Genomic DNA, 144,179 nt, shown 5'->3' on the forward strand with positions numbered 1-144,179 from the left:
GACTCTAACAAAGAGTTAAAACATATAAATAAGTTAATAATAAATATTTTTATAAAAAATAAGCTACAAACTTACTTTGTCCCTACCGTTTTTGATTAATCGAGTCAAGTCTTGTTAAATAAAGGCCACGCGGAATAGGTCAATCATGATATAAATTATAAAGTACTTGCAACTTGCATATATATGCTAGTCTAATTCATCGTGCGTACATTCACACATGCATTATTATAATTTATAACGCGGCTTTGAGAGTCAAGTCTTCGTCAATAAATGATTTCACATCATTAATTTGGCCTTTTTAGTAGTGTTATTATATATATATATATATTTATATATATATATATATAAATAAAAGAGAGACTCAATTATTCTAAAAATAAATTTATTTAAATTTATTTAATTTAATAACTTATATTTTATGTTAAATTTTAACGATTTAATTATTAAATTAAAAGTTTTTAATATATAAATTAAGTTTATCAATTGTAAAAAATTTAATTTTTTTATTTTATTAATTCAAAATAAAAGATAATCATAAAAGTATTTTATAGGTTGATTTGAATTAATAAAAAATAAAATATTAAATAATTTTTAAAAATTTAAAAAATTTACATATTTAATTTATTTATAATTTTTTTAATTGAACGATTAAATTATTAAAATATAATGTACGATATGAATTATTAAGTAAAATAAATTTAAATATATTTATTCTCAAAATAATTAAATCTCCCTGTTTATATATATGTTTAGATAAAATTATAAGAAACACTTCTAAAAGCTTCTCTTTTAAAAATAAAAAATACTTTTTAATAAATAAATTCTAAAAAATATTTCTAAGTTTATATTAAAATACACTATATTTAAATTATGAGAAAGCTAACAAGTTAAAATTTTGATAGTACAATTAAATCCCAACTGCATAAGCTGTCATGTGGAAGACAAAAAAACCAAGTCCCCATCTACCCCGTCCAATGTCCATATCGTTAGGCATGTACAGTTGTTCGACCGAACAACAAGTATAAAAGCAAAATAGGCCACGTGGTCCCTAGCTAACTTTCACTATAATTCGTACGTATAAATTTTTTATAAACTTCAGTTTTAAATCTATAGTTAATCTATAGTTTTAATTATGATTATTTACTCATACTTCAAATTAGGCTCATTTGCATTTACAATCTCCTTATAATATTTAATAGTTAATTTTGGTCTCAATTCTAATATTTTAGTCTTCTAATTTTATAAAATTTATAATTTTAAATTAATCATTAAATATTAATTAAAATTTATAATATTAATTATGAACCAAAACTAATAGATGATATACAAATTAATATTTTATTAATAATATATAGTCAAATATTACTTTTATTTTTATTTTTTCTATTTTCTTATTTTCGTATCGTTTTTGTGAGATAATATTAGTATAATTTAATTAAAATATTATTAAATATTAATTATCAAGTTATCTATTAGATATAATGACACTAAATATTTTCTTTAACCTGTAGAACAATAATATCATGTACAATTTTTCTAAGAACCGAAAGTCGAACTTGGTTATTTCTCATCTTGAATTAGGGGTCCAAATGTTGTAATATTATTGGCCATCAAAGCATAAAGCATGCATTTGCTTCCAACTCATGGATGGTTTCACCCTTTGATTGAAAGTAAGCAAGTTACAGCCCTCACCACCCTCAAGAAGCAACTCATAGTATAAAGCAACTATTAGGGTTTGAAAATCATACTCTACATGATATAAAGGAAAAGGTGGAGGAAAGTTGGCATGACAATAAGCTACTGACAAAGCTTCTATTGAAGTTGTTTGTTCACCTTCATCATCGCCACCATTGGAAGCGTTTGCATCAGTGACACTTCAAAGGGTAGCATAGCTGAACTTCTTTCTCAACTTATTAGTCAAGCAAACAGAATCGATTCCATCTCCTGTCACCACCACTTGATCTCTGCTTTCACCTCCTAATGACACCGAATGCACACCTGTGTTGTATGCAAATATATGTGTTTAATTACAACCACTAATTTAGACTTGAAGTTAATATCTGAAGTGAAGTTACTAATTAATAATAAACGGAAACGTGACATGCACCTTGAACGATTGCAGCAAATTTTCAGTGCCTTGCTTCTGCATTTATCACTCTGCATGTGCACCTGGATTACTATTTTCTGTGGAACCAAGGAAGAATTTTATTATTTATGGAACCAAATTGTATATAGTCTATGTAATGCAATTAATGATCAATACAAGTGAGCTCACCTTCATGTTTGATAATTTAAAACAGAATATAGAGCTAATTAGTTAGCTAGTGATACGTTTGCCTTCTGGGATGTTTTTGGTTTTTCGGGGTAGAGTGCGATTCACTATTCAGAGACCGTATATATATATCTGCGTAGTTTATATATATGATTTACAATTGGCTAATAGTATAAAAATTTGTTTTAAAAATAAATTTTTATCAGTCTTTTTTTTTTTTTTTTCTGTATTATTTTTGTTGACCCAGAGCAAACAGGTTACGCATGCCATGGAAAGTAGTTGATTAATTTCTATGATTTCAGTCTGAAATCATTATTCATTTTAAACTTGTGATGGGAGATTAGGTGACGTTTAACGTTAAAATATTGTGTTTGGTTGGAAATTGAATGAAGTATATAGAGGCTAAGGAAAGCGAATGATTGGAAATTGTAGATAGGAAAACCGAAAAGCGTGGACTCACTTTGAAAGACTTGGTCTCCTGTTTATTTTAAATTCGATCGAATTGATTCTTTCAGACTATATTAGACATGTGTTATTTTATTTTTTTTAGGGGAAGGAAGGAAAACAAATTCCTAGTAGTTAAATGGAGTGTTCTTATTATAATTATAACCTATTAAGGTTAGGAGACAATTATATTTGTTTGTTAAGCTATTAAGGTTAGGTTTGTTTCCCCTACAGTTTTCTTAAGGAATGGTAGTTAAAGTGCACTTTTGGTTCTCTATATATAATATTAAATATGTAATTTTAGTTTTTTTATCTTATAAAATTTATAATTTTTGTCCTGTGTGTACATTTATTAATCGTTAAAATTATAATATTTATCATAATTTAATATTAGATAAATAACAAAATAATTAATTTTTAATAATATTTAGATTAAATTACATTTTTAGTTTTAATGATCATTTTTATTTCATTTTACAACCTTTATATTATAAAATTAAAAATTACAAGTGAAAATTAGTTTTAATATTAATTATGAAATACTAATTGCTATGTCATTTATTCAATTTTAAATCATAACTAACATCATCATTTTAACGATTAACATATTAATATTCATTAAGAGAATTAAATTTGTAAATCTTATAAAATTGAAAGATTAAAATTGTCATGATAAAAATAGAGAGACCAGGGATGGAACTAGAAAAAATTAACAATTATCATTGATAAAATGTTAGTTTAATAGAAAAAACACAAAGATTTAAATTAGTCCTTATAAAATGAGTGAATTTTGATTTGAGTCCTTTAAAATTTTTCTTTATTTTTTATCTTTCTAAAATTTGTAAACATTATTTTTGTTTCTTGTAAAATATTTTTGGTCCTTATGAAATGAGTAAATTTTGATTTTAATCCCTTTAAAATATTTTTCTTTTTCATTTTTATCACTTTAAAATCTAAAATAACCATTTTTGGTCCCTAACAATGATTTTTAAGACAAATAAATGACATTTATTTTAAGAACTTATAAAATAATTTTTAAGTATCAAACATTAACATAATACTATTAACAGTTATAACTAAAATATAAAATAGTCACCTAAACCCTAACAAATAAAAATTTTAGGAACCAAAATTACATATTTACAAAATTATAGAGTCCAAAAATAAATTTGAGACATTTATAATATGATAATAATATAATAAATTATAAATATATATTATATAACATTGCGGTATAAGCAAAACATTATAATATATATTATAAATGTTTATATAATAATATATTAAAAAGTATTGATTGTTTATTATTGAAAGTCCTCTCATAAGTCTATTATTGTCTATGGATGTACACAACCCTAAATATATATATGGTTTGTTGCTTACAGAAACTTTGAGTGGGAGAAATATTGAGGAGAGAGCGACCCGTACGTGATGACCGGGGAAAGACTTCATACATACTTTTTTTTTTTTTTTACAATATAATTATTGGGAGGAAACTTCACACTCAGAGACAAGAGCATAAACAAACTCCCTCTTAATTAAATTAAAAAATAATTTTCGCATGAAATCAAAAATCAAAGACCTCTCATTCAAAAGTATCTCATATTTTTACATTTTTCAAATATATTAACATTATTAAAAAGTAAGATTGAACCTGATTTAATTTTATTAAATTAATTTATATAATAAAATTATCTTTTATTCATATACTTTTTAATTATTTTATTTTTAATCAATATGAAACTTAAATTTTTCATCTTTATTTTTATCTCTTTGATTTTTTTTTTCAAGATATCCATGCTAAAATTAATTTTATTAGTCTATACATGTGTATAGTTGGCAATCGGCAATCGCGTGTCCACTGAGCTACGGGGCGGTAAGTAAAGGTGGCTGACTAAAAGTCGTCTTTTTTTTTTTTTTTTTAATAAAAAAATCATTAATGTATTCTCTTTCTTAAAACATATGTAAAAAAATCGTTACCATTTTTCTAATTATCAATATTTTTTTACTTAAATTATAAACTCAAGTTATAAATTCTCATTATAAAAGAATTATTATATACCGATACATATTTTATATGAATACAATATTTGTCACTAAAAAATATTTTTATTTACATTATAAATATAATATATGTTATCCTGCCTTGTGTATGCAGTTATGTTAAATTTTAGGGCCAGTTATCCCATCTTTTGAGGTGCCTCCAACATAACAAGGAGATTAGTCACTGCTATCGGCGATGGATACTCCAAGGGCGAACAAAAAAAAGAAGAAGATATAATATATGTTGACATATAATTAAAAAAATATAAGTATAAATTATAGTACTATATAATATATGTTGATAAATTTTATTTAAAATCAATACTAAAATTGTGTATAGATATATGTCAAATAGATTTAGATTTATATATATTGTAATACCTTATTTTTATTATTATTATTATTATTATTATTAAAAATGGCATTTTCGTGATTTTTATAAAGGTATAGGGGTATTATTGTAATTATTGATGGCATTTTCGCAATTTTCAAAAAGTTTGAAGGGTGTTTTGGTAACTTGGAACGGGCCGTTCCAAAAGCAAAACGGGCCGTTCCAAGCTTTAAATTTTAACTAAGAATCTTGAGTGAGAACGGGCTCAGAACGGCCGTTCCGACAAGGAGAACGGGCCGTTCTGATTGTGAAACGGGCCGTTCTAAAGGGAGAACAGGCCGTTTCAAAAGGAGTACGGGCCGTTCTGCTGGAATTGGGAACGGGCCGTTCCGGTTTTGGAACGGGCCGTTCCAGTTCAAAAATTTATGTAGATTTTTCGAGCCCAGAACGGGCGTTCCGATTTTTGGAACGGCCGTACCGGGTAGGTGAGCCAGAATTGCTATAAACAGGGGCTTGGGGAGTTATGAAAAATCATACCTTGGGAAGAGAAAATCCTTAGAGAAAGAGGGAGGAAAGGAAAGGAGGAGAAAGAGGAAGAGGAATCCGGTAGAGGTGGTTCTGTCAGAATAAAGAAAAGAGGAGAAAGAGGAGGAGGTTCTGCTCAAATTTCGGTTCCTATCTAAGGAAGAGAGAGGAGGAGGTTCTGCCCGAGTTTTGGTTCAGGATTATCCAAGTAAGGGAAGTTAGTTTTTGAAATTATTTGATGATTAATAATAAATGAATATTTTTGAACTGTGTCAAATTTTGTTGTTAAGTCGAGCTGAATTATATGTTGATTTTTAACAGTATTGTACTATAAAGATGTTGAACTGAGTTATGAGTAGTAAGTTGTGTTGAATACTACTTAGCTGTGTTGTATGCTGATTTGCTGTACTATATATTGCTGAACTGTATGTTGATTATACCCACTTGAGGTGGTGTTGTTGCTGCTGTTATTAGCCACTATTGTGGTGCTGTTGTTGCCGCTAAGTCGGTGTTGTTATTAGCCACTATTGTGGTGCTGTTGTTGCCGCTAAGTCGGTGTTGTTATTAGCCACTATTGTGGTGCTGTTGTTGCCGCTAAGTCGGTGTTGTTATTAGCCACTAGAGTGGTGCTGTTGTTGCCGCTAAGTCGGTGTTGTCATAACCACTAGAGTGGTGCTATTGCTGCTACTAAGCAGTGTTGATATAACCGCATTACGGTGCTGATGTTGTTGAGCAATATAAGCTGTGCAGATGTGTTGATAATTATAACGATGAATTTATTTACATTGCTAATCCTTTACTAGTATGTTTTGATTGATTTTAAAAGAATACTAGCTTACCCTTGCATGTTTTCCATGTGGTTGGAACTGCGATGATCATACTATGTATGGGAGCAGAGCAGGAATAGGTGGGCTTCTTGGGATGAGTCTCCGGCGGACTTTGGAGTTAATTTGCTTGTGTGGATATTTTGCTTGTAGCTACTTGGGATAGTAGCATTTGGTTGTAATTTTCCTTGGTACACTTTAACTCTAGTCAGACTGGAATCTTGTATATTTATATATTCTAGATCCTATATTTATATACTTGTTCTATCTGTCTGGTGTTTTAGTGTGCTATACAGTGTGTAGTGACCAGCCGGGTCGTTACACTTAATGGTATCAGAGCCTGGTTCGAGTCTAATGGACACTCTTTGGGGGTGGTTCCTTTAGGCTTTTGTTGTGCTAAACTCTGTGTTGTGTTGTCTTGTTGTGTTGTCTTGTTGTGTTAATTGTTGTGGTGATTTGTTGTGCTTGTGTGGCTTAGTTACTGTTTACTAAAGAAGTTGTTATCTTTGTAGAAGATGACTAGGACAAATGAGCAGATAGCCCGTGCCCTCGAGATGTTGGCCATGGCTATGCAACAACAAAATACCTATTTAGCTAGGATGGAGGTTGAGAGAGCTGCAGTTAGTGCAGCAAGACCTGCAGGGTCACAGGAGAGCCGGGATCTTGCTGAGTTCCGAAAGTGTAACCCTCCGCAGTTTACTGGAGATGGGGATTCAGAGGTAGCTGACCGCTGGATCCGTGAATTAGAGAAGATCTTTACCGTATTGGGATGTCCTCCAGAGAGGAGGTTAGCATATGCTGTGTACATGCTTGTGGGAGAAGCTGAGCATTGGTGGAGAGGCACCTATCAGATGCTTGTTGCTAGAGGAGTTACCGTTGACTGGGAGTGTTTCAGGACAGTGTTCATGGAGAAATACTTTCCTGACAGTGTAAGGCACGCCAAGGAGGTTGAATTTATGCGACTGCATCAGGGTGGGATGACAGTTTCTGAGTATGCGATAAAATTCGAGCACCTGGCCCGTTTTTATCCGCAGGTTATGCCTGAGGCTTGGAAATGCAGGAAATTTGCAGATGGATTGAGATATGAGCTGAAGAGGATGGTGGTGCCTATGGCCATCACGGAGTTCCCAGCCTTAGTGGAGAAGGCGAAGGTGGTTGAGCAGTTGGAAGGTGGCAACCGTACTGTAAGGACTATTGGAGGACCATATGGGTCCAAGAAGGGTGAGAGTCAGAGGAAACCATATGACAGGCCCCAACCACAGCGAGGGGGTTCTGTTTATAGCGAGGGGGTTCTGTTTATAGGCAATCTTTCAGTGCTGCTAGTGGAGATAGACAGAGTGGAGGTGCCACTCTGAGATGTTTCAGGTGTGCTGGGCCCCACTTTATCAGGGACTGTCCGCACACGGAGAACCGTTGCTTCAGATGTCATCAGATGGGCCACGAATCGGCAAATTGTCCTACGGGGGATAGACCAGAGAGGAGCACTCAGAGGAGTAATGTACAGAGGGCTGATACTCAGAGGAGTGGTGCACAGAGAGCTGATACACAGAGGGGTGACAGACCTACTACTGCTGGTAGGGTATTTACTTTGACGGGTGCTGAGGCTTCGACTTCTTCTGATCTTGTGAAGGGGAAGGGCAAGGCCGCTGGTAAGGATGTGATGATTCTATTTGACTCTGGTGCTACGCATTCATTTATATCATATGCATGTGCTGCTTTGTTGGGTGTGCCTGTGTGTGAGTTGGGGTTGAGACTACTTGTGTCGACGCCCGCTTCTACTTCTGTGATTGCTTCTGAATTGTGCGTGGGTTGTCCAATTGTGGTGTATGAGAAGAAGTACAAGGTGAACTTGATTTGTTTACCTTTGGTGGATATTGACATAATCTTAGGGATGGATTGGTTGTCTGCCAATCGCATCCTTATAGACTGTGCCAATAGGCGGTTAATCTTCCCTCAAGAGGAGGATGAGCTGTTGATCTCAGCTGTTCAAGCTGAGTCCTTGCTGAGGGATGGGGCAGAGTGCTGTCTTCTGCTTGCTACCACGAGTGTGGAGACCGAGAGGATCTTAGCTGGTATCGATGTGGTGAAGGAGTATACCGAGGTGTTCCCTGACGAGGTGCCTGGGTTGCCTCCTGTTAGGGAAATGGAGTTCAGCATTGACCTGGTTCCAAGTGCGGGACCAGTGTCAGTAGCTCCCTATAGGATGGCTCCTGCTGAGCTGGCTGAGCTGAAAGATCAGTTGGAGGACTTATTGGAAAAGCAGTTGGTGCGACCGAGTGTTTCGCCGTGGGGTGCTCCTGTGTTGTTGGTAAAGAAGAAGGATGGGGGTAGTCGACTGTGTGTTGATTACCGGCAGCTGAACAAATTGACCATTAAGAACAAATATCCACTTCCCCGGATAGATGACTTAATGGATCAATTGAGGGGCGCGACGGTGTTTTCTAAGATTGACTTGAGGTCAGGATATCACCAGATTAGGGTGAAGGAGGGTGACATACCGAAGACTGCTTTCAGGACTAGGTATGGTCACTATGAATATGTTGTGATGCCGTTCGGTGTGACCAACGCCCCCGCTGTGTTCATGGACTACATGAACAGGATCTTCCGGCCGTTCTTGGATAAATTCGTGGTAGTGTTTATTGATGATATCTTAGTTTATTCAAGGACCCCGGAGGAACATGGAGAGCACTTGAGGACAGTGTTGGAGATTTTGAAAACGAAGCAATTGTATGCTAAGCTTTCAAAATGTGAGTTCTGGTTGGATGAGGTGAAGTTCTTGGGCCACGTGATTTCAGCTAAGGGGATTGCTGTTGATCCGGCTAAGGTGGAGTCGGTATTGCAGTGGGAACGCCCGAGGACTGTCACGGATATACGGAGCTTTGTGGGCTTAGCGGGTTACTATCGGAGGTTCATTGAAGGATTCTCTAGGATAGTAGCGCCTCTGACCCAGTTGACGAGGAAGGAGCAGCCGTTTATTTGGACAGATGCCTGTGAACGGAGCTTTGAGGAGTTGAAGAGAAGGTTGACTACTTCTCCTGTGTTGGTGTTACCGAATTCTGGTGAGCCTTTTGATGTGTACTGTGATGCTTCTCATCAGGGTCTGGGGTGTGTGTTGATGCAAAACGGGAAAGTGGTGGCGTATGCTTCAAGGCAACTGAAAACTCATGAGAGGAACTATCCCACTCATGATCTGGAGTTAGCAGCTGTGGTGTTTGCCTTAAAGACTTGGAGGCATTACTTGTATGGAGCTCGATTCAGTGTCTTCAGTGATCACAAAAGTCTGAAGTATCTGTTTGATCAGAAGGAGCTGAACATGAGACAGAGGCGGTGGATGGAGTTTCTGAAGGATTTTGATTTTCAGTTGATGTATCATCCAGGCAAGGCCAATGTGGTGGCAGATGCGCTGAGTAGGAAATCCATCCACATGACAAGTATGATGATTAGAGAGCTGGAGTTGATTGAGAAGTTCAGAGATTTGAATCTCTGTGTGGAGTTAGCTCAGGATCACATTAGTTGTGGGGCAGTTACCATAACTAATGAGTTCTTGAGGCAAGTTGGACTTAAGCAGTTGCAAGACACCGAACTGGTGAAGCTTCTTGGGATGTTGGGTACCGATAAAACTGTAGGCTTTGAGCTGGGAGAGGATGAGATCTTAAGGTTCAGAGGCAGGATTTGCCTACCTCAGGATGCTGAGCTAAGGAGAGCTGTGCTAGAGGAAGGTCACAAGAGCAAACTTAGCATACATCCAGGTATGACTAAGATGTACCAAGACCTCAAGAAGACTTTCTGGTGGTCTGGTATGAAAGAGAGATAGCTGAGTATGTAGCGGCCTGTTTAACCTGTCAGAAGGCAAAGGTTGAACATCAAAAGCCTAGTGGGTTAATGCAACAGATTGAGATTCCCGAGTGGAAATGGGATAGCATTACTATGGATTTCATCGTGCGGTTGCCTAGGTCATCTAGAAATAATGATGCTATCTGGGTGATTGTTGATCGGTTGACCAAGTGTGCGCATTTCTTGCCTGTCAACATCAAGTGGTCCTTAGAGAAGCTGACGCAGTTGTATATAAGGGAGATAATTCGGTTGCACGGGGTGCCTTCCAGTATTATTTCCGACCGAGATCCGAGGTTCACTTCCAGATTCTGGCAGAGTCTACACCGAGCTTTAGGCACAAAGCTGAAGCTGAGTTCTGCTTATCATCCACAGACGGATGGTCAGTCAGAGAGGACAATCCAGTCCTTGGAGGATCTGCTGAGGGCTTGTATGTTAGATCACTTGGGTAGTTGGGAGGAAGTATTACCGCTTGTGGAGTTTACTTACAACAACAGTTTCCATGCTAGTATTGGGATGGCGCCGTTTGAAGCCTTATATGGCAGGAGATGTAGGACTCCTCTGTGCTGGTATCAGGATGGTGAGTCAGTGGTTGTGGGACCGGAGTTGATCCTACAGACTACTGAAAAGGTGAAGATGATTCAGGAGAAAATGAGGACTGCTCAGAGTAGGCAGAAATCATATGCTGACAAAAGGCGTAAGCCTTTAGAGTTTGCTGAGGGGGAACATGTGTTTCTGAAGGTGACTCCGACTTCTGGTGTGGGTAGAGCGCTGAAGACTCGGAAGTTAACACCAAGATTCGTGGGTCCCTATCAGATAATACAGCGTGTGGGTCCGGTTGCTTATCGGTTGGCTTTGCCACCGTCTCTTTCAAACCTACACGATGTATTTCATGTGTCCCAGCTGAGGAAGTATGTTCATGACCCGAGTCATGTGGTGGAGATGGATGAGGTGCAAGTGAAGGAGAATCTGACTTATGAAAAGAAACCGGTAGCTATAATTGATCATAAGTTGAAGGAGCTTCGTGGCAAGTCCATAAAATTGGTGAAAGTTCTTTGGGATGCGACTACGGGTGAGGCAACTTGGGAAGTAGAAAGTCAGTTCAGTGAACAGTACCCATATCTCTTCTAAGTAAGTGAATTTTCGAGGACGAAAATTTTTGTTGTTGGGGAGAATTGTAATACCTTATTTTTATTATTATTATTATTATTATTATTAAAAATGGCATTTTCGTGATTTTTATAAAGGTATAGGGGTATTATTGTAATTATTGATGGCATTTTCGCAATTTTCAAAAAGTTTGAAGGGTGTTTTGGTAACTTGGAACGGGCCGTTCCAAAAGCAAAACGGGCCGTTCCAAGCTTTAAATTTTAACTAAGAATCTTGAGTGAGAACGGGCTCAGAACGGCCGTTCCGACAAGGAGAACGGGCCGTTCTGATTGTGAAACGGGCCGTTCTAAAGGGAGAACAGGCCGTTTCAAAAGGAGTACGGGCCGTTCTGCTGGAATTGGGAACGGGCCGTTCCGGTTTTGGAACGGGCTGTTCCAGTTCAAAAATTTATGTAGATTTTTCGAGCCCAGAACGGGCGTTCCGATTTTTGGAACGGCCGTACCGGGTAGGTGAGCCAGAATTGCTATAAATAGGGGCTTGGGGAGTTATGAAAAATCATACCTTGGGAAGAGAAAATCCTTAGAGAAAGAGGGAGGAAAGGAAAGGAGGAGAAAGAGGAAGAGGAATCCGGTAGAGGTGGTTCTGTCAGAATAAAGAAAAGAGGAGAAAGAGGAGGAGGTTCTGCTCAAATTTCGGTTCCTATCTAAGGAAGAGAGAGGAGGAGGTTCTGCCCGAGTTTTGGTTCAGGATTATCCAAGTAAGGGAAGTTAGTTTTTGAAATTATTTGATGATTAATAATAAATGAATATTTTTGAACTGTGTCAAATTTTGTTGTTAAGTCGAGCTGAATTATATGTTGATTTTTAACAGTATTGTACTATAAAGATGTTGAACTGAGTTATGAGTAGTAAGTTGTGTTGAATACTACTTAGCTGTGTTGTATGCTGATTTGCTGTACTATATATTGCTGAACTGTATGTTGATTATACCCACTTGAGGTGGTGTTGTTGCTGCTGTTATTAGCCACTATTGTGGTGCTGTTGTTGCCGCTAAGTCGGTGTTGTTATTAGCCACTATTGTGGTGCTGTTGTTGCCGCTAAGTCGGTGTTGTTATTAGCCACTATTGTGGTGCTGTTGTTGCCGCTAAGTCGGTGTTGTTATTAGCCACTAGAGTGGTGCTGTTGTTGCCGCTAAGTCGGTGTTGTCATAACCACTAGAGTGGTGCTATTGCTGCTACTAAGCAGTGTTGATATAACCGCATTACGGTGCTGATGTTGTTGAGCAATATAAGCTGTGCAGATGTGTTGATAATTATAACGATGAATTTATTTACATTGCTAATCCTTTACTAGTATGTTTTGATTGATTTTAAAAGAATACTAGCTTACCCTTGCATGTTTTCCATGTGGTTGGAACTGCGATGATCATACTATGTATGGGAGCAGAGCAGGAATAGGTGGGCTTCTTGGGATGAGTCTCCGGCGGACTTTGGAGTTAATTTGCTTGTGTGGATATTTTGCTTGTAGCTACTTGGGATAGTAGCATTTGGTTGTAATTTTCCTTGGTACACTTTAACTCTAGTCAGACTGGAATCTTGTATATTTATATATTCTAGATCCTATATTTATATACTTGTTCTATCTGTCTGGTGTTTTAGTGTGCTATACAGTGTGTAGTGACCAGCCGGGTCGTTACATATATTATATCTATTGTAACATTTTTTTGTATATCACTATATATCACATTTTTTGTAGTAACTTATGCTTTTGATTTGATAATTATTTTTATTTTTCACTTGTTTCATGGGTCATTATTAGACAAGTGTAATTTTTTTTTGCAAAATTTTCTATAAAAAAATATTTGCAGATTTTTTTTTGCAAATTTTCTTGTAATCTTAATTTTACAATTTTTTTTACAAATTTATTTGTAAAAAATAATTTACAAAAATTTCTTACAAATATTTTTATGAAAAATAATTTATAAGAAATTTTTTGCAAATTTTGCTACAATTTTAATGATCATAAAAAAATTTTCCATGATAAAAATTTACAGAAAATGTTGTAAAAATTTATTTTGTTTCATGCAAATTTTCTTGTAAAAAATAAATTTACAAATAATGTTTAATAAATGGAAGAAAATTTTGCAAGCAACTTCTTTTCTGTGAGTTTTCCTGCCAATTTTATTCTTTAGGAAAAATAAAAAAATGTTTAAATTTATAAGTTTAATAATTAAAATACTTTTAATTAAAAATGTTAGTTTACTAAATTATTTATAAATATATCATTATAATTAATTTTAATTTTTATTTTAATTAAATTAAATATATAAAATTTTATAAATATGATAAATCAATGATAATGAGTTTTAATTTAATGATAATTTATAAAATTTTGAAATTAAAAGTATTTACTTAGTAAAATATTATTTTAATAAATAATTTATAAATATTTCATAAAAAATAATTTTAATTTAAAATATTAATAAATTAAATATTTATTTTAATTAAATATATAAATTTATGATGATGAGTTTTAATTCAATGATAGTTTTTAAAATAATATTATTTAATAAAAAATTAATTTTTTAGAATATTAAATATTTTAAGAGTTAAAATAATTTATCATAATATAATTTTGTAGTTCAATATAATGAATTAATTCTCTTTCTAAAGACATGATCTAATTAATATTTAAAGAAAATCTCAAGTTTCACATCAATTTAAAAATAAAACAATTAAAGAGTATATAAGTTGGGATAATACTCACTTTACAAGTTGATTTTATATGCTTCAGTATTACACTTATAATCTATAATCTAAGAGTGTAAAAGGTTATGCATTACATGTTCGAGGCGTGGAATCAAATTTCTTAATGTTTAGGATGAATTCATTGTGAGCATTTAAAAGTTGAAGAATTATTAATAGAATTTACACAAAAATTAACTCTGAATTTTAAATTTGCAATAAGATTTCTGCAATAATTTCTTTGATTTTTCGTTAGAAATTTTCTAGCAAGATTTCTTATGAAAAAATTTGTAGAAAATTTCGCAAGAAACTTTTGTTGCGATTTTTTTTTTTTGCAATTTTTTTTTTATAAATTTTAAAATTCACAAAAATATATTTTTCACAAAGATATTATTTAAAGAAAAAAATTTGCATGTAAAAAGAAAAATTTTAGTAGTGGGTATGAACATGTTTGATTGAAGTATGTTTTCTCTCCGCCCATAAAGTAGGTGTTAGTATAGATATGTTCTAAAAAAAAAAGTTTTACGGGCTGTTGTTGAGGAAATTGCTATGAAGTAGGAATGAAGAACACTGACGTGCATAGAGACAAACGAAGACTTGCTACAATTATCTTATCTTGAGGAATTTTCTATGATGGAAGATGACCGTATAGAATATTGACAAACGAAGACTCTGAATCAAACAAAATAAAATAATCAAAATAAAAACGAACACTTGTTTTTTTCCCCTTGATTTTGCCTGTGGTGGAATAAGATGCAAACAAGAGGTGTTCATCAACTTATCCAAATTCAATAAAAGTTGCTAATTGCTATAACCTAAACGGTCTAAACCACAAAAACTGTAAACTAAAAAGAAATTTTTCATTAGTTTCAACCAATTTTCGGTTCATATATACGTTCGTAAACGATCTAATTCAAACTAACTTCATATATACGAATTTGTAAAATTATTTTCAACTTACAATTCAAATTTATATTTTGAACTACGTTGTAAGTTATATATGCATGATGTCCGTATGTTATGTTTGATGGTGAATTAATTTCTGAATTTTATGATTCATTTTAACATTTGTAAGTTTTTGTTTGAAAAACTAAAATTAAAATAAATTCAAATATTCAAAATCCAACCAGCTTTTAAATAACTAACATAATTATTTTAATTATGTTATCGTTTTCTTATCAATCAAAATTATAATAACAACAACAAAATTTGAATATAAAATTTTGTATCTATTACTCCAATTTTTATTATTAAAAAAAACTATTAGATAGTTAATTTAAGACTACCAAATATCTATGATTTTAGTCAAAAGTTATATGATATGCATTTAAATTTTTTAATCTATAAAAAAGTTTTAATAATATTTAATTACATGTAAATTAATTAGGAACCATGTGGTACAAAACTATTAAATAATTTCTTCATTACTTACCTATTCAAGTAGTTTTCACTTTTCAAGCCTTAAACTAAGATTCAACCCTAAACCCCACCTTTAACTATGGAAAAAAAAATGTGAAGTTACACAAAAAAAAAAATCAAAATATTGTAAAACTTATTAGAAATGTCTATAAAACACTCAAATTATATTTGTGTTTTTTTTTTTTGAACAGTCAAGAAATATTGTATTAAAAGGTACAAAGGGTACCCAACCCATATACAACATATTGACTAAAGTTAACAAAAGAAACAGTTAGACATAATTTGCACATCTTAAAGCAAATTACTATCTAATCGAATTGTTATATTACAAAATATTTGAAGTATGAGAGTACCCCAATTGTGTTTATCCTCCAAACATTCAAGTCACACTTAGATTCATTTTCACTGGCTGACTATTTTGTTCTACACTTTGCATTAATTTTATATTTTCCATCCCTTACTTTTCCTCTACTGTATACTCTCCTTGTTTATAGTTGATCCTTCACCCCATTTAACAGACACAATGCTATATTTAAAGACCATTGTAAAAAATGTATTTAAAAGTCTTTTGTAGAGTGTGTAACCAAAAACCAAGAAGTTTGTAGAATATCCTTCATTATTACCTCTTCATCAAAGCTGCCACCTTTAAACACACATATATAGGTTTCTATGCCTCCAAATAGTCCACAAAGTTGCTGTCCAAATAGTTTGCCACATTTCTCCACCTATTGCTGATCCGATGCTGGCTGTAACGACCCGGCTGGTCACTACATACGGTATAGCACACTAAAACACCAGACAGATAGAACAAGTATATAAATATAGGATCTAGAATATATAAATATACAAGATTCCAGTCTGACTAGAGTTAAAGTGTACCAAGGAAAATTACAACCAAATGCTACTATCCCAAGTAGCTACAAGCAAAATATCCACATAAGAAATTAACTCCAAAGTCCGCCGAAGACTCATCCCAAGAAGCCCACCTATTCCTGCTCTGCTCCCATACATAGTATGATCATTGCAGTTTCAACCACATGGAAAACATGCAAGGGTAAGCTAGTATTCTTTAAAAATCAAAACATACTAGTAAAGGATTAGCAATGTAAATAAATTCATCGTTATAATTATCAACACATCTGCACAGCTTATATTGTTCAACAACATCAGCACCGTAACGCGGTTATAACAACACCGACTTAGCGGCAACAACAGCACCACTCTAGTGGCTATAACAACACCGACTTAGCGGCAACAACAGCACCACTCTAGTGGCTATAACAACACCGACTTAGCGGCAACAACAGCACCACTCTAGTGGCTATAACAACACCGACTTAGCGGCAACAACAGCACCACTCTGTGGCTATAACAACACCGACTTAGCGGCAACAACAGCACCACAATAGTGGCTAATAACAACACCGACTTAGCGGCAACAACAGCACCACAATAGTGGCTAATAACAACACCGACTTAGCGGCAACAACAGCACCACAATAGTGGCTAATAACAACACCGACTTAGCGGCAACAACAGCACCACAATAGTGGCTAATAACAACACCGACTTAGCGGCAACAACAGCAGCAACAACACCACCTCAAGTGGGTATAATCAGCATACAGCTCAGCATTATATAGTACAGCAAATCAGCATACAACACAGCTAAGTAGTATTCAACACAACTTACTACTCATAACTCAGTTCAACATCCTTATAGTACAATACTGTTAAAAATCAACATATAATTCAGCTCGACTCAACAACAAAATTTGACACAGTTCAAAAATATTCATTTATTATTAATCATCAAACAATTAATAATTTCAAAAACTAACTTCCCTTACTTGGATAATCCTGAACCAAAACTCGGGCAGAACCTCCTCCTCTTTCTCCTCTTTTCTTTATTCTGACAGAACCACCTCTACCGGATTCCTCTTCCTGTTGGGAAAAGAAGCCTTCAAACAGCGACAGCGGAAGCATACACAACAAGAATAGAGAAACAAAAACAAACTCATTTTATTTCTCTCCACTTACAATTTTTACAAGGACAAAATTGCAAACCCTCTCATCACAAGTTTTCTGGAAAAACTTGGAAACCTTCATACACAAGTTTTCTGGAAAAACTTGAAAACCCTCTCATGACACACAACTACCCAAGTCCCCAATACACCCATTGGAACCTATGTTGTTGTGGTGAGTAGACACTAACTATCACCTCTTATTTATAGTAGTAGTCTACCACTCCCTTCTTCAAACTTCATGATGTGGGACTTTGGAGGATACCCACACACTTTGGGCACAACATTCCTCCCTTCAAAACTACCCAATGTGGGACTTTGGAGGATACCCACACACTTTGGGCACAACATTCCTCCCTTCAAAACTACCCAATGTGGGACTTTGGAGGATACCCACACACTTTGGGCACAACATTCCTCCCTTCATCCAAAGTCTCACATTAACCCATCATCATTCACAAGTTTTCTGGCAAAGCTTGGAAACCCTCCTTCACAAGTTTTCCTGGCGAAACTTGAAAACCCTTTCCCACAAGTTTTCTGGCAAAACTTGGAAACCCATTCTCACAAGTTTTTCTGGCAAAACTTGGAAACCCTCTCTTCACAAGTTTTTCTGGCAAAACTTGAAAACCCTTCTTCACAAGTTTTTCTAGCGAAACTTGAAAACCCCTTCCCACAAGTTTTCTGGCAAAACTTGGAAACCCATCTCTTCACAAGTTTTATGGGTGAAACTTGAAAACCCCTTCCCACAAGTTTTCTGGCGAAACTTGGAAACCCATCTCTTCATATGACCTCCTCGGTACACTGCTCCACCATCGAGCCAGTCACCCGATCAAACCATCGGCTCTGATACCACTGTTGGGAAAAAGAAGCCTTCAAACAGCGACAGCGGAAGCATACACAACAAGAATAGAGAAACAAAAACAAACTCATTTTATTTCTCTCCACTTACAATTTTTACAAGGACAAAATTGCAAACCCTCTCATCACAAGTTTTCTGGAAAAACTTGGAAACCTTCATACACAAGTTTTCTGGAAAAACTTGAAAACCCTCTCATGACACACAACTACCCAAGTCCCCAATACACCCATTGGAACCTATGTTGTTGTGGTGAGTAGACACTAACTATCACCTCTTATTTATAGTAGTAGTCTACCACTCCCTTCTTCAATAATCTCTCTTATGAAGTGGTAACGAACATCAATATGCTTCGTCCTTGCATGGTAAGTTTGATTCTTTGCCAACATGATTGCACTTTGACTATCACAATGCACCTTCACATGCTTTTGTAGAATTCCTAATTCACCAAGCAACCCTTGAAGCCAAATTGCTTCCTTCACAGCCTCTGTCAAAGCCATATACTCTGCCTCTGTTGTAGACAAAGCTACAGTTGACTGTAAAGTAGACCTCCAACATACCGGTGCTTTTGCCAAAGTAAAAACATAGCCAGTAGTTGATCGACGATTATCCAGATCTCCAGCATAGTTGGAATCACAATATCCAACCACATTTTGACCATCTTGTTCCTGCTGAAATACCAAACCAACATCTACAGTGTTCAGAATGTACCGTAGAATCCATTTCACAGCTTGCCAATGCTCTTTTCCTGGATTATGCATGTACCTGCTCACAACCCCTACTGCATAAGAAATGTCAGGCCTTGTACACACCATAGCATACATTAAGCTTCCAACAGCGCTAGCATATGGAACTTTAGACATGTAGGCTTTCTCTGCTGCATCTCTTGGAGATAAATTTGCACTGAGTTTAAAATGAGAAGCAAGTGGTGTACTAACAGGTTTGGATTCATCAGATATGCCAAAACGTTTTAGTACCCTTTTCAAATACTCTTTCTGAGTTAAACAAAGTCTTCCCAATTTTCTGTCTCTACTTATCTCCATGCCAAGAATCTTCTTTGCTTCACCAAGATCCTTCATTTCAAATTCACCATTTAATTGAGTTTTTAACTTCTCAATTTCCTCTTTGTTCTTGGAAGCAATCAACATATCATCAACATAAAGAAGAAGATATATAAAAGATCCATCATGCAGCTTGCGCAAATACACACAGTGATCGTACTTGCTCCTTGTGTACTTTTGCCTCAACATAAACTTGTCAAATCGTTTGTACCATTGTCTTGGTGATTGCTTCAATCCGTACAACGATTTTTCAAGTTTACAAAACACATTTTCTTTTCCAGCAACCTTGAACCCTTCAGGCTGAGTCATATAGATTTCCTCCTCCAAGTCTCCATGTAAAAATGCCGTCTTTACATCCATTTGAACCAGTTCCATATCCAATTGTGCCACCAAAGCCAACAGAACACGGATGGAAGAGTGTTTTACAACTGGAGAAAACACCTCATTGTAGTCAATTCCTTCCTTCTGAGCATAACCTTTGGCTACTAACCTTGCTTTGTAGCGCACTTCTGACTTGTCAGGAAATCCATCTTTCTTTGCATATACCCATTTGCACCCAATTGCTTTCTTTCCCTTTGGAAGATTTGCTAACTTCCAAGTCTGGTTCCTTCTAAGGGACTCCATTTCTTCGGACATGGCACTTCTCCACTTATCTTCTTCTGAACCTTTGACTGCTTCAATATAAGTGGTAGGAATATCATCACTTGCAACTGGAGATGCATAGGACACCATATCAACATAACGAGCAGGCATTATGGTTGTCCTCTTTGGCTTTCTTAATGCAATTGATTCAAGTTGCTGTGGAGGTTCTTGGATATGAACATCTTCTTCATCTGACTCCTCATCTACCATAGGAGTTTTTTCTTCATCATTTGCTGGAAAAACAATCTTCCTTTCAAACTCCACCTGTTTTGGAGTACCATTCTTCTTTTGTTCTGTTGTCACCTTTCCCAACATGGTAGATTCATCAAAGGTGAGAATGGGTTTCCAAGTTTTTCCAGAAAACTTGTGGGAAAGGGTTTTCAAGTTTCGCCAGGAAAACTTGTGAAGGAGGGTTTCCAAGCTTTGCCAGAAAACTTGTGAATGATGATGGGTTAATGTGAGACTTTGGATGAAGGGAGGAATGTTGTGCCCAAAGTGTGTGGGTATCCTCCAAAGTCCCACATTGGGTAGTTTTGAAGGGAGGAATGTTGTGCCCAAAGTGTGTGGGTATCCTCCAAAGTCCCACATTGGGTAGTTTTGAAGGGAGGAATGTTGTGCCCAAAGTGTGTGGGTATCCTCCAAAGTCCCACATCATGAAGTTTGAAGAAGGGAGTGGTAGACTACTACTATAAATAAGAGGTGATAGTTAGTGTCTACTCACCACAACAACATAGGTTCCAATGGGTGTATTGGGGACTTGGGTAGTTGTGTGTCATGAGAGGGTTTTCAAGTTTTTCCAGAAAACTTGTGTATGAAGGTTTCCAAGTTTTTCCAGAAAACTTGTGATGAGAGGGTTTGCAATTCGAGACATGTGGTCCTTGGTCTGAGGGGAGGTTTGTTGGGATTCATCCCAAGTCCCACATCGGTAAAATGAAGGAACATTGGCTAGTTTATAAGTGTCCACCATTCCACATAGTATGAGGCCTTTTGGGAAGGAGCCCAAAAACAAAACCGTGCGGGCTTGGGCCCAAAGCGGACAATATCATACTATGGTGGAGGAACGGGTGGACTAGCGGGCCCTACAAGTGGTATCAGAGCCTGGTTCGTCTGGGTTTGATGCGGGAAGACCCTCAGTGTTGTGCCTCGTGATGGAGATTCGAACTTGGTGCCTTGTGTCGAAAGTCTTCCTGATATTGTGGTGTTCAGGCGGCGTGTCCCGTAGAGTTAACGGCGGTACAAGATGGTGACGGATTATCGCTTGAGGGGAGGAGATCACGAGACATGTGGTCCTTGGTCTGAGGGGAGGTTTGTTGGGATTCATCCCAAGTCCCACATCGGTAAAATGAAGGAACATTGGCTAGTTTATAAGTGTCCACCATTCCACATAGTATGAGGCCTTTTGGGAAGGAGCCCAAAAACAAAACCGTGCGGGCTTGGGCCCAAAGCGGACAATATCATACTATGGTGGAGGAACGGGTGGACTAGCGGGCCCTACACTTCCTCTTTCTCCTCCTTTCCTTTCCTCCCTCTTTCTCTAAGGATTTTCTCTTCCCAAGGTATGATTTTTCATAACTCTCCAAGCCCCTATTTATAGCAATTCTGGCTCACCTACCCGGTACGGCCGTTCCAAAAATCGGAACGCCCGTTCTGGGCTCGAAAAATCTACGCAAATTTTTGAACTGGAACGGCCCGTTCCAAAACCGGAACGGCCCGTTCCCAATTCCAGCAGAACGGCCCGTACTCCTTTTGAAACGGCCTGTTCTCCCTTTAGAACGGCCCGTTTCACAATCAGAACGGCCCGTTCTCCTTGTCGGAACGGCCGTTCTGAGCCCGTTCTCACTCAAGATTTTTAGTTAAATTTTAAAGCTTGGAACGGCCCGTTTTGCTTTTGGAACGGCCCGTTCCAAGTTACCAAAACACCCTTCAAACTTTTAAAAATTGCGAAAATGCCATTTTTAATAATAATAATAATAATAATAATAAAAAATAAGGTATTACACTGGCTGGTATACAATTGAAATGATTCATTGGTAGTTGCAATAATCCCGTAGGACTACTTAACCATTCCAACCATTTCTTCCACATACCTTGCTGCAGGTACAAAATATGTGGTACCGATTCCAATGCTGATTTACAGAACGAGCACATCTTTTTTGTTGATTTTCCAGGCAAATATTTCTACATGATAAATTATCTATTGTTGGAATTCCCCATGAAACACTCTCCACACAAATAGCTGTACGTGCCTTTGGAAGAGCTTTTCTTGATTTTCCAGGCAAATATTTCTATATTTGTGTGTATGCATTGTATACATAAAATTTTTGGTAAAAAAAATCTAACCCTTACACTGTACATAAACTTTCATGTTCAATATATATATATATATATATATATATATAGCTTTTGAAATTTAGGTTACAAGATTTTATGACAAATGAAACTAGTTTCAGTCACATTACATAATATCTTACGTACTTTATACACGTTCAAATCTAAAGTAACTTGAACATATCAGTATCCTAAGCCAATAGAAAGGTCAAACCTCAAAATTAAGCTTTCTCCATACAATCACAAGCAGATACCTAGGAACTTAGAGGATGGAGCAGGTATTTTGGAATGAATCATCAACTACATGAAGGTAGATGGGAGAAGGTGGTAGATAAGTGGGTATTGGACGTGGAAGAGAGTTATGAAAATGATGTAAAGGTGAGTTTTCCTTTGGCGTCATTTCTTCTTCTCCATCTTGGTCACCTTCCTCGGCTCCTTCTTCCACAATATCTTCAACACTTAACAGCGTAGCATAGCGGAACTTTTTTCTCATCTTATTGGTTAAGCACACAGCATCAATTCCAATTCCAACTACCACCACATGATCACTGCTTTCTCCTTCTAATGATAACGACAACACACCTGTATTTTGATACATATATATATAACATGAAAAGAAAAAAAAAAAGAGCACAGCACCGTGCACATAAAATTGCTACATATATATATACACTTTGGCCACGAAACAAGATTTACGTACACACTATTACTTATTAGCTTTGAATTGCAATTATAATAGGTATTTAGACTTGTCAGCTATTCAAATTCAAAATGGATTGAATGCAAATTATTGAACATGACAAATGCACCTCGACAAACAGCGGCAATTTTCAGAGCTTTGCTTCTGCATTTCTCACTCTTCACGTCAACCTTTATGACTATTCTCTGCATGGCAATATTTAAATATAGGTCGAATTATTCAAATAAATACCATAGCTTTTTTAATTTAACTATTTATATATATTAATAATTGCTAGGGATATGACCTTCATATTTGATGATATTAATGAAGCAGAAGGCTGATTTAGCTTTATGAATGTGTTGGAGAAGCTTGACTTGCTGTTGCTGGTGATCGATGAAATATGTTATTTTTATATGCCTTGTGTGGACAACGCAAGGGATTATATAGGAAAATGGTGAATGAAACCATGTAATGCACTAAAAGGTGAAAGAGACAGAAGATAATTTTTATGGAAAAAGGAGAAATAATTGATAAATAATTTTCTTTTGTACAACATATATTTAATAAAAGAAATAAACACATAACTTTATTATAAGTAATTATATATTTTAATATATTTAAAATATTTCTTCTACTCATAATTAGATTCATATAGATAAAAAAAATTACATGCGAATAGACATTCAATTTTTCTTAGAAATTAAAATATTATGAGTTTTTTAGATTAGTTAAAATTTGAATTTTGAATTTTTTTTAAAAAAATCGACACAATAAAGAAAGGAATTGAAATTTTTACTTCTTCGTATTAAAGTTGTTTGAATATTTTTTTTTGTCCTTTCAGCCATGAACTCAGGAATGTCATCCCTAAATGTAACGAGCATAAGGCTATGGAGGGGAACCATCCCTCAAAAGCCGGCCCAAGAGGTTGGAGAACCTCCCGCCTTATAAGGCCGGAGACCTCCCCGATGTGGGACTTGTTATATTACCACCCCCTTCGAAGCGTCCTCGATGGCTGCACTCCACGGTACTTCACTCGGCCCTTGCCGGTCAGAACCCTAATGTGGGACTTGTTATATTACCACCCCCTTCGAAGCGTCCTCGATGGCTGCACTCCACGGTACTTCACTCGGCCCTTGCCGGTCAGAACCCTCCGGTAGTCAGAACCCTCCGTGAGTAGCCCTTCTCGATTTAGAAGGCTCTCAATGAAAGCACCATTGTAATGGGCATAAGGCTAAGGAGGGGAACCATCCCTCAAAAGCCGGCCCAAGAGGTTGGAGAACCTCCCGCCTTATAAGGCCTCCCTGGTAAGGAGACCTCCCCGATGTGGGACTTGTTACACTAAACATACCTTAGGAACCAATCTTATAGAAAATATAGTCATGAGAGTTGATATGCAGAACATATACTATATACATAAAGAGAAATGATCAATTATCCAAATATATCTAATTGATTATATATATATATATATAAATAATAAAAATATTATGTAATATATACTAGTTTTCAAAATATATTACTGAACGCATAAATTGTTCAAATTTATAATAAGTAGTTAGTTTCGAATTCAAACTGTAAATATATAATTATGTTAAATATTTAGATAAATAGCTTTACAGTAATTCAAAGATAATTGTTTCGTTTAAATGATACATGTAGTACATAAAAAAGAAAAATCAAAATATAATAAATAAATAAAAGTGAAAGAAAAATGGGTGGTGCAAATAGACTTGTATACAATTCAATGTTGGCCATAGACTATATATGTTAATCTAATTTATCGCCTTCATATATGCATTATTGAAACACGTCCCTGACGATCAATTAGTCTTCGCGCATGATCTATTTTCCATAATTAATTTGGCAGTTTTTAGTCCTGTTATGACATATGATCAATCAAACAATCTATATCCACTACAACAAAATTTATTATTAATAATAATTATTTAATGACAATAATTTAATTACCATTATTTAATTATATAATAAAAATATTAATGGTTAATATATAATAGCAACTAAAAATATATTTATATTACACTAAAATTTACTATTAGCAACAATTATCTATTAGAAAAAACTTAAGTCGCACATCGATTAGAGATAAGATAATTAAATAGTATATAAGTAAGTAATAGTTATCATTTTATAAGTTGATTTTATAGGTTGAGTTAGACTCCTAATTCACTATTCTAAATTGATATCAAATCACCCACTATTACCAAGTTCAATAGTACTATAAAACACTTAGAGAGCAACACTTTCACCTTATAAATCTCACATCTCTTAAGAGACAAGACAATTAAAAAAATAAATTAAAAAATATAAATAGAAGAAGATCTTCATCTTACAAATCTCATATTAACTAGATATAAAAAAATATATAAGTTATGAATTTATAAAAGGAAATTATAGGAATAAATTATTTAAAGTTTTACTAGCAAAAGATAAAAGTCGCTAAATAGATAGAAAGGAGACAATTAAAAAAAATAACTTTTAATAGTTTTTAAAAGGACTATTAGAATTACTACTAAAAAAAATAAATTTTTTCGACAATTTAGTAAGTTTTTACCAACATTTTATATAAATATTAGTAATAGTATTAGGACCCTGAATACACCAACCATTATTTAAATACTGATAAAAATAATAATGATTATTTATATGACGCTAAAAAATAAATTAATTACTGCAAAAAAAAATAAAAAATTGGTGTAGTGTATCTCATATACTTTTACGAGTCTATCTATATCCATATAACTTCCACTATAATTGCTACTAAGTATGTTTTTCTAAACTTTATTAAAAAGCTATTTACTAATTTATTTAATATCCTCTTATTGTTTTTTCACTTCTTTCATTTATATTATTATTAACTTTTTTTAAGAAAATAACTATATTAAAATTACAGTCATTCTTAATAAATCAGAAAACACACATACTTTATTACAAATATTAATATTATAAATAGAAGGAAAAAATGCATTACTGTAATACAAAATAATTACCATTTTAATTAATTTAGAATAATTTTCATTTTCATTCAGCCTTATTTTTGTGGTCCCAATATCGCCATTGTACTAGTTGCAATATTATCAATGATGATTAAGAAAAACACGAAGAGAAAGCGGACCCAACCATGCTTTATTCCAAACAGAAACTGACAAATACCCAATTCACATAAAATCCTCCCCACCACACTGAAAGATGAGAAGGAGGAATTAGAGTTCTAGCCAATAAAAAAAAGAATGAAGCTTTCAAAAGCATTATATTGAACTTTCCTCACCAGCATTAGATATTCATTATTCAACCCTCATATTAAAAGGTTAAGAATTAAAATATCTTTTAAAGTTATACATGATGCAAGATTTAATACCATAATTAATGTTCTTACTTTTTATGTTTTTATTACTTTTTTTATATTATTCTAATTTTGTCGCTTTAAGGGTAAATATGCAAAGTAATTAAAACTTAAACAAAATAGTGATATACAGTTGCCAAAATAGTAAATAGGACATAGTGTGTTATTTCTGATCTTCATTGGGGTCCCAAACGTTGTACTAATATTCTTGGATATCCAAAGCATTTGCTTCGTGGATGGTTTCATCACCCTATATGTATGATGGAAATTAAGATACAACCCTTCACCATCGAGAAGGCAACGACTCAGAGTCAGAGGATAGAACAAGTATTGGGGTGTGAATCATAATCTACGACATATGAAGGAAAAGGTGGTGGAGGATAGTTCGCATAATAATAACCTACTCCCATATTTTCCATTGAATTTGTTTCCTCTTTCTGTTCGCCTTCATCATCGCCACCATTGGAAGCGTTTGCATCTGTGACACTTAAAAGGGTAGCATAGCTGAACTTCTTCCTCAACTTATTAGTCAAGCAAACAGAATCGATTCCATCTCCTGTCACCACCACTTGATCTCTGCTTTCACCTCCTAATGACACCGAATGCACACCTGTGTTGTATGCAAATATATGTGTTTAGTTACAACCACTAATTTAGACTTGAAGTTAATATCTGAAGTGAAGTTACTAACTAATAATAAACGGAAACGTGACATGCACCTTGAACGATTGCAGCAATTTTCAGTGCCTTGCTTCTGCATTTATCACTCTGCATGTGCACCTGGATTACTATTTTCTGTGGAACCAAGGAAGAATTTTATTATTTATGGAACCAAATTGTATATAGTCTATGTAATGCAATTAATGATCAATACAAGTGAGCTCACCTTCATGTTTGATAATTTAAAACAGAACACGGATTTAATTAGCTTTATGCTGGGGGAGAAGCTTAATTAGCTAGTGAGACCTATGCCTTTTGTTATATGTCTTGGTTTAACGGGGTTGGGGTCAGAGACCGTTTATATATCCACATGAAAAAGTGACTTTTGCATAAAAATATTAATTAGTAATGTTTTTCTATCATTCTTTTAAATTCTACTAAGTAAGAAATGAAATCTTCTAAAAAGACAAGTATTTCATTTTCAGGCTTGACTATAACTAACTTTTTTGATATTATGAATAGCAAAAATTTTCTTATAAGTATTTAATGTAACTGTATATATAGAATTTAAATTACAAAAATCAATCATATTGAAAGTCATATTTAATATAATATGTTAGTTGGTAGTGTATATATTTTTATGTTAATAATGCCGGTATATTTTTCTGTATTATTTGTGTTGACTCAGAATAGACATGCGCGTTGATTTTATATTTGAGTTTGAAATCCTTCTTCCATTTTACACTTATAATGGGAAATTAGGTAATGTTAAAATATGTATGTGTTTGGTTGGAAAGTGAAAATAGTATTTAAAGTTACGGAAAGCGAATGACTGAAAATTAGATAGGTAAAACCGAAAAACGCGAGTGGACTGACCGGACGTCATGTGTTTCAAAGTTCTATTTTAAAGTATATAAGATATGTGTGAATCTTTTTTGTGGAGAAAAGCAAAATTCTAGTTGTTAAGTGGAATGTTCTTAATTATAAAAAAAACATGGTAGAGGACAATGATGTTTGTTAAGCTATTGTACAAGTTAAGGCTAGGTTTATTTCTAATTTTCTTTGGCTTTTTCTTCATTAGAAAGAAGTTGACACTTTTTTTAAAAAAAAAAATTAAGTATGAAAATGAAAAGAAAAGAAAAGAAAAGAAAGTTGTTTTCCCAAACAAAAAAAAAAGACAATTTGTTTTTTCTTTTAAAGGAATTTAGATCCCTTTAACATACAACCAAATTAAGTCCCGTAAAACTTCAGCTTTCGAAAAAAAACAAAATCAAGGAGAAAGAATGTAATCACCGATTTTGATTTTAGTTGGAGAGAAAAAAATAACTTGTAATAGATGTAGAAGAGGATTCATTTTTAAAAACAGGTGCTTTTTCTTTTCTCTTTCTATGTTCAATTTTTTTTCTTCATTTTGTAATTATGTCTTATCATTCTCTTCCAACTCTAACCTTTAATTTTTTTTTCTCCCTCGTAACACTTTTATTCATAACTCTTGTTGTTTGATTGGTAGTTGCTACTAAAAATTATGAGATTGGGAGACCTTGAGAATAAGTTGATCTCTAGAAGGTTGGACCAGGAACAAGTGCAGTCAACTAAAAAGGTATATAAAGGAAATTTTTTAAAAGGAGACTCATAATTCATGTTTTTCAAGAAGAATCTTAAAGAGAAGTCATGGAATTCAAATCTTCTTTTTCTTCTTCTTATTCCTTCTAAAAAAACTTGGGAGTTGCTACGGTACCCTCAAAGATTGAGAGATTTTAATACATTTTTTTATGTAAACTTATAAAAGATTTAGAAAAATTAATTTAATTATAAAGTGAATAATACAAATTATACTTATAAAATAAAAAATAAGATAAAATTATAGATATTAAAAAAGAAAAAAATTAATAAATAGTAGAAATAAAAAATTATTAAAATTATAATATAAAAATTCAAAAATTTAAGATAAAAAGATAAAAAAATATACTTAAAAAATTATTAAAATTAAAATATAGAAATTCAAAAATTTTAAGTGAAAAGATAAAAATATACTTAAAAAATTATTAAAATTAAACTATTTAAATATATAATAATATTATTACAAATAAATTAGAATATATAAAATAAAAATAAAATAACTAAATAGTTTAAAAATTAAAAGAATAAAATATCATAAATATTATTTAAATAAAATATTAAAAATATAAAATATAAAAAACTGTACCGGTACCCTCTCAAATAAGATTGGTACCATAGAATTTCTCAAAAAACTTTCCTTTTCTTACCTCTTGTAGTTGAAGTGTTAGTAAAAGGCTAAGATCAAAGTTGTGAAGCGAAAGAATCAAGTCAAAGTCATGCAAAATCATCTTTTTTCCCCTTGCAGATTGATTCTCTAAGAGGTAAGGGAAGCTTTGTGATTCCTAAGTTTAGATTTCAAGTTGAATTTTAGTTGTTGGTGTTGCTTTAATGTTGTTGGTTGAGTAGATTTTGTGATGGGATGATGAGTGGTTGAACTTTTAGCTCTTGGTTGCCTTATGAGGAATTTATATGGCTGCATGTTATTGTTGATGATGAAATCGTGTTGTATGTGTAGTATCTATGTTGTTGATTGAGTTGCATATTGTTGGGATTTGCTTATTTTCAAGAGATTGGACAAAATTAGGTTCTACACAAGTGTCAAAGTTGATATTAACACTGGGCGTGCATGACTCCAAAGAGAGATATTTATCTTACTCACGTCGAGCATAAGATCGGTGGTGTCGGGCATGAAGAAAGAGACTTGTCTTGGATTTGAACCACGTTGGTTGTGGGTTGAATGATGTCAAACATGAGATAAGAGACTTGTCTCTACCTAGGTTCATGTCAGACGCTAGGGTGTGTTTCGATAGGGTTTAGCTGCTTGAACTGCTCATCACATGTGTTAAGAGATTTTCAAAGTTGATATGCGTGACAATGCATTAAATATAATCTTATGTGTTGAAATGTTGAATATGTTGAAGTTGATTAAGTGTTGTGTGAAATTTGTCATTATGTTGTGAGTTGTTGTATTTTGATATGATGGTTTTGATGATTATTTCCGTTGATTATGATGTAGCAGTTAAAAGGTGCTTAATCTTGATTATAGAATTCTTTTTATAAGTTTATTTTGTGTTTTTCTTGTGGTTAGAATTACGATGATCATATTATGATAGGATTAGTAGGATGACTTGTGCAATTGGAGGCTAGTCACGTTAGAGTTGACTTTATTTCTTATTGATGGCTATTTTGATGTAGTTATGTATTGTATAAATATCAATCGAAACTTAGATATATTTTACTCCTAATACTATATTTGTATATAACTTATATGTACAAGATATTATTATTGACTATATGATAAACTCTATCTTCTGATGCATATTGTTAATATTCTGCTACGTAATAGTTTATCAATAATAAATGTAGTAATCTATGGATTCGTTACATCCCTACTCCCTTCCCTTCTCTCTTTTATCTTTATGTTTTCTTTTAAATTATTTCTTTTAAGTTAAAAGAAATAAAAGTTATTGAACAACTTATTTTATTTTTAAAAGTTTTTATATTAAATTTTAACTTTAATGTAGTTTTAACAAGTGTTGGAACATATCTTATTTATTTTCCAAAAACAACATGTAGTTTCCTTGAACTTTGAACTTTCATAAATTATTGACTTTTCTATTGGGCGTTGAATGTTGATGTACGTTTAATAAATAAATAAAAAATTAACTATGGAAATGTTTATTAAAAGAAAAAAAAATTATTGTATATAAAAGTCCATCTCACAGGTATACATTGGTTAAAAATTTAAAACTGTTTTTTTCTAGCATAGTAATTCATAAAATATTAATTTCTTAAACAGTGATTTATATTGTTTTAAATTAAACACAAAAAATACAATATATTTTTCTTAAAATACTTTCGAACCACGTGTTATTAGGATAACAAAAGAAAATCCCTTTACAAATTATAATCGCGAACTTTTAAATCTTTCTAATTAATCTTTAAAAATATAACTATTATCGCAATAAATCCTTCACTAATAAAGAAAAGTGACATGGACAAATTTAAACCCAAGGTGAGTTCATAATCCTAACCATTCATTTTCTCTCTTAAAAAAATTAATCTTTCTCATATGTTATTATTTTAAAATTTAAAAAATAGATAAAATGAGAAGAAACTAAATGAAGTGGAAATATTATTCCCCCTAATTCTTGTAACATCTTCTAACTCCTTTGTGTCACTCGGATTCGTGAGGCTCTTGATGGATTTGGGCTTTCGTGGATGGTAGTTGTTGAATAAGGCCGGGCGAGACAAAAAAGTGGTTCCAATGATGTTGGATATACATACCAAAAAGAAATGAAGTTGGGCATCGTTAATTTTTGGGACTACACTATTCGCATCCCATTTTTTTTTTACACGAATATTAAATTCATACCTAAATTACTCTTTTTTCATTCACACTTCTTCTCCTGTTGGCTCACACCCCTTCTCTTTCATTTCTACTATTGTTTGATTGAATGAAAAAAAAAAAAAAAAAAAGGGTTAAAAGAGGAGGGGATGTAAAAAGAATACCATAATTTTTTAGTTCATTTTGTTGATGAGTTTACGATCGTCAAGGGAAGTTTCTAACTTAGATTGCCTGCCACGGAATCTCTCTTAAGAAGGGGAGCACACATTACCAAAATGCTTAAATATACATTTATTTTTAATCATTCTAAAAAAATTTCCTATTTACCTCTATTATTTTCTACTATCTACCGTTAAATAGGTTATTAATACGAAACTGATATAATATAAATTTACAAGATGTAGAAAATGATAAAAGTAATTTGGATAAGAAACATGATCCTCTAGTATTCAGTTTAATCCTCGTGCATGGCTTAAACTCTTCACAAGATTACAAAACAAACAGAATACAAAAGAAAAATGAACAAAAATAATCCAGGGAAATGAGCAATGACGCAATGAACAAGCTCAAGTATGCCCCTTAACTAACAACAATATATAGGAATGAAAATTCAAAACACAAAAACATAAATATAAATGAGCCAGCATGCATGGCATATAGATTGTGGTTGAAGAGAAAGTTAGGATTGTCGTTGAACGGCTTTCATGAGGAGGCTATCGTGTTCAAGGGCCATCTGAAGAGGTAAAGAGCCGAGTCCATCAGCCATGGCAAGCATTATCTGCTTCGTCTCCTCCTTGAACTCTTCTAGGTCAACCCTCCCATCCAAGTCGTGATCAAATTGCACGAACATGGACTCGTACACACGTGCCACCTCCTCGGGGTCACGCTTCACGTCCACGCCGAAGTGAGTCTCCAACACCCTCAGCCTCTGCAACTCCTTCACCATCTCCGCGTACGACAGAACACCGTCTTTGTTCGTGTCAAGTTGCGCGAAGAGGTCGCTCACGCACACGCTGAACGCTTCCTCGTCCTCCACAAAACATAATATCGTCGCACCGTCTACTATTTCCACACTCATCTTTCCTCTCGATCGGTTATACTAACTAACTTTTGTGATATTGTGTTGGTTAGTTAATAGTTAGGGTTTATACTTTATATATAGCACAAACTAGTAACTGTTATTGTTAGGGTTTGGTTCCTTCTTTGCTTTTTCTGACCGTTGTTTGTTTGCTTGCTTTTCGGACGTAGGTTTTGAATTCGAATGCTTGCCGACCAAGTTTTAAGATGTTGGTTAGTGGTCTTCGTAAAGTTGAATAATGGGTTGGGTTCTTTCATGTGGCACACATGCCAATAGGAAAATGTTTCTTCTAGAACACTCGGATTCATATTATTATATTAATTCAACGTTAAAATTTAGTTAAATAATTTAAGTGAAAGTATTTATGAGTATTATATTATTATTGTGTGCATCACTTTACCTAATTTTTGTCTTTATAATAGAACAACGTAACAAAGTAGCAGTTGATATACTGTTGTATATATGAAACAAAATGAGTTTAATTTTTATGTGTTGTTAGTATAAAAATTTTACATTATCAATACAATACATGAGAATCTCTGTGATTGAATAATAATGAAAAAGAGTTTAGTTTACACTTTACACATTATACCTATATAGGCACTGTATTGACTCAAACGGTGAGATGGAAAACATTGTTACTTATTTGGGAGAAGGATTATTGAAGGTACATTGTGATTTGTGAGTCAGTGGGTTTCCATGTCAAAACGGTTGGCCAAGACAAAACAAAGATCCCTTAGTCATCGGAGAAATTCGAGGGTGCAGCGGCAAACGAAACTAGTTTAATTTACAAGGGGCACAAAAACGATATGCCACACTCTAAAACAGGGGGAACCCACCGATTATTTCACCCATTTTTGTTTCACTGTAATAATAATGATCATCATAATAACTGTAGGGTGTTTTTCACCACTTTCGGTGCCAGAATGCTCAAAGATTAAGAAAAGGATATGCTTTTGTTGATTCGTATTTTGTTAATTGCTTAATTAGGTTGACCTCAAACGCCCACAACATTCTTTTACCGTACCCAAGTGGGTGGCTAAAGTTTATTTAACGAAATTGACTAATTGAACTTAACTGCATGCCGCCACCATGCTTTTAGGCTTCTGTTCATGGGTTAGGACTACGTTAAAAGGAAAGATGAAGTGTCAGCCACGAGAGATTATGGATTCTATTATTGGGCTTAAGAGAGCCCGCTACTGCAGTGTGCGGTTGGAGTTGGTCATAAGGCCCATCATCAGTTTTTGAAAGGAAAATTGTTTGGCTAATGATATATACACCCCATTTTCTTATAAGTACACCTCCTTTAATTTTTTTTTATAAAAATTCTAAAATATTTATAATTTTTTTTATTCTTTAAATTTTTAATTTTATATCTCTAACTTTTAATTTATTATTTTTTCTTTTCATACACCTCCTTCCTTCTTTTTTCTAGTTTTCACATGCACTATCTTGTCTTCCTCTAATTCCTCACCTATTTTAGTAGGTAATTTTAGTTTTCTCGATTTGTATATTACTCTTATTTTATCACTTCTTTCACTTTTTCACATGCACCAAAGCCATAAAACTGGTAGACGACAACATTGTAGGTACGTATAGTTTTCTCGACAATTTTTTTATCAAATTGACACAAATTTTTTCTTCCAACACTTCTTTTTCTTTTACCCCTCCAAAAACCTTACCATTAAGTATAGTGTTATGAAAAAAAACATTTTTACTATTCTAGAGTACTATGCAGATAGTGAAATTAGTGAGAAAAATGAAAGAGGAAAGGTAAAAGAATAATATAAAACTATAAGAATTAAAATTACTTACCAAAATAGGTAGAGGTGAAAAAAAATTAAGGGGGGTACATGTGAAAATAAAGGAAAGAAACATGTAAAAAAAGTGTTAAATTAAATATTAGAAATATAAAATTAAAAAATTAAAAATTAAGAACATTTTAAGAATTTAATTATTTTTTTTACAAAAAGGGGGTGTATTTATAAAAAAAAAAAAAGAAAAAAAAAGGAAGTGTATATATTATGATCTAAATTGTTTATGTCGTTGGATCTCCAAATATCTGGTGGTTGAAAATCCGAGGTATAAGGTATTTCTCCAAAGGCTCTTACTTTACGGACTTAGATTTCCTTATCTCAGTTTCTCCATACATTAATGCATCCAACAAATTGGATCCGTTAAATAAAAATCAGATAACATATTTTACATCAATAAATCAATTTTAAACTGACCAATATTTATCCAACAAATTTTGTTTTTCCGTCATTTCCTATTGTTCAGGAACCTGTATTTAGCCCAATTCATTTATCGTCTCATAATGGGCTGGGCTTAGTTGTTTATTCTCAAGGATTTACTCTCTACATTCAGCAAAATATCGGATTTAGAGAATTTTATCCTTAAATTTTGAAGTAATAAAAAATAATATTAAAAATTAATTCTTTATATAAAAATAAAATTTAAATTCTAAATTTTTAAGTATGAATATCAAATGTAATAATAATTAATCTATCAAATATTAATAATTTTTAAATATATCTTTTAAATAAAATATAAAACATGAAATACTTCGACTCTATAAGATTATTTTAAATGCATTTGTTGCCTTTATAAGTTTTGGAACACTCATTTCATAATTTTTTATTTTTTATTTTGGAATAGGTGACCATGTTGAAATAAGTGTTCTGGATCATTTCAGGAAAAAAAGTATTCTGTAACACATACATCGAAAACAACCACACAAATGATAATAATAATAATAATTTAAAGCACAAAAGCTTACCTAAAAGAAGAAGAGATGTGAAGAAGTCGATGACATAGTTGTTCCAGAATGGAACCAACGAGTGACCGAGACCATCTGAGTTGGGTGGCAAAATGAGGAAGATGGAGAAGAAGGCTGTGTGGAGTAATTTGTTAGGTGTAGGGAGTAAATCACTTCTTCTTAGAATAATAGGTTGGGTTAACCCCAAACGACGCTTAAGCAAAATTAGGAGTTCGAATCTTACCTTGTGTATGCAGCCGCGTTAAATCTTGGGGCCAGTTATCCCACTTTTCGAGGTGTGTCAAACATAGCGAGGAGATTAGTCACCGCTATCGGTGATGGATATTCCAGGATGAACCAAAAAAAAAAAGAATAATAGGTTGGGCTCAGCCCATTAAGTTTTTTGTTTATTTTTGTTGTGACGCTGCTGGGCCAAAATCCCTAGGCTAACCCAAAACCGAGAATTATTAATCGGTTAATCATTATTAGTTTTACCTCAAATTTTTAGTGTAAATCTTGAGGTAATAAGATTAACGTTGACCTCTCTAAATATACCTTTTTTCAGTCACATTCTATTGATTATATGCTTTGAAAATATGATTGTATACCACCTTTTGAGTATTTTTGCAATTTTTTAAAAGAATGTAAAATTATTTTTTTTTTAAATAAAATGGGTTGATTTGAACATAACATTTTGCTAATCTTGTGTTTTAGGAAAATGAATGGATATGATATCATGCATATTTTACATTCTTTTAAAAATATGTTAAATGATTTTGTTTTAATTTGAATGTGTTGATTGACTAAGGCGTTCCCATACCTTGTTATGACTTATGAAAAGTTAAAAACATATATATAATAAAGATAAAGGTTAAAGAATTACAATTTTGAATCCACTTCTTTTATATATATAAGTAGGTTTTAATCTCAAACTATTAATTTGAAAATTAACTTCAAAGATGAAAACAAACATTATTTTTTTACCCAAAAATATAACTAACATTATTTAAGCTGTAAATTATACTTATATCTTTACAACGCATCCTTATTTTGAATTTTGATCGAAATAGTATAAAGAGAGACATGGGAGAAGATTAATTTGATGAAAGTATTACAAGATAACTGACATCTATTAGAGATAGAGAGAAAGAAAAAAAAAAAAAAAGGGAAAAAATTGTATAGTTATATATCAATTGTCATGAAATTATGTTAAAAAAAAAACTAGAGGTTTTGAATTGATATTCTATAAACACAATTGTATTAAATATTTAGATAAAGAAATATGTACTCATAATAATTTTATTTGATTTGAACAAAATTAATTGTATTTAATAAATAATACATGTGATTTATAAAATAATGTATTACTAGATAATAAAATAAGAAAAAAAATATGTATTAATTTAATATTATAAAGGTATATTTATTATTAGTTAATTTTTTTACATATAAAAACAACAACTATACAAAGTCAAAATATACATGGAACATTGTAGTTGGTGTGAATGAGACGAATGAACAATCAAAATTGCTGCCATATGATTCAATTCGATTTTCTAAATTAATTTTTAATTGATTTGAGTCCATTCATCTAGTTTTTAACAGGTTCTTTTACATATCTATTTTATGATTTTTTGGATTAATTAAGTGACTAATTTCCAGTTTAACCTGTCAAATCGATCGATCAGATTCGATTGTCACAACGCATGCTAAATCCCTTATTTTTTTCTAATTAAATTGCATCGCATAAATTCCTTGCCTTTTCTAATTAAATTACATCGTATAGTTAATAGTAACGTACCTTTTATGAAAACTGGTTAGTTTCATTCTTGTGATTATTAATTGTCTTTTTTTTTTTTTTTGTCGTGGTTAGGGGGTTAAACTTTTTAGTGATGAGTAATTAAAGATTTGGTCATGTGAAGAATTTTGATTCTTAATTTGCTTGGTCGGTGAGTTTCCTTAAATGTTTGCTCCACAACTTTATACTCTGGAGATCAATTTTATAACAGTTGGGAAAATTGTGTTAGGTCAAGTAATAAAGGACTTAATATTCCAGCTAATCCATTAATGATATGTGGATTTATTTTCCACCTTGAGACCTTGCAATTGAGATATGATTTATGGAGTTATGTTAATTTTCGACCTCTGTGGATATCCAACACCACACATTGCTAAGAATGGATTAAACGTTGCAAGTTGTGGAATTAATTTATAGCTAGCTGATATAGGTATGGGCAATTTCTTTGTGCTTAGAAGGTTGCATGCAAGTAACTAATAGACTCATAAGATGTCTCATCATTTATCCACCCATGTCACCCTCTTTTATTTATTTATTTATAATAATAATAATTATTATTATTATTGTTATTATTAAGGTGGTAAGATCATTAAAATTTTAAATCTATAAAAACATATTAATTATTAATTTTTATTAAACAAAAAGGTTAAATATGAAAAACAAACTTAATATATAACTTCCACATTTTAAGTAAAATAATTTATTTTAAAATTCGCTTTTAAGTTTCACTTATTATTGGTCAGTCCTGTTTATTATAAATAATTATCCAAATAATATATATATATATATATATATATATTAAATTTTAGTATCAAATAATATAAAAAAAATTGTTTTTTTGGTAGGGCTGAAATCAAAAGCGTTAGTTACTCTTTTATTTAATTAATCTCAAATTTCTGTTTGATTATTTTTTTATCTTAGTATTTCGGGGTATAGGATGTATTTAGCTTTAAAAAAAAAAAAAAGAATTTAAGAGTTTTATATAGTCACATATGACCAAATTTGTCCTTCACTCGGATAAGCCCATTAGTAACTTTTATTCGGTCGTTTTAGCCCAATACTACTTTTTATTAGGCCAATTTAGCCCACCACTATGTTAGTATCCAATTAATGTTCTTAAACGCCGCCCTATTCGTTGAACCTAACAAATTGCCTGTCCTATTTAAAACATACTTTAACTTTACCTGTTTGGTCTTTTTTTTTTTTTTTTTTTTTTTGAAGTTATGTCAATTATATAATTTTTTAAAATTTAAATTTTATATATATTGTTGGTATGAAATTATTTATATTCGCACATTTTTTTCTTCTAATTTTTTTGTTTCTTACGACCCTAACTCTTTTATCTCTTTTCATCATATATATATATATATATATATATATATATATATATATATATATATATATATATATATATTTTTATTGTGCGAATAAAGTACTACTTTTTTTTTTCCTTTTCTTTTCTATTTAGCTCACTGTAGAGTATCGTTATTAACAGGACAACTCTTCTGATCACAAAATAATTACTTGCTAGGAGATGTTAGGTTTTGCATCATTTGCAACTTATTATTTCAATTGATTCTGGTAAGGTGTGTCCCATACCTAACTTACATATTTTAATTTTAATCGTTATTTTCATTTGCAACTCTTCGATTCGATCTTTTAATAACACCAAATTAACTAATTTTGTTAAAATTAAATAAATTAGTTAAATTATATAGTGTATGTTTGGAAAATCGTTTGCATTAATTCAAACGGAAAATTTTGTTTTCTAACACATGCAAATAGGAAGCAACAAGTTGTTGCTTTAAGTTTAACCACCATTTGATTCCTTTCAAGAATCCATACAAACACACTCTTATAATAACGTACAATTATAAGTAAATGAACAATATATAAAGTCACAAAATCACTTTTAAACTCACATATTATTTTATAAGCTGTTTGTGAAAAAATCTAATTGTTCATATTTATTTTTCTCATTACCCCATAAAAAACGTCATTTTCCATTAGATTATGGATGATTAAAAAGGTGTGGTTTATTAATGTAAAAAAAAAAAGTTTAGTTTATTGGACAAGTTTACTTAGCCCTTTTTTAATAAAAAAAAATGGGTTGAGATATAATTATAAACCCACTAGTTCATTTTGGTTTAAATTTTGACCCATTTCATTTAGTTGATATTGTTTTAAACATTAATACACACATATATCTATATATATATATATATATATATATATATATATATATATATATATTTAAATTATATTTAAAATAAATGAGACTCTTACTCAATCAACAACTTACTAAATTAAGAAAAAATAATTTTATTGAAGGAAATGTTTTGTAAAAAATTAATTAATGTAACAAATATTTTAAGTAGATTCTTATATATATAAAAAAAAAGATATAAATAAATTTTTTGATTAAGATCTTAAACCAAACATATATACCCCAACTAGAAGTGTCCAGTATTTATTTATGTGATGGTTGTAATAATAGCAGCACTCACATTGACATTTGTTTAATTAATGTGATCTAATCTTTTAATTGACATTTTTTTAGCATGGATGACAAGTCAATGCATGATTCAACTTATGTAGTTGGGTGGAATGCAAGATGTAGCGAATTTGACCACAAAAATATAGGGCAATTAATAATGGTTATATTTAATGCATCGACATCTAGTTAAAAGTATTTTGTGTGAAGTGAATAATTTGGGAAGCAAATAAGTGAAATAACCTGTATCTATTTTCTCATCATTTTTTTTATTTTATTTATCATTTAATTTTCTAATCCAGATTAAAAAAATTAATTTATATTAAAAATTACTTATAATTTATTAATATCGTGTTGTATCATTTATCTCTCTCATTTTTATTTTGACATTTCCTACATTATTATTTTTCTCTTTTCTTAATAAAGATATAACTAAAATAATAATTAATGAATAATATTTTAATATTTTAAAATGATAGATAAATAAAATTTCTTTGATGTAACAACTTTTTTTTTTTAAATATATATATAAGGCAAGATCGATAAAAAAAAAATTAGAATGCGAAGAGACGTACCAGATACATATAAGAGACTTTTTAAGTTCTTTTTCATTTCCTTATCTTATTTTTTTTTTCTTTTTATTGTTTTTAACAAAGTATTATATAGTTGATGCTTTTATAAATAAAACAATTTTCTGTATAAAATTAAATTATTTTATAAAAACATCAACTAAATGTGCAAAAAATGCAAAGTTTGAAGAATATATTACAATATTGCAATGTCTCTTCTTCAACTCTATGAGAAACATAACGTTAACAAAACTATTCTGTATAATTTTTAAAAGGCCGGACTCAAAAATGCTTTAATAATTAATTATGATTAAAACTATTAGAAGAGATTGAATTCAATTCTCTTATATGTTTAATATGAATGAAGTAAATGATCTGTAATTTCGTTAAAAATTCTTAAAAAATATTAATGATTGACTCTATTTTTATATAAAGTTATATTTTATTTTAATATAATTTTTTAATAAAAAACTATTAAATGTGTATTATTAAATATATAGTTAAAATAAAAAAATTTATTTAATTTCTAATTTAATTTTTTTAGATATCGATTACCTCTTAAAAGTAATTTTATTGGTGATATTAGAAAGAAACTTATATTCTATATCAATTAAAAATAAAATAATTAATAAATACATGAATAAAATTTTATAAGATTAAATTAGAAAAATCTACTATTTTAAAAGATAAAATTATAGTCTCTTTTGGTTTGAAAGATAATAAAACTCAGAAAATTTAGTGCTAGCCTTGGCCGACGCTACGTGACAAAAGTAGATATCATGGATGTTCAAGAATGACGACGACACTGGCGACGAGAATTCACAGCAAATGGTGATAAAAAAAGGAACGAGAGCAGCGCAGACCCAATCACCATAATTAAATCTTGTACTGTTTTCAGGCAAATAATTCTGAATGAAAATTTTGATAAACTCTTATATATATATATATATATATATATATATATATATATATTTTAAGTGATATTATGAATATCCATCTCAATAAGATTGTCATGAACTCATCCGATCCATCGAGCCGTCCTAATTCCAAATTCTTTTATGAGTTTAAAACTAAGAAACTAAAATAATATATTTTGAGAATGAGTTTGAGTTATATTTTATATATTGTTTTAATTTAATTTAATTTATGCAAGTAGTTATATATGTAAAAAATAAAATAATTATTCTTGAACATATATACATACTTAATATAAAAGAAGTAACTACTATATACAAGATAAATGTAGTCGTCGGTCAAGTATTTATACAAGATCTAACTATCTCAAGGTAACAACATTAAAAGAGAGCCACCTTTGACATGACTTACCACCAAATAGTACCCTCATCGTTATAGTGCTCAAATCAATACTTTAACATTGGATTTTTGCCAGCTCAGTTTATTTCCATGACTATAGTATTGGATCTTTGTTAGTCCAATTTTTCTCCACAGCTACAACGCTCAACCACGAGTGCAATGTTGGATCTCTGCCATCCCATTTCCACCATGACTGCAGCGTTGAGTGCATAAATTTTTTGCACTTTTATGGCTTCCTCCTTCATTTCTCACTTACTCTCAACGATTTCTCTCCATAAACACCCTTTACAACTCATTTTCACTACTAGATTCATTCATACAACTTAAAAATGTCATAAAACATCACATGCATCCATCAAAATACCAAGATCACCCATTTTCACTCAACTTATTCAAGAATATCCAAAAAATCCAAATGACATGCAACCTACTCAACTCAACCAACTCAGTCACGAATTACATCTTTGATGATGATCTAACCACATGCAACTCAAAATATAATAATGATTCGAGTTCAAACTTCCCGTACTCTTCAGATAACCAAAATTTGTCATGATGGGAAGAGAAAAGGAAGAAGCTCTGCTTGCTCTGTACAGTTTTGAAAACAAGTCGTAACTCAACAACTCAAACTTCTCCACTACTCTAGCTAACTCACAAAAAAATAAGAGAAAAAGGAAGAAGGAAGAACTGTTCCAAGCCTCTTAACTTTGTAATTAGCTCTAAATGAAAGAAAAAGACTTGAATTAAAATTATAGATTTTATTTATGCATTAATAACTTTTAATTTAATAATAAAACGTTATAATTTGATGTGAAACTAGTAATTGAGTGAAGTAAGCCCATCTAGACTTACTCCAAGAATAAATCTAACTCAATTCTGAGTTCAGGGTTTAAGAATTAGTTTTAAGTTGATTCCAAAAAGAGAAGAGAAAAAGGAAGAAGGAAGAACTGTTCCAAGCCTTCTGACTTTGTACTTAGTTCTGAATGAAAGAAAAAGACTTGAATTAAAATTATAGACTTGGTTTATGCATTAATAACTTTTAATTTAATAGTTAGACATTATAATTTAATGTGAAACTTTAGTAATTGAGTGAAGTAAGTCCATTTAGACTTATTTCAAGAATAAATTTACTTAAATTTACTTTATTTAATAACTCACATTTTATATTAATTTTTAATGATCTAATTGTTAAATTAAAAATCTGTAATTTATAAATCAAGTCAGTAATTAAAAACTTTTTAATATTTCGTTTCATTAGTTAAAATTAATATATAAAATATTTTTAAAATTATTTATTAATTTAAATTCATAAAAATAGTATTTAATGATTTTTAATTTTTTTTAAATTTATAATTTATTTTATATATTAAAAATTATTAATTCAACGATTAAAAAATGAATCATTATATCTCTTAAAATTAATAATTATTTATGATCCGTACGACATAATAATTTTCTTGTTAAACAGAGAAATGGTCGGTTAGGGTGATTTATGATGGTGAGGCAAGTGTCAGGAAATGGGGTCAAAATTTTCGTCCTCCCCCTATTAAGAAGTTTGCAATATTCGGTTCACTGGTTTTCTCATACTGAAAAGCGTGGAGCCAATGGTACGGTGCTCCATCACACTCGTCATCCAATTGGTTGCACACTTGTACATACAGCAATCAACTTGCACGAGCGTTTAGGCCCACTTTAATGTATTCAAGCAGTTTATCAATTCACTTTGCGTCTCTATCTTATATACATATTTATCTTGTCGCTTAACGTGAGTGACAAGAGATTAATGTGGCTTAACGAAGTCAGGCTCGATAATGAATATAAAACAATGTATATTTATATATAATCAAATAAAGATATACTTATCGAAACAAACGACAGTTTTATTAATTAATATATTACTTTTTAAAATAATTTTTACTAAAATACACCACTTTATCGATAATTGACACAATTTTCAAATGTTAAAATTATAGTCATTATATTAATATACGCTGATATAGATGATAATAATTTATATCTTTTAATTAAATTATCTAATACCGAGAGTTTTACACATGTACATGTCTTCATATTAGTAAAATATTGTTTATTTTGAACTTAAGTAATCATAGTTTTATTTTTAGAGATTACCTAAAAAGTCTTTTAATAATGAAGATTGTGTGTATATAAATTCATGTTTATGTTCTTGTTTGAAATGATATAAGACTTTGATTGTATCCCAACAATCATCTCCTTAAACAAAATATTGTAGTTTACTTCAGTTTGGAACGAAAGTTCACATGTATATTCGGTAGTGACCCATAGAACTTAATTACGTTTTAAGTACTTATGCGGTCGCTTTGTCGTTAACTTATGATAATAAACATGTCTTTAACCCTTATATTATTAGGAAGACTCTTCCATATATAATACCTCACGATAGCAAGACACACCTTATAATCTTTCATGTTACTAGGAAAACTCTTTTCTATATATGGATCCACCATTGAAAACACTTCTGACACAAGGATCCTATAATTATCCAAGATATCATCTAAGATTATTATTTAAGCTTATAAAGACACAAATTTCATGTCATCATCGACTTCTTCATGCTTCGCATTGAGAGTATTCTTATAAATTGTTCATGTGAACTAACAACTTTACACACTTTAACTCACTCACAAGCTCTTATATGAACGACACATCCCTCATGTTTGTTTAGGTTCTCTGCTTGCCTAATTATTATTTTAAATATATAGTGATTAGTGCGTGAGAGTGTTTGCAATTACTACCATTTTGTTAGTTTTAACCAATTGGTGTTTTCGCACTCAAACAAATTATATCATTAGTTCTTATTTATTATTTAATTAATTTATATATTTTCAATTAATATAATTTTTATGGAATAAAAAAAAGTATAATAAAAGATTCAAAGATCTATAAAATAATTTTTTTATTACATTTCTTAATTTAAAATATAACATTCGGAATCATTTTTTGCGCGAAAAAAAATCGTGGCTCCATTTATTCATTTATCATTGAGTCACCTGACTTGATCGCCTGAATTGTCTTTCGCACTTAATAACATAACCTACTGCTGCATGGGCAGCATCTCATAATAAATGCATAATCCATTATTGGAAAGAAAAAAATGATTTTTCTTGAATTTTTTAAAAGTAAATACTCCTAATATTTTTTTTACATTCTTAATTAATTAAAATTTGTAATTTTTACGATAATTATTTTGTAAAGGGAATAATATTTTCCATACCTATAATATTCATGATTAATGTAACACCTTTAAGATTACCATACATACAAACATATATTATAAAATAAAATAAATATTTATATTTAATTATAACACCAAATATAATATTGAATACCCCAAAGTGCTATACACTTATAAATCAATAAGTACTTCACAAAAGAAATAATTATAAATCAATGAGCCTCATGCAAGTGTTTCTTAATTGTACAACAAAATACTAAGGGTGTCCTAACATAATGCTAAATCTACAAAATGTAAAATATAAGTTTCTTTTTCTTTTTGCTTCATCCCTTGCTTATTATGAAGATAATTTAAAATAAACTAGTTAGACAAGGTCTCAACGTGTTTCCTATAACTATAACATATAACACACATGTTATACATAATTATATAACATGTTATCAAAAATGTGTAAATTAACATAATATACTCATAAAAAATTGTTATGCGTAATTATATTATGACATACTTAACATTTTTTTGTACATATTTATAGCATTAAAATGTGTAAGCATTCTCGTAGTTATTGTGACCTTCCAATTTCCACTCACTTCATCATTTTATGTAAAACTAATTTGAGTATTAAAGTTCTTCCAGTTGACCACAACAATATAGAATGCGGCTAGCAGAGAGTCACTGGTGTTTCTAAATTCTATTCAAAATATGTTTACTCTTGGACTAGTGTTGAACATGTAAATCAAGACATTATTAAAGTAATTAATAATAATATAATTTAACTTTAGGTCTAACTCAATTTTAAAAATTAGATCACATGGTTTGCTTCCTAATGAATTCATCAGGATTCTCGAACAGGAATTTTGTACAACTGAATATTTGTTAATAGTCTTATATAATGACTTGATAGGTCTAGTAACATTAGTTAAGATAAAAAGCTTATAACTTTTTTAAATTGGGTTGTTCAAACATAATATTCAAACTCAAGCTAACGTATTCATAGATGAGATAAACTCTTATACCATATACTGCTACTAGACACTTCAACATTTGCTCAGAAAATTAATTTTGATGGTATATTGTATAATTACTTTTTTAAAGGAATTACAATGAAGAATGTGAAAAAACAACCATTGAAGCAAACATATTGTAATGTAAGTATATAACGTGTAAAGTTGATTTTTAGATATGAATGATATAAGATTCTCTATATCGAGTTCTATATAATTATATCCTTTTATCTCTATCTTGAAAATTTATATAGGTTATGACTTAAGATAGTCTCTCATGAACTCATGCTAAATGTAATAAAATCATGACAGCAAACTAGCAGCAGCCGTCTTTACTTCACTTTTCGGTACATAGCAAGTGGATACATATATATATATATATATATATAGCAGGTTGATACAGCTACAATAATTGCTCTGCCTCTGCTTCAATTTCATAGCATACAACTTTTTACCATTTTAAAATGAAGAAGGACATTGAACGGGAGATCAAGAACAACTCTTCGGTTCTTAACTCTTTAGATAAGACTGAATTAATATGACCCTACTGCGCCAACTACCAAGTTAAGACAAACCTCCATTTTTCTCTCTCCTTCCCTCCTATATAAAGGATATGCATTCCCACTAATTTTCTCATCCTTTCATTACCAAACATATCTCATTTGAGTAAATCTGTACGTTGAAGATGAGCTCCAAGATGGCAATACTGATCCTAGGCCTGTTGGCCATGCTCCTTTTGGTCTCCTCAGAGGTGGCATCCACAAATTCAAATGAGGGTAAGCTATACATCATTTTAATCGCCTTAGATTCTCATAAATATTTTAAAGGATACTATTACTATCACTGCATTGTTTTATTAAAAAAAAATAATCATTTTTTAATTCTTATTTAACGTACCTAAAATATTTGTTAGTGAAACTTTTAAATTTATAACATTACAAAACAAGAGGTTTCATAATCCTATTCATTCCATCATAATGGACATCTTTTTCTATCTTGCTCATGCCTTTTCATATCGTAAATGGTTCGCTAACTTTGTTTTGTGCTTGTTAAAGAAACAAATGGAGTAGATGATGCCAAATATCCTGGTGGAGGCTACGGTGGTGGTTACCCAGGCAATGGTGGTGGTTACCCAGGCAATGGTGGTGGTGGCTACCGTGGTGGTGGTGGTTACCCTGGCCATGGTGGTGGCTACCCTGGACATGGAGGTGGCTACCCTGGTCATGGCGGTGGCTACCCTGGCCACGGTGGTGGCGGTTACCCAGGCCGAGGAGGAGGGTATTGTCGCCATGGCTGTTGTGGTGGTCGGACATATAGAGGAGATTGCAAAAGGTGCTGCTATTACGCTGGTGAAGCTGTTTCTGCACAAACTCAGGATAAGACTCACAATTGAGACAATGTTGTCGACGCGGATGTTTCATAAATAAAATTAATCTCGTCATGAGAGGCATGGATTGCCATGACCTTTCTCACCACTAGAGATATTTCGCTAGTAGAAATAGCGTTTATGAATAATATGTCCTTGTGCTTGTGTGATGAGTTTAAGAGCAAAGTAGAGAGTATGTATTGTACAAGTTCTACTTTGTACTTAGTGTCGTGAGCTTTACTTCTACTGATATTATATATCATCATCGTTTATATCATCCGTTATTTTTAAATTTGTTCTTTTCTACTATCATGCTGCCGTAGATTATGCTTATAAGCCATATCTATTTATTCAGAAAGCAGAGAACTCCTAAAGTTCAATTGAACAAGGGTCAATGCCGCAATTAACTTCCCCTAATAAATATGGCTAATAAACTTGGATAGTGGATAATATATATCATGGCGACAGTACGAGTAGTCAAGGCTTAGTCAAAGATATTATGGCGAAGACTAAATTGAAATTAGAGAAATAATATGTTACTCATCTAATTTGAGAGGGTACCGGTACAATTTTTTATATTTTATATTTTTAATAATTTATTTAAATAATATTTATGATATTTTATTTTTAAAATTTTTAAATTATTTAGTTATTTTATTTTTATTTTATATATTCTAATTTATTTGTAACAATATTATTATATATTTAAATAGTTTAATTTTAATAATTTTTAAGTATATTTTTATCTTTTTACTTAAAATTTTTGAATTTTTATATTTTAATTTTAAAAATTTTTTAAGTATATTTTTTTGTATTTTTTTCTTAAATTTTTAATTTCTATATTATAATTTTAATAATTTTTAATTTCTACTATTTATTAATTTTTTTTTAATATTTTTTAATATTATTGAAATCTTATAATTTTAATTTCTATAATTTTATCTTACTTTTTATTTTATAAGTATAATTTGGATTATTCATTTTATAATTAAATATTTTTTTAAATCTTTAATGAGTTTACATAGAAAAATGTATTGAAACCCCTCGATCTTTGAGGGTACCGTAGCAATTTCCAAGTCGAGTTGAAATATTTTGTCTAAAGTAAAAGTAAAATTACTATAATTGAGATTAAGTTTAATTAAAAGACAAGAAGAGAGATTAACAATGAAACGATGAATCATATGCTCAACGTGTGGATTGAAACCTCTTAAGTCCTTACCTAACCCCATTAAAAAGTGGGATGTGTGTGTTACCTCCTCCTCATTGGATGAGTTAAAATAAAATAAAATTAAGGTCATTGTGGTAGGTCAAGTGGTATATATGGTTCATATATAAGCTTAAGGCCAAAATAAAACTTATACTTTACTAGACCCAAACGTTAACTGTGACACATAAGTTCTGATATAAGACGGATGCAATTGTGGTATACGACTACGATGGGCTACATTTCATAACTATTAGATTTATCTCACTCATTTCTATGATAATAAGAAACACTATTGAGATTGACTGTCAAGAGCTCTATGTGGAATGGAGAAAGGGTATAAGTATAGTGATTGTACATATATTTCCGATATTATCCAAGAACTAAGATTGTCTATCCCTTTTATTAGGTGAAAATTCCATAGGAAAAAACTTACACATATAAGTAGGAACTGCAACTTAGTTAGATTGCTAGCTAAACTAGCTTTCTCTACAAGAGACATGTTTTGATTTGACTTGAGGAAGTGCCTTCCCAAGCACAAGGTGTTCTAGACCATATCCATGACACATTTTGGCTTGGTCAGTCTTTTACACTATTTGTTAATGTCATGGATTTTTTTAAAAAAGAAAAAGGAAACACATTCAACACTAGATTTTTTTTTTCCATCTACATTGAAAAACAGAGCACACCGGATCTCTTCCCATCGTAACCTGCCAACACCTTTTGTTTCCCTGCCCATCACTACGGCGGAGAAGATCGTCGAAGGGCAGTGCTAGCCATTTGCTTAGATTCCAAAAAAGCAAATGTTCTGTACTATTTCTGTTTATATTTTGTATTGGTCTAATGTTTTTGTCACGTTAGGCTCAACCAAGAGCTTTGTTAATATCACATTCCACTTAATGTGTTTTGATAATTTTTTCTTCTTTCTAAATTGTTTTTTTGTTCTTTGTGCTTATTTTGTTTTATTATCCTCTTTTTTAATTTGTTATTATCATAAATTAATGATGTGAATTAATCACTAAAAGTCAATTCAGGCAAAAAGAAAATCAATATATTTTGGCCCTTTTTAAAAGTTTTTCTTTTATTTATACAAATTTGGTTGTTGCCTTAATTATTGAGATTCACTATTAAAAGAATTTATCATATAATAACACACATTTTGCAGTGACATAATATATATTACTAAAAATTAATTTTATTTATATTATAGATACAATATATGTTATTTTATTGTTAAAAGGTGCAGATATATATAGATCATAGTAACACAATATATTTTGTTGAATCTCATTCTAAATTAACGTTAAAACTGTGTGTAGTTATACATTAAATAAATATTTGTACTTACATATATTGTATTTATAATAATACTTTTGTATACCATTATAAGTAACATTTTTTGTAGTGACTCCCTTTTACAAAATAAATGTTAGTATAAGATTTATTTTCAAATTATTAATTCAATTGAATGACTTCCAAAAATAACAAAAAAAACTACTTTATTCAAAAGTCCTTGTAATGTTCATTAATTTTGGCCAATAGTTCACACTATTATCATCTATGATGATTAATAAATAAATTTTTTTTAGTTCAAATGATTTGACATTTGTGTTTCTTAACCAAAATCAAAGTTTGATCTTTGTCTTAGACGTAAAATTGTAATTAGAGTACCACTTTATTCCTAATATGGCTCGATCTGATAAAATAGTTGTAACATTGTATGCTTTTAGTAAGTTTTTGTTGATTTTATTAAATATACATTGTTATTTTGATTGTTGTATTTATTTGAGAAATTATGAAATTAAGAGATTCCTTATGAATTTTAGTTGTTTAGGGAGTTTCTTTGGATAAAGGTCTAATTTGACCTTGAGGTGAGGGGTATATAAGTTTTCTTTTAAAAATTGAGATTCATAAGTTCATTCTTAAGAATCCTAAAGAGATAGACTAGAGAGAGAAGTTTTAAAGTTCTAAACCATTTTCATCTTCTTTTTAGCCTCGGGAGTCTTCAGAGCTCTCAGTCGAGTTGATTGTTGACAATTCAAAGCTAGTGGGTCGAGAATCTGAGTTTGGTGTGGAGCTTTAGAGGTGCTCAGAGCTCATCCCTTATCTTCCTTCTTCCTCAGTTTCCTTTGAGTTTGGGGCAAAGGAAGTTAGACTTGATGAGTTGCATCTTGCTTGATTGTCATCAAATGTGGTTCCATAGATGACTTAATTATGCTAGTTAATGTCATGGTAAACTCACACACAAGTTGTTATACCTTATAGGAATACTAGACTTCCCAGTTTAAGTAGCAAAATGTGTGCAACCATGTAGTGGATTATTATCCAAATTGATTGTTGATCTAGCTGGATTAAAAAAATTGGGTTGTTGGTTTAGTAAATTCAAGTCACTTAAATTGCTCATTTGTATTATAAAAGATCTCCTAGTTGAAATACGTGACGACGCATATAATTCATTTGTTTTGGATATGTGGTAGAGTTGTTGAATGGTATGTTGCATATGTTATGTTGTAGTGTTGTTAAATCTGAATACTTAGTGTGTATATGATGCATTGAAGTTTATATGTTTACCTACTATCTGAATGATGTTGAATTACATTGTTGAGTTAATATGAGTTGAGTACTATGTTATGCTGTGTTGACAAGTTGTAGGTTAATATTGTGTTGAAGTGAAAAAAGTTGTTTGTGTTGGTAGTGTAGTAGTTTTAAATTCTATGATGACTATGTTGATTCTTTTAAAATTCTAGCTTATCCTTGTGATTGAACTGTAATGATCATATTTGGTATGAGAGTAGAGTGAGGATAAATTATTGTTGGAGTTCATTTTGAAGCCATGTAGGGTGATGGTATCGTAGATCTTTTGAGCTACCCTAATGTAACTAAATGGTAGTAGTATTGCTTGATCAACAACTTGGATTTTCTTTTCATACTTGAGTACTGAATTATTGTGTGTGTATGTGTGTGTGTGTATATATATATATATATATATATATATATATATATATATATATAAGTATATCAACTACTAAATCATATAACAGGTATTTGTTTGTGTGTATATATCTTATGATATTTATATCAAGGTATTATAAGTATGAGAATCCTAAGTTATTTTATATATCCACTACTAGTAGTTAAATCGTTAAGTGTAGGGATCATAATAAACCGTTACAAGAGTTATCCTCCTAGCTATAAAATAATATATGACAATTAATAAAGTTAGTATCTTAATTTGTTTCTTAACTGATCAAAGTGTATTCTCTCTCTACAATTACTCTCTTTCCACTTTTGCTTCACCTATTTTACCTTCTAATGACACATTATAATTATTTTTATATTTTTATTTTCTATTAAATATCTTTATTATGTGTTATTCTTTTAACTTATTATTTGCCTTTATATTTACCCAAAAGATTTATAATAGTAACAATACATGTATAATGATAGATAATTGTCAAACATGCCAATATCTTTTATCCAATTTAAATAATTATCGAGTATATCTTATGTTTTAGAGTCTTATATATTCTGGTAAAAAATAAGCAATTTAAGTTAAGTTTTTATGGTTAATACAATTATTTAAGCCTTAGGTATTTTTACAATTATTTTTAGTTAGTTCTGAGATAGAGGAAGGAAAAATCTAATGTAAAAAAGATAGTGAAAGGAGTTGGACATTGGAGCGCTCAGTCAGAGTGAGAGGGAAGCAACCTCTTAATGACTTCATTCTTGCTCAAGCAAGCCAAATGGTTGCTCAAAGCGAGCTAGCACATAAGACACCCTTGGGACACCATGAAGAGTACATTCAAATGAGCCATCTGAGTAACCTAACACAACAAGGCCAACATAGACATGTCATCAAGCTCACTTAAACGAATCTACCTTGTCATTTAAGCGAGTCTACATTGAAGAAGCCCATTTAAAACATTATAAAATTAGGACATTATAAAATTAGGACTTGAAAAAACATATAGATTGTGCCTTTGTGCGAATTCCTTAACATAGCTAAGTCTCCTATTATCAGGAATTGATGTAGTTGTTGGACTCCATGTAACCCTTTGCTCTTTTTAGTAATTAAAGTTTGTTAATTGTTATTCTTTTGTTTTTAATACATATTTTGGTTTGACCACCCTTTACATAATCTCATAGAATTAATTAATTGAGGTTGAAAAATCATTTTGAAACTATAATATAATGAATAATACTAACAACATTTATTACTAAAAATATGATAAGAATTATTAGTCAACTTTTAAACTCTCAGCCTTAATGTAAATTATTGTTTAATTAACTTCATCAAGAAATTAAAAAACTTAAAATTTCTCACCTAAAAAAATAGAGTTAAAATATTTTTGTTAGTTGTTGAATTAATTTAATAATTATTGAAATGAGATAATAATTGAAAAGATTACATATGAAGTTGGATATGAAGTTAATCCCTAACATTCTTTATCATAAATTTTCAATCAATTTTTTTTAATTTACTTTTATTCTTAAAACTCTAAAAATACATGCTTTATTTTTTTTTATGTTCTTCAAACTATATATCTTGTTATTTATGTATCTAGTTTATTTTATTTTATTTTATTTTTCTTAATTAATATCAAATTAGATTAGCTAATTATTACACAACTTCCTATAAATTTAATACTTGAATTTTTATTTATTTTATTATTTGTCCTGCACCTTTGTGCAATCAGCAAATGATGTATTTAAAATTAATACATAAAAAATGATGTGTAAAATTCTCGCCGCCCTACAACATGGGCATGCATGTAGCTTATACTATTTTTACTTCGTGGTACGGTAATAACACTTTTCTTATGCATAATCGACAATTGAATTGGTAATTTAATTTTGAAAACAATTATTGGAAAGAATTTTTCAAAAAAAATTTCTAAAAACAATCTTTTTTTGTGCAATATGAATCTTATTAAAACAAATTCTTTTCAAAATATTCTTATAACATTAATAATAAAACACATTAACATGCAATTGTTTTTTTTTTTTTAAAGAATTACATGACTTTTAGTTCTTCTGTCAATCCGAGGATGTGACGAGCAAAAATTAATATTTTCATAATTTTTTTGGTCCATTCATTTGAATTTAATTCTTTATTTGTTAGAAAAGGATAGAGTAAATATTTTTAAAAATTATTAAGATAGACTTCGCAAAATGCTAACACTTTTCTTATTTATAATTCATTCTTGAATCTAATATTTAGTTTTAAATCATTTTCTTTTTTAAAGAATTCTCTAATGTTTTCTAAAAGTAAATTTTAACGACTTTTTATATTTGAGAGAGATACGGACCGGGCTAAGGCCCTCAATGATGGGCCTATGTCTATAAAGAAGAAACTGATAACAACAAATTAAGAAAATTGCCACGTATATATTGCAATGTCATTTAACGTTAGTACCTTGGTAAACGGGGTAACTCGGCCACAATTTTGTATAAAATAGAAAAAGACATTTTGTTTTTGTACCATCATGTTTAATGAATTGATGTGGTCACATAGGTTCTAACTTAAGTAGTAGTCTGAAGTTATTTGAGTTCTGAATATACAATATCTAACAAAGAATACTTGTTTCAGTAAAAAATATAAAAATTGTTATCACAAAAAAAAAAAAAAAACTTGGGTTGTTGGTTTTTTTTTTATATTCTTATTTCTCAAAACATCAAAATGGCGGAGGTAGGACTTACACTGAGAGTACAAATATAAATTAATTGGTGGATGAAAGACCCGCAATAACTATTTTCTATACAGGACTTTATATAAAATATTTACCGATTAAAACTTGATTTGGATTATGAAAATTTGAATGTATATATATTTTTTACCTATAATATTCATGATTCATAATTAACCGTGGTTTTATCTTATGTTAATAAGTTAGTTGAAATAATATACGTAAACCACAAATTTATTAAAGTTACTGCTCTAAAAATTAAGTTTGAAGTTATGCAGCATAAAAAAACTTCAAGCGGAATCACTATGGAGAATGCGAAAAAAACACTTTTGAACTGAGCATACTATAATGACTTAAAAAACAAAGCACATTAACGTGTAAAATTAATTTATTTTAGTTTTTTTTTTCTTCCACAACATTTGCATCTACCCATTCTTCGATGGTAATTAATTTCAGTTTTTTTTTAATCAGCCAAGAATATATTGAATATGTGGTACTAGCTAGGGGTGCCATACAAACCCAAAATTACAAGAAGAGACATAATAAGATATAATTAATGTGTGAGCCAAGTTGGACAGCTACCAAAAAAAAGTTTACATATTTAATCTAGCCCCAATCAATAGATATTATGGCTATACTTAAGCCTAATATGGTAATTAATTTCAGTATTTGAAGTATAAATTAAATTTGTACAGAACTTGTATTTTTCCTGTCTCTAAAAAATATTTTTCTGTTACTTTTCTAATAAGAATATATATTTTTTTAATTATCCATCTCATAAACCAAGTAGTTCCACTAATATGAAGTTATTTTATTAGTTTAATTAAAGTTCTCAAAATTTTCATTATCTATAAAGAAAATATATGATAAAGACTAGTACTAAAGCCTAATATTAATATATAGATTACTAAAATGGATGCCTAATACTTTAATTAGAAAAAAAATATAAAAATATAAGAAATCGCATCTAATTTTGTCACTATATTATTTTATACTTTTGAGAAATAAAGGTAACGTATGACTTATGTATAGAAAGTAATTTTTTTGGTAAAGTGTATATAAAAAGTAATTAATATTATGATTTTATTTATGAATATTACGATGTAAAACTAGATATAGGGGTCTGCTTTTTCTATTTTACATTACATAGCATATACACGTAGTCACGTACAATAATTGCCGTACTTCAATTACATTGCCTACATTTTTTTACCATTGAAAACGGAGAAGGAAATTGTGGTGGAGTGAAGAACAATTGAGTTCTTAATTAACTACAGAAAAGGCTGAATTAGTACGCTACGGCGCCAATTAAGATAAAGGTCCTACTTCTCCCTTTACCCTTTCTATAAATAGAGTATACATTATCACTAGTTTTCTCATCCTTCATTATCAAACATAAATCGTTTGAGTAGATCTTTACGTTGTAGTGTTACTACTAAAAGATGGGTTCGAAGATCCTAGGCCTCTTGGCCATGCTCCTTTTCATCTCCTCAGGGGTGGCAGCCAGGGATTTGAAAGACGGTGAGCTATATATACATCATTTTGTCTTATATTGATCTCAAGAGTATTTTAAAGTATGGGACTATTAATTAATGTTTTTAAAATCCTAGTTAAAAACATTTAAAACATAAGAAATATATGAAAAGATTTTACTGATTAATGTATTTTTGTTATAAACAATATTATAATTTTTTATTAACTTAATATCATTTTAGTCCTTATAATTATGCGTTTTTTTTTTCTTGCAATATCTTTCCTTTACAAAATGGTCTTGTTTTGTTCTTGTTGGCCTTTATTTTAGTCCATGTGATATGTTCAATTTTCCCCCTATTTTTTCCTTGTAATATGTTTTTTTTAATCCCTATCAATTTGTGTTTTTACACAAGTAATTTAAAATGAATCAAATACCGTAAAAATAAAATATTACAAATTTTAAAAGAAGATAATAACAATGACTAAAACATTCAATGGTTAAGATTTTTTTTTTCATAAATGAAAAGTTTTAAAAAATGTAATTACATATATTAACAAGACGTTGATTCATTTTTTATTTAATAATTTTTAATAAACATCCCTAAAAATTCGATAATTGAACCTTTGTATTTAAATGATGTTTACAAGTCAGGGGTTTCTTAAACCTACTGATTCGATCATAATTGACCCCCTTACGACATTTTGTATGGTGTTCCAATTAATTTATTATCATGCACTTAATTAATTCCTTTTCTTACTCATTCTTTATGTTCACTTTATTTCTATTTCTGCTATCTCTCTCTTTTCTTCGTTGCTCATGAATCACACTTACGATTTTGTTTTTCTTGCCCGCCTCCTATTAATAATCCCTAACAAAGTATTTTTGTATATATATCGTAAATGGTTGACGTGTGATGCGCTCTGCAGATGAGATTGTAAGAGAGAGAAATCAACTGGGTGGTGGTGGTGGTAGTTTGGGGGGTTACATTGGTTTCGGTGGTGGGCCTGGTGGTGGGAACCGTGGGCCTGGTGGTATCTACGGTGGGCCTGGAGGTGGCTATTTTCCACCTGGCTACTTCCCACCTCGTAACTACTACCCACCTCGTAACTACTACCCACCTTACTTCCCTCCTGGCGGCGGTAGATTTGGTGGCTTCTACCCTCCTGGCTTCTTCCCTGGCATCGGTGGTGGCAGTGGCAACTTCCCTGGCGGTGGTGGTTTTGGTGGTTATGGTGGCAGCTTCCCTGGTACCGGTGGTTTTGGTGGATTCCCTCCTCGTGTCATCCCTGGCCAAGGGTAAAGGCTAATGTGTACTGTACTGAGAGGTTGCTTAAGCTGCTAGCTGCACAAATGGTCCACACACTGTAGTTTCTATACATGTATACTTTTTACAAATTAATGTTTCATCAATAAAATCTCCTACGTCTTTGGGAAAGGAAAGGAGCCTTGTCTTTTCTCCTCACCTTTCATACCACTAGGGCTCAATAATACGTTGTACGTTCTGCATGCGTACTAATTATGTGATTAGTTTAAGAGGAAACTCAAATATTAGTATGCAGAAATAGGTTGTCACAGTTCCTGCTTTTACACCTAGTACTCTTACTATTGTATTGTATCCTCTCTGTTGTTATTTTATTAAATTTTATAAGCAATCCTCTCTGTTGTTAAGTGTACATGTCTCCTTCTCTATAATTATCATGTGATGTCGTCATTATATGTATTCTTTACAACCATATCTATATATTTAGAAAGCTGATTGTTTACCAAGCCGATCGAATGAAGTTTCATTGAACAAGGTCAATGCTGCAGTAATTTCCCCTAATTAAATTACTCAATACAGTGTATATAACAGCAACACGTACAACTCAATCCTAAACCTTTTATCTATACATAGGAGCCTTTTTATCTTGACGATATTAAGCGAAAACAAATCACCAATGAGGGCTAAGAAAACAATAATCACCTATATTAAGTTTATTGTGATGTATTGAGAACAAAAACATCTTCTTTTCTTTTACGCACAATAATAAGAGTTAATTATTTATATACTGCCAGTATAAAGTTTCTTTTACACTGTCAACTAATCATATGTTTTAATAGTGTCATGTCAGTTGCTTACTTAATGAAATAAAAATAAAATAAAATAATTTAAAAAATATGATTGGTTGCCAGTATAAAAAACTTTACACTGGCAGTGTATAGATGATTAACTCCAATAATAATGATAAGAAACATATTAAAATAACACCATATAAGAAATAGAAAAATATCACACAATTTTATTTAACGTGGTTTAGCCTCTCATGCCTACGTCTACAAAGATGTTCATCATTTATTTCAAAATGTATTATATATATCATGCAAATTCTCCCATCAAATTTTTTGGGTTAAATTTGAAAACTCCTCACTCATAAATTTTCTAACGAAACTTGAAAACCCTCATTCACAAGTTTTCTGGCGAAACTTGAAAATTCTCTTTCATATAACCTCCTCTCTCATTTAAGGCGGTGACCCACTCTACAGATTGGGTAATTTTTCTCATCTTAAGAGTCTCTATTTATTGAACTTACATCACAATTTATACGTGGAAATAAATCTCTAAACAATATCATAAAAGAATCAATATCTTTTAAAATCTAAATAATATCTCAAAGATTTAATTTAAAATTTTGAATTATTTTTCCAACATGATGATAATGAAGCAACTGTGCAGACTATAAAGAACTTATTCTTTAGATCAAGTCGAAATCTAAACATATACTTAAGCATTTACATCTTACCCAAATCATCACGTAAAATATTATATTTAGAGTAAATTTTTATCAAATAACAATACTTTGCGCCGACAATATATCATGGCAAAATTCAGTATTAAAACTAAAATCAAAATAATTTAAAATAAAATTTAGCCTTACTTATATTTTTATAAAATTTATAAGTCAGAAGAGTATGAAATCATCTTCATTTCAATGTTTGGGATTAATAATCTTTTAAGAAATTATGAAATGTTAATTATCTATTTAATTACTTATTTACTGCATATTAAAAGAACACTAACTCATATCGCCTCTTCTTACTTTTCATTTTCTGCTTAAAAACATCTTTCAAAGACCGACAATACATCTCACAATGTAAGACATGAAATAGTCTAAGTACATGCTATACTTAATTGGACGAATTCAACAACCTAGAAATGGTTGTCGTTAGGGGAGCATAGAATAGATATATTATATAGATTCCAATATAATATTTTTTCGTTTAAAGACACAAAAGACATTTTAGGCATTCTAATTATGGAAAATTTAACATTTTATATTTTGTACACTTTGCTTTTCTTATATATACACTTATACATGTTGCAACCATCATTTTTCTATGGTACGCATTATTTTATTTTACTAATTTTTAAATTTACAGTATTTATACTTTTTAATTTTATATTTATTTTTGTCTAAAATACAAGTATTTTAGCATCTTTTAAAAAAATGAGTTTCCTATATTGTTACTACCAAATATTAATAAAAACAAAATAATAATACAAGTTATTTTCATGGAAACATTATTCACTAGTAGAAAAATGGTAATTTACGTTACTGTATTCTCGTCAGACAAAGAAAAATCCGGCATTAAAAAAATGCGGTGGCATTTTTGTAATAAAGTCCAACTTTTTTACGTCGGACCTCATATGGGCCGACGTAAAAAAGCAAATCTACGTCGGACATAAGCTATATCCGACGTAAATTTGCTTTTTTACGTCGGCCCCTACGAGGTTCGACGTAAAATATCTACAAATTTCAAACTGTATTCGCGCACGCGTCAATATTTAAACAAGAGAGCTTTGAGTGTAAGTGTCATTCGGGTTTTCTGAGTTAAGATTTCGTTTGAGTGTATTGTATCTGAGTGTATGTTTGCGCGTTTGGGTAATTCTTGAATTTTTGACCGATTGCATTGGGCTCGCGTTTGAGGTTAGTTTGGAAAATCCTTTCTTAATATATTAGCTTATATGTTGAAAATAAATGTATGTATTTATCTATTAATATACTAGTTAATATTATCATCTTCTTTGCGTTTGGCTGAATCATCGTTTGTTAATACAGGTAGAAAATGCTTTGTGTGTGGGTGGATCTGCAAGTAGAGTGGGTGGATCTGCAGCAGAACGGGCCGTTCTCCGAGCAGAACGCTATTTTTTTTGTTTCCAACTTTTTTACGTCGGCTCTTGTGAATTTTTGACGTAAATTTATGTCGGCTATCACAACCGACGTAAATTTACGTCTCCCGCATTTACATCGGACCTGTTTCTGGCGTAAAAAACTTAAAATAAGTGACGTAAATTACCCTTTTTGTACTAGTAATTTTAGTATATTAATAAATAGTCATGAATTATATAAATTTATTCATTAACTTATTACTAGATTTATATATCATTTTAATACATTTATAAAGATAATTATGACTTGTGTGAGTGAACATATGTATATATAAAATATACTGTAGTTAATTAATAAAGGTTAAAATAATATTTTAATTTTTATAGTTTCACTTATTTTACTTTTTAATTTCTATTATTTAAAATAGATTTTTTAGTTTATATATTTATCCTTTTCAATTATTTTAAATCCTTATAATTTAAGATAATTTTTTCTAGTCCTTATATTTGTAATTTTTTAAACCTTTTAGTTCTCTTCATTTTTTTATAATATTGTTTATTTTTGTGTTTGACGTAATAGATATATTAATTCAATTTTATATATTTGATATCAAATTTATTTTATTGGATTACTTTAAATTAGATTTTTTCGATGTTTTATGACTTTTATATTTTCACTTGTGACAATCATTATTGATATACCCTTTTTATTTTTATAAAATTGAAAATATATATTATATTAATAAAAAATAGACAACGTTACAAAAATATTAATGATAAAAACTAAAAAAAATTAAAAAATTGTAAATATATAAACTAAAGATTTATCTTAAACTATATAAACTAAAAAAGAATGAAAAAGATAAATATAAAAATTTTAAAAATCTATTTTAAATTATAAAAACAAAAAAATAAAGTAAATAAAATTATAGAAACTAAAAAAATGTCAATAAAATTTAAAAACATGTCCAAGTGACTGAGTGGAAATGAGAGACTCTTCGTGTATCCACTAGAGCTTATATGTTTGACATATATCATTAATATTAATATTGTGTTATATACAAAGACATTTCAATATTATTATATTTATTTGAATAAGTTTTTTAATTAGAAATAATTGTGTTTAAATTGAGTAGAATATGTAGATAACAAAATTTTTCTCCTAAACATTTAATACAGATGCATATTTAAAAATCAAATACAAAACTTCATTTCATAATATATATATATATATATATATATATATATATATATATATATTATTTTCATTTTTTTTATCTAAATGATAAAGAGGACAGAATAATCTTAACCCCACTATTATATGTTGTCCCATGGCTTGTACTTTATCTTATTACTTTTTAATTAGAATTAAAATTTTATTCTAATAACTCATCTTATAAACCATAATCAAACCAAATAAACTAATTAACACAAAATTATTTTGGTTTGATTTGCTTTTTAATCGTTTGTACTTTTTTAATATTGACTTTTTTATTTATAAACACAATGCATGTAATATTTTAAAGTTGATGAGTAATTAATGATTAATTTGTACTTATGAGATATGATTTTTATTAACCAATCAAAATCAAATGAATCTTTCATACATGAGGACAGTCTTTTAGCCACTGTGTCAAGAAATTTATTTACTTTTAATATGTGATTACTTTAAAATACTTGTGTTCTCTTTTAAAAAAAAATCTTAAAGAGTTGTGTTAAAGACAATTAAAGAATATAATTATTAAAATAACTGTCTAATATTTTAATTATAAAATATTTAAAACGAGTAAGAAACTGCATCTGATTTTGCCACTAAATTATTTTATATTTTATGGTGATTAGGAGTAATATTACGACATCAAACTAGCAGTACAGTAGGTGTCTACTACTCTAATTTTATTGCGTAGCATATACACGTAGTCATGTACAGTAATTGCTGTGCTTCAACTTCATAGCCTACAACTTTTTACCATTGAAAATGGAGAAGGAAATTGAGGTGGAGATGAAGAGCAATTCAGTTCTTAATTAACTGTAAAAAAGACTGAATTAGTAGGCTACGGCGCCATTAAGAGAAAGGTCCCTACTTATCCCTGCTCCCCTCCTATAAATAGAGTACACATTCCCACTAATTTTCCCATCCTTCGTTACCAAACATATCTCGTTTGAGTACATCTGTTGTACGTTGTAGTTTTACTACTGAAAGATGGGTTCCAAAATGGAAATACTGATCCTAGGCCTGCTGGCCATGCTCCTTTTCATCTCCTCACAGGTGGCAGCTAGGGATTTGAAAGAGGGTGAGCTATAAATCATTTTGCCTTATATTCTCTTATTTTGAAGTAACAGAATATTAATAAAGGCTTTTAAAACACTAGCTAGTTTTAAAAAAAAAATCTATAAAAATATATTGCTAATTAATATATTTAAGTTCATGTAAATATATCATTTTTTTTCTTCTATTTTTGTCCTTGTAATATGTTTTTTATTCCCTATTAATTTTTCTTTTCTTTTTATGTAAACTAATTCAAAATGAATAAAATATTATACACAAAAAAATATCTCATGAATTAAAAAAAAATAGCAAATACTAAAGCATTCAACGTTAAAACTTAAACACATGAGGAGAATCCAACTCAAAAGACTAGTTTACATTGAATTTGGTATTTTACTCAATGTAAAACTCTTAAAATTGTCATCAATTTTAAAAGTTATTGTTCATAAAGACTCACTCTATCGATATTGATTTAATGGTAATCCTTTTTTCTTTAAAAGTTTCATTCATTTATTAGTATTTGATTTATATCTTAATCCAATATATAGATAGTTCCTTTCATATCCCAACTCTTAATGAAAATACTAATTAATTATTAGAACTTAAGCGAAGAGTTTAATCTAAAAGACTAGTTCATTAAGTAGGGGATTTTCAAAGTTTAAGTATCATATTGAATTTCGTATTTTATTTAATGTGAGACTCCTAATATTTGAAATTTTTTTTTTGAGAGATGAAGAATTAAAAAAAATGTAATTACACACATTAACAAGATATTTAAGCAATTTTTTAAACCGAACCTTTATTAATATTGTATTTAAAGGATGTTTGCGATACAAGGAGTTTCTGATTCAATCATAATGACACCCCTTCCAACATTTTGTGTCTTTTTCCAATTTATTACTTCCTGCATTTTTTATTCATAGTTGTTTTGTCAGAATTTATCCTTTTTTTCATTGTTATTTTACTAAAATCAATGATTTATTAATTTTTTTCTTCTCATTTTTATCCTTGATAATTAATGTATGTTTACTGAATAATGTGCCTATTTATTTCTAATGTCTACCTATTTTTTCTCCAACTACCTATGTAAAGTAGAGCTGTCAAAATGGGCTCAGCCCAGTGAGCCAACCCGGCCCACCACGGGTTCGAGCCGGGTTGGGCTAAAAATTTTTTGCAAATTTCAGTGTGGGCCAATTTTAAACCCGGCCCACTAACAACCCGGCTCACCCGGGTTCAACCCGTGGTGAGCCGCGCTGACCCACCAGCCCATAAAAAAAAAAAAAAACTTCTGCTATTGGGTTGGGCCAAATAAAACTTCATAGACCATCATAGGTTCTCAATTTTATGTATTTTTTCTTCAAATTATGTAATTAGTGTAAGAATTTATTTACTTTTCTCTAGAAAAGCTTATGTGCATACTATTTTTGCAGGATTAGGCATTAAATTTGATTACATTTTTTTAAATTAGGTGATTTTTTCAAATTAGGTGAGCCAACCCGTTTAGCCCACCAACCCGTGGTGGGCCGGGCCGGGCTCAATTTTTTCCAGCTCACCAATAAACGAGCCAGGTTGGGTTGGCCCACCAAAGGCTCAACCCATAGTGGGCCGGGCCGGGTTACCCGTTTTGACAGCTCTAATGTAAAGTTAATGTTACATTTGAATGGGTAATATGTTTCAAACGAAATACTATAAAAAAAATAGAGAGTAGAATAGAAAAGTAAGTAATAAATATTTTTGAAAATTAAAATATCAATCATTTCTTTAAGTTCCGTGCAAAACCTTAAACGACTATGAATAAAAAACGGAGGGACTATCATTTAACATTATCGTACTCAAATTTTATGCTCACTTTATATCTTTTCCATTTCTTTTATTTTTTCATCTTTCTCATCAATCACATTTATGATCTTGTTTCTCTTCAACGCGCGCCTTGATCCTAATCGCCCCCACGTAAATGGTTAATGATGTGTGGCAATTGCATGCAGGTGATGTTGTTAGAGCGACAAATCAAGTGGGTGGTGGTGGTGGTTACTTCGGTGTTGGGCCTGGTGGTGTCTTCCCTAGGCCTCCTATTGTCTTTCCTAGGCCTCCTGGTGGCTTCTACCGTCCGATTGGCTTCCCTCCTTTTGGATTCTACCCTCCTGGTTCTGGCTTCTACCCTCCTGGTTCTGGCTTCTACCCTCCTTATGGCTTTTACTACCCTCCTCGTATCTTCCCAGGTCAAGGGTAATGGTTGTTGTCATGCACTGAGAACTTGCTCAAGCTGCCACAATCTTCTCAGCATAAGACTCACAAGTTAGATATAATGTGTAGTTAATTCTACGTGTTTCATGAATAAAATCTCGTGTGTTGGAGTAGACAGCAATCACCTCCATACCACTAGATATATATATTTCACAACTACGTACAAATAATGCTCAATAATAAGTTGTTGTGTCTGTGTGATTAGTTTAAGAGCAAACTCAAATATCAGTATGTACAAATAGTTTGTCATAATTAAATCCCGGTTTTATTACTTGTACTGTTACTATATATCATCACCATTAATATTATGTCCTCTCTGTTGTTAATTATCATGTCTTTGTAGATATTTCTTACAACCATATCTACTATTGAGTAAGCAGAGAATTTTTCAAGCTGAATGAAGTTAATTTAATTGAACAATGTCAATGCTGCATTAATTTCCCCTAATTAAAAATGTCTAATAAACTATGAGTAATATAACAACTACATCTACAGGTACAACTCAATCCTAAGAGTCATTTTAGCCCGACGATGCTAAGAAAAAAAATAATCACCAATGAATCACCTAAAGTCTGAGTCTCTATTGCCATAATGATGAAGCAACTTGAATCCCCCTGGTGTTTCCCGTTTCATAACCGTCACTTCGGGAAGTAAAAGTTGTGCCGGTTGATGACTTTGTTGTGGTGGAAGAAAGTAATCAATATTTGTGGTTCTGGTTTTGTTATTCAATAAACTTAAATCCTTATAAATGTCATTTGACGATAGGACCTTGACAAACGGAAAAACTCAACCACAATTTTGTCCAAAAGGGAAAAAAATATCATCCTAATGATTTAGATATGATATACAAAGAAGATAGAGGATCATGCCAACCTAGAAATCAACATGATCCCAAAAAGAAACAGTGAAATTTGTCCCTATTGATTTATTGAGTTTGCAACTAGTTGGAGTATGAGTTGACAATGAGTTTGATGGAAATTTGGTAACTAATTGAAGTATGAGTTGACAATAAATTGTTTGATGGAAATTCGGGCAACTGTTTTTATGGAAATTCTGACAATGAGTTTCATTCAATAATTTTAAAATGACACTACATAAAAAACAATTACAACATACTTTCTAAAATACTTATAAGAGAAATGCAAGTGACTCATTATTTTTAATTGATTAAAATTTATTAAAAAAAATTAGTGAATTTCACATCTTATTTAATTTAATAATTCTCTCTACTAATTTTTAGCTTTTAATAAATTATAATCAATAACAAAGTGTATTAAAAATAGTGTGTTAAAAAGTACATTGTTATCACTTTTTTTTTATTAAATATGTTAAAATTTTGTAATTTTAACATATATGTCTTTATTAGTCTTTGCATCCGTGTTATGCATGAAACTTTTGTTGATGTATGTTTAACAATCGGTTAATATTTGCATGTCAAAAACATTTCTGAGCTTTTGTACGTTGATGTATATTTAGAAATTGGTCAATATTTGCAGGTTAAAAACGATTATGATTTGATGAACTGATCGAACCAGTCATAGGTCCGATTTTTAGTTAAATTAGACGGTCTGATTTGAATTTGATAACACTGCAATATTGTATTATTGTAAAAAAATATAAATTAAACAAGAAATAATATCAATAACAATCATGATGAAAAACTAAATATGTTGTTTCACGTTCTTGCAAAAATGAAAACATAGGTAGTAAAATATAATTGACATGTAAAAAAAATGTCATATAAAAAATAAAGTAGAAAACATAAGGATATAACATAATCAATTTAAATTTCTAATTTTTTTTTATAAAATACAATTGAACTAGTGTTCAAAATTAACATTAGTTTTTTAAGAATATGGTAGTTAGTTGTTTTGTAAAATGTTTGTAGAATGACAGGTATCATGTGCCATCAATATATGGTAGATTTCAAGTTATGTAAAATATTGGCAGATATCATATTCTGTAAATTGGTGTGTTTGGATGGGTAATTTAAATGAAGTAATTCATTTGTTTGAAGAATTTCAAATTCTTTGAGGTGAAATACTTTGTTTGGATGGAGAATTTACAAAGAATTTGAAATTCAAGCATTTGTGAAATTCTTTAAAATAGTAGAATTTCAAATTCTCCCAAAAAAGTAAGAATTTGAAATTCCTCATATTTTTTTTCTCCTTATTTCACTTATATATTTTATCTTATCTCTTCATATTTTTAATTATTGAATATTCAAAAATACTTTAAAAATTATTAAATATGATCTAATATTAATTTTTAAATTATTAAATATTTAAAAATTGGCTAATATTTATTTTTATAAAATTTTATTTAAAAATATCAACATATAAATATATATTTAAAATTAATTTTACCATGGTAGAATCAAATTATCATATTCAAATTAATAATTTAAAATTTTAAAAATATTGAATTGACTTATCCAAACAAAATATTTTAAGAATGATAATAATTGAAATCAAAGTAATTTAAATACCAAGAATTTTAAATTCTTTAAATTTGTAAAATTCCTCATCCAAACACACCACGAAGGAATTTGGATATCTTGTATATGAGCTGAGAAATCCTTGTACCTCTATATATATATATATATATTAGTTTCTTTCATTGACTAATAAAAAAAGAGGGAAGGAGTGTAAGGTGGAGGCCGTGCTGGTGAATGGGAAAGAAGAAGAGTTTTTAAAACGGAAAAGAATTGAAGTGCTAAAGTGCAATATGGATACTATACTAATTTTGGATGCTATAATTATGCGACTGGAATTAGTGATTATCATGAAAATTTTTAGATTTAATTGGTTGGTATTTACGGTAATATTACATCTTTGAAGACAGCAGTAATGTTTTTTTTTATTATTATTTTTTATCTCAATACATTATTGATATAGATTATATCTGTGAATTTTATGCAAAAATTGTAGTTAAATCTATTTGTCAGTAAATTGTTAAAGATGTGATACGTAAAAAATTTATTAAGTGAAGTTGACTCTATTTTAAGTTAGTATGAAAAGATTCTAATTAGAAATTTGAATTGTACCGTTAGTTTATTCATAAGTAAATCAATCGAGTTGCTCATATTTTAATTAGAAAATGAATATTTTATGTTATTCCACATACTCATGAATTTATACCTTTTATATTAAATCTATTGTTATGAATGAAAATATATGATTTACTTAGATAAAAAAAAAAGAAAAAAAATATTTTGACATCCATAAACTAGCAATCTTTCTTTTGGACATCCATTTTTTTTCTTCTCTTTCTCAATTGTAAGCTTAAATAGATATTTAATTGTAAGCTTAAATTGATATTTTAATGTTGAATAGTATCATTTTATATTCTTGTCAATGTTATTGGATGTCCGATTATTAAAAGCTGTTCAAATTTCAAGATTCTTTAAAAAAAAAAAAAAAAAGAAGATGAAGAAGAGAAGACGTCGTTAGTTTAGGAATTTTTTTTAGAAGGTGGTGTGAAGAGTAAATAAGGGAAGTGCAGATAGCATGCCGTCTAGGTTAGTTAAAATACTCTATAGCCCAAATATTATATCATGAAGACTAATGATATGTACAACTCTTTTTTTTTTTTTTTTTTTTTTTTTTTAAGTACACTTCCATTATTTTTATATAAAAAAATCTAAAATATTCATAACTTTTTTTATTTTTAAAATTTTTAATTTTACATCTTTAACTTTCAATTTACAATTTTCTTTTCACACACCTCTTTCTTTCTCTTTTTTAACTTTTACATGCATCATCTTATCTTCTTCTAATTCATCACTTATTTCAGTGGGTAATTTTAGTTCTCTCGATTTTTATATTAGTCTCTTATTTTCTCACTTCTTTCATTTTTTAACATGCACCCAAATCATAGAACTGGTAGGCGACAACATTATAGATATGTGTAATTTCCTCGACAATTTCTATTAAACAAAAAATACATTTTTATTCCAACGCTTCCTTTCCTTTCACCCTTCCATAAACCTTAACATTAAATTTAGTGTTATGAAAAAAGACATTTTTACTATTCCAGAGTACTATGCAGATAGTGAAATCAATGAGAAAACTAAAAGAGGAAAGGAAAATAAATAATGTAAAACTAATTAAAAGAATTAAAATTACTTGGTGAGAGTGAAGAAAAATTAAGGAAATGCATGTGAAAATAAGGAAAAGAGATGTGTAAAAAAAAGTGTTAAATTAAATATTAGGAGTATAAAATTTAAAAATTTAAAATAATAAAAATTACAGATATTTTAAGAATTCAATTATTTATTTTTTAAAAAAAGGGGGTGTAGTTATAAAAAAAAGGAGATGTATATATCATGATCCTATTGATGAACCAAAGTTCCACCAGTTCATTATTTTCTTTCCCTTTTGTAGGGTTAACCGCAAGCCTAGCTAGCGCTAGCCCAAAGGCATATGGGTGTTGTTAGGTGGAATCTAAGGATTACTAAGTGAAATGCAAACCTTTTTCCTCCGAGAAGACTACGACTTTTTTGTCTATTGCAAAGGGAGTGTTCCATTTTATTTTCTTGCTTCTGTACATGCAATTGAAGCTCTTTTCTCCAAGCAACCTAGTTAAAAAGAAACTTTCTAATTCAAATCCAATTCTTAACCCCTTTTTGTTACATATCTTACCAATCCAATTTCTTTATAAGATTCATTAACCCAATCTCTTAAATTTACCATTTATTAATATTAATTATATATATTTTTAGTTCATTCATCATTAATTTATAGTATCCAATTTGTTCTTAGCAAGTATAGCTTTTCATGTATGTATAAAAAAGGTATAGTTCTTCAAATGTTAGACATTAAATTTTCCTCCTGTAAAAAAAATGATAGACATTAAATTTTCCCCGCTTACGCGTAGTACACGTATTAGAAAGTTTTGTAATATAATTAAATTAGTATTTCCATCACGTTTAATTGCTTGATTAAATCTTAATTAAATATTTACGAGAAAAGCTAACAATACTTACTCTATCATTTTTTTTATTATTGACTGAAATTTATTAAAAATTAATAGCAAATATTATTTATATTGACATTAAAAAAAGTGTGTTTATGTATAAATTTATTTGATATACATAATTATAAATAATTTAGTGTTAATTTTGAATGAGATTTAATAATATATAATTATACATTACTTATATTTATATATTTTAATAATATATTAATATATATTTATAATATAAATAAAAATAATTTTTAATAATAAATATTGTGTTATTATGAGATGTGTGAATTATATTAAGAGGGCATATATTTAGAGCTAATTTAGGGTGTGCTTAGCACCTTTAAATGAGTCTTTTAATATTTTAAAAGGGTTGACTAATCATTTTGAGAGACAAAAAACTTTCATGAGGACTCTGGAACTCAAGGATTGAAGCTTTAAAGTCTGGTTTTTCTTCATTTTCTATTTTCTAGTTCATGATTGTACATATCAAATTAGATCAAACTAAAATGAACATGTGTGAGTAAGTCTATTCTTTTTGGATTTTAATGACGAAATACAATAATAACATGATGATTCAAACTTTTATTTCAAATTTTTGTACGACTAAATAATTCCTAATAGTTCATTTAGATTTTGAGGTAATTATCATCTTTTTTCATGAAAACACCCTCTTTCATGTCTATGCTCATATTTTATAATTGGTGCTCTATTTTGCAATTACTTCTTTTTATGAATTGATCAATCATGAGATGAATTAAGAATTTCTTGATGATTGGAGAAACTTTTGAAATTCTGGACTTGAAATTTTGCACCTAATGAACCTATTTTTAGGAATGAATTTAGGTTTATTAAAACTTTGTAATTCTTTTTCGTAATGCAAATTTTATAGTTCTTTCTCCTAAGGAATTAGAGAATAATTAAAGAATTTAGGCTTTTCTCTTAAGGATTAGGATTAAAGTAATTAAGATTTTTTAAATCATTTGATTTTGAGCTGGGTTAAATAAGTTGTTTATGTGAAATTGTGTTTTGGTGAAGTCAAAACCCCAATAGGTTTTTATTAAGTATTTGAAACTAATTTCGGTAGATAAGGTATTCACAAAAGATTAAATGAACTATAGATGAAGAAAAAAGTTTGGTTAACATTTACATGGTTATTTCTCTTACAAATTATTTAAATTTACGCTGTATATTGTTAGATTATTTAAATAATTATAGTTAATATTATTTTTTAAAAAATTTAGATATTAGATGTTAAAATATTAGAATATATTATTGTTGTTAGTCTTAATTTTGTGATCATTATATTAATATTTATTGAGATTAATATTAATATTATTATTATTATTATTATAAAATAATGATTGATAATGTGTTGCTGTGATGAGTTTGGACTTATTAAGAAGGGTAAGTGAACTCATATTGATTTAACAGGAAAAGACCTCTTATTTCTTATCATTTCGTAGTGTAGTTGTATCATTAAGTCTACATAGCATAAAAAAAGACACACACACATAGAAAACTGAATGGATCAAATGTCTTTTATTTATCCAAGTATTTCTAACCTTATTATTTGTTGTTTTATTTATGTTATAATTAGAAATTAAAATACGTACAAATATATGAATTGTTTATTAATTATTAATGTATAACTCATATTGCTTCTCTATTTTTCAATCAACATTGAAAGCTATTTATTTTATAATTGATGGTATAATAAAATATAGTTAAAGTCATGCATGTGTATGTAAATATACACATGTATGTATGTATATTTGTATATATAATTTTTTTATAGAGATTGATGAATTTAGTTTTTCTCTTCATATATCTAGTTACATAATTATATAACACTTTGTTCTCGTTTTACTCGTCTCTATTTTTTGAATGCTTTAAATTGATATTGTGTTATTGAAATTTTGTTTTGATATAGTGTTCTATGAATTCCATTTTATAAATATCAATTACTTTCTTTATTGAACCTACATTGGATAAAAGGCCAAGCTTGAATCATTTTCACATTTGGTGTTGTAAGCGAAAGTGAGACTTTATAATCTACAATTGAACAAGGTTAATATCAAAATAGTTAATGCTTTTCTCATAAGTTATTGCATTGACTTAAGAGGATCCATATTTTATCGTCATACTCACTCTACAAAAGTGAGTGAATCTAATAGAGCAATATTATTTGAGAATCAATTGGAGCATGGTGAAAGTTTTAGGTCGTGAATCGTTGAATTTAAAGATGAAAGTGTTTTTGTTCCTATACCTCTTGTTCCTTTATTAGAGGAAGAGTTGCCTATTTTTTTCCTTATAATAAAGTTATTGATTCTATCAATAATGTTAAAATCCCTTAACAACAAGTTATTGATAGTGAGCATAATCAAGTTGAAGATTTAAGCTTCCATCTAAAAGGTTAAGAAAGCTTTGTAAGTCCATTGGACTCACTAAATTTTTGGAGACTATTTGATTTAGAAAAAAAGTTTGGTTAATATTTACATGATATTATTTAAATTTACACTATATACGAATTTTGATTAGTTAGATATTATAAGCATATTAGCAAGTAAATATTGAGTCAAGTCATTATGGAACAATATCATTCATCATCAAGCATTGAGTCAAGTCTTTGTGGAATGATATCATTAATCATTCATTACTTGTATGATTTAGTAAACTTGTAAAAGATATATTACTTTTCTTGTACACATTTTTTTTTTATTGAATCCTTTTTACTCTAACCAACCTCACTAGATACTTGAATAAAGACTTCTAATATATTTTAATTACTTAAAAAAATTAAAAGCTTTATATACTCTTTCTTAGAATAGCGGATTAAACCTAACTCAACCCTACAAAACCAGTTTGTAAGGTGAGGGTTGCTTTCCACTTATATACTATTTAATTGCCTAATCTCTAGTCGATGTGGAACTTGAGTTTTTCTCAATACACCTCCTCAGTCCTCACGTCCAATACTATTGGGCTTGGTAAGTGGATAAATGGTAGGTAGCCCTTTTTAATGATCTAGGATTGGCGGGACTTGAGTTTTTCTCAATATACACCCCCTCATGCCCATGACACATATATTAATGGCGGGTGGTCCATTTAAAGTGGATCTAAATGGCTCTGATACTATCTTAGAATAACGAATTAAGCTTAACTCAACCTTACAAAATCGGCTTGTAAGATAAGGGTTGATTTTCACTTATATACTATTTAATTGCCTAATTTCTAGTCGATGTGAGACTTGAGTTTTTCCCGATACTCTTGATATAGGTCATGAAGTTACCATTAGGGCTTCAAACCAACTTTAGAGTATCAAACCAAAGACAGATGCAATGTGGATGCTTACAGTGATTTAGTGTTGACGCGTGAAATTTTAAATTTAATCAGAAAACAAATTAACCAAAACATAAAATTTTAAATTTAATCAGAAAACAAATTAACCAAAACAAAAATATTAGGGTTTTTAAATTGTTAAATTGGGAGGGGCCGCTGTACTTTCACCTATATGGGTTCCAAACAACCCATTCTGGTTTGTAGCTTTCTCAATTTGTTCCTAACCTTTGGCACACCTCAAGCTAGGTTGGTTAGAATAATTAATAAATTCATTTGACTTATAAAGACAAAAGGGAAAATACTTATGAAAATGTATCTAACTTATTTTGACCTTTAAAATATTTTATAATTTATATATAGTAAATAAAAATAATATTATGATATAAAACTAATAGTAGCTCTCTACTTATCAACTTTTCATTACATAACATATACACGCAGTCACGTAATAATTGCTATGCTTCAATTTCATAGCCTGCCACTTTTTACCATTGGAGAAGGAAATTGAGGTGGAGATCAAGAACAAATCGGTTCTTAAACTCTATATGAAAAACTTAATTAATACGTTACGGCGACAATTAAGAGAAAGTTCCTAACTTCTCCCTCCTCCCCTCCTATATATAGAGTATACATTTTCACTAGTTTTCTCATCCTTCATCACCAAGTAACATATCATTTGAGTAGACCTGTAGTTTGCTAGAGAAAATTAAGATGGGCTCGAAGACGAAGATACCGATACTTGTCCCTGGCCTGTTGTTGGCCATGCTCCTTTTGATCTCCTCACAGGTGGCAGCCAGGGATATGAAAGAGGGTGAGCTATATATCATTTTGCATGCCTAGCTAATATTCTCATCATCAGTTTTTTAAACTACGAGAATTTTAATAAATGTATCTAAAATACTAGTTGGAAAGATATTACAAATACTTTTTTTTTAGTTATAAACGTTTTATAAGTTATTATTGGCTTTTATATGTTTTTAGTATCTATAATTATGCACCTTTTGTTTTATCGTCCCAACACTATTTTTCGAAATGGTATTTTTTATTTTTATTTTTCTGTTTTGATACCTAAAATAATTTAATTTTAATTTTCATCAAAATAAATTAACAGAATTTAATTTAAAATAAAGCAAATATCAAAGAGATTACAATAAAACAGATATATTCCAAAAATAAAAGGAATAAAAAAAATTATAAGAACCATTTTGAAAATATAATATAAAAACAAAAAATGAATAAAAAAAGTGCAATTAATCATAAGATATAACATCAAATTTTTTTATTCATAAGAACTATTAAAAAAAGTTTACAACACTCAATACATCCTACTTAACCAACTGAGTTAGATATTTTAAATATAACAATGTTTTTACTCTTTCATTTAGTTATTTTTAATTAATATCCTTAAAGCATTCCTTAATCGAAACATTAGATTAATTAAAGGATGTTTACGATTCAAGGGGTTTCTTAATCCTATACATTCGATCATAATTTAATTTAATCCGTTCTCACATTTTGTATACATCTTTATATTTTCTTCTATCTCTATTTTTATCTCGGAAGTCTGACCTCATCGTCATTGGTCAATCACATGTATTATTTCCTTTGTCTTCCCACCTAAAAGAGGTGTGCAAGACAAGATTAATTTTTGCATCGTAAATGTGTGTTGCAGGTGAGGTTGTTAAAGAGAGAAATAAAGTGGGTGATTCGAAAGTGGAAGTTGGTGGTGGGGTTTACTTTGGTGGTAACATCCCTGGCATTGGTGGTATCCCAGGCGTTAGTGGTGGTAACATCCCTGGCATTGGTGGTATCCCAGGGATTAATGGTGGTATTCCAAGTGTTAATGGCGGTATTCCAGGAGTTAATGGTGGTATTCCAGGCATTAATGGTGGTATTCCAGGTGTTAATGGCGGTATTCCAGGATTTAATGGTGGTATTCCAGGTGTTAATGGCGGTAATGTTCCAGGTGTTAATGGCGGTATTCCAGGAGTTAATGGGGGTATTCCAGGCATTAATGGTGGTATTCCAGGTGTTAGTGGCGGTATTCCAGGAGTTAATGGTGGTATTCCAGGCATTAATGGTGGTATTCCAGGTGTTAATGGCGGTATTCCTGGAGTTAATGGTGGTATCCCAGGCATTAATGGTGGTATTCCAGGCGTTAATGGTAACATCCCAAGTGGCGTTATTGGTTGCATCCCAGCTAGTGTTATTAGTGGCATCCCAGGCATGATTGGTTGCATCCCAGGCATCATTCCAGGCCTTCCTGGTAATGGTGGTTTTGGAGGTGGCATTCCTGGTGGACGTGGAGGTTTTGGTGGTGGCATTCCAGGCCAAGGACTAGGAAGAGAGTATTGTCGTTCTGGCTGTTGTGTTTGGGCATTAGGGGGAGCTTGCTTACGTTGCTGCACCACTAGAGCATAAGACTAAGACCCACAAATTAGAGTGTTGTTCTACGTACTTCAAATATTTCATCAATAAAATTTCCTCTTGTGGATACACAATGTTGTTCGACCTTTCACACCACTAGAGATATTTCATAAGTGGAAATAGTGTTAAGTAATATATACGTCGTACTGCATGTGCCTGTGTCATAAGTTTAAGGACTAACTGAAATGTCTAATGTACAAATAGTTTGTCATAAATGATGACTTGAACTTCTACCTCATCGTCATATCATCCTCTTTGCTGTTAATTAAGTTTCTCCTTCTATAATTATCGTGTCATTATAGGTGATGCTTATACATATCTATTAATTCAAAAAGTAGAGAACTTCAATTCTGTGGTATTCTCTAGTACATGGGCAACAAATAAGTCCTTGTGCAAACTGCTCGACTAGAAAAATTTAGATAAAGTTACTAAACTAACCAAATCAATTAGGTAATGTCACTATAATAATTTAAGGGTTTTAAATTAACCAAATTTTTCTAAGAAGCATTTTAACTAACGGTTCATGTGCACCTATTAAAACTTACTAAATATCACTTTGCAAACTAACCGGAAAGAAAATTTGAAAACAAACCATAATGTATGAACCATTAACCGGAAAATTTAACTTTATTTATAAAAGTAAAAAAGGTAATTCTTATAATAGTATTTATTTATTTCTTTTTCAAACTAAATTCTCACTAGAGTGTTCGAGATGTAGTTTAGTAGTTCAATTTTTTATTTAAAAATCATTTAAACTAAACAAGAAAATTAAATGCAATTTGGTTGAATATACTATGAATTCTGAATCAAAACAAACTAATTTTTTAAAGTTTTATTTGCTTTGACTCAATTTTTTCAATTTTAAAAATTATTTATGAATTAACTAAAAATATATAATATTATGTTAATTGCTCATGATTCGTAATCAAAAATAAAATAAAAATTACACAAATACTAAAAAAATTGTTTTAATACATATTTAACATCAAACCTCATCTTATTATTTTAGTAGAAACATTTATTTAATACAAATTTTAGTTATCATTATATATATTTATATAGTTTGTTACTTAAAAATAAAAATTATTTTCAAATATCGTAAATGATTCATAATTTTTTATTTTAAAAATCAATTTAGTAACTAACAATTTTATAAGATATTTTTTAAAATTTAATATATTATTATAAAAAATACATTTAGGAGAAAATAACATCTTTTCTTACACATTTAGGAGAAATTAATATCTTTTCTTAGCTTACAATTTAGTATCTTATACAGTTTTATAAAAACACTTTTTATATTATGTGTAACTGCTTATACCATACATTGAGGGAAAAAAACCTTATTTACGTATAAGTATGATTCAATTTTCTTTGGATTGATTTCATATTCTCAAATTATAAACTGAGTCGAATTATGTGATTTTTTTTTTGAACAGCAAAAAATTATATATTGATGAGGTATAAGAAATATCTTTAAATCTTTTACATAAATAACATAATATGCTGAATCATTGTTAGCCATAATATACTTTGTGAAAGAAGCATATTATTTGCTAAACATGTACTCAACCCCAGAATTATGTCATTTAAGAAAATATAAAATCGAACCAAACCACTAGTTTAGTATTTTCTATAGATTTGCAATTTTTTTTATTAGTTTTCAGTTTTGTATTTGAGCTAATTCGATTTTGAACACTTCTAATAATCACTCAAAAAGTTGATTTCTAATTAATTTTTCTTATCAAACAACTATTGTTTTTACTTTATTTTTATTTATTTCTCTTCTCTTCACATCTTTCTTATCTACTTTCTTTTTTCCTTTTATTTTTTTTTTCTATCGAACACAAATATTTTAACTTCAAAATTTTAAAAATAGGAATATATAAATATATAATTAGTGTTGTTCTTACCGGGGATCCGAGGTAGAGGTGATTTGCTGGGTAAGATCGGTGAGCCTCCTTCGCTGGTAAGTTTGATGTTCCAAGATGGGGGTGGTACCTACAAAAGAGACTCCGATGCCAAAGTTAGGGTTTGTGGGAGTATTAGTCTCGTATAAATAATGCACGTACCTTAGTATGAATTAGAGTTTTACTAGGCTTTGGGCCTGAGATCAGTCATGACCTGTTTGGGTGACGAGCTGACGTCATACAGTGCGTGTCTGAGGTCGCTTTGCGCTGAGATGCCGAGTTCGAGCTCGGCATAGCGGTACGGACAGTACACTAGCCCCCCGAGCTCTGAAGACCGTGGGTCGAGGAGTTAAGACCGAGCTTGTCAAAGAGCAGTGACCCTTCGCGTACGCCCGCCTGTGAAGACGCCATGTGTCATAACTGTCGCTTCGTTCTCGAAAACGTGTGGGCGGCATGTTAATGAGGAGGACGGTTATGCAATGATGGTTTCGCCTCATCATAATGAGTTTCATTAAATGTGTCATCAGGTGCTCTCTCTCTCCAACACGTGTCGTGGCCGTTTGAAATTCGGGGAGCCCTTTTCTCTCTCTCTCACGCCTCTTCCCTTTTTCACTTTACTCTTTTTTGTTCTTTCAGCTTCTTGCGTACGCCGGTTTCGTTCTCCTTTGTCGCCATTTCCGGCAACTGAGTTCTCCTCCTTCCTTATTGTTCTTTCATTTGTCAAAGGAGTACCAGGTACTTCGATTTCCCTGTTCTTTCTTTCTTCTCCAATCTTTCCCTCTTCGAGTCTTTTTGTTTTCTTGATGGCTGGAGAGAGTGGTGTCGGATCTTTCGTGCCTGCCAAGGGCAGGGGTAGGGCGCGCGGAAAGGCGGTGGCTACCGGAACGGCCGCCACCGAAAAGAAGAAGGCAGAGAACCCACCCAAGGATCTCGTCCCCGACGTTCCGGGCTACGACTGGGTCAGGCGCGACATGGGGGAGTTCCAGAGTGTATTCAGGTCGTTCATGGAGATCAATGCGATTAGAAAAACGCATAGGATTTGTGACTCTTCCGTCTCTAAGTTTGTCCGGCTCGAGCCTTGTCAGCCCGATGAGCGTGTGTATATGGGGAGTTCTTCTGACCCTCCCCATTTCTATGTATATCAGTGTCTTTTTAGGGATTTAGGTGTCTGTCTTCCTTTCACTCAATTTGAGTGTGACTTTTTGAATTTCATCAACTCGGCTCCTTGCTAGTTACACCCCAATAGCTGGGGTTTTTTGAGGGCTTTCCAAGTCATGTGTTCGGCCTTGGGGATAGAGGTGTCTCTGCCCGTTTTTCTTCATTTTACCAGTTAAAAATGGGCGTTCCTCCCTATGGTTTAATGTCTCTGAGTGGAAGTAAGGATGGGGGTCTGTTTTCCCTTTACTCCCAGTCATATAAAAATTTCAAACAAGAATTTTTCTAGGTGGCGCTTGTAGACGTCGACCCGTTAGAGGATGGGGCATTCTATTTCGGTGGGTTGCTGAAGTTCCCCTTCTACTGGCGGCCGGTCCCGACAAGGTTTCACGGAGTGGGGGAGTTACAATTGACGGCTTTAGAGTCGACCGCCATTAAAAACCTTGAAGCATTTCCTCGCCCGTTGGATTGCAAGCTCGTCATGTCGCTTGCGAACTCGATGTACAAGGAGAGGGGCTTAGAGAGTGAGTACCCTGTCTTTCTTAGATTGTTAGGGTTTGTGAAAGCTTATTTTGCTGATGTGTCTGTTCTTTGTGTTCGCAGGCATAATGGGCAGGAACAAATGACGTGAGTTGAAGCACCGCTAAAACATCGCCGAGATCGAGGTTCCAGAGCCCCAAGAGGAGGAGGTTTCCCTCCTGAAGACGAACAGGAAAAGGAAGAGGGGGGGGGGGAAGGAGCGAGGTCGCACTCGCGTATTGTATCTTCTGGAAGCTCGGAGCTTGCAGGCTTCTTCGTGGATTTGAGCTTCGTCTCTAAGCTCGTCAACTAAGTCGAGGTCAACTGCTAACTCTTGAGCGTTCTGCTCACTGTTGAAGACTTGGCGTCGGTGAGATGTCTCTCTGATTTTCACTAGAATCATTGCGTCAGCTCCGTAAGTCAGCCTGTAAGGCGTTTCTTACGTTGTTGACTGGGGGGGTGCAATGATACGCCCAGAGGATGCTGGGAAGCTCGTCGGCCCACTGTCTTTTAGCGTTTCCTAGCCGCTTCTTAAGTTCTCGGAGGATGACCTTGTTGGCGGCTTCGGCCTGGCCATTGGGCTGGGGGTGTTCCACCGAGGTTGGGAGATGCTTGATACCGAGCTCACGGAGGAAGTCCTCGAAGCCTTGTGCGATGAACTGCCTACCGTTGTCGGTAACGAGGGTGTGAGGGATTCTGAATCTGCAAACAATATTCCTCCAGGTGAATCTCTGTACATTTTTGGTGGTGATTTTGGCGAGTGGGCATGCCTCGATCCACTTGGTGAAGTAGTCGATCGCCACTAGGAGGAACTTGAGTTGACCTTTTGCGGGGGGAATGGCCCGAGGATGTCCATTCCCCACTAGGAAAAAGGCCATGACGACATCATTTGGTGAAGAGTTTCGGGTGGTTGCCGATGTGTGTTGCCGAACTGATGGCATTCTTTGCAACTTTGTACGTAGTCCTGGCAATCTGATTTCAATGTGGGATAGTAGTATCCTGCTCAGAGTACTCTGGTCGCCATTGAGCGTGTCCCGGAGTGCATGCCACATATGCCTTGGTGGATTTCCTCGATGACATAGGCTGCCTGAAATGTAGTTAAGCACTTGAGCAGAGGGGTGGAGATCCCACGCTTGAACAGTTCGTCGCCAACAATCACGAACTTGGCCGACCTCAACCTCATCTTCCGAGCTTCATCCTATCCTCGGGCAAAACACCTGCCTTCAAGTAGCTCCAGATGCCTGTCATCCATCCCTGGTCTTCGCTGTTGCTAGTGTTGACGACCTTGTTGTCTAGGCTGGGTGAATGCAAGGTCTCCTAGATGATGGTCCGATGTTGTCTAGGGAGTTTGGTGCTGGCGAGCTTTGATAGGAGGTCGGCTCTAGTGTTTTGTTCTCGCGGTACATGTTGCATAGTGAACTCGTTGAAGGGCGAGATCTGTTGTGATGCCATGTGGAAATATCGTTGTAGGAGAACGTCCTTGGCCTGGTATGTTCTACTGAGCTGCTCTACCATGAGTTTCGAGTCGCTGTTGTAACTCACTCTCTGAGCCCCGAGGTCATGAGCCAGCCTTAGCCCTGTGAGAAGCGCCTTATACTCTGCCTGGTTGTTGGTCACCTTGAAGCTGAACTTGAGGGATTGCTCCAAAGTGACTTGGTTCGGTCCTTCCAAGATGATGCCTGCACCACCACCCTTAGAGTTGGAGGACCCATCAACGTGCAAAGTTCATACTTGTGGTTCTTCGACTAAGTTAGGCGTGAGTTCGGATACAAAGTCGGCCAGGCATTGAGCTTTCAGGGCGCCGCGACTTTCGTACTGGATGTCGAACTCGGACAATTCTACCGACCAGGCTATCATCTGCCCGGCGAGCTCCGGCTTTCTCAGAATCTGCTTGATTGGGTAGTCGGTCTTGACGACCACTTGGTGACTTTGAAAGTAAGGTCGGAGACGCCTGGCTGCCGTGACAAGTGCCAGTGCGAGCTTTTCGATGGTCTGATACCTTTTCTCCATGTCTTGGAGGACTCGGCTGATAAAGTAGATCGGCGTTTGTGTTTTTTGGTGCTCCTGCACTACAACCGTGCTGATTGCGCTTTCTGCCACCGCCAAGTAGAGGAGGAGGTTGGCTTTGTGGTCCGGCCTCTAAAGGATTGGCGGAGTAGTGAGGAAGGTTTTGAAGCTTTTGAAAGACTCCTCGCATTGGTCCGTCCATTCGAAATTCTTTGGCTTGTGCAGCAGGGTGAAGATGGGTCCGGCCTTGTCCGCCAACCTGGGGATAAAACGGGAAAGGGAGACCAACCTTCCTGCCAGACGCTGGACATCTTTCACGGTCTGGGGACTCTGCATCTGAATGATGGCTTTCCACTTTTTCGGGTTGGCTTCGATCCCCCTGCTAGTGATCATAAAACCAAGGAACTGACCTCCCTGGACACCGAAGATGCATTTCTCTGGGTTGAGACACATGTTGTGTCTCCTGATCTGGCCGAACACCTCGGAGAGGTCGGCAGCGTGGTCCGCGGTCGAGGTGATTTTGACCACCATGTCGTCAACATAGACTTCCATGTTTCGCCCAATCTACTGGTGGAAGACCTTGTCCATCAGTTGTTGGTAGGTGGCCCCTGCGTTCTTGAGACCGAAGGGCATCACTCGGTAGCAGTAATTGGCATGATCGGTGATGAATGATGTATGCACCTCGTCTGGTGGGTACATCATTATTTGGTTGTACCCAGAGTAGGCGTTAAGGAAGTTGAGGACGGCGTGCCCGGATGCTCCGTCTACCAGCTTGTCAATGCTCGACAAGGGGTACGAGTCCTTGGGGCATGCCCTGTTCAAGTCGGTATAGTCGACGCATATTCGCCATTTCCCTGAGTTCTTTTTTACCAACACCACGTTTTCCAGCCATATGGTGTAAATGACCTCACGGATGAAGCCGGCGTTCAGCAACTTTTGTGTCTCGGTGATGATAGCCTCCCGCCTCTCACCACCGACTTTCCTCTTCCTCTGGGCCACTGGTTTCGCCTCCTTATGAATTGCTAACCTGTGACAGATGAAGTCAGCGTCTATGTCTGGCATGTCGGCACTGGACCATGCAAAGAGGTCGGCATTCCTGAGGGTCTCAGCTTCGAGCTGTTGCCGCAACTCCGGGTTCAACTGCCTGCTAATTTTCGTGCACTGCCCAGGAAGACTTCCGATCTGAAGGTTATCGAGCTCGTCGATGGGACTTGGTCGTTCATCATGGGAGTCGGACCTCGGGTCGAGGTCAGTGATATCCTCGTGGGTGATGTGAGCCACTGTGGGGGGATCACTCCGGCAACGTTCGTCGGATGAGGAGACCCTGAGGCTTTCGGCGTAGTACTACCGGGCTGTCTTTTGGTTTTCCTTGACGGAGATAATCTTGTCGTCAGTCCCAGGGAATTTCATGGTGAGGTGCGAAGTAGACACCACTGCTCTAAGCTGGTTAAGCGTCGGTCGTCCAATAATGATGTTGTAGGACGTGTTGGCCTCGACAAGGAGATATCAGACCATGATCCGCCTGGTGTCCGGAGAGGTCCCAAAAGTTGTCAGCAGGTCCACGTACCCTTGAGTGTGTACTCGCTCTCTTGCAAAACCAACTAGGGGCTCTGTGTGAGGTTGGATGAGAGTGAGGGATATCTAACCTGAGGAACGTCGGCCAATACAGGACGTTAGCCGAGCTCCCTTGGTCGATCAATGTCTTGTGGACCTCCCAATTGGCGACTTCCACGGCGATGACACCATTGGGTCATCCTGGTTGGGGCTGACGACAACGTAGTCGTCGTCAGTGAAAGTAATCAGAGGCGAGCTTTGATGCGAGGCCGAGGTAGCGGAGTGAACGTTGTTGATGCTGCGCAAATGTCGTTTCCACGCTGAGCTACTAGAGCCTCCCCCTGCGAAGCCACCTGCAATTGTGTTAATGACGCCCCGCAAGGGGGCTGACCCTGTTTCCTGGCTTACCTCGGCATGCACTGCGCCGCTGGTGTTTTGCTGAGAGCCAGAGGGTTGGTTCGTGCGAGCTCCCGAACCGTGACCTCTACCTCGCCCTCGTCCGTCGTAGCCTCCTCTGTGACTCTGCTGTCGTTGGACATATTGACCGAGGTGACCTGCCTGGATGAGTTCTTCGATACGGTCTCGGAGTGTGCGACACTCTTCAGTGGTGTGACCGTGGTTTCGGTGGTATCGGCAGTGTTTGGACTTGTCTGCACTGTTAGGAGTGTGACCTGGTGGTGGCAGGGTGAGCAGATTGCTATTATTTGCCTCCTCCAGGATGTGAACTCGGGGCGTATTCAGGGGAGTGTAAAAGTCGTATCTCCCCGCCTTGCTTGTCCTAGCAGTTTCCTTGAACTGGTTATCATTGGTGACCTTCATCTTGTCTTTGTGGCCACTGTCGGGCTTCGCTTGTGATTTTCCGCGAACCTGGTCACGGAAGGCAGAATGTTCTTCCATTTGGATGTACCCAACAGCACGGGTACGGAGCTCGTCCATATCGCGAGGAGCTTCATGACATAGACTATCAACAAACGGTCCGGGCTTGAGTGCCATGAGCATGGCGTGTAGGGCGACCTCGGGATTCAAATTTTGGATCTTTACCGAGATGGCGGCGAATCTTTCCATGAACGTCCGAAGTGGTTCTTCGTCGCTCTGTTTGAGACTGACCAGGGTAGCTGACGTTATGTGATGAGATTGGCTTGTCGCATACTGTGCTATGAACCGTCTGACCAGGGTGCCGAAGCTATCAATTGACTCGGCAGGTAGCTGGGTGTACCAGTTGAGCGCGGCCCCTTTGAGCGAGGTCAGAAAGACCCTACACAGTATAGCATCCTCATTAGTATAAAGGTTTACCTGTGTGGTGTATAGATCGATGTGTTCGTCCGGGTTTGTCGTGTCATCGTAGCAATCGAGGTGGAAAGGTTTCCAGCCAAAGGGAAGGGGCGTCTCCATGATGCCATCCACAAAAGGATGACGGCGGAAAGTCGCTTGATTTCCCGTGACGTGTGTAGGTACATTACTGACGTCATGGGCCGACCTGTTCGTCAGTACGTGGGACCGATGTGTGGCAGGCTTGGGAGTCGGTACCCTAGTCGCGGTTGGCGGTTGAGAAACCGAGTGGCCCTCCTCCTCGTGCAGGTTGCTCTGTGGAGGGGGTTGATCAGAGGGACGCCGAGGGAGCTGAGCGCGGATACGCTCGTTCTCGGCGCGCAGCGCTGCTAGGTCAGCCTCGTTAGCGGTACGCATCGCGGCTAGGTTAGTTTCGTGCTTGGCACGCATACTTTGCAGATCGGCGGTGTGTTGCTGCCGCATCTGCTCGACCTGCTCGATCAGTCTCCTCAACGCTGCTTCGTTATCCATGCTAGTTGCGTGATCTAGGTCGTCTGTTGCGCGTTTGCTATGGCTTCTGGTGAAAACCATACGAGTGGCCGATAAGAGCTGTCTTGATCGGCTCCGCGGTGGGCGCCAAATGTTCTTACCGGGGATCCGAGGTAGAGGTAATCCGCTGGGTAAGATCGGTGAGCCTCCTTCGCTGATACGTTTGATGTTCCAAGATGGGGGTGGTACCTGCAAAAGAGACTCTGATGCCAAAGTTAGGGTTTGTGGGAGTATTAGTCTCGTATAAATAATGCACATACCTTAGTATGAATTAGGATTTTACTGGGCTTTAGGCCCGAGATCAGTTATGACATGTTTGGGTGACGAGCTGACGTCATACAGCGCGTGTCCGAGGTCACTCTGCATTGAGATGCCGAGTTCGAACTCGGCATAGAGGTACAGACAGTACAAGTGTAAAATAAATAAATATTCAAAATTTTAATAATGAACTTCAAAAAGTATATTAAGAGGTTTCTTTTAAGAATGACCTTCAATAAAACTAAGCATATATAAATTAACGCTTAACTTTTTGAAATATCTCTCGACAAATACTAACGATAAATCGGAAGAAGCAAACAATAGTTAATATTTATACTGTATTAATTGGCACATCATTTGGTATTGTGCTTCATGCTTGATTAAAAGAAGTTCAAATTTTGTAGACAACTTTTATGAATGTCGAATGGTTAGCCATTTGATGATATAAAAAAACAACATATATACAATTTTAATCATTATTTTATCTCAAGGTATATGCGGCCAAATATATGTCTTTATCTTATTTTATCTCACATCTTTTAAGATTCTTTCTGTAATTTTTTGTCATATTATTAGTTATTTTCAACTATTATCTTAATAATATCAAGTCCACATGCAAGCATTATTAACTATTGTGATTCAGTTATTATAACAATGGCGATCAAGCTTTGTTCTTGCCTTATAATATTTTAATTAATGACTTTTTGAGATAGGTAAATGAACACACTAAGATTATATTCTGGAAAAATACATATATATCATAGAATGGTTCATTTTTCTCTCTCCTCCCCTCCTATATATAGAGTATATTATTTCCCCCTAATTTTCTCATACCAAACATACATCATTTGAGTTAATCTGCTATAGTTTTCAACTGAAAGATGGATTCGAAGAGAAAGATACCAATACTTATCCCTGGCCTGTTAGCGATGCTCCTTTTAATCTCCTCACAGGTGGAAGCCAGGAAATTTATAGAGGGTGAGTTATGCATCATTTTGCCTTATATACACTCTCATGAGTATATATTTTAAAGTAAGATCGATAATTAAATGCTTTTATAACACTAGTTAAAATTTTAAAATATAATAAGTTTATGAAAAGATAATTAAGCATTACATATCACATTATATATATTTTTTTTCTGTCTTATAGGTTTTTAAAATTTATAATTGACTTAAACTTTTTTGTTCATGTAATTACGCTTATATATTATCCCTGCAACTTTTTCTTTAAATGATTCTTGCAAAAAAAAATCTTTTGTTTGGCTATATTTTTTTTTGTCATTGTAATATATGGATAATTTACTTAATTTTTTAGTCCATCTTTATCATTTTTCTCATAAAAATTAATTTAAAATGTGCAAATATTACAGGGGTTAAAAAGATAGATATATTACAGAAACTAAGACAAAATAATGATAAAAAAAAATTATTCAATCATATCAGTTTCTTTTTTCATGAACAAAAATGAAAAAAAAAAAAAAAAAGCAAAGTACAACGCATTATAATCCCAATTATTTTTTAACTTTTAATTAATATCCTTAAAACATAAATCGAAGCTTCAAATTTAGAAGTTGTTTACAATTAAAGGAGTTTCTTGATCCTATCATAAAGGACTCATCACCTTCGGCATTTTGTATATTTTCCAAATGATTCCCATTTAACCTTTTGTGACCTCAATTTTTATGTTCACTTTATTTATTTATTTCTTTATTTCTCATCTCATCTCATCACCGTAGGTAGTCGCCCACGCATAGCCGGCACCCTACGCATTGATGAACGTCCTGGAGATGGTGCTGTCTTCCCTAGTGGTAAGGGTCATGGTTAAATTTTCTTAAAATCACTTTTAAGAAGAAAAAAAATGAAATTAGTTTTTCTATAAAATAAAATTTATTTATTTATAAACTAATTTATAGAAGCTCTCACATGTTAATTTTTTCAATTCTTTTTAAATGTATTTCATGAATAACATCGATCTCACGTAGTGAGAGGCATGCATGCAGAGAGGCTTTTCTTCTGCCCCCACCTTTTACAGCACACGAGACATATTTCACAAGTAGATATAATGTTCACCTAGACTTGGTATTTTTAATATTAAAAATAGTTTTATATAATTTCTTAATAATTTACACATTATTTTAAATTTAAGCGAAACATCCGCATTTTTTTTATATAATTATAATTAAAAATATAGTTTTGATTAAAGTATTCTTATAAATGGCTTATATATAAGAATATATTAAATAATTTTTATTTTAATTTTATGAATGTATATATATATATATATGTATTATTTACTATTTTCTTTATAGTTTATTTACTATTTACTATTTATAATCATTATTTATTATTTTCACTATTTATGATAATAAGAATATTTATGAATGGTGAAAATAAAGATGAAATTATTTAAATTATTTTTACCATCAAGTCAAATAATCATTCAGTTATCATATTTTTAATCAATAAAAATTATAATAATAAAAAAAATTCAAATTTAAGAACTTATACATATTACATTAACTCTTAACTATTAGATTTATGCGGTTATGACACATGATAATATAATCTGATCACATGTTTTTATATATTATAACATAGCCATTAATTATAATATATTGTTTCAAAATAGTGACCGTTCACGTGTTTATTAAAAATATTTCAAATTTAAAAGTTACCATATATTATAATATAATAATTAATACTAACATTTAATATGAAGTAACCATATGGGAAGACCATTTTCTTAAGTTTATTCTTATTTTTATTTGAATATCATCAGGCCTTCATCAATGAAAGTTATTTTTGACCGATAAAAAAAGTTACAAAACTATAAGTAATATTAGCCTCTTACAAAACTATAAGTTATCTTTCTCTTTTTCTCCTATCCCTCTTAATGGGAGAGTGCAAATTATTCATCTTTTATCGTAAATGGTTCGTTTTATAAGAGTTAAATGCATGTGTTTGCAGGTGAAGGTGTTAGCGAGAAAAATGGAGTGGGTGATGGTTACCTAGATATCATTGGTGGCATCCCACGCATTGGTGGCATCCCTCGCATTGGTGGCATTCCTTAGTGTCTATGTATTTCATGAATAAAATCTTGTGTTGTTAAGAACCATATATGGGTGCAAAGACCTTTGTCTTTTGCTCCAACCTTTCTTACCTTATGTTTACAAGTCAAAATTATGTTTAATAATATGTCACTGTGCCTGGGTGATTAAGTTTAATTAAGAGCAAACTGAAATATCCACTGTGCAATTAGTTTCTCATAAATCGTGACTTTTATTTATATTGTTGCTATTTAGCATCATCATTTTTATCATCTCTTTGTTATTATATATTATTTATTTAGAGTGATGATAAGTGGAAACATTCACTTCAAATATCAATACTTGTTATTTTTCTAATTAATAATCTTATTATAAACTTAAAAGGAGGATTTACGATACAAAATTATAAGTTTTTTCTTTATCAGTGTACCTGAATAAGGATACACCAATGATCTTCTTGTATTCTGAAGGCCGAACGAGTGTTCTGAACGAGTATTCCGATCCAACGTGAGTAGACGGGTTTGTACCTGCAAAAGGCACTCCGATGCTCAAGTCAGCACAAGCACGGAAATCTAGAGTAATTAATGAACAGTGACGTTACCTTTTGACCTGAGCTATTTATACTGACAATCGTGGGCCCTGGACCTTATGGGCTTTGTAACATACTTACCGTATTAGGTAATATTTCTTAATCAGCTAATTAACCATTAATCATTTATTAAAGATAATTAATAAAGATAAGCCGATCCAGGTGACCGATTGGCAATCGGCCACCTGGTTCGGCCATTCGGCGGCCGATAAGAGGGTGGCTGAACGCCCCTACCCGTACACTGCCCCCCAGCCTTGAAGAAAGGCGAAACTTTCTTTAAGGGTAAATTGGAGATGGCGGTTAGGGTAAGATGAAGAGGCGCGCGTTTATAACCGTTGGATCTCGGAAATCCAACGGTTACAATTTTTCAACACTTTAAATTTTCCCGCTTCTCTTCGATTCTATAAATAGGTTAGATGGTAGGGCCATTCGCATGTATTATTCTAATTCGACTTGTGCTAGTCCGAGCGCTTAGAGGCCGATCCGATTATCCATTGTGCTTTTGTGAAGAAATTGGTAAGTTTCTATTACCATGGTTGATACTTCTTCAAGTTCTTCGGCTGACAGCTCTCGGTCATCGTCCTCCGAGGGGTCCTCGTCCAGTACATCAAGTCACTCCAAATTGTCTCAGTCCCCTATTGATGCCGAAAGGCCAGATGAAGGTGACGATTTTTCAGAAGAAACCTCTACTAGTGGAAGTGAAGTCGAAGAAAAAACAAAACGGGTAGCAACTCGTCAACGATACGGTCCCTCTGATGTGCCTGGATACGAGTGGGTGAACGGGGAAGTCACTTCCTATTATTCTCGGTATCAGGATACACAAATGATCACTAATCTTCTGGACTACACTAACTGTCTGAACTTTAACACCCACGAAAATCCCTACCCGATTGGGATTCGGTCATGCCGAAATAATGCCTTTCCAAATCCTGACATGGTCTGCCTTGATCAAAGTGGTGGGAAGATGGAATCATTTTACATGTATGACTGTCTTCTTCGGGATCTCAAAGTCAAATTGCCATTTGATGAGTTTACTATAGGAGTGCTGAGAGTGTTGAACGTGGCCCCTACTCAATTGCATCCTAACAGCTGGGCGCAATTACAGGGCTTTAAACACTTGTGTAAATGTCTCCATATTAAGCCTTCTCCACTTCTCTTTCTATACTTCTATTCGTCCCGGCCGACTATTTTGGCAAAATGGCACTCCCTAAGCCGAGTAAGTGATCGGCTATTGTTGGATAGTTTTACTTCATCATACAAGAATTTCAAGGCCGGATTCTTCTGAGTGACCATACGGCCGAACGGGCGACGCTTCTTCTTTGATAAGGATGGGAAGAGCTTATTCCCTTTATACTGGACCCGTACCCCTCGGCCCTACAACGTAGTACCGAAAAAGATGCTGACAGCCGAAGAACGAACAGATTTAAAATTATTAATGTGCCTTCCTCGGCGTTTGCCAACTAGATCTCTTATCAATTTGATAGTGTCTCCTCATTGGTGGGCCGACCTGATAGGTATGCTGTCTATCCTATCTCCTTTACCATCTTAATTCCTATTGATGTTTACTTAACCTTTTTTGCAGGAATCATGGTTAAGAGTGGTGCTGATGACTTGAACATTCGCCATCTTCTTGCTGCAAGAGTGAAGGAGGCTCATCAATCGGGGGAAATGGGCACTTTGGCTGTTGCATCCTCCCCTCGTCCCAACACTGATAGTCGTCTGCCCCCTCCTCCAGAACGCAAAAAGAAGAAAGGCAAAAAAGGAAAAGAAACTAACCGAGAGCACACCAAAAGGAAGAGCTCTGATGATCAACCAGAGCAATCAAAGAAAGCCAAGTCAATGCCTGAGTCATCCCCCAATTGTACCATTATTGTGGTGCCTCCTCAACTGATGTCTCGGGCCTTTCTCAGTGAAGATGCTCCGGCGGAATCGGTGATTCGGCCTGATATTGTTTCTCCATTCGGGCAAGAATTTTTGGCCAGCTTAGATGTGAGAGCTAAATGGAGGTTATTCTGCGAGGTGCAAACTCGCTCATTGGCTTTAGCTCATCACCTTGCCATGGAGCCTCTCGGCGAGGTCATGAATTTGAAGCAAAGTCTCGAGGAAGCCGAGAAGACTGCAGCCGAAGCAATTTCGGCCAATGAAGAGGTGACTGCTAAAAATAAGGATCTAGCTGCCGAGTTAGATGCCGTTCGGCGAGACAATGATACTCTGCGCTTGGATCTTCAAAAAATGACTAATGAAGGACGTCGCTGAGTGGAAGAAGCTGAGGCTGCGTATAATGCCCTCAAAGAGCAAGCTAAAGAGAAGATAATTTCTCAACATGAAGCGGGGTTCAAACAGGCCGTTCGGCAGGCTAAGCACTTCGGCCAATTTGAAGAAGGTTTTGACTTTGACATGACTCAAGATTTTTATCAAGGGTCCCTCATGTCTTTTGTTGATATGCCTGAGGAAGGTGAGCCTGACGATGCCGACCCAGGTGTTGCCCCCCGAGCAGAGGATGATGTTGAAACCTCTGAAGAGAACACGATGGACGAAGAGAACCCTGGGCCCGATAATGAGATCGAGGGAAATCCCGAAACCGTCATCCAAGCTGACTCAACCCACACTCCTAAAGAGTAGCGTTTAGGTTTTTTGTTAATGCAATTTTTAAACTTCTGTAATTTGGAGGCCAATAGAGCCTCCTTCTTTTGAATGAAATGATATTGCTCTTCAAAAATTTGCCTTACTCGATTAATTTTCAAGTATTTGTCTATAATTAACAATAAACCATTCATACTTCAAATTTTTATCTCAAAGTTACACTTTTTAAACAAAGCCGAACGACTTTGCCTCGAATGTACTCCTTTTTAAACAAAACCGAACAACTTTGCTTCAAATTTATATTTTGTTGGTAAAACCGAAGAGATTTGCATCGGATTTGTACTCTTTTTTGACAAATCCGGACAGGTTTGCTTCGGATTTGTACTCTGGTTTGACAAAACCGAACAGACTTGTTTCGGATTTGTGCTCTTCTTTGACAAATCCGAACAGGTTTGCTTCGGATTTGCACTCTTTTTTGACAAAACCGAACAGACTTGTTTCGAATTTGTACTCTTTTTTGACAAGTCCGAACAGGTTTGCTTCGGATTTGTACTCTGGTTTGACAAAACCGAACAGACTTGTTTCGGATTTGTGCTCTTTTTTGACAAGTCCGAACAAACTTGCTTCGGATTTGTACCTTTTTGTAAGATTTTTTAAGGCACGTCCTTAGCCAAGTTGATCAACTCGGGAGGGAAGCCTGTTGCGAAATTTTTAAGGCACATCCTTAGCCGAGTTGATCAACTCGGGAAGGAAGCCTGTTGCGAGATTTTTAAAGCACGTCCTTAGCCGAGTTTGAACAACTCGGGAGGGAAGCCTGTTGCGAGATTTTTAAGGCACGTCCTTAGCCGAGTTGAACAACTCGGAAGGGAAGCCTGTTGAGAGATTTTTAAGGCGCATCCTTAGCCGAGTTGAACAACTCGGGAGGGAAGCCTATTGCGAGATTTTTAAGGCACATCCTTAGCCGAGTTGAACAACTCGGAAGGGAAGCCTGTTGCGAGATTTTTAAGGCGCATCCTTAGCCGAGTTGAACAACTCGGGAGGGAAGCCTGTTGCGAGATTTTTAAGGCACGTCCTTAGCCGAGTTGAACAACTCGGAAGGGAAGCCTGTTGCGAGATTTTTAAGGCGCATCCTTAGCCGAGTTGAACAACTCGGGAGGGAAGCCTGTTGCGAGATTTGAGCAGCTGTTAAGAATTGACAAATTAACACAATAGAATGGAAGAACTGAAGTAATTTCATTAATGGGTGCCTCGTTAAAAACCTTGTCGGCCAAAACCCCTTTTCACTTTTTTACAAGGGGAGAAAAGACCGATCAAGGAAAAGAGTACACCCTCTGATTACACAAGGTCTTTTTACAATGTATACTAGCTATAATATGTCTTCAAATGAGAAGCGTTCCAAGTTCTGGGAATGACCTTGCCTGAGAGTTCTTCCAATTTGTATGCACCGTTTTCCAAACTATGTCGGACCCGAAATGGGCCATCCCAATTAGCAGCCAACTTGCCTTCTTTCGAATTATGCCTTGCCGATCCTTGCACTCTCCACACTAAGTCGCCTTCCTTGAAACTTCTTTTAATAAGGTTGGAATTAAACCTACGAGCCATCCTCTGTTTACAAGCTTCAGCTATAATCTCTGTTCTGACCCGTACTTCATCGACCATGTCAACCTCAGCTCGGAGAGATATATCATTGGTATTTTCATCAAAATATTGTCGCCGAAAAGATGGTTCTCCTACCTCAACAGGTATCATGGCATCAGTGCCATATGTTAGCCGAAAAGGTGTTTCTTTAGTCATGGACTGAGGCGTGCACCGATAAGCCCATAAAACCTCTAATAATTCTTCCGCCCAAGCTCCCTTAGCGTCTCCCAATCTTTTCTTCAATTCACCAAGTATTACTTTGTTTGCTGCTTTGGCCTTGTAATATCCATTTTTTATTATTTATTTATTAAAGACATTTTAGTAAATTTATTAAAGGTATAAGGGTATTTTTGTAACGAGGAACGGGCTATTCCAAAAGTGGAACGGGCCGTTCCAAGCATGAAAAATGAACGAGTTTGAAGATTCAGAACGGGCCTAGAATGGGCCGTTTCAAAAGGAGAACGGGCCGTTCCAGAAGGAGAACGGGTTGTTCTGGATGAGTCTCGGAACGGGCCGTTCCGATTTTAGAACGGGCCGTTCTGCTTTTTGGGAACGGGCCGTTCCAGTTTAAAAATTTGCGTACATTTGAAAGATTCGGAACGGGCCGTTCCGAATTCAATACGGGCTGTTCCGGGTGACTCTGGTTGCCTATAAATAGGAGGCAGGGGGGTGAAAAAAATATAACTGGAGAGAAGAGAATCCTAGAGAGAGAAAGAGGAGAGAGAGAGAGAAAGAAAGAGAGGGGAGGAGAAAAGAAAAGAGGAGAGAGAAAGAGGAATCCAGTAGAGGAGGTTCTGCCAGGGGAGAGAAAAGAGGAGGGAGAGGAGGAGATTCTGCCCGAGTTTCGATCCTTGTTTAAGGAGAGAGGTGGAGATTCTGCCCGAGTTTCGGTTCTTGTTTAAGCAAGAAAGAGGAGAAGGTTCTGCCCGAGTTTCAGTTCAGGTTTATTCAAGTAAGGGTAGTGCTTATAAAATTAATCTAGTACATATGAACATGATAGGAATAGTATAATTTTAATATGCTACTTTATGTGAAGATTTTCATTTCACATAGTATAATTTGGATCAATTGATGGTTGTTTTAAATATTTAATTATTTATATTATTATTATATTGACAAATTGGCATGGTTATGGTTATGTTTAATTATGGAATATGTTATGTGTATGTGGTTTGGAAAAGTAAATAGGACTTAAAGGAGTAAGGTTATGGTATGGATTGGATAGATCTCTTGGTGAGATCAGGATATAATCTTTGGAAAAATATGAAATTTGGGAATCCCATGGTGAGGATTCCAATGTGGAACTTTTCCAAAGATTATATGATAAACCACTTCAGATGTTAGGTGGATTCTGAAGTACTCCTCTAAGTATTCTATTTGCTACCGGTATGGGTCTAGGCCGAGTCATACCGATGGATGAGGTGGCCCCACCAGGGTTACGTGACGACGTAATCCAACTGTATATTTTCCATGAGAGGTTAGGCGTGGGACATGGGTTGCTGACATGTTTCACCGTATCAACACTTGGTTTGGATGGTGTTGAGGCCAACATTTGGTTTGGATGTGTTGGTTACATCATGGATTATACAGTGGTGTGACTTTGTTTTGGATGTGGAATATGTATACATATAGTATGGATTGTATACATTGGTTATGGATTATTTTATTATCATAAAATATGTATACATTGGCATGGACGTGTATACATTATATTTTGGGTTGGTCTATATTTAGCTTGAAAATGACTTGTTGGTCTGGATAAATACTGTGAAAAAATATCTGTTTAATGATATTTTATAATGATGTACTATGATTGGTTTTATATGTGCTAACCCTTATATTTCCATGATGTGGACTGTGATGATATCACTATGTGGGGGAGCAGATCAGGTATGAGGCTTTGGGATAGCAAGGAGTCTTTTGGATAACTGCTTTGAGAAGTGGCTAGGTTTAGAGCTTGACCAGCACCTAGGGTGTCTTATTTTGATGTTTTCATGACGTTGTAATTATACTATCTTTTTGGATTACTGTATAACTTTACTGAGGATGATGACTCTGTTATAAAAGATTATATTATATATTTTGGAAACAATTTATATGTTATTGTATATTTACACTTTAGCGTAGCTGGCTTTTGCTCTATTTTCTTTATTTTATATTATTTTATTTTGGTTGGTTATTGATGTGACGGCCTAGGGTGGGTCGTTACAGGCCTGCCCATTAGCTTGCGGGTGTTCTACCGATGTAAACCTGTGCTTGATGCCGAGATCCTGAATGAACCGATTAAGTTTTTGATCGGTGAATTGCAAACCATTATCAGTTACAAGTGCATATGGAATGCCGAAGCGAGTAATGATGTTTTTCCATAAAAACTTTTGAACATTGGCAGCTGTGATATTGGCAAGTGGCTCGGCCTCGACCCATTTCGTGAAATAATCTACAGCAACTAGCAAAAATTTGCACTGACCCTTGGCAATCGGGAAGGGTCCAAGAATATCCATACCCCACATTGCAAACGGCCAGGGTGAACTAATACCATGAAGTTCTTCAGCTGAAGCGTGAATAAGGTTACCGTGCCGTTGGCATGATACACAATGCTTTACGAACTTTACACAATCTTCCCTGAGAGTAGGCCAATAGTATCCTGCCCGAAGCACCTTAGTGGCTAAAGTTCGTCCTCCCGAGTGGAAACCGCATATCCCTTCATGCATCTCTCTCAATATATAATTATCTTGCTCTTTATCAACGCATTTCAGCAACGGAACCGAGAATCCTCTTCTATATAGCTCTCCTCCAGCCACAATATATCTGGCAGCCTGCGTTCGGAGCTTTTTAGCAGCCGTTGGATCAGACGGCAATTTACCATGTTGAAGATGCTCCACTATCTCAGTGATCCATGTTCGAGCAGACTCCTCCACTACCAAACATTCGGCAGCTACCACACTTGGTGCTTCAAGATCCAAGTGAAGCGTGGTTCTCAATTGTCCAGGTTTTCTGGTACTGCTTGCCAACTGAGCCAACTGATCCGCCCTCACATTGTGTTCTCTTGGTGTGTGCTTTACTTGAACTTCTTCAAACATATCACGCATTTTTTTGAAACAAATGATAATACTTTAACAAGTTTGTATCTTTTGCTTGAAAATTATCATTCACCTGCTCGGCTACAACCTTTGAATCGGTCCAGCATTCCAATCGGCTAACTCCGATCTCTCGTGCAAGCCTTAAACCTGCCAACAACGCTTCATACTCGGCCTGATTATTTGAAGCTTTAAACGCAAACCGTAATGATTTCTCTAGAATCAATCATGTTGGTCCTTCCAAAATTATACCAGCTCCACTACCCTGATTGTTTGAGGAACCATCCACGTGTATCGTCCACAAATCATTAACAAAACAACCCCTCGGCTGCAACTCATTGATAAAATCCACCAAGTACTGGGACCTAATCGGCCCTCTAGGCTGAAAACCAATGTCGAACTCCGATAACTCAATAGACCAAGCCATCATTCTTCCTGCCAACTCAGGTTTACGCAACACTTTAGCTATCGGGCAATCAGTTCGAACGACGATTTGGTGACTCTGAAAATACTGCCGGAGGCGCCGAGCGGTGTGGACTAGCCCCAGTGCCACTTTTTCCAAGAGCTGGTACCTTGTCTCAGCCTCTTGTAGCATGCGACTGATGAAGTAAATAGGTTGTTGTCCTTCCTTTTCTTGAATTAAAACTGTACTTATTGTATCGTTTGATACACACAAATAGACCACAATTGGTACTTCTGGATCAGGCTTAGAAAGTATAGGCGGCGAACCGAGACGCTCCTTTAAAGTCCGAAAAGCCTCTTCACATTCAACAGACCATTCGAATTTTTTCGCTTTTCTCAACAATCCCACCATAGGTTTCGTTATTTCAGCCAAACACGGAAGGAATCGTGACAATGTTGTAAGCCGACCTGCTAGCTCTTGAACTTGTTTAAGGTTCTGAGGGCTTATCATGTTGACGATTGCCATACATTTGTCAGGATTAGCTTCAATACCCCTCGCCGAAAGCATGAAGCCAAGGAATTTGCCCCCGGAAACCCCAAACACGCACTTCTCCGGATTGAGCCTCATATCATACTTGCGCAATTGTTGGAACACTTCCGAAAGATCCATTACATGCCGATCAATGTTTCTGGATTTTACGACCATATCATCCACGTACACCTCCATATTCTTGCCTATTTGGCGTTGAAAAACCTTGTTCATCAATCTTTGATACGTTGCCCCTGCATTTTTCAATCCAAACGGCATTACCTGATAGCAGTAATTGGCCGAATCGGTTATGAAGGCCGTCTTTTCCTCGTCACGGGGATGCATGGGAATATGGTTATACCCCGAGTAAGCATCAAGGAAAGATAAAACTCCATGACCCGACGCACCATCAACTAACCGATCTATATTCGGGAGCGGGTAGGCATCCTTAGGGCATGCCTTGTTGAGGCTAGTATAATCAGTACACATTCTCCATTTCCCATTTGACTTTTTCACCATCACCACATTCGCCAACCTAGTGGTATAATGAACCTCCCGAATGAAACCAGCATCTAGCAATTTGGCAACCTCCGTTTCCACTACAAGCTTCCTTTCCGTTCCCATTTTTTGTTTTTGTTGTGCAATTGGTCTTGCTTCAGTACAAACTGATAATTTATGACACATGACCTCAGGATCCACACCAGGCATATCCGAAGGGGTCCACGCAAAAAGATCTTTATTTTTCAATATAACCTTGCACAGGGCAGAACGACTCTCTTCGGTCATATCGGCACCGATGTATGTAACCTGAATAGGATGTACACCGATCTGAAATTGTACTTTAGATTCTACTGGCTCCACCCGTTCCTCATTGTTCATTCTTGGATCAAGATCCCAAACAGGTTCCTCCCCGAGTGCCGAAGTGTTAACAGTATGAACCCTTTTTGATTTTGATTTTTTCTCTTCCAACGGTGCGATCCGTAAGCTAGCATAATAACACTCCCTAGCAGCCTTTTGATCGACATGAATCGTAATTATTGTCCCTTGATCAGATGGAAACTTCATCGCTAAATGTGGTGTTGAAACGATAGCCCCTAATGCATTCAAGGACGGCCTGCCAAGGAGGATATTATATGAAGTGCTAGCTTCCACCATGATATACTTCACTTGAACCTCTCTACTCTGTTGTTCGTCAAAACAAAAACGTGTAAAGAGTTTAATATAACCTCGGGTACTGACCCTTTCTCCTGCAAAACCGACCAACGGGTCATCATAAGGGAGCAATTCTTTTTTCGAAATGCCCAACTGCTTGAAAGTATTCCAATATAATATGTCTGCTGAACTACCCTGATCAACCAATGTTTTCTTGACAATGCAATTGTGAATTTCCACGCTAATAACCATCGGGTCATCTTGCTCTGGATCAATGCCCTTGAAATCAGCATCGGTGAAGGTTATTGTTGGTAACCTCCGTGAAGACTGTCTATGAACAACGTTAACCGATCGAATTGCTCTAAGATGCCTCTTTTGAGCCGATGAAGTTGAGCCTCCACCAGCAAACCCTCCTGCAATAGTATTGATCACCCTCCTATGTGATGGTGTCGAGGTATCCTTTCTTTCTCGCGACCTACTTCTTTCTCGTGACCTGCTTCTTTCACGAGGGGCTCTATCGGAACGGTCTTGTCTGCGCCGATCTTGATACCTGGGTTGATATGAGCGAGTTTGCGACAACCCTGTTCGATCCACAAAATTATGCAACTTGCGTTGCTTAATCAAATCTTCAATTCTGTCTCTAAGGGCTGCACATTCATCAGTAGAATGTCCACGATTGCGATGATACCGACAAGATTTACTAGTATCTGCACGTGGTGGTGTAGCTGCTCTTTTTGGAATTGTCAATACTTCCGAAGCTAAAGCTTGTTCAAGTACCACCGAACGGCTAGTGTTGAGGGGAGTATATTGATTGTACTACGGACCCCGACTAGGCCGATCCCGAAGAGATATATCCTTTCCTCTCCCCTTGTATGACTGTTCTGTTTGCTTTTCTACCTTGCTTGACGACTCATCTCGGGCCTGATTACGATATTCCGCCAACTCTTCCATCTGCATATACTTATCAGCCCTTCTCCTTAAATCACTCATGTCCAAAGGAGGCTTTTTACAAATACTATTGACAAACGGCCCCGGTTTTAAGGCTGTTGTGAGGTGATGCAATGCTACAGCGGGGTTAAGATCTCGAATTTCCAGAGTAGCCTTGTTAAACCGATCCATAAATGCCCGCAAAGATTCCTTCTTGTCCTGCCTAATACCAACCAAAGATAAAGACGTTAGATTATGAGGACTTGTTGCAAATTGAATAGCGAATTGTGAAGACAATGTGTTGAACGAGTCGATTGAATTGGGTGGAAGACGAGTGAACCAACTGAGGGCTCTGCCTTTGAGAGACGTAGGAAAGATCCTACACAACGCAGCATCATCCGTTGTGCTCAGAGTTACCTGCGTCAGAAAAACATCCAAATGCTCATCAGGATCTGTCGTACCATCGTATTTATCAATAGGTAAAGTTTTCCAATTATCCATTAAGGGGAGTTGCATAATGGAGGGGGTAAAAGGGTGTCGATGCGATCCAACAGTCATCATATCTGTAGGACGACCCACAGTTGGTAAAGCCGAGGGGAACTTCTCAGGGACTGCTGCCAAAGCATGGAGAACCGAAGTATGTATCGCGTGAGATTGATACGACCCTTGAGTTTGTGTGTTGGTGGCATGAGTAGGTTTCTAAGAAGTATCTTGACTTTTCAACACCTCATTCTCAGCTCTCAAGGTCGAAAGCTCCCTTGCATCTCTCTCTCTTTGCTGCTTCATCAACTCCATTTCTTGCTTCAACAATCGCACCGTTTCAGAAAGATCGGTTTCATCAACGACTTCAACATGCTCTTCATTGGGACGATCCTGAGTGTTTGTTCTCCGAGTTACCGGCATTGTTCTTCTTAGTTAAACTTCCAATTAGCTTCGTTCGGCCCCACGATGGGCGCCAAATGTACCTGTATAAGGATACACCAATGATCTTCTTGTATTCTGAAGGCCGAACGAGTGTTCTGAACGAGTATTCCGATCCAATGTGAGTAGACGGGTTTGTACCTGCAAAAGGCACTCTGATGCTCAAGACAGCACAAGCACGAAAATCTAGAGTAATTAATGAACAGTGACGTTACCTTTTGACCTGAGCTATTTATACTGACAATCGTGGGCCCTGGACCTTATGGGCTCTGTAACATACTTACCGTATTAGGTAATACTTCTTAATCAGCTAATTAACCCTTAATCATTTATTAAAGATAATTAATAAAGATAAGCCGATCCAGGTGACCGATTGGCAATCGGCCACCTGGTTCGGCCATTCGGCGGCCGATAAGAGGGTGGCTGAACGCCCCTACCCGTACAATCAGCAAACAGAAAAGATATATTAAATTTGTTTTAGGGTACCAAAAACTCATACAAGTCACAATTGAGTAAGATATCTATCTAAACGGTTAATACAATTGGTTACTTTAAATTTACACTCCCATAAATTATATATAAATAGAAGATAACCAACCAATCCACTCCCCACAGCTTATAGACTAGCACCAGAACTAACATTTACTTGCCTCCACATCATGTTAGACAACTAATATTTAGATAATACAAATCAAATACCAACTATAACAGCTCAAGTACCGGATTGGAACCTGTGTAGTTAGTCTGCAAAATTCATGAGCACTGAAATTGCTATACATATATCACAGTGCATCCTGTTACAGTGAAAAGCAACTCAGCTCCCTGCATAATTCCCAGCCCAAAAACAAGCCCCTGGATTGGAAATTCATCGGTCAAAGTTATGTTGAATCTGATCTTTCCTTAAATTGAACCAAGACCAAACAGTGAACATGATACCTTGTTTCAATTTCTACCTATCAAACTCAACACCTCTAAAAATGCAATTTTTTCTATGTCTATATTCCATGTGATTGCACACCATATGACTTGCCACCTGTATTTTTTAATCTTGGCTTTGAATATGTATGGCGCTTGGCTAAAATGCTGATTTGGGCTAGCTGTCTGGTAAAACAAATACTAAATTATAAGTTATGGAAGTTGTAATTTACCATAGAAAGTTTTTTGGACTTTTATATTCGTTTTATAAGAAATATTTTATGTCTAAACTTAATTTATTCTTTTGTATATATCATCTTAAAACTTACTATATTTTATGATCATAATGTGTTCTGAACATTATTATTTATAATCAACAAAATCAGGAGTGAACTTTTAAGCATGATTGTGCATAAGAGAAATATGATCGTGCTATGACATTCTTTTGTGAAGGACAAGGGAGCATGAATGTGCCTTCAACAAACAAGATATGCTTTGTTAAGAACAACCGTACATATAATTAAACATGATCATGCTTCACAAAATATAAAAAGACCCGGTTGTACTTCAAGAGTGAAATGATGCGTTCCATTGGTTAAGCACAATTATGCATATTGGTAAGCACGATCATGTTTTATAACATGATCATATATAATGACATGTTTTTTTTGAAGTATGATCTTATGTAAGTCAAGTATGACTTTGTATATTTTTAACCTTTATAATTACTTGGTTTTATCTTTTAATTGTACTAATTTCATTTTTTTCCTGTTTGCTACACATTTAAAAAAAAGTGAAATATTACTAAAAGTTCAATATTAAATTAAAGCAAAATAACAATACGTATCAGATTATTATGCAGTATTTTTACGATTTATAAACGTATCATAGTCGCAATATCCTGAAGCGAAACGTTGAGTGAAGTTGTTGTAGTTCGCTTATATTTTTATTATATGTGTTTTCTTCTTCTCGGGTAAAAGGATGGGTTATTTTATTCATGAGTGTAGTAATGGTCATAGATAGAGATTGGTTTTAGATTCCGTAACAGTAAGATTGTTTGAATTGTATATATGTACGATATATATCGCATTTTGCAATGTATTGGTTTTGTTGACTTTTCTAGTTCCTCATGTTTCTATTGGTTTTGTATATTTCCTGTTAATTGTGGTTGCTTATTTGAGAATTGGATGAATTGGTGTGCATTATGAATAGGCTATTTGGATATCTTGAAAAATTAGAATTCATGAAGCAGAGAATATCAAATTGTGAAATTAATTAATCATGTAAATCGATTGAATTGAGAAGGAATAACTTAGAATAAGTAATCTCAAACCCTGAAGTATCAGTAGTGTACTGTTTTTTTTATAACAAAGAAAGGAGCATATGTGATATATAAGTTAAAGGGTGCTTCAAACCTATATACAACAAAACAGGTTAGACAGATTGACAGATAAAGTGAGTCATGGTTAGATGTAATATGTGCTAAGATAAGAATAAATTAGTAGCTAACCAGACTAGGACAATTTTACAGGCAACGAAGAAACCTTCCTCCTAAAGAAATTGAAAGTACCCTCATGCCTATTTAAGGAGCTGTTCCTCTATGTTTCCTCACATGACACAAAACACCGCCCAATCTGCTCTGCGTTGATAGAAGTGTCAGTAGTGTATGTATATGAGCCAATTAGATGCTTATGAAATCCCAATTAGATGGAAATGGAGTAATTGTAATTGACAATTCCTCACAACGTTAAGTGTGGAGATCATGCACTAAGCATAAGTGTAACATTTTAAATTTTTTGTTGCAATTTTTTTTTCACTCTCCATGAATAAGAGTTTATTTTGTTTTATAAGTTATATATAATTATATTATAGGATGATAATTTTTTTTAGTAATAATATTAGTACTTTATTGTATTTTATTTTATTTTTGGGTTTCTTATATATATATGTTAACAATGATAACCTGGATTGAATTAAAAAAAAAAAAAAAAAAAAAAAAAAAAAAAAAAAAAGCATAACTATGTCAAGGATTTGACGATACAAAAGTTATATTGTGATTCTCGCTCAAGTGGATAAAGTTATAAGAAGAAAGTATAGAAGGATAATAACATTAAGGAATAAGGAGAAGTACCAGCAATTAAATGAAGAAATCTTGGAAGAGAGAGGGAGCTACATGTTTTTTTTTTTTTTTTTTTTTTACAGTTTTCAATATATCAGCGTAAAGTACAAAGTTCGTCAGTCTATAAATAGCAAAAAAATGAAAGAAAGAAATAGTGTAGTCACACACATACTCTTTATTGTTAATTTTCAATTAGTATCATTTTACTAAGAAAAAAAATAAGACTTGATCATTTAAATTACTATTAAGAATGAGATTTCATTTAAAATAAGTGTTAAAATGGTAGAAGGAAAGAGACATTTATTATAATTATATATATATATATATATATATATATATATATATAATCATAATTATTTGGTGAGTGTTCTTAATTTCATTTTATTTATTTATTTATTATATCTAATTATTATTAATATATTATTTAACTATTTTTATTTTTGTAACATCTTATATGTGTTATTTGTGTTTTCTTTATTTAATTTTAGTATGTTTTCTTATTTGCAAATGTTTTATTTAAAATTTTGTTTTCAAAATAATGCCAAGTTCATTTAGATTATTTCTTAAATTATATGATACTATATTGATTTTTTTTACATTTAAGATTAAAAAAAATCACTCTTATCCATAATATCTATTTTTTATTTTTTTAATAACAAGTATTATTCTTAAATTATGATTAGTAAGTCATTCTTATTTGTCAACAAATACAAGCATGTTATAAGTAATAAAAGATTTGAATGCTTGGATAAAGACATGAATTTTGTAGATGAAAGTTTTGGCTTTATAAATTTAAATGGGTATGTAGTTGATCAAGTGGGTGATATTTGATATTTGTATTGTGATACTTATTAGTTTATATATAGGATACATACTTATTAATTAGTTTACATATATATATATATATATATATATATATATATATATATATATATATATATTGTATTAGAGTATGGTTGTATGGTTATATTTTTTTATTGATCTATAAGATATTTGTTCTCATTCTTTTTATGTTTCTTGTTTTTCTTTAGGTGTGCTTTTTTTTAAAATATATATATATATAATAGATTAAAATAGATTACTACTCCAAATCTTGGTACATTAGCAACACTTATTCATGTTGTATTTCTCAAATCACAATGGATAATTAACACTCAAAATAATGCCATCATTGTCGAATTAATCAATGTCAATTATCCTTGATGATTATGTGACTATCACCGTTACTCTCTTGCCAACAAATCATGTTAATTCACTATATAATATGTAGTATATATCTTTCCTTATGAAATAAATATAAGAAATAGGAAAGGGATTTATAAAAAAATATATATATTTCCTTCTCTTCTTAACAACTACGGTAAGAATCTACATAATAGTCACTTATAATAAAGTTTGTATAATCAATAAACTTGCTTTTCTTTAACTCAACATTCCTTAGTATTATAGGATGTTTTATTTAATTAATTTCTTATAATATTATTTTTTTAAAAAAAGTAAATATTTAAATAAATAGTTATAGTTAGTAACTACAAGATGGTGTTACAATAAGAACTTCAAAGAGCTAGTCGTGCTCTCTCATATTATATCACATAATAGTATTTTTTTTCTCTCTCTCAATGTCAAAAGCTTGCATTCTTTTTTTTTTTTTTTAGGAAGGATTAACTATAAAAATAGGAGATATTATTCTATTTTCTGGTTTAATTTTTAGATTGTGTATTATTGCATATGTTACTTTTTCAACGAAATCTTTTGGTTATAAAAAATAATAATAATAATAATAATAAAGAACAGGTACGCATGTCCGAGGATGTCTATCCTAGTTTAAATTTGGTGGTTGATAAAGTTAAGCAACCTAAGGGTTCAAGCGTATGAGCAACCTCAATGCTTTAAACAAAGATTATGCCCACGTACCCTGAAAAAAATTGTGATACGAAATAATCTAAAACTTTAGCAGAAATGATATTTGCAAATTTCAAACAAAAAAAAAATACGCGTTTTTACATTGTTTCCTTTTTAAATAATGAACCAAGAAAAAATACATCACCTACTTTTTTCCTTCGATGTAAGTACAATAATATCCGATTAATAAATATTTCATTACAAAAAATGTAATACTGACATACAAAATTGTTATTATAAGTATTAATTTTAAATGTGATCTAATTAATAACATATTTTATATATCATTATAATTTATACTAACATTTTTTAACAATGTATCAACATAAGTTATATTTAGTATATAAATAAGAATACTTTTTAGTGACATGTATTGTATTATTATAGAACGTGTTACTATAAGAAATCTTAGTGTGTAAACAAATAAATTACTAAAATTTTAGATAAGAGTTGTAACATAATTAAATCGATCTTGTTTATTATTTTAGAACAAAACTTATATCATCTTCATATTTTTATCACCGAGCTCTTAAATTAAATAATGATACGTGGTTCTTTTTTATTAATATTAATAAATAATAATAATAATAATAATAATAATAATAATAATAATCTTACACATTTTCTTACAAAGACTATACATTTTTCGGAAGAATTATTAATTGTCTATCACTATTTGATTCAAATTATAAGTAACTTTTTTTTAGGTGGAAAATATAAATATAAATTTTGTTCTGATTTAACATTTCATTTTTAAAAAAACTGGGGTGGGCTAATTGGTTGATTTTTGTGCTTTCTAACATTTCTTCTTGCTGATCAGTCCAAGAAACTAAAGGAAGCATTTATACCTGTCCCTGTTGATCATTTTGGTGCTTACAAACAATGCAAGATAGAACAGATATGCACTCGTTAGAGATTTTAGCTATTTTCATTACATAGAATTACGTTTACACAAACATCGAACAATGAATGCTAGTGCTACAGCCGAAATTAGGAAGAACGTTGAGTGGGGATATCAAAAGTGTGAGAATTCTCAGCTCTTGGAGAAGACCGAATTTAATTTTTAGGTTAAATCGAGAAGTTGTAGTCCTCCTCAACTACATATATATAGAGCCACTTTGCAGCTAATAATTCTCAAATCAAAGTTTCATCGGAAAACATTTATTAGATTCGGTTTGTTTGGTTCACTACTACTGAAAAATGGTTTCTAAGGAAACCTTACTCATCCTAGGCCTCTTGGCCATGTTTGCTCTGAAATCTTCTAACGTCACAGCTAGGGATCTTGCGGAGACTTCCAAAATGCCTATAACGGGTGAGTTTGCTTTTTGCTTTCAATTTCAACAAATTTTAAATTCAATGATGGTTTGCATTGTAACTTAGTAAACTCGAGATAAAGCTTGTTTTATGTTTCATGGGAAATATATACGAATATAATTACGATTATGACATTTGTTCATGGTTTCTTTCATGTGTTTGTGGGTGAAGTTGCTAAAGAGAAAAATGAGGTGGGTGGTGTGAAATATGGAGAAAATCCAAGGTTTGAAGGCGCACTTGCTGGTGTCTGTTCAACAGAAAATTGCTTAGGAAGTTGGGGTATCCCTTTTGGTTCAGGATGGTGGCCTGGGGGTGGTGGTGGTGGTGGTTACGGTGGCGGAGGTGGTGGTGGTTACGGTGTCGGAGGTGGTGGTGGATACGGTGGCGGGACCGGAGGTGGTCCTTACAGTGGCGGCGGACCTGGAGGCATACCTGGAAGAGGTATGCCTCCTGGTACCGGACCTGGAGGTGGGTACGGTGTCGGGCCTGGAGGTGGTGGCTATGGTGTTGGGCCTGGAGGTGGTGGCTATGGTGTTGGGCCTGGTGGTGGTGGCTATGGTGTTGGGCCTGGTGGTGGAGGGCCTGGAAGTGGTGGGCCTGGCGGTGGTGGGCCTGGCGGTGGAGGGCCTGGTGGTGGTGGGCCTGGGGGTGGTGGGCCTGGCGATGGGGGGCCTGGGGGTGGTGGGCCTGGCGATGGGGGGCCTGGAGGTGGTGGCTACGGTGGTGGGCCTGGAGGTGGTGGCTACGGTGGTGGGCCTGGAGGTGGGGGTTACGGTGGGGGACCTGGAGGTGGTGGATACGGCGTTAAGAGCTATCCCGGAAACCATAAGTAGAGTTATTTTATCAACAACAAATTATGTTAATTCTGTGACCGTGTGATTATGTTAAATGAACACTAAGTAGTGGAAGTATATCCACCTTCGAAGATCGTTTTTCCTAAATAATAATGTTTCTTTACTTCGGTTTTCATATATACTCGTGTTACTATTAAGCCTATTATTGTTAGCGTTAACAAGAGATATTTGAATAAAATTATTTGATACTATTACTTAAATAGTATGAGATTTGAAAAATAAATTTATGTAAAAAAGAAAAATAAAACTAAATAAAGATTATGAAAAAGAATGTTTTAAAATTAAAGACTAAAATAACTAACAAACTATATAAAATATATATATATAAACTATCGCCTTTTATTAATAACTTGATGGTTTACCGGTGAAATGTATGGAGATTTAGTTAATTTTTTTATTAATAATAAAATAATTTTTATCTAGTAAAACAAAACCAATTCCTTTAAAATTTAGTCTAAGATTTTTTAATTATATATATAAGTATATAATTGTATTAAAATAAAAATACATTAAACAAAAATATAAAACAATAAAAAAAATGTATGCATATGTATGATAGTGGTATATTTTTTTCTCATATCTTTTTTTTTTTATTTGTACACCTTTTATTTTTCTCTCTCCTTCAAAAATAAAATAATTATCATGTTATTGTATGACCTAGATTTTGATTTTGAATTAAAGTTCTTGAATTTTAACTATTTTATTTTATTCTTTTAATAGAAAAATGTTTTGAATTGGTCACGTTACTGTTAATATAAAAAAATATTATAATAAAATATTTAAACATTGTGGTGGTTTTAAATCGTTTCAAAATTAAATTTTTTGTAACAGTTTGTTAGAACTATAACATTTTTTGACAGTTTATTTAAATCGTTAAAAATGAATCACCAACAATCACCAACTTTTTTGCAGTGCCTCATGTTATAGTACAATTATACATGTAATATAAACTTTGAAATCTCATATCAAAGAACATAGTTAGGAGTACATATAGGTATATAAAGCCACTCGGCAATTAATTAGGTGCTTGACACCAAACACATAATCTCACTAGAGGGAAAATTCAATAGTGACCTGTTGAGGTTACAAAGTCATGCTAGGTACACCTTAAGTGCCTTGTATTCTCAAAACTCAATATACATGGCTCTTGTTCATTTGTATTAATAAAACTCAAATTCTCATATTTAAGTTTAGTTATCTCATGTCTCAAATATAGGAATGTCGTGCTTAGCATATGCATTCTCGCACTTATTACTTAGTGTCATAGGCACAAAGAGAAGTTTGTGCTCTTTATGACTCTTATGCTTGCAAACCAACTCAAGCTATTTACGTCAAAACTTTTGTAACTCATTGTAATCTTTGTGTTTGGTGTAAATATTTCCATTCTTAGTGTCAAAGCTCATAGAAATTCAATGTAAAATGATGCTTAGTGCATTTAACGTCTAAACATGATTATTATTACTAGTCTAATGTTAATTTAGTATGGATCTTTCCACACTTAATGTTATTTTATTGCAAATGCAATATTATCCACGATAAAACAAATAATGATATAAATTAAATTCTAATTTTTTTTGTTGATTTACTACACTATTTTCATGGCAAACAATTAACATTAATATAAAATATAATTTAAAATAAATATGTTATATTATTATATTATTATAATGGTATTAATTTAAAAATACAATACTCATTATTGAATAAAAGTGACAGAGAGTATATTAATTTTAGCAAAAAGTCATACTAACTTATATATTATTATTATTATTATTATTATTATTATTATTATTATATATTATTGGGTCGGATTAGGTCATGAATCAAAAAATTCTAAATTTATTATCCAATCCATACAATGTCAATATCAATTTTTAATAAGATTGGATTGAGATTGACTTGAATATTAAAAAAATCAAATTTAAATTTATTTGGTCGATTTAAGTTAGTTGAAATTTTACTCACTTATATCTCTAATTATTAACTTGATTCCTTTGTGTTTCTCTGGTAAGGTTATTACTACACTTAGTTCCTGGGGAACAAAGTCTAAATTTAATTTGTTTCCCAGAGAGTCATGCAATTAGCATGGAGAGTTACGCGCTTAGCATGGAGGGTCACAAGCTTAGTTTAGACTCATGTAGAACCATAACAGGGGTTACGAAAATCCATCATTCTTTGCTCCTTAGGTTCGATTCTTTTGTAGATTTATTTCATCGATAAACAAGAATTCAACACAGCATTCGCATACATAATACACACAATTAATCCAATTTACACAGCACATCTAATCCAATCACAATTTATCAAACTTCATGAAACCCAATATCTCACGACCATCAAGAAAGCCACGTATAGCATAAAACGATCACTATCACCACCATAGCATTCTTTATAAGTGTTTTGGGATGTTCATAACCCATCCAAAAAATATATATGCAAGTAAATCCCATCCAAAAAATATACAAGTAAAAACCTAAGGGTTAGGTATAACCTTGTTACCCATAATTTGATTCACATCCATCAACAAGATAACCTACTTTTCACCTACCTTAAAAAAGTTCCGGCGAAGGCAAAAGTATAACAAAAGTGATCCTCTCCTTGAAATTCTTATTCCTCTGTATTTTTTTTTTTTTTTTGTGACGAGAGTTTCAATAGACAAGCAGAAAACAAGAGAACATAATAGACTCTTTTTTTTTAATTGAATAGAGGGCTTATTGGGGTAGTGGAAACTAGAACCCAGAAATCTTAAAACATACTTTTTATTATTCATAAAGGCCTTTTTCTTATTTTTATGAAACTCTTAATTACAAAACCCATTTAATACAATCACAATTTTCCCAAAAATGTTTTATTTTTACTTATAAAAATTGGGTTGATATAAAGGATGCTAAAAATTACATTCAGGCCAGTGTAATAACTCGTGTATAGTCATCAATTCTACCATCTTTATTTCTTTTATATTATTATAATTTTATTTTTATATAATATGTTAGTATATATATTAAAAATATAAAAATAAATATGTATTTACACGTGTCTTGTATCACTTTAATTTATATAAACGTACGCGTGTTTTGAAAAAATTATAAATATATTTGTATTAATATATACATTATATATATATATAAATAATTTAAGCCTTATTTTCTTTTGTTGTGTAATATTTGATAATATTTAAATTAAATTGCACTCTTAAATTCCTCTTTCATCTCATTTTATTATTTCTAGGAGATAAAAATGAGAACTAAAAGTGAATTTTAGCTTAAATGTTATTAAGTATTAATTATTAATCATTTACTTAATGTTAGATTATTACTAATGTTACAATTTTAGAGATTAATTGACAAATATTCATTGAGGAGACAAAAATTGTGAATTTTGTAAAATTAGGGACTAAAATTGCTGAATTAAAAAAATAAAAGGATTAAAATTATGAATTTCATATTATAGAGTGATCAAAAGTGATTTAATCTAAAATAAAATGCATGCAAATATAACGACTAGTGAAATTTAAAGTGAGGTGTTAAAAAAAAAAAAAAACTCCATTTATGCTCCTTGATCAGCTTTTTCAAAAGTTTATTGTTTCTTATTATTTCTTTACAAATTTTAAGTCATTTATTCTTTTAATGGATTTTATATAAATGTGTTTAGCTCACTTTTTTACTTATCAGTAAAAATTAAGATATAAATAAGTTGGGTCAAACCAACTCTTAGTGTCTGCCCTGCCCTACCCTAATAGGTTAAGAATATTTATTTTTTTATTCATAAAAATTACGACATAAACAAAAGAATTCAAACCTAAAATTATATATATATATATATATATATATATATATATATATATTATCCTAATTATCTACCACTAAACTGACTCGCATCAAAATCAAAATAAATTTACTTAAGTTTATTTACATTTATCATAAATGTCATTAAATATATTTAGGTACATTAAATTCAAATAAATATGACCTAATTACTACAAATTTTTAATGCATATTACTTCTTTAATCTCCCATAACAAGTATTGTCTTAAGTTATTTTATACAGATAAAAAAAAAGTTAAATAATAGATAAATAACAATATTAATTTTACAAATTAATCTTATGATTATTTTTTTTATTAGAAATGATGTAATAACAAACACTTTCTAAATAATATTATTAGGGATATAAAAGAAAAATAGGTAATTAATATACTACATTGAAAAGTTAACATGACATTTATTTCAAGACTTATCCTTTTTTTCTAACACAACACTTATTGTAGAATGGAGGGAGTATAATATATCTCAAAATTTATTGTTGATCAAAAATTAATATTGTTAAGGATGTTTAAATCTGCTTGTTGAGTGTGAATGATTACTTTGTACTAAGTTTGATTAATTATAGATAGAAATAAGCCTATAGAACAAAATTTAATTAAAATAGAAAAACACACACATATATATATAAAAAATTTTATCCCGAATCATTATTTTAAAATTAAAAATACTTTTTATTTTACTAAATTATAAAATTTATTTTTAATTATTATTTTTCATAAATATATTTTAAAGTAACTAAATTATAAAAAAATAGAGTTATATATACATATAATAACCTCTTAATTTCTATTCTTTATTATTAATTTAAATATAAAATTATAAATATTTTAAATTTAACTACAATTTATCAAATTATTTCTTTTAAATTTTACTATTCATAAAATATATAGTAATAAAGAAACTAAAAATTAATTTAGAGTTATATAAATGATATTTTATTTATTGATTTATGTCCTTAATTATTAATTAAATTAAAATATTATGAATTATTTTAAATTTTAATATGCATTTATAAAAATATTACTTTTAATTATTATTCATAAAATATATTTTTAAGCAACTAATTTAAAAAAATAAATAAATTTTTATTATAAGTATCAATATAATATTTAATGTTATTATTATAGTATTTAAATATTTATATATCTTTTTCTATATTTTTTGGTTTTGAAATATATTATTAATTTTAAATTTTTAAAATTGTGTAGTAAATATTGTTAATATATGATGTTGATTCTTCATTAAACATAATTAAGCTTATTAAATTAGACTGTAAAATTCAAATCTTTACTTTATAAAAAAATATTACATATAATAACATACAAAAAATGTCATTATAGATATAATATATGTAAGCTTAAATCTAGCGATGACAAATAAATTTGTACCCGTTAGTAATACCCGAACCTGTCCCGACTTTGATGTGAAATACACATTTTGACCGGGCACGGGTACAGGTACGGGTAAAATTTGATATATTAAATTGGGTACGGGTATATACTTACCCGTCCCTTACTCATCCATGTCCCATCCCCAATTTAGTACCCATCTCCAATTGTGTTAAAGAATTTTAATATTTGATAATGTGTGATTATTTATTATAATGTGAAACATTTATAGTTGTTTAATTATTAAGAAATCTCTAAATTAAAATATGAGATAGAGAAATAATCTAATTATAATTATAATATAATAGAAAAATAATTTTAAAATATTATATATTTTTTTAAAAAATTGACGGGTACGGGTACGGATATACCTGATACTCGATAAGGACGGGGATGGAGACGAAAATAATATACTCAACGAGTACGGGTATAGGAATGGGTTTGAATTGTAAGGACGAAAACGGGTATCATAAAACACGTACCCGATTCGTCCCGTTACCATCCTTACTTAAATTTATTTAACAAATAATTACATATAATTTTAGGATTGATTTTTGAATTAAATTTAATAACATATATTATATAATACAATGGTCTATATCCAAATTTATTAATAATTATGAGAATATAATTATAAGTAAAAATAATTTTTAGAAATCACTATATAAACAATGTGTCATTAATAAACAATTGTTTTTCATTGTGACGGTTATATGAAGTTTTTATTCTTTAATTTCAAACTTACTACTGTACTTAGTTAAATCAAGAAATTGAAGAAAGCATTGAAAGCAAAACTGTTTTCAAGTTGACTTTGTGCTTGGTATTAATATATTATTTATTTCGTAGATAATGCATAATAGTAATTTTTTTATCTATACCTCTGATATTTTTCACTTAAGGCAGTTTTGTTCACATCGAAAAGAATCATTATGAGCTACAAAATTCTTTCTTGAATATTTTATACAATTGTATATTCTTCAAAAATAAATTAAAACTAAAAATCAATATTTCTTCTTATAAAAATTAAGCTATAGAATGCCTAAATTGAATTAGAAGTCGTTTTAGATTTGTTTTATAAAAAAAAAAACTATTTTTAAAATCCCAACACGAAAATTCCGTAACCATTAATTCCAAAGACACTTAATTTTTTTTATCATTAAGTCCTTAAATTAAATGGACATTAATTTTATATAATCCCAGTAAATATTCTTAATGAAATTATTTAATGGGGGAAACTACATCTTCTTGACATAGACTGAACTTTACCATAAATATTTAATGAATTATTGAAGGATTTGTTCTCATTGAATATTTTATTTTGACTAATGAGTAAATTAAGTTTTGTTGATTTTGAATCCAAACTTATTTTTTGGTCAGTCAAGAAAATGAAAAGAAAAAAAAAACATTGAAAGCAAGATATATGCAAGTTGCATTTTCAACTTGACTTCGGTGCTTGATTTATTTACTTCACAATGTTACGGCCAATGCATGATAGATGTGCATAATATGGTGCCAGTTGTTCGAGATTTTACCAACCTTCACTACATAAGCCCTTAACACAAGCATCAAACATTGAATATTACTTCACTTTCATTACTCAGACAATTAATTTTTATCAACAAAAGTAATTAATTAAGGAAGAGACAAAGAGTAATGTTTATTTACAAAAATTTAATTAAGGAAGAGAAAGAGTTGAATAAGGCAGGTCCACTTCCTCCTCCACTTAATCTCTTTCTTGATTTCCTCCGCTATATATAGAGTATAGTTCCTCACTAATTTTCATAACAACCTTTGAAGTCTCTACAGCAAACATTTCTCATATACTTTGCTGATATTCTTTAGGATTACTAGTGAAAAATGGTTTCCAAGGAAGGCTCAATCTTCCTTGGACTCATGGCAATAATTGCTCTCATCCCTTTAGTTGTAGCAGCTAGGGATTTACCTGAGAGTTCCTCGATACCTAAAATAAGCAAAGGTGGTGGTTGTGTTGATAAAAATTGTTTTATCCCTGGATTAGGTGGTGGTATTCCTGGCATCCCTGGTATTCCTGGCATCCCTGGTATTCCTGGCATCCCTGGGATAGGTGGAGGTGGTATTCCTGGAATTCCAGGAATAATTCCTGGGTTTGGTGGTGGTGGCGGTGGTTTTCCTCCTAATGCTGGTATGTGTATGCCTAATCATTAATTCCATGATATTGAACTTTTTTCATATTCATGTTGTTCTTGTTAATTTTTATAATTTTGTAGTATAACTCATGCATGCATGGGTCTTTGCCTACGTATGGATTGTGTTATTGATAACATTATTATTTGTGTCGTGGTCAATGTGATGATATTTGTTGACGTTCATGTGTTTACAGTTGTTGAAAAGAAAAGTGATGCCAAAAGTCCAGGTCCGAGCCCTGGGCCCAGCCCTAGCCCTAGCCCTGAAGGTGGTAAAGGTGGTGGTTGTTCAGATGAAACCAAAAATTGCTTCTTTGGAATACCAGGATGGGGAATGCCAGGCGGCGGTGGCATGCCTGGTGGCGGTGGAATGCCCGGTGGTGGTGGCATGCCTGGTGGTGGTGGATTTCCCGGCGGTGGTGGAATGCCTGGAAGTGGTGGAGCACCTGGCGGGGGTGGTATGCCAGGTGGTAGTGGAATGCCTGGAAGTGGTGGAGCACCTGGCGGGGGTGGTATGCCGGGTGGCGGTGGAATGCCTGGAAGTGGTGGAGCACCTGGCGGGGGTGGTATGCCGGGTGGCAGTGGAATACCTGGAAGTGGTGGAGCACCTGGCGGGGGTGGTATGCCGGGTGGCGGTGGAATGCCTGGAAGTGGTGGAGCACCTGGCGAGGGTGGAATGCCTGGAAGTGGTGGAGCACCTGGCGGGGGTGGTATGCCAGGTGGCAGTGGAATGCCTGGAAGTGGAGGAGCACCTGGCGGGGGTGGTATGCCAGGTGGCGGTGGAATGCCTGGAAGTGGTGGAGCTCCTGGCGGGAGTGGTATGCCAGGTGGCAGTGGAATGCCTGGAAGTGGTGGAGCACCTGGTGGGAGTGATATGCCTGGTGGCAGTGGAATGCCTGGAAGCGGTGGAGCACCTGGCGGGGGTGGTATGCCTGGTGGCGGTGGAATGCCTGGAAGTGGTGGACCACCTAGCGGGGGTGGTATGCCTGGAAGTGGTGGAGCTCCTGGCGGAAGTAGTGGTGGATATGGTGGACCACCTGGCGGAAGCGGCGGTGGATATGGTGGATCACCTGGCGGAAGTGGCGGTGGATATGGTGGAACACCTGGCGGAAGTGGCGGTGGATATGGTGGATCACCTGGCGGAAGCGGCAGCGGATATGGTGGAACACCTGGTGGAAGCGGCAGTGGATATGGTGAAACACCTGGCGGAAGCAGTGGTGGTGGATATGGTGGATCACCTGGCGGAAGTGGTGGTGGATATGGCAGTGGTGGATCTCCTGTTTAAGAACTATTTTGAAGAGTTATTTTTCCGTGCAAAATTGTAATGCTAATTATGTCACTATGTGATGGTTGTTTGAATACAAAATAGTGGAAAAGTGTCCACCATGAAATTTTACAAAAATAATAATGGTTTTCTTTTACTTTGGATTTGAGATTATTGTTATTATTAAACATATTTTTATTGGATTTAAATATGTTTATTAGTTTCTTAAATTTAAAATAAATTTTTTTAATCTCTTAATTTTAAACTTAAATGATACAGGATAATTATCTCAATTTGTCAATTTCAAATATATTATTGATGATTTGAGAGTATGTTAACAACCTACACCAAAATTTTAGAACAAAAAAGTCACTCATTTATTTTGATTTGGTTAATTCGTACAAAGGATATTATAGTAATTTAATTTAATTTTAAATGAAAATAAAATATTTTCTCTTTCTTATTAATTTCATTCTCCAATTCATTTATTTTTTCTAATTAATTAATTTTTATTTGTTCAGAAAGAAAGGGGGAAGACATCATGAGAGATGAGAGAGAAATGAGTTAAAGAAGGAATTTAATTAGAAAGAGATAAATATGTAGAGAAAGAATTTAATAGGAAAGAAAAATGAGTTAGAGAAGAAATTTAATAAGAGAGAGAAATGACTTAGAGAATGAAGTTAATAAGAGAGAAAAAATATCTTATTTTCATTTAAAATTAAATTAACTTACTATAATATCCTTTATACAAATTAACCAAATCAAAAGAAATGAGTGATTTTTTTTGTCCTAAAATATTGGTGTAGGTTGCTAACATACTCCCACTAAAAAATAGGTGAGAGTATATTAGCATTCCCCTATATATATATATATATATATATATATATTTAGATTAATTTCCTCTCACTTGATTAAACCCCAAATTTTCTCTCACTTGATTAATCTAAGAGTTATATTTTAATCATCTTATCTCTCATAATAAATTTCCTCTCACTTGATATGCTCCCTATATAATATATATATATATATATATATATATATATATATATATATATATATATATATATATATATATAAAGATAGATTAAGAAGAACAGATAAATGAGAAAAGAATAAAAGAAACAAGAAAGAGAAAAAGAGATGAAGAAGAAAGAAAGAGAAGAAAAAAAAGTAGCAAGAAAGACAACAGAGAAAGAGAAAGAAATAAATATATGAAAGGATGAAATAAATGAGGAAGATGAATAAAAAAACGAGATAGAGAAGAAAAGAAAAGAAGAAAGACAAGCAAGAATGATGAGAGAGGAGAGAAAAAAGAAAAGAATATAAGAAAGAAGTAAGAAATGCAAGAGAAAAGTCATGTGAGATCTCAAAGATTTTTGTGATATTGTTTGATGAGTGAATTATATGTAAATTATACTAAAAAGTCTCATAATATTCAATATTTAAAATAATTCATTGAAATCTTTATATTTTTAAATACTAACAAACTTTTATTAAGTAAAAAATATATTAATTGAATAGCACCAAATTTTGATGAACTTCTAAAAAATTTTAATTATCTTAATTGAATACCACCAAATTTTGATAAACTATTAAAAAAAATCCTGATTTTCTTAATTGAATATCATATAACTTTTTATATTAAAAAAATTCTTGATTGAGTACCACAAGAATTTTTATGATAAGAAAATCTTTTAAAATCAATTAAAATTCTAATCAATACATCCGGTAAGATATATTTTTAATAAATGTTTAATACATTTTATAATAATTTTAAATAAATTAGTGTTTATTACTGTATATTACATTTTCTGAAAAAAATTAATTATCCTTCAATGTAGTCATTACTTATTTTTACGAAATATTGTGAATCACGCTAAATAAATAAATTAACTATTCTTATTTTGTGTTAGTGAAAAATGACTAAATTGTCCACTTTTGAGCAAACTTTTGGAGGGACGAGATTGTCCCAACGTCAAAAACTTTATATAATAATTGCTTTTGAAATATTTTGAATCTTCCTAATCAAATAATTAATTACACATTTTTTGGATGACCAAATTATCCACCATTTAGATGAACTTTTTTTGGAGAGAAAAATTGTTCCAACTAAAAATTTTATATATTAAGATAATAAGATATATTCCTCCAAAATGTTATACTATATTTTTTATAACAAATTTTAATTAGATATTCTATCATAGGTGCATTTTAAGTTTTCTTGAAAAAATTAATTATCCTTAAATGAAGTCTTTAATTAATTTTATAAAATTATTTTAATTATACTAAACAAAAACGTTGATTACCTTTGCTTTGAGCCAACATAAAAAGAAATAAATTTTCTACCTTTTAATAAACAAATTTTTTGATTTTTTTTTTAAATCGTTAACAACTTTATATAACAAAATTTTATGAAATATTTTGAATTATCTTATACAAAGTAGTCAATTACCTTTGTTTTGACTAAATTATCCACCATTCGACCGAAAAAATTTTGAGAGAAAAATTGTTTCAATATTAATAATTATATATAATAAGATATATATTTTATCCATAAATTTTTGTCACATTTTTATAGCATAATTAATTAAATATTCTATTATTGTTATATATTCAGTTTTTTTTTTTAAATAATTTCCCTTAAATGTAATTTTTTATTTAATTTTTACGTAATTTTCTTAATTACTCTAAAGAAAGTAAAAAAAAATGAGAACCTAAACAATGCAATTAATTACCTTATTTTGACCGAGTAAAATGACTAACTTGTCTATCTTTTGGGCAAAATGTTTTAGAAGAAAAAACCACTTCAATATTAACAACTTTATATAATACTATACGAGTTAAATACTTTTTTAGTCTTATAATTTTATTTTATCTTTTAGTTCTTATAACTTAAAATAGATATTTTTAGTTCATGTAGTTATATTTTTCAACCTTTTTTAGTTTCTATAATTTAAGATAGATTTTTTAGTCAATGTACTAGTAGTTTTTTAATCTATTTGGTCCCTAATTGTCAATTTTTTTTTTGTAACATTGTTTATTTTGTACTGATATATATAATATATGTTTTCAATTTTATGATGGTAAAATAGGGTGCTTCAACACATGCGTTGCAAGTGAGAGTACAAAAAAGACACAAAATATTGAAAGATATAATTTAAAGTAACTTAAAAAAAATAAACACATCATACACAAAGTTGAATTAACATCTTTGTCACGTCAACGTAAAAGAAATAACATTATAAAAAAATTAATGACAAGGACTAAAATAATTTTAAAAAACAAATATATATATATATATATATATATATATAGGGATTAAAAATATCTATTTTAAACTATAGAGACTAAAAAAATTGAAAAAAAAATAAGTATAAGAACTAAAAAAATTCTATTTTAAACTATAACATCCCATTTTTTTAAAATAAATAATAAATGATTAAAATAATTAAAGTATAATATAAAGAAATGTTTTATTAATAATTAAAGTAATGGATTAAAATCCCTAATATTGAAATTAATTAATTAATTAATTAATGAAGCTCATTTTATATGTGTTTTTAGCATCCTAATAACATAGTTGTGCTTAAACCATATCCGTTATGTAAAACCTCTAAAAATTGATGTTTCAACGAGATTTCAGATAACACTCCATTGATTATAACCATTTATCTGTCAAAACCATATGTGGTAGTTATTTCTAAAATGCCCAACTGTCTTTAGGGTCAACAATTATCCTCACAAATCAACACAAAAAAATTTAATGTGTTTTATTCTTATTTGCACACTTTCTAAAAAATATTTTAGAAGGTCACTATCCCTAAATAATTCTAAGTGAAACACTCTTAACTGTGGAGTTTTTAAGTGATAAGTTGCCAAAAAGTAAATACATTTTATTGATATATGTAGTACAAATTAAATACTTTAAGTAATCCTTAATTATACAATTTCATACATGTATACAAATCTTTATACTCCTCTCATTTTGGTGTATCCAAACTGTTATACTTTGCTAGACCTTTGAGGGAAGAAGATGACCTGCAACTCATCATAGAAGAAAGAAAAAAATAATAAAGACTAAATAAAATTAGATGTTCACAAAGTTCACTAGAGCTAGTTAATGTTGATGACTATTCATAAAGTTTGTCAATGTTGAATGGATGGTTCTTATAACATTTTTTATTTTAAAAAATAAAATAAAATATTTTAATAATATTTTTATTATAAGTTTAATTAATTTATTAATAAAGCTTATAATATAAGTAGTAAATGTTTTTATTAAATAAAATAAAAATAGACTATGGGCTTCTGGAAAATTTTTGGATTTGAACTCTTAAATCCAATCCGAAGTCTTATTAATAATAGAGAAGAGGAAGGGTAAAGTCATGCACCTCAATTTTTAAACCCTAAGGCGACCTTTGGTAAGAGAGAAATTTTTAGCTTCTTGGGAATCTTAGATTAAGAATATTAATTTTCCATGTTTAATATCTATTTAAAAAATATATATTTCCAAAAAATATTATTATTGAGGAATCATTTCTATCCTACTTTCTCACAAAAACATTTTCATAAAGGAGTTTGGAATCTAATTTTACCAACTATGAGGGAAAGTTGTCCTGATATAAAAGATCACAATATCCCTTTTCAAAATAGAAAATATACAGTTGAGTTTCATCTTTCTAAAATATCTCTCTCATTCTATTTCTCTATTTTCTATCTCTCTCTCATTGTCACTCTCACTCCCCCTCTCCCTCTTCCACTTTTCTCTCTCATTCTCTCTCCCTATCCATTTCCCATATCTCTATTTCTATCTTTCTTATATATTATTATTTCTTAACCTTATCAATTTTAATAATATTATTAAACTATGTTTTGTTTTTACAATTTTAAGGTATTTATTAACACTTTATTTATTTATTATTATTTTGAATGAAATAAAATAATATATTTTTTTTATCCTTTTTAATTATAAGGTAGCATTTTTTCTTTTTTATTTCTTTTCTTGAATTTTTTATTTTAATACTTTTAACTATCCATTCAACTTTTAATAAGGGCATAAGCGAATCGGGTTGGGCCGGGTTTGGATGGATCCATTACTCAACCTAATCAAAATTTACCAAGTTGAGTTGGGTCAGGTTCATGCAATTTTTTTAAACTCAATCCAATCTAACCTGATCACGAACAGGTTAGATTGGATTGAGTTAATCGAGTCAGCATAATTAAATTTATTTACTTTTATAAAAATTTAAATATTTCAAAATATATGTAAATCATTTGATACATTACTGCAAACACAATGTTATCAATCTATAAAGCAAATAATGATACAAATTAATTTCTACAATAAATTTATTAATTTGTTACATTATTATCAACGCAAAAACCAACATTAATTAACTAATACAGAATAAAAATTAAAATAAGTATATTATATTGTTACAATGCTATCAATCTAAAACACAAAACTTATTACTAAGTAAGAGTGAAAGTAAGTATTGTCTTGAGCAAATGATCATTCAAACACTATTATAATAATAATTATTATTATTCTTAGATTGGGTCGGGTAATGGGTACAGTGTTAGATTTTGATTGATTTTGGTTAGGTCTAACTCGAACAGTAAAAAACCTGATCCAAACTCATTGGATTAGTTTAGGTTCGCGAGTTACCCGTACCCGCTTACACCTCTAGCTTTTAATAACAAATCTACTTTTGTCGACCATCTTCTAGTTAGGTGGACTACTCCAAATGAGTCTACTATCAAAATCAACACAAATGAGAGCTCTTTGAAAAATTTAGGCAAGTTAGGTTTTGACAGTTTTTTTTGAAATCATCTTTGACAGTGGATTTAAGGATTTACAAGATATTATGGTGTCTCAACTAATATGTATGCGAAATTGTTGAACATTTATCATGGTCTTCGTATTGCGCATAAAGCATGATATAACTCTATTATTTGTGAGTCAAACTAAATAAATGGATTGTTGCTTATCAAGCAAGGAATACATGTCGTTCTCTCATCCGTATGCTTGTCTAATTTCCAAAATTAGACGTACTTACAAAGAGGGAAACAAAATACGTTGATTGGTTGACAAAACTAGGAACCAATTCTTCATATGAATTTTTTGGTTTGTTTGAGTGTCTAAGACAATTATCACTTTTGTCAATGCAAATGCTATATGAACCTTGTGCCCTAGTGCTAGCTAGTTTATCCCTTATCAAATATCCCTCTAAAAGTGAATGTAGAGGGAAAACCTAAAGAAAAACCTTGAGGAGCACATGAAATAGCCTCATAACAATGGTGATTGTGTTCGTTGCCTTGGAAGCCGTCATCAAAGGTAAAAGTCGGGATATGATTTGTCCGACCAGCAGGGTTTGGTGGGCTTTACAAAGATAGCCATCGTAGATGGTTACACGAATTTTATGGTGATATTGGCCAAGTGGATAATCTCCGAGCTGAACTTGTAGTTATCCTCACGGGCTTGGAGATGGCGTGGAACCATTTGTATCGAGATGTTATGTGTCAGATTCTCTGAATGCGGTGAATTTGATACTGGGACCTTTGGAGCCTTTTCATATGCACGCAATAGTCATTGCAAAGATTCGAGAGTTGATGCAATGAGGGTGGGCAGTTTCCCTTCGTCATACGCTACAGGAAGGGAACTAGTGTGCGTACTTTCTCATACAGATGGGACTTCTTTACAAGCAGCGGATGGTGGTGGTGGAAGTTATGCCAAATGGTTTGCACCCTCTCATTTGTGCAGATAGATCAAGGACTTTCTTCTTGAGAGTGAATTATTTTGCTCTAATATGTTGTTCTTTCTATCTCTTTGTTTTCTTAGCGTTGTATTACCAAAAAATAAATCAAACTTTTAATATACAAATTGGAAAAGAGTTGGGATGTGAATAAAATTTTTTATAAGCCTAATTTGGCCTCTTTTTTTTTAAGTTTGAGCTAACCTCTTAGCTTATTTAAAAACTTGTTTTACATTAATGATATTAAATAGACCAATAAATTTAATTTTAAATAAGTTAATAAATCTATTTTTAAATGCGTGCGCAATTTTTTTTTAATTTTCATGATAAAATATAGTTTATTATATTATTATCAAAATTTAGAGTTAGAAAAAAAAAAACTAAAGAAGAGAGACAACTCATGTATATCTCATATACACCCATGCACAAATTACAATAAAAGAAAATAAACTTATAAAAAAAAACTTTCTAAATATTTTCTACATTTCATTTAGAATATTCTCTATAATCAATCATAAAGATGAAGGAAAAGCAAGCAAAAATATGATTGCTAGAATTTTTATTTTTGATTTCTTGATTTCATACGAATAAGGAATATAAAACTTTTAAGTGTGATGCAAATGTAAAAAAAAAATTTGATAATTTGATTTCATGTATTTACAAATTTATTTTTTTATATTGTTAAAAATAAAATATTTATGTTATTTTTTTATTATATATCATATTGATAAATAGGTTAGCCTAACAAACTTTTTTATAAGCCTAAGTAAAACCTTTTAAAATAAAAAGACCTTTTTAAAAGTCTAAATCTGATCCTTTATTAAATGGGTTAGGCTTTAAATAGGTCATGTCATAAACCCATATTTAAGGTCTAACATATTTTCATCCCTAGGTAAGATATGGGTAGTGAAAATGTCTCATTATGAACACATAGGGATATAGGTAGTTAAGTCACCTCTAAGTCTCTTTAAGATTTGTGATTGAATGTGTTTGATGAATTAATTGAGATATGCAATTTATGTTATCATATGAGGATTAATTAAACTTTATGAAGTGATAAATATCTGAGGTTATGACTATGTGATAATTGGGGAGGCTTGTGAGAATTGGGGATTGTGTGAATGGGATGATTTGGCATTAATTGATGTTAAGTAAACATACCTCAGTAGTTATGTGATTTCTCTATGTATGATTAACCAAATATAAACATGTTTGTTGAGTTAAAAATTAGACATTTGAAGCTACATACTCGAGAATCGCTTGAAAATATTAAGAAATGATTGAATTATTTGAGATAGAAAATGAGTCTCACGTCCTATGCACTAAAAGTAACATTTGTAACTTGTAAGTCTTGCGAGGAAGCTTAAATGACCAAATTAAGTTTTATGGTATTCATTAGAGTTGTGACCTTGGATGTTAGTTTCCATATGGCATTTGAATGACCTAAAATTAAAGTAAAAAAACTCAAGATATGATCAAATTAGTGAGCAAAGTTCAAATTGTTATATTTAGATTTAAACGTTGTGGTTTTGTAAATTTAAAAATAGCAGATGGTAAAGCCAACCATTGAGATCAACATAGAAGTTAAAAATAATTGTTTTAGATTTATAATGAAATTGATATCAACTTAATAACATAGGTATAACTCTATATATCGTGTTTAGACCACACAATGTCATAGAAGCTTAAGATAAGAAAGATAGTTTGAGTTGTTTTATCCTTTAAGTGCTTAGACGTGATATGAGATGGTTTTGTGTCATATGATATGAAATGTTGATGTTTGAATTGAGAATGTTGTGTGCAACATTTGAGACATTGGTAAATGACGATACATGAAATGATAATAATTGATGATGATGATGATGATGTTGAAATAAGTAAGACCAAGCAGGGGCTTGATAGTAATGAAATCCAAGCAAGGCTTGGTAATATGTGGAGAAGTCCAAACAAAAAATGTCTGACAAGTTGTTATTGATATATCATTGCATTGTTTTTGTTGTTGTGCATAACATGCATACTCTCTTTAGTGAGGTGGTGTGAATATACATACATACTATATATATATATATATATATATATATATGTATTTATTTATTTATTTATTTATTTATTCATGCAAAAGGGTCTTTATGGTACTACCTAGACCTCGGGATTGTTATGGTAAGGAACCTCTAACGGGAATGAGAGATAACCATGGTCAACTTTAATGCCTCAGTCCATGACTCCTAGGTTTCCTTATATTGGAGTGTCTTTTGGCAATTATGAAGATTAGTACCACAAGCATATAGAGTTAGAAGCATATGTCACTTGAGTCTCTTGTATTGTGTTGAGAATTAATTGAATTAAATGTGTTTGTAATTGTGATATGGAAGCACCTTGAATATTTGATATATTGTGATGGTGTTAATTTTGGATGTATTGTGTGCTAGTTTTTCCTACATACCTTGTATATTTTATACGTGAATGAGATAAGTTCTCACTCATTTATATTTGTTTTATTTGTTGTTTTTGGTTGGGTTAATCGTCATTGTAAGAGTAGAGCATATATATGAGGCTAAACATAATGGAGATAAAGCTTAATGCTTTAGTGAATGGTTTGGGATCTTGCTCTGATAGTTTAACATTGAGGCTATAGGACTTTTATATTTTCTTTAGTCATTGGTTTGAGTTTAAATTGGTTTTATTTGGTTATTTCATTATGGAGGTTTTTGATAAGGTCGATTTGTGTCTTTATTTATAAATTCTTGTTTTAATTATTTCTTTTAATTGTTTGAGGAGTTTTTAACATATGAACCCTTTTACGAGGTGGATTTAAGTTAGTCCTTTTACAATTATCTTTAATTAAATGCATATTATTAATAATATTTTATACTAAATGCTTTAGGGGTAGAAGTGTGCCACAATGTTTAGCTTGATTGCTCAATTTCATTAAATTAAGGTCATTACAAGCCTAGTTCACTTTGTCCTCATTTCCTTCATCGTCAAAGAACAATCAATTACATTGAATATCTAAAAGAGTGAAATCCGGAAGCGGTTCCTAGTTTTTCTCCTCGGTCCTTCTTTCCTGTGTTTTTTTAGCTCTCTCTTTCTTCTTCAATGAGGTTGAATGAAAAGAAATGCTTAAGTAAATGACATGTCAAGGTTGTGATGATATGTTTCTTGACTTTCATCCTTTCATCAACACGCGTATTCAAGGTGTCACAAGAACATGAAATTCAGGATTAAACGTCTGATCACCATTTATCTTCATAAATGGAAGAGAAAAATTTCCATCTTAATGTGGCAGATAACACGGAAAGGAATTGACTATATACTCAACATCTCAATTAATATCTTTGATTTTAGGTCCACTTGAATTTCAATGAACCTTGCCATTTTCCCTAGGTTTGACTCTCGATTGATGCAATGTAACACCTAGGTCTTCATTTTTTCATGGCAAAGTTAGAGAAGGCCAGAAAATATGCAAAGAAACGTCCAAATAGTAGGTCCCACCACTCAATTACAAGCAATTTTTTTACATTTTCTTGCATTATAAATATGGGTTTTGTTAACCCTTCTTTTTCATCCTTCTCAAGCATTCTTATGTTCACTAAAAAAAATGAATCTGAAGTTTTGTATTTTGTTGTGCTTTCTTTCTAGGGTGGTTCTCATCTCTGTAGTGGTGGGTGATGAGCCATCTGAAAAAGGTATGGGCCTCGAAGCTAATAGTACTTGATAATTGTGAATGTCATTTAATTAATTCAAAGTACATTCCAAATATTAAGTGTGTGTAAAATTTACATTTGGTTGATGATGTTGTAGGAACAAATGAAATTCAAGAAAACATTGTTGTATGTGATGACGAGAATTATTGTAAGTATATTTTTTCCTTTCTCATGTTTTCTTGTAGTTAATGCAACTATTTGTAATTTGTGGTAATTAAACCAACATCATACATGAATCTTAAACGTGGTTGTTTATGCAGTTTTGAGTGGTAGGAAATTCCAACTAAATCATGGTAGCAATAACTGTAAAGGAAAGGGAAAAGGAGGTGGCGGATATGATGGTGGTGGAGGTGGATCAGGAGATGGCGGTAGTGGTGGTGGAAGCCCAGGAAAAGGTGGTGGAGGTTATGGTGGTGGTGGGAGTGGAAGTGGTAGCGAAAAAGGAGGTAATGTCGGAGGTGGTGGTAGCTCAAGAGGTGGAGCTAGTGTTGAAGGCCCCCCAAGTTATGGTAGTGGTGGCAGTGGAGGAGGTGGTGGTGAAAGAGGGGGTAGTGCTGGAGGTGGCAGTAGCTCAGGAGGAGGAGGTAGTGTCGGAGGCCCTCCAGGTTATGGTGGTGGTGGTAGCGAAGGAGGAGGTAGTGCTGGAGGTGGTGGTAGCTCAGGAGGAGGTAGTGTTAGAGGCCCCCCAAGCTCTAGTGGTGGTGGAAGTGGAGGAGGTGGTAGTGAAGGGGGAGGTAGTGGAGGAGGTGGTGGTAGCTCAGGAGAAGGAGGAGGTAGTGTTGGGGGTTCCCCAGGTTATGGAGGCGGTGGTAGTGAAGGAGGAGGTAGTGCTGGAGGTGGTGGTAGCTCAGGAAGAGGTACTGTTGGAGGTCCCCCAAGTTATAGTGGTGGTGAAAGTGGAGGAGGTGGTGGTAGCTCAGGAGGAAGTGGGAGTGCTGGAGGGCCTCCAGGTTATGGTGGCGGTGGAAGTGGAGGAAGTGATGTTGGAGGTGGTGGCAGTGAAGGGGGAGGAGGAAGTAGTGCTGGAGGACCCCCAACTTATGGTGGTGGAGGAAGTGGTGGAGGTGGTAGCTTAGGAGGAGGTAGTGTTGAAAGGCCTCCAAGTTATGGAGGTGGTGGAAGTGGAGGAGGTGGTAGTGAGGGAGGAAGAGGAAGTAGTGTTGGAGGACCGCCAGGTTATGGTAGTGGAGGAAGTGGTGGAGGTGGCAGCGAAGGAGGAAGTAGTGCTAGAGGTGGTGGTAGCTCAGGAAAAGGTGGGAGTGCTAGAGGGCCTCCAAGTTATGGAGGAGGTGGTAGCAAGGGAGGAGGTGATGTTGGAGGTGGTGGTAGTGAGGGAGGAGGAGGAAGTGTTGGAGGGCCTCCAGGTTATGGTGGTGGTGGTAGTGAAGGAGGAGGAAGTAGTGCTGGAGGGCCTCCAAGTTATGGTGGTGGTAGTAGTGAAGGAGAAGGTAGTGCCGGAGGTGGTGGTAGCTCAGGAAAAGGTAGTAGTGTTGGAGGTCCACCCGATTATAGTAGTGGTGGAAGTGGAGGTGGTAACGAAGGAGGAGGAGGTGGTGGAAGTGAAGGAGGTGGAGGTTATGGCAGTGGCGGAAGTGGAGGAAGTGGTGGTAGTGCTAGTCAAGGAGGTGGTTCTAGCAGTGGTGGTGAAAGTGGTAGTAGCAGTGGGTATGGTGGTGGTAGTAATGATAAAGGTGATTATAAAGGAGGAAAAGGTGATAAAGGAGACCATCATGAAAAAGGAGGAAAAAATAAAGGCAAAAGAAGTGGTGGAAGAGGAGGATATGATGATGGAGGAAATTGAAATAGTATTAAAGAAGTTTGTGCCATCAAGAATAAAGAGAAATGATAGTTTTGGTGGATGTGAAACCAAAGTCTATAGTTAGATTGCTAGTACTTAGTTCTTTGTTGAACTTGAGTGTAGCTATGAAGATAATATTTGGTTTCAATGTACCAATAGTATGTAATGTTTTTACCTTGGTTCGTGAATGGTATATAATCTGGCGTTAATATGCAAATAAGTTATATCCATAGACACTAGTTTCTAATTCATGCAAGATTTCACAAAATTATTTTCATCATTTCTTTTTTCTTTTTAAAAAGTACAATTATATTTGGTACATAAATTTTTAGTAGTAATTGATGATACTAATCACGATATCACACAATTATCAAAAAGTTTAATGCAAATTAATAATAGGTTTTTTTCAAATTAAGATAATTATATAAGAGGTAATTGTTGCTATATATTCCCATTCTTTAAAGCTTGTTATTCTTATAAAAAAAAAAAAAAAAAGACGTTGTAATCATGTAGAGCATAATTATGAATATTCTTCTTATTAAAAAAAAGGAATCTGAAAAATAACAATATAACACAATTTAAATTTAATAGTTACATGTTTATTATCGTCATCGTCATAGGTTAATTTGTTTTGATTATCACATTCTCATTACTATTAGGATTACGATGAAATGAAAAAAAAAAATGAAATTTAAGAATTTGAAGTTTCAAATCGTTTAATATAGAAAAAAAAGGATTTACAAGTTATTTTGAATTATGCATATTAAAGATAAAAATGATTCTGGTTACATTTGGAGAACATATATTTATTAATTTAACATGTCATTTTAGGGGTAATAGGATTGTGTAAGTTCTTCTAATTTTAGCAATTTTATAATTAAAACCATACCATTTAAGAATTTTTAACCAAATTTATATATGGTTTCGATGAATTTGTTATCCTACCTGATCAAAATTCAACATGTCAAGTTAGGTCAGCTATGTATATATATATATATATATATATATTGAAAATCCAATCATATTTGATCACAAATACAAATATAATGTTATCAATTGATAAAGCAAATAATGATACAAACTAAATTTTAAAATAAACTTGTTGATTTGCTACATTGTTATTGACTCAAACAGCCAACATTAATACAAAATATGTTGTATTGTTGTAATGTTAATGATCCAAAACACAATATCTATTATTGAACAAGAGTGATAGAAAGGATTATCCTGAGCAAGTGATCATACTAACTTATTATTATTATTATTATTATTATTATTATTATTATTATTATTATTATTATTATTATTATTATTATTATTATTATTATTATATATAACCTAGTCAAGTTGGGTCATGGGTCAAAAACACAAAACCCATTAATTGACTCATACAGTATCGGATCTTTATGAGGTTGGATTGAATCTGACTCAAACATTAAAAAAATCTAATCTAAACTTATTAAGTCAGTTTGGATCAGTTCAGGTTCACAGATTATTCATACTCACTTAGACTCTTAAAAGAGTGTAAGTGAAAAAATTTAAATCCCACATCAATTAAAGGATAAGATCCACATCAACAAAAAAAAAAGATAAATAAAGAAGTATTTAAGTAAAAAATGACTATCAATTTATAAGCTAATTTTTTAAGATTAAATTAAGTCCAAACTTATTTTACTATGGATTTCGATTAATGTTTATATGTAACAATTTTGTTTGATATTTCAGTTATATGATGCGATCCTTCTTCTTTCTAGTATTAATTAAATATGATGCAACCAGTTTGCTCATTCTCTTAGTCACTTGCCAGTTGCCATCTTCTGATAAACCTGCTTACCTCAGTTTACACACTTTTCCCAGTTTAACCCTTTAACGCCTTAATCAATGTTTATAAGGATCATTGACTCCCTATGATCCTCGCAATCAGCCAAACAAACAATGCCCGTTATCCAACCAAGAGAGACAAATCCTATGTTAAGAAAACCAAGTTATAATGACCACCGTCATCTACTTCACCTTTATCTTCTTTCATTTATCTTATTCCATGATCACTATAAATAGATGTTAAGAACAGTCTTTTTTCACAATAAAGTACTACACTTAAGTCTTAAATCTTAATCTACTAGCAAAGATGAATATCAAGCCCTTTTTCTTCTTATGCTTCCTCTGCGCACTGCTTCTCATCTCTGTCGTGGCAACAGAGCCATCCAAAGATGACACACAAGGTAATGCATATTATTTATATAACTAGCTGGCTAGCTGCATCTGTTCCTTTCTCAAATCACCCAAAACCATTGTCCTTCTTCCGATTCATCTACATGTTATTCTATTCTTCCTTCAGTAAAGCAATTAAACGTTTTGAACTTTAAGTTATTCCCTACTCTAGTTACTTAGGTAGTATGATGGCTCTGTAGGTAGTTACCATGCACGTACAATGTTTACTTTCTTCTTTAATATTGGTCAAGTATTGATTTATTTATATATATATATAATAAAGATTTATCAATAAATTGAAGTTATACAAATTTCTACTGAAGCCTTGAAGTGTCAAACTATTTTTTCTATATTTGCAGTAATAGCAATAACAATTTTTTTTATTCCATAAAAAGTATTATATATAAAGATTGCCATGAAGATTAAATTTAAGTTATCATGCGTCTATTTCAACCCCTTCTCTAACCACTAGCTTAACCAAATGATTAATAGCAATAACACTTTAATATATTACAAATGCATCTAAACTTAAAAAAATCTCCATCCTAAGAACAAAATCTTAATGTAACAAATTTGAGCAACTTATCATCGTTTATAGTTTTAAAAACCATCATGACATGTAAAAAGTCTAGCACACCTATGCTATGACCTAAACTTTAAGTTTTATATCCTCCTTTTATTGCGAATTTGAAAATTTTTGGGTATATAACGTTATATCTACATGCTGAAACAAATTAAAAAAAATGTTTGTCTATGTATGTGCAGCAGAAGAATCAGAGACAGTGACAGAGACTGAGCCAGGATTAGATGCCTGGGGAAGACGTGGAGGTGGTGGTGGAAGTTGGGGACACGGCGGAGGGAACGGTGGAGGCAGTAGGGGACATGGCGGAGGATATTGCGGATGCTGTGGTCGAAGGGGCTGCAAATGTTGCTGATCGAAGTTTAATACACAAATATAAACTGTGCATGTGATAATATAGTAAGTAAGAAATAAGAAATAAATATCCTCCGCCATGTCAATTAATTAATATTACTAAACTTGTCAATAATTTATATAGTTTTTCAAAATTTCTTCTTAGAAGATGTCTTATTAATAATTAAATTTAGTTACTGCGTGTTTTATATAAATATAATAATAATAATAATAATAATAATAATAATAATACAGTGAATAATTTGGATGATCTCTTGTAAAAAGATGACAAACATTCCATAATAATTCATAAGAGAACCAAAGGTAATAAAAAGTACCAATGGTTTCAAATTTTCCAAGTGTCTTCATTATTTAAAAACAAACAAAAAAAAAGATAATTAAAAAGAAACAAAGATCATCGAGATGGTAAAGGTTTAATTTCTACTATGTATCTACAACTACCACTACATAATTCAAAATTAAAATATAAGCTTTATTGAAAAATATTTAATGTATGAAAAGTACAAAAGTCATTCAGTACTTAATTTTTTTACGATTTAACGTGGTATACCGTATACATGACATTTTTACATTATATATTGTTTAGCATGCAATAAGATACGCTTAAGTAGGAGCCCAAAATATAGACAGTCCAATGAGCTGAACCAATTTCTTATAACTCTGAAAATTCAAACTTTAACTTATTTTGGCTGGGCCTCGCCGGTTAAGTCAAACTTGAGTTTTTATTGATCCGAAGTGGTCTGTCCTTGATGGGCTAGGCCAATCCATTGGCCCGATTTATTTATTTATTTTTATTATTATCATTATTACTTTTATATATAATTAAAATTATAAATGATGAATTTAATGTTATGTATGTGATGTTAATGTTCAGGAATAATATCTATGCAGATTGAATTTATTTTTAATTTCTAACCCTTGTTTATCGTTGAAATTGATTTAAAATCTTTTGGATGCAAGTTAAAAATGGTTTAGATAGTTTCTTTATTGAAAATAATTTTTTTTATAATAGATAAGTCTTTAAAAGCACTTCTAAATTCGTATCTAAACATACTCATAATTAATTTTATTATTATTATTGTTACTATTTTTTTTCCTTCTATTTAATAGTATAAATTGCAATTTATTTATTTTAGTTTATAGTGTTTAAAACATATTTTATTAACTAGCTATATAAAAACTAATTTATTTTGATAATTTAAATTTTATGTATTTTACGAAATGAGCGACCTATGAACCAATCCTTTTACTTTAGCCTGTTGTCCACCGATGGTTAGGTTAGGCAATCAAAATTTGAGCATGCTATTCATTGATTCGGCTTCACCCAAAATGTGTTGATTCAAATTAATAACTACGTATATCTTCATTTTTATATAGAAAAATTAATTTATCGTTGAAGCATCTTTCTATTCTAAAACTTGCTTAAAATTAAATAGACATTTTAAGATGTTTCAATTAACAAACGCACACTTATATTTTTCATTCTAAACTCAAAGTGTTATATACACCTTCTAACTTATATAAGAGATGTTAAATATGTAATTTGCAATTAGTAGTTTATCGATAAAAAGATTCTCCCAGTCACACACTATATGATTCAATCAAATATAGTAATATTATACTATAAAAGAAGGAATTCGCTTATCCAAAAGAGTAAGTTTTAAATTGATAGATTGTTTTTTACTTAATAATTTATATTTTATATTAAATTTTAATTATTTAATTATTAAATTAATTTTTTTTTATATATAAATTAAATCTATAATTTTTTTAAAAATTTAAAAACTATTTGATATATATTTTATTTTATTAGTTTAAATTGACAAATAACATTAATTTTAATATATATAACTAAATATTATTTAATTTTTAATTTTTTTAAACAATTATAAACTTGATCTATACATAAAAAAAATTAATTTAATAATTGAATCATTAAAATTTGATGCATAATATAAGTTATAGTGGAATAAGCCTACAAAAGACTTGTTTTTATAATAAGTAGATCATTTCTCTTTATATATAAAGAGAGAGAAAAAGATGAAGGATTCACTTATTTCAAGAATAAGTCTACCTATACTTATTACTCCACTTAATAATTTATTTCTATATTAAATTTTAACAATTCAACCATTAAATTAAGAATTATTGATGAATAAATTAGGTCTGCAAAGTTTTAAGAAAATTTAAAATTATTTGATATTCTGTTTCACTAATTCAAATTTATGAATAAAATATTTTCATAATTATTTGTTAATTTAAATTAATAAAATAGAAAATTTTGCAAATTTAATTTATGTATTAATAATTTTTAATTTATGATTGAATTGTTAAAATTTGATATAAAATATGGGTTATTGAATTAGATTTTCTTGAAGTTAGTAATATATATATATATATATATATATATATATATATATATATATATATATATATATATATTATTTTTAAGTTGGTATTGTACCGTTTTATTCGTATAGCCATTTTCAGTGAAATGAATGCAAACGAGAGCCAGCGACCAGGTTTGTTCCGAGCAACTAGATTTTTTTATCATATAGCCTTTATTATGATGCTTTGATTTAAACTGCAGTGGTCCAACGTACCAAAACATAATGGTGGTAGATTCTATGTGCTGCATTATTATTGGTAAGAGAATATTTCAAGAGTAAAAGAAAGTAAGCAGTAAAGGAACGGAGAAACAATGCATCGATCGTGGGTGATACGGATTAAACAATCAAGAAATATGATATTTTATATGCTCTATTTTACATTGTTTTCCTAAAAAATTTACTCTCTTTTTTTCATCTCATTGAGTGTAGTATATACTCAACGTACAAGTGTACCACTAAGATTTATTTACTTTTATAGGAATATGAATCCACCTAATTTAATGAGATAAGATATGGTGATCTGACATGGCTTGACAAACCCTAGGAATAAAGCTTGAAAATGGAAATATGGGCCAGCCATGCAATAAGCAAGACGCAGCTTTCCCCATGATATGACCCCACTTTGCCTCCGATTTATCACAAACTACAGTTCATGCCTTCTAAATTCTAGTTTTGCTTCCTTCATTTTCTCTTGTTCACACGTTCTGATAGCATCTGCCACTCACCTATTGGATGACACCATTTTGAATCTCAACCATGAATTATTCTCGCGTCACCGTCCCTGGGATAATCTCGATGCCTCGGTACTCACTCACCAGAATAAAAAAAGTAGAATATATATCTCTACTTTCTCTCAAAGCAGTAGTAGAAGCCATGCCAAAATTGACTGCTATTCCACTTTCTTATATAATATGTTTTATATGTTTTAATTAAGTCATTTAATTTTGTTTATAATCATAATACCAGAATTTGAATCTAAAATCATATTCATCCAAATATAAATTTAAATGTACATATGTTAATTATAAAATATATAAGAACCAAAATTAATAAAATAAAAAACAAATTTACATATATGTGCACAATCTAAAACATATATAAACTTTTTTTTCCTTCCCCTTTTCTTTTTACCTTTTTGCTTCTATTCGATGCCCATGCCAAGGTAACTAAGTGTTTTCCTTGGTAGCAAACTAGAAAAGTAATGACTACATTATAAACTTAACGAGTGAGATTGTGACTTTTTCAATTTTGAGAACAAAAGATTGTTACTTATATTTATATTTATTAGACAAATTTAAAAATTAATCACATTATGCAACATAAAAAAAATTATGATTCAATTTTTATTTTCGCATACCCATTTCCTATGTATCATTTTGTATTCTATTACTTTTTAACACTTGTTTATTTTATAAACATAAAAAATCATTTAAGATAACCCAAACTTTAACATAAAATTTCTAACTATTTTTACCTTTTGGTCCATTACGCTATAAGTGTATAACATCGATATTAATAACTAATTTTTAATGGAGACCTTGGTTATTGGTTACTTAATTTAATGAAATTTCTTTAGTTATATTTTTTCATTCATAATACTCCATCTTGATAACATATTTAAAAGATGCTTCGTGTCGAATCAAAGACACTTTTTTTTCTTATTATATGTATTAGTCATTAGTCATCACATCTCTTTTGTCTTTTTCTTATCTTAGTTCTTCGTACCATACCCATTTTCTCCTGTTATTCTCTTCCTTGACGGGGCAGTTTACATTCAAAGAAAAGTCGTACAATATTTTCAAAAAATAATTACAAGATAAAAATAAAAGTGAGCAATAATCTCTTATAATTTTAGTGCAAAGAAACAATAATGAATGTCCCGCGTCCAACTCCTTATATAAACCTTTTTGACCCAGCAGTCTCTTCAAATCAAAGCCCCAATAACTAGAAGGATCCACACACACAAACACTTACATTCCTTCTTCACAAGAAGATCTCATTATTCATTAATTCTTAACATGGCGAGGTACCGTGATCACTACTACTACTTGTGGGAATATTTCTCTTTCCCACTCCACCTGGTGTTCTTCGTGTTCATCCTGTTGTTGGTGCTGGCATTTTCGTGGTACATAAACTACGAGTCTGTGTTGGAGGACTTGCTGGTGCAGGTGAAGATCTTGCTTGCCCTAGTTCCGCTGCTGTTGCTGCTGGTCGTGCACTGCCTCTCCAGTCCGGCGTCGTTCCCCATACCCTTGCCGGAGGAGAGGGAGTCGCTGCACAGAGCTGGGGGCTCTCCATGGGGAGTCGCTCTCTTGCTTCTCTTCGTCTTGTTCATGATGGCATACCAATCCTCTTTCCACCAACGCTGGTTTCCATTGGTTACTAGATGAAGGCTCCATCTTATCGTGTATAATTTCGCTGGCAATGTGAACATGTAATCATCCTTTACCATACAATATTTTCTACAAATTACAAAGTACGTAGAGTTTAAAAATAAAATAAAATAAAATAAAAAGTAGTTTGGTTTGAAGTGGTGTCGTGCGACTTGTAACTATTTGGCTTCTTTTTCACAAGTATAGGGGATGCTCATGCTGATGCTATATATATATTATTAGCTATGTGGTTTAATTATATTATCCAAATTGGTTTTCCCCCGGCTCACCATATATTGGGTTACTTGGAGCAAATTTTGGACTTTGGGAGAAAAATGAATCAACCGCATGTAATAGTTGTTTGTAGATTGAATATGTTTATTTCTTTTATGATTTATTTTAATATATATTAGAAATTGTTAGTACGGAACTCCAACTTTAGATCTTCATCTAGTTGATCTCCAGCTACGTATAACGTGTATTAATTCTAGCTTGAATATTCAGTAATCAAAGCTTTCCATCATTTTTCGACGAACACGTCTTTTAATTATTGTTGATTGATATTAATTCTAGCTTGAATTTAGTAATCAAAGTTTTTCATCATTTTTTTTCCATGATGACACGTCTTTCCACGAATTGAAGGATGGATCGCATCACATAACTATTAAACAAGAGTATATGATTTCTTCAAGAATTTAAGTCAGAAATATGGAAAGTGATGGATTAATAGTGGGTGACCTTGTAGTGTAAAGGACAAAAGAGAAAAAGGAAGAGACTCGCTTTTCTTCACTGCTGTGATTTTCTCTCTTTCATATATATCTCATCACGCTTTATTTTATTTTATTTTATTTTCCCCTTTAAACATTTCTAAAAATTTTGAGATAGCCTGAATAAATTATTATATTAAAAATTATCACTGATATATTAATTAATAAAAAATGACATAAATATTTTCATGAAAAAATTAAATAGCTGAAATAATCACTTGTACCATCCTAAAGTTTTTAGGTGAAATTTTTAAAAAAAAAATCATAATTAAAAAATTTGATTTATTTTGCAACCTCATATATGTTGGTGTCTTCTTAGCAATGGTCCAATATTGCGAAGACCATTAAGCAATCCAAAATCATGCAGCTCCATGATGACATGTCAAGAAAACCGAGATCTATATATCTCCATGAAAAATAATAAATATTTAGAAAATTGCATAAATTTTAAAAAAATATGATCGATTATTCAAATACTTATTAAAATTTATTTTGAATTGGAGAATTTGGGCCTAGTCTGACTTGTTGACCCAATGCACTGGCCCAATATATCAATGTGATTAAAATAATTAGTAACTCAAAAAAAAAAACATCACAAAGCATGTAATTAAATTTCTTATGGTACTTTATGGGGTTCTACTTTTGAAAATATGTAAAGATTTAGGTCGAATGTTTCATTTCTGGTGCTTAACAAAATCAAATTAATCATCCTTTAATTTTTTCCTCTTGTTTTGTCCCTCTTATTCAATTTTATTGGCAGCTTTTAGGGTCTATGGATGAGTCCACAAAGGTTAGTACGAAGGTGATGATGGATGGGAGAATTAGAAAGAAAGAAATTAGCTACAATCTTCCAAATTGTTGGTTAATAGCTACCATTATACATATTCATTATACATATTCATTAGTTCAGTGGTAGGAGTTGGTCTACGCTTAACCAAGGTCAGGGGTTCGAATCCTGCCTTATATATGTAGTCACGTTAAATTTTGGGACCAGCTACTCCAGGAACGAACAAAAAAAAATACATATTCATCAATTTGAAAACGTATGGTTAGGAATCACTTACCTGGTATTTGATTGAAGGGGGAATGGAGGGACGAGAGTAAAATCCTTTTTAATTCAATTTTAGTTTATGATATCTAAAATATCTTTATTTATATTATTAATTTAAAATTATACAGCTACAAAAGTAAATTAATTTTTAGAATTTCTCTCCTATCCTTGTGAAGTAAACAACAAAAAAAAACTGTGATCTTTATGTTTCTCAACTAAGCAAAATTTATATCTCTTTTCCTCTCATTTTCTCCCGTCTTTTGAACCAAATGAATCATTAATTGTAAAATTATAGTAAAATGCATTTTGTGTTAACATGTAAAAATAAAATAAAATGAAATAAAAATAAAATAGAAAATTTTACCTAAGGACAATAAAGTCCCAACCCATTATCAATCTGGTTAAAATGGGAGTGGAGTGACTTGATCAATAAAAGATAGAAATAGATTAATTTACTTGACAGAAGTATATGACCTAATATACATCAAGTTAGGTTAGACTTTTCAGAAAATAACAGATCAATATTTTAATTAAAGTTGTCATGATATATGGTCAAACTTTATGTTCTTTAAAAAGTATGTTAAAACTAACAAATTAATTTTTAAAATAAAAGTAAATTATTATTATTATTTTTTTATCAAATGTGTTATAATATATTAGAATTATATGTCGTTTTATTTTTCTTTCTAAATATTAAATTATTGACTTATAAATTTATTAAAAGATAAATTTGTTTTATTTGGAGATCTTGTTATAAAATTTATTTTTAAATAGGTTATTACTATGAATGTCATGTTATACCTTAACAATATATATGTTTATATGTATAAACTAGTTATACTCGATTTTTATAAAACTTAACATTGTACTTCTATCATGGTATTAAATTATTAGAAAATAGATTGTTAAACATACTTGTATGTCAAGTTAAACTTATAATTGATATAAAAGGTCCTCAGTTATATCGGTTCAATTATAACTGATGTAACAAAGCTTATATAAATTTCAAAATTACCATCATGTATTATTTTACATTGATTCGCATATAATTAAAGTAAAATCCTATTTTAAAATATCATTTTTTTACTTGTGATGCTAAGGTTACTATTTAATATAAGTGTTTAGAGTGTTTCTAAATAAGAAAATTCTACCTAACTATTTATGTGTGATTAAACTACCGTCAAAAAATAGAACCACTAAATTTGTATTATTTAAAGTAGCATAAAAAAGTTTATGGTTTGTATTATAGTTTTTTTATATCAAGATTTTTCATTTAATAAGTTTCACATGCATGTAAATTGAGAAATTTTTTTATTTTAATTGTTCCTTTTCAATTCTAAGTTAAGTCATATGTCACTTATAATATCTTTTTTAGAATTTTTTACTGAAATAATTTTTTTAAATTTTTTTTTTACCAAAACAGCACATTTTCTAATTTATTTACAGAAGTAACATCTTTTACTATTCACACTTAGAATTCGGTTCCCGAAAAATCAAATTCTGAACTTTAATTTGTTTTTTTTTGTTTTTTTTTCTCAGAACCGAATTCTGAGCAGTGTTTAAATTTTTTTTTTCTTTTCTGTTTGTAGTCCAGGTTGTGTGTTAATGTTGTAACTGGAATGGCCCGTTCTCCAAGCAGAACAGGTCGTTCTGCTTGCACGCGTAGTCTGTTAATTTTGAAATTGGAACTTCCAAGCAGAATAGCTTGTTTTGATCCATTCGTCATGTGTGTATTTTTGCATCCGGAACGGCCCGTTCTTTCTGCAAGGAGAACGACCCGTTCTAAAAGGAGAACAGACCGTTCTGGATCCAGTTTTACACCATACTTAGATCCAAAACGCAAAAAAAAAAAATATAATAATTAAACAACAGTGAAAACTGCTACTTGGATAAATAAATTGATACATGTGCTTTTTTGATAAATTTTTTAAAAAAAAATTCTATTTTAGTGAAAAATTCATCTTTTTTAACTCTCATTAGTCTTTTTGACTCAAAGTTAGAAAAATGTGTATCATTTTAATTTTGAACTAAATCATTTTTTAATGACCTTTTGGGCTTCAGCCCATGAAAGACCTCCTAATTTAAATAACTATTGACTAGCTCAAAGATAATTTCAAGTTAAAGTCACATAAAGAGAGATAACTCATTTTTTGAATGTTCCAGTCATAATGAGATCATCTTCTAGTGATTTCTTCTTATCGAAATAATAATAAATATGAATCATGCAATAACTATATATAAATATGATTGAAATTAAAAGTTAGTAATGGTATATTTTATTTAATTTAGTTCATTGAAATTTGATAAAAATAAATTTTATTTGTATTTTTTATCTATACTAATAATAGAGGATATTACTTCATTTGGTGTGCACAATTTCTATACATATTTTGCTCTTAATAATTGTTAGAAAAATGTCAAAAATTATTAAAACTATTAAAACAGTAAAAAAATTGCTATAAAAAACTACCATTTTCTCAATTTTTCACGAACGCACGTAATACCTTTTCTCCTACTAATTTCTCGTAATAAGAATATATAGTTCTGAATTTAATACATTATACATTGAAAGTTACACAACCCGTGCTTAGTACGTATGGTCGTCTCCTTACAATTTATTATACAGTCTCGGATTTTAAGGTCGAGTATTGGCAAATAAATTATTGTTGAAGAATAGTTTATCAATCAAAACACATTATTTATGTGTTGATGAACTAAATATATTGTACCGATCATCACACAACACAAATTCTTTAGAGAAAAAAAAGGTAAAAAGAAAATCTCACAGACTAGCACCATGTTTATATAGAATTGTTGTACCACTAATCCTATATATCACTGTTCTCATGCGTTTAAAATGATAGCACAATCACATCAAAATTGATAGCAATGGCTTCACTCGAATGTAATGGTATCAAATGCAGTAAACTATCAGTCACACATTATTTTGCTCAATTATTGATACTGCAAACTTCAAGCAACAAGCGATAAGATCGAATCAGCTAGTCCCCTCAACCGAGTACTTACTTTCAACTACGTTACTTTAATTGATTAAACATCTACCACTCTAAAATTCATATTTTACATTCAGTTGCTATGTATGCCGCCCATAAATGGAGGTACAACTAAGTGCAAAACTAATAAATAAAACGGTTATAGGGGCAAGTGTCACACATTATCAAAAAGAATATATATATATATATATATATATATATATATATATATATATATATATTAACATACAACCACCTATTATTTTAAATACCTTTTAAAATATACATTATTAAAATATTTATATATAAAATACAATAGTCATTGAGGTCAGAATTCATAACCTCATACATATTATTTTCACCCTTTTTATTATTCCAATAGTATCTTTTTTAGCACATATATCTTTTTATAATCATATTATTAATATCAAATATTTATTGACTCTATTGATTTTTAATATTTTCTTAAAAAGTTTATCTGTATGGACAAATCCAAGGAAGTGGCAACTTAATCTCTTATCTCTTTGAAAAGAAATATTATGATAAAAATATTTATTATAATAAATATATTATTATATTGAGAGATTAATTGAAAGTTAATAAATTAAATATTCTCTGTTTTTAGTAAATCTAATGATTTGAAAGAATGACATTTAAAGGTTATAAGATAAACGGTACTATATGTATTTAATATTTATTTAAATGTTATTTAAAAAATTGGCCTTGACTATAGTTTCAGTGGAGTTTATCTTTTTGAACACATTTCTTACATTGATTAATATTGATGTATATATACTAATTATTGCATATTGAATTATTATGACACCTTGTTTTTTGGAGGTATATTGTTCCTTAGCAGTTGAAGCTACATAGCTAGTAACGCATGGAGGGAGAGAAAGGAAAAGGAAAAGCTAATTAAAGAAAGAGAGAAACGGAAGACAAAGTGAGAATAAAGAAATAAAAGTGGTTCGGTGATTCATTGAGGGTTAAGCTAAAAGCATTGACTGTTGTTTGCGGGGAAGACAAAGAGAACCACCCCAACGTGTGAAACAAAAATGCCTTCTTTCCTGGCCCACCCTAAGGAAATTAAAACACTCTTTGAAAACAACATCAACGGGAAATGCTCGTCATCTTCTTGGGAACAACCTTCTTCCCTTTCTCTCTGTCTCTCACTCTTAATGACTCACATAGTCATACCCTTTTGGTGTTAGCTAGCTAGTGTCGCTTTTTTTCATTTCCATCTTCCAAATATTGTGCTTTTAGCTAGTTCTCTAAGGCATCGATCAGCATAGTGTCATGAACAAGAAGAAGAAGAAGAAAAGGCACAAGTTCTTGGTCGGCAGCACTAGTTGTGAGATTAAAAATGCCATTGCAATTCATGTGGGGTCGGTGGAGATTCATTTTCGACCGTTTGATGATGTTTTTTGTCATGAGATATGGTTTTGAGGACGAGGATCTCGTTTCTGGTGGAGAATTCACCAGTGGAACATTAGGCGTACATGGGAAAGCCAGGCATTTCTTCACCCTCGTCAACTTTTTTCTTTATTTTCTATAATGTTTATTTCTCTTGCAATTCATCACTTGTTTCACTTTTCTTCTTATATTTTGTTGGTTCAGTAAGCCTTAGACATAGCCAGAAACAGTTACATTTGTAAACGGTTTTAGGACACTAATGGTCATCAAATTAAAACACTGGAATAAAATTTGTGGCTGGTTTTCCAATCACTCCCTCTTCATTTGCATGTTTCTCTCTCATCCAAATTATTGATTATTCTTAAAAGGAGGCAAACTATTCTTGTCTTTTGTTGCAGATTTGAATGATGAGAATGAAAATTACTGAGTTCTTTTCTTTTTTCCTCTATTATATATTAATCAATTTCCTTGGTTCGGAGATCACAAATAATGCTTCTATGGATAATGATCTGACTCATTTGCATTCCTATATTTGGGGGGAAATCTACATAATTAGGGAGTGGTAAAACATTACAGTTTCTGCTAAAAGCCTAAACTTGGTTTTCATGATGGGGTACCTAATTTTCCTGCATTAGTTTGTCGGTAACACGGCAAATCATTTGACACTTGTTTCTCACATTTTGATAATTAATTCAAAGACCCACCTAACTATACTTTGCATGCGTATCAAGGAAAAGACGATTTAACCAATGGGATAAATGAAACCGCTAGTTGGTGTAGTAATTATAGATGTGCATGTGCTTTAATTAATTTTAGGCCAGTAACTTGTAAATGAAACTGCTAGTTGGTGTAGTCATAATACCTATAGTCAAATTAAATCAATTAAGTAAGTAAATTGGTTTGGATAATTAATTAAATCATCTTGCGTTAAATCCTATCTATGTTCATTATTATTTGTTGGATTCTGTGATTGCTATATGACTTTTTCTATATATATCTAGCACCCAAATCCCGAATACAGTCTCTCCATTAACATTTTCTTTTACTTCTAAGCCTTTGTAATTTTAGATTTTTATAATTAGGGAAATCTCATTTTCCTATATTACTCTTTGTCTTTAAATATTTATTAGAGTGAGAAAATAAAAATAAAGTATTAAGGAGTGAGGATCTTATTAATATAATTAAAAATAAAGAGTATATTAGGAAATTACAATAACTATATAAAATTTAAAATAGTAATTATATTTTTTAATTCATACCTGGTCATAATTAAACGTTAAAAAAATGAATTTTGATTCTCTCATGTAATATTCTCTCTCTAGCCATATCTAGCAACATTAATAATCATTGAATATATCTAATGACTCAAATTTAAGCTTATAATTAATATAATAAGATTAAATTTAAATCATTACATATATCTCATGATTATTAATGTTACTAGAGAGATGTTGGAGAGAGAATATTATAAGAGATGATCCAAATTCTAAAAATAATGAGGGATAGATGAAGTACTTTTTCTTTAGGAACTCCTTACTACTATGATATTCTTACCCAATATGCTCAAATTATTACAAAATGATTTTGGTTACTTTTATAAATGATCTAATTTTGGTCTTCATGTTTTTTTTTTTTTTTTTTTTTTTTTGGATAAAATGGTCAGTGGATATGTAAATGGCTAACTAGAGAAAAAGCTAAATGTTAATTTGTAAAGTGCAATGTATGTTTTGGAATTGACGTGACAATGATATCTCAAATAATAGAATAATAAGAAATCAATGTTTTGCCTTGTAATGATAGAATTACAAAAGGATGGAATCTATTTTGTTTTAGTAAATACTAAAATTTAATTTAGTTTAAATTTCCTAAATTATGTTTATGGGTTTTAATATTAGAAATGATAATATTTCAAAAATAATCACGACGTACTATTTAATAAGAGTTAATCATCTATATATTGTCAGTGTAAAGTTTTTTATATTAATAATTAATTATATTTTTTAATTTATTTTATTTGATTAAATAAACAAATGACATGACACTATTAAAAGATATAATTGGTTACTAATGTAAAAAAAAATTTACACAGACAATGTATAGGTGATTAACTCATTTAATAATATGACACGCAAATAAGGATATTATATCACATATTATTATATTATAATAGTAACTGACACGACATGTCACTACTAAGTGATAATAAAGACTGTTTAAAAGAACAAGTTTATGATAATTAAAATTAAATAAAATAATAATTGAATGACCAATTAATTAAACTAAATACAATCATAATTATATTTTATATTTTAATTAAAATATTAAATATATTTTACTTTTTTGTTTAATACACAGTATATACTACAATTTTAGAAAGATTAATATAAAAAATAATTAAAAAAAATAACTCAATTGATGTGAAAATGTGGTAAATATATCTCTGTTGAAAAGGAATTGCCGATTTATTTATATAATTTTCTAGGCAAACATTAGTAATCCAATCATGGCTGGTCGCAATAGAAGTGTATGTGTTCCTAGTAGTTATATTTATAATTGATGTATATGGATTTAAGTTTCGAAAGTGTTCACATGATGAATAGAGTTTTATTTAATCATTCGCATGGCTTAAAAGATTAATTTCACGAGGTAAAGTGATTAAACCTGAGGATTTGACACAGAAATCATAAACAATAATACTCAATGATTATTACACATCAGTTAAATCTAAGAGGATTATTAAAGTTCATGCTACCTCATTATAAAATTGGGTGGGGCTTCATCTTTGATAGTAGACATTGGAACTACTACGACATATTTTCTTTTACATATTTGATTTTCACCTTTCACTTTTATATAGATGTGTCTTACCATCTTAACATGGGAAAGACTATATATCTTGCAAGCTTAAATATATGGTTTGGAAAGAGAAGGGATACGAAAGATTTAAACATAGGAGACGGTGAAAAAGGATAGGAAAAAATCCTTCTTATTCTATTTGGTTAAGAGGAAGAATTTTTTTTTAAGAGAATGATAGAAAAAAAAATTAA

The 144,179-nt window shown here is 32.0% G+C and overlaps 12 protein-coding genes and 2 long non-coding RNA genes across 14 annotated transcripts; 9 read left to right on the top strand and 5 right to left on the bottom strand.

Annotated features, from left to right (window-relative positions):
- Positions 1-1,438: 1,438 nt before the first annotated feature.
- LOC109807835 (uncharacterized) lies at positions 1,439-2,593 on the bottom strand. The gene is made up of 3 exons (XR_014429650.1): positions 2,276-2,593; positions 2,108-2,184; positions 1,439-1,998 (listed from the first exon to the last, which is right to left on the bottom strand). It is a non-coding gene; the product is annotated as an uncharacterized LOC109807835 (long non-coding RNA).
- Positions 2,594-26,598: 24,005 nt separating this feature from the next.
- On the bottom strand, positions 26,599-27,714 carry LOC109806717 (heavy metal-associated isoprenylated plant protein 47). Its single transcript, XM_029272877.2, has 3 exons — positions 27,382-27,714; positions 27,215-27,290; positions 26,599-27,105 (listed from the first exon to the last, which is right to left on the bottom strand). The coding sequence occupies exons 1-3, from the start codon at positions 27,385-27,387 to the stop codon at positions 26,807-26,809; spliced, it is 381 nt and encodes a 126-aa protein (XP_029128710.1). The 5' UTR covers positions 27,388-27,714; the 3' UTR covers positions 26,599-26,806.
- Positions 27,715-31,983: 4,269 nt separating this feature from the next.
- On the bottom strand, positions 31,984-32,698 carry LOC109806639 (uncharacterized). The gene has a single exon (XM_020369111.3). The coding sequence runs from the start codon at positions 32,639-32,641 to the stop codon at positions 32,243-32,245; it is 399 nt and encodes a 132-aa protein (XP_020224700.1). The 5' UTR covers positions 32,642-32,698; the 3' UTR covers positions 31,984-32,242.
- Positions 32,699-46,409: 13,711 nt separating this feature from the next.
- Positions 46,410-47,435, top strand: LOC109795016 (uncharacterized). Its single transcript, XM_020354422.3, has 2 exons — positions 46,410-46,568; positions 46,848-47,435. The coding sequence occupies exons 1-2, from the start codon at positions 46,478-46,480 to the stop codon at positions 47,183-47,185; spliced, it is 429 nt and encodes a 142-aa protein (XP_020210011.1). The 5' UTR covers positions 46,410-46,477; the 3' UTR covers positions 47,186-47,435.
- Positions 47,436-55,415: 7,980 nt separating this feature from the next.
- Positions 55,416-57,191, top strand: LOC109795247 (uncharacterized). Its single transcript, XM_020354692.3, has 2 exons — positions 55,416-55,570; positions 56,450-57,191. Exons 1-2 carry the CDS (start codon positions 55,492-55,494, stop codon positions 56,821-56,823), a joined length of 453 nt encoding a protein of 150 aa, XP_020210281.1. The 5' UTR covers positions 55,416-55,491; the 3' UTR covers positions 56,824-57,191.
- A 4,604-nt stretch (positions 57,192-61,795) lies between these two features.
- LOC109807720 (uncharacterized) lies at positions 61,796-64,512 on the top strand. The gene is made up of 2 exons (XM_020370313.3): positions 61,796-61,964; positions 63,925-64,512. The coding sequence occupies exons 1-2, from the start codon at positions 61,874-61,876 to the stop codon at positions 64,167-64,169; spliced, it is 336 nt and encodes a 111-aa protein (XP_020225902.1). The 5' UTR covers positions 61,796-61,873; the 3' UTR covers positions 64,170-64,512.
- Positions 64,513-73,128: 8,616 nt separating this feature from the next.
- On the top strand, positions 73,129-75,252 carry LOC109795336 (uncharacterized). The gene is made up of 2 exons (XM_020354796.3): positions 73,129-73,298; positions 74,160-75,252. Exons 1-2 carry the CDS (start codon positions 73,199-73,201, stop codon positions 74,906-74,908), a joined length of 849 nt encoding a protein of 282 aa, XP_020210385.2. The 5' UTR covers positions 73,129-73,198; the 3' UTR covers positions 74,909-75,252.
- A 9,702-nt stretch (positions 75,253-84,954) lies between these two features.
- LOC145951892 (uncharacterized) lies at positions 84,955-87,361 on the top strand. Its single transcript, XR_014429827.1, has 3 exons — positions 84,955-85,113; positions 85,874-85,945; positions 87,105-87,361. It is a non-coding gene; the product is annotated as an uncharacterized LOC145951892 (long non-coding RNA).
- A 4,357-nt stretch (positions 87,362-91,718) lies between these two features.
- LOC145951721 (uncharacterized) lies at positions 91,719-92,150 on the bottom strand. The gene has a single exon (XM_083063625.1). The coding sequence runs from the start codon at positions 92,148-92,150 to the stop codon at positions 91,719-91,721; it is 432 nt and encodes a 143-aa protein (XP_082919751.1).
- A 3,147-nt stretch (positions 92,151-95,297) lies between these two features.
- Positions 95,298-98,984, bottom strand: LOC109810339 (uncharacterized). The gene is made up of 3 exons (XM_083064084.1): positions 98,798-98,984; positions 98,032-98,695; positions 95,298-97,941 (listed from the first exon to the last, which is right to left on the bottom strand). Exons 1-3 carry the CDS (start codon positions 98,982-98,984, stop codon positions 95,298-95,300), a joined length of 3,495 nt encoding a protein of 1,164 aa, XP_082920210.1.
- A 6,075-nt stretch (positions 98,985-105,059) lies between these two features.
- On the top strand, positions 105,060-106,223 carry LOC109810331 (uncharacterized). The gene is made up of 2 exons (XM_020373766.3): positions 105,060-105,250; positions 105,424-106,223. The coding sequence occupies exons 1-2, from the start codon at positions 105,139-105,141 to the stop codon at positions 106,083-106,085; spliced, it is 774 nt and encodes a 257-aa protein (XP_020229355.2). The 5' UTR covers positions 105,060-105,138; the 3' UTR covers positions 106,086-106,223.
- Positions 106,224-113,086: 6,863 nt separating this feature from the next.
- LOC109791758 (uncharacterized) lies at positions 113,087-114,901 on the top strand. Its single transcript, XM_020351109.3, has 2 exons — positions 113,087-113,479; positions 113,678-114,901. Exons 1-2 carry the CDS (start codon positions 113,176-113,178, stop codon positions 114,763-114,765), a joined length of 1,392 nt encoding a protein of 463 aa, XP_020206698.2. The 5' UTR covers positions 113,087-113,175; the 3' UTR covers positions 114,766-114,901.
- A 10,145-nt stretch (positions 114,902-125,046) lies between these two features.
- On the top strand, positions 125,047-127,241 carry LOC109789270 (uncharacterized). The gene is made up of 3 exons (XM_020348185.3): positions 125,047-125,185; positions 125,301-125,351; positions 125,464-127,241. Exons 1-3 carry the CDS (start codon positions 125,098-125,100, stop codon positions 127,002-127,004), a joined length of 1,680 nt encoding a protein of 559 aa, XP_020203774.2. The 5' UTR covers positions 125,047-125,097; the 3' UTR covers positions 127,005-127,241.
- Positions 127,242-134,420: 7,179 nt separating this feature from the next.
- Positions 134,421-135,197, top strand: LOC109807262 (uncharacterized). The gene has a single exon (XM_020369786.3). It carries the CDS (start codon positions 134,555-134,557, stop codon positions 134,924-134,926), a length of 372 nt encoding a protein of 123 aa, XP_020225375.1. The 5' UTR covers positions 134,421-134,554; the 3' UTR covers positions 134,927-135,197.
- Positions 135,198-144,179: the final 8,982 nt, after the last annotated feature.

This window comes from Cajanus cajan, chromosome 9 (assembly GCF_000230855.2).
Source record: "Cajanus cajan strain Asha chromosome 9, NIPB_CcT2T_4, whole genome shotgun sequence".
NCBI classification, from domain to species: Eukaryota; Viridiplantae; Streptophyta; class Magnoliopsida; order Fabales; family Fabaceae; genus Cajanus; species Cajanus cajan.

What these genes read in the sequence shown, in the direction of transcription:
- LOC109806717 (XM_029272877.2), bottom strand. An exon ending in AATTGCTGCAATCGTTCAAG is followed by an intron (nt 27,106 to 27,214) that starts GTGCATGTCACG and finishes CATACAACACAG; the next exon opens with GTGTGCATTCGGTGTCATTA.
- LOC109810331 (XM_020373766.3), top strand. Translation starts at nt 105,139, where the DNA reads ATGGTTTCTAAGGAAACCTTACTCATCCTAGGCCTCTTGGCCATGTTT. An exon ending in TTCCAAAATGCCTATAACGG is followed by an intron (nt 105,251 to 105,423) that starts GTGAGTTTGCTT and finishes TTGTGGGTGAAG; the next exon opens with TTGCTAAAGAGAAAAATGAG.
- LOC109789270 (XM_020348185.3), top strand. Translation starts at nt 125,098, where the DNA reads ATGAATCTGAAGTTTTGTATTTTGTTGTGCTTTCTTTCTAGGGTGGTT. An exon ending in TGATGAGCCATCTGAAAAAG is followed by an intron (nt 125,186 to 125,300) that starts GTATGGGCCTCG and finishes ATGATGTTGTAG; the next exon opens with GAACAAATGAAATTCAAGAA. An exon ending in ATGTGATGACGAGAATTATT is followed by an intron (nt 125,352 to 125,463) that starts GTAAGTATATTT and finishes TTGTTTATGCAG; the next exon opens with TTTTGAGTGGTAGGAAATTC.
- LOC109807720 (XM_020370313.3), top strand. Translation starts at nt 61,874, where the DNA reads ATGGGTTCCAAAATGGAAATACTGATCCTAGGCCTGCTGGCCATGCTC. An exon ending in AGCTAGGGATTTGAAAGAGG is followed by an intron (nt 61,965 to 63,924) that starts GTGAGCTATAAA and finishes AATTGCATGCAG; the next exon opens with GTGATGTTGTTAGAGCGACA.
- LOC109791758 (XM_020351109.3), top strand. Translation starts at nt 113,176, where the DNA reads ATGGTTTCCAAGGAAGGCTCAATCTTCCTTGGACTCATGGCAATAATT. An exon ending in TGGTTTTCCTCCTAATGCTG is followed by an intron (nt 113,480 to 113,677) that starts GTATGTGTATGC and finishes ATGTGTTTACAG; the next exon opens with TTGTTGAAAAGAAAAGTGAT.
- LOC109806639 (XM_020369111.3), bottom strand. Translation starts at nt 32,641, where the DNA reads ATGAGTGTGGAAATAGTAGACGGTGCGACGATATTATGTTTTGTGGAG.
- LOC109795336 (XM_020354796.3), top strand. Translation starts at nt 73,199, where the DNA reads ATGGGCTCGAAGACGAAGATACCGATACTTGTCCCTGGCCTGTTGTTG. An exon ending in AGCCAGGGATATGAAAGAGG is followed by an intron (nt 73,299 to 74,159) that starts GTGAGCTATATA and finishes TGTGTGTTGCAG; the next exon opens with GTGAGGTTGTTAAAGAGAGA.
- LOC109795016 (XM_020354422.3), top strand. Translation starts at nt 46,478, where the DNA reads ATGAGCTCCAAGATGGCAATACTGATCCTAGGCCTGTTGGCCATGCTC. An exon ending in ATCCACAAATTCAAATGAGG is followed by an intron (nt 46,569 to 46,847) that starts GTAAGCTATACA and finishes TGCTTGTTAAAG; the next exon opens with AAACAAATGGAGTAGATGAT.
- LOC109807262 (XM_020369786.3), top strand. Translation starts at nt 134,555, where the DNA reads ATGGCGAGGTACCGTGATCACTACTACTACTTGTGGGAATATTTCTCT.
- LOC109795247 (XM_020354692.3), top strand. Translation starts at nt 55,492, where the DNA reads ATGGGTTCGAAGATCCTAGGCCTCTTGGCCATGCTCCTTTTCATCTCC. An exon ending in AGCCAGGGATTTGAAAGACG is followed by an intron (nt 55,571 to 56,449) that starts GTGAGCTATATA and finishes TGCGCTCTGCAG; the next exon opens with ATGAGATTGTAAGAGAGAGA.
- LOC109810339 (XM_083064084.1), bottom strand. Translation starts at nt 98,984, where the DNA reads ATGCCGGTAACTCGGAGAACAAACACTCAGGATCGTCCCAATGAAGAG. An exon ending in TGAGAATGAGGTGTTGAAAA is followed by an intron (nt 98,696 to 98,797) that starts GTCAAGATACTT and finishes ATGCTTTGGCAG; the next exon opens with CAGTCCCTGAGAAGTTCCCC. An exon ending in GTAGAAAAGCAAACAGAACA is followed by an intron (nt 97,942 to 98,031) that starts GTCATACAAGGG and finishes CCTCAACACTAG; the next exon opens with CCGTTCGGTGGTACTTGAAC.
- LOC145951721 (XM_083063625.1), bottom strand. Translation starts at nt 92,150, where the DNA reads ATGACTAAAGAAACACCTTTTCGGCTAACATATGGCACTGATGCCATG.